A 144,179-nucleotide genomic window follows, 5' to 3' on the forward strand; every position below is an offset into this window, starting at 1 on the left:
TCCCTGCGATGGCAGGGTTGTCTTATGAGGAGAGATTGAGTAGACTGGGCCTGTATTCTTTAGAGTTTAGAAGAATGAGAGGTGATCTCATTTAAGTGTGCAAAGTTCTTACAGGGTTCAACAGGGTAGATACAGGAAGGATGTTCCTTCTGGTTGGGGGTCTAGAACGAGGGGACCAGTCTCAGAATAAGAGGTAGGTCATTTAGGGCTGAGATGAGGAGGAATTTCTTCAAAGGGTGGTGAATCTTTGGAATTCTCTACCCCAGAGGGCTGTGGAGGCTCAGTCATTGAGTATGTTCAAAGCAGAGGTCAACAGATTTCTAGATACCAATGACATCAAGGGCTATGGGTATAGTATGAGAAGATGGCGTTGAAGTTAAATCCCGTTAAATGGCGGAGTAGACTCAACGGGCCAAATGGCCTACTCCTGCCCTTATGTAGCTGTACTGGAACAGCTTGTTCAGGGATGTAGCTAGTTCTGGATAACAGGTCTTCAGCACTACAGCCGAGATATTGTTAGGGATAATAGAGTTTGCTATATCTAGTGCTGTCAGCCATTTTTTGATATCACATGGAGTGAATTGCATTGGCTTAAGACTGACATCTATGATGCTGGGCACCTCAAAGGGAGGCCAAGATGGATCATCCACTCAGCACTTCTGGGATTGATGTGCTGGGCTCCCCTATCATTGAAAATGGGGATATTTGTGGAATCTCCTCCTTTTAGTTGTTTAATTGTCCACCAGCACTTCCAGCTGAAAGTAGCAAGACTGCAGAGCTTTCATGTGATCTGTTGGTTGTGCGATCACTTTGCTTTGTCGAGAATATGCTGCATTCACTATTTAGCATGCACGTAGTCCTGTGTTGTAACTTTACCAGGTTGGTATCTCATTTTTAAGTATGTCCAGGGCTGCTTCTACTATGCACTCCTACACTATTGATTGAACCAGAATTGGTCCCCTGTCGATGGTGGGGTGGTAATGGTAAAGTGAGGGATATGCTGGACCATGAGATTACAGATTGTGATGGAATATTTGGCTGGTTGGGACTTTCTCCGCAGACTTGGACATTAAAAAAAAACCCCTGCAGCCATGGAAGAGAATGGGGCTCAGGAATTAAAACTTGAACAGAGTAGTCCAAAGACTGTCAAAAGGTCAACACCATGATGAGCGTATAGTGTCTGGTAATAAAGGGGAGAAAAGGGAATTATTAAATCTGAAGGGTAAGAAGCAGTATGACAGAAGATTTCTTCTGGGTTTACAATTCCCACTTGCCAGTACCTAAAAGTCAGAAGGAATATCAGAAATCAGCAATGTTGTTCTTGACAAAGTTAACTAAACTGAACCATGTATACAATTTTCTGTACCCAGGACACAGAAAAGCTGTAAAAACTACAGAAAATGGGAAAAGGGATTTGCTGTGACAGATGACAGAAAGTGAAGCCACCAGTAGAAAACTCTCATTTCCAAGAGAGTTGGATTTCACTCACTGCTAACTTGAGACATTACCACTCATTCTTTTGCACACACCCTCACATCTCCATCTGGCCTCATCTCCTCTGAAGACAGCCTCCTCAGCCCTCACCATCTTGAGGCCACTTGCACAGACCAACTTGTGCCCCTTGGGGGTACCACTTCTCCAATACAGCCCTCACCCTGCAGCTTCTTCCCTTGCCTGAGGCCACTTGTCCCTCTTCCCCAAGGAAGCCCTAGCCCTGCAGCTGTACAAAGCTACCCCCAGCTTATGGCTGGTCTGGTAGGTAGAGACCTGCCCGTGAGGCCCCCTAAAAGTGATGTGATGCTGTCTGCACAGCCTGGCTCTGATGACTGCGAGTGCTGCCTGAAGCAAGGTAAGAAAACAAACCTCAAAGTCCCAAGCAAAGTGCAGCTCATCAGGTGCACGTCGCTTATGTACTGTTGTGAAACACATCAGCGTGTTATCATGCCAATGTGGGCGGACGATCCAGTGTGGGGGGATGAGTCTGGCGGGCTAACCTTATAATGATATGCAGATGTATTACAATGAGATTCCTGACGTCCAATGGCAGGAGACACAACCTGTCATCAACGGGCTGAGCAGATGATCGCAAGCTGGTTTCACGGCGTCGTGAAAACGATTTTTGGTCTTCTCATGCTACCGAACATGCCCAACGCCAGCAGGCACGGGCGATTCTGCCCATGGCCCCAAATGGCAAGAAGATTGCAGCCCCCCGATTCAGTGATACATCCCTGGGACACCTTCTGAACACCATTGGAGCCTGCTGGGATGTCCTCTACCCCCACTCTAGCCACAGGAGGCCCATCAGTGTTACCACTTAGCCTTAGGAAGCGGTGGGGCGGTGGCAGTGGTGGTCAGTGCCAACGCTGTACTGAAGAGGTTTGCCATCCAGGTGCAGAAAGAGGATGAATGATCTCATCCATGCCGTCAGGGTAAGGCAACAATCTCATCACTCTAACTCACACACTCACAAGCCCATCACACAATCACTGGCATCTCACTCACTGCCAGCTCAAGGGACATCACCACTCACTCTCTCACACACACCCTCTCATCCCCATCTGGCCTCATTTCCTCTGGAGACTGCCTCCTCAGCCCTCACCCTCTTCAGGCCACTTGTGCAGATCAATATGTGTCCCCACACAAACCCTGGGATACGCCCTTCCCCAGTAATGCCCTAGCCCTGCAGTCTCTTCCCTTGCCTGAGGCCATTTCTCCCTTACAGCTGCTTTTGTAAGTAGAGACCTGCCCATGAGCGCCCCTCTAAAAGTGATGTGGTGTTACATGTGAAGCCTGGTGCTGATGACCGTGAGTGCTGCCCGAAGCAAGGTAGGCAAACAAACCTCCAAGTCCCGAGTGAAGTGCAGCTCACCAGATGCACGTTGCTTATGTACTGTTGTGAAACACGTCGGCATGCAATCACACCAACATGCCCAGGTGATCCAGCATGAGGGGCTGATTCCGGCAAGCTGGGCTTATAGCCATATGCAGATGTTTTTCAATGAAGGTCCCGATGTGCGGCATTGGGAAACGCGGCCTGTCATTGACGGAGCGGACGACTGCAAACTGGTTTCATGACGCCGTGAAACCAATTCTGGGGACTAAATTCAAAGCCTCTGAAACTGGTCATCTGGATCACAATGCCTATTAATCCATACCCACTGACTGTAATGCAGTCACCTGCACAATTGCCAGCCACAAAACTACTTCTAGTTATAAAACAATTTGCCAAGGGGCACATTCGTAAATAACCTGACAAGTTCATACTCCAATCAGTATGCTGAGTGATTGGATCTTTTCTGTGTGGTGGCAATGAAAAGGAATGATAAAGTGTAGGCATCAATCCAAAGCCACTTAACATGCCCTCAAATCACTACTCATATTGAACTATAGACGGTGTGCTTCCTGAACTAGGAAAAGTTAAACGGTACACCACAGTGAATGCAAACAATGCTCCCATAACCCTGTGTAAATACATTTCTCCTATGCTCTTTTTGACAGCATCTATGTACATCCACAATGTTGCTGGAAAGGAAAGGCTCCGAGCTCTGCATAGAGCCCTGTGCAAGCTGCTGCAAGACTCCTCTATGCTCTTTGACATGCTCCTGGTAGACTGCCAATGTATCAAGCATATCTACGTGCATACCCATCATCAACTTCCTATATGCCACCCATCAAAGTCCTTATCTGGGTCCTCTGTAGCAGAACTCTTGTGCAATCTCGTCCTCTGGTGAGATGGCTCTGCACCAGCCTTTTTCCCCTAGCCTGGCTGCATACCTGATGACTCGTCAGGTGCAGATCCCACCCCTATGCTATACTTTAAATAAAATGCAGTTCCAGTATCCGAGGTGGTGGCTGAGAGTGTGAAATCAAGTGATGGTGTTTCATCAACATCAGTGCCTTCTTCCTCTTGCACTTTACATTCCTGCACCACTGCCTCATCAGGTAGCAGTTCTGGATTATGCGAAAGGAAAAAGGCAAAAGGGTAAGGTTGTCGTGAGGAGGGTAGTGAGAGGGGTGAGTAAAGTAAGAAATGCATGCTTACACCAGCTTGGGAATCAGTAGACAGTGTGCGATGAGGAGGAAGTGGGATGTGAGAAGGAAGATTAAGTATGAACATACTATCATCTTGTTCCTTTCAGCCTTGCCCCTGTCATAGCTTCAGTTGTGGCTGCATCAATGATGGCAAGCATGGTCTCTGCCATTGTGGTGAGGACATACAGCGATGTCTGTTCCCCCGCTGATGGGCTGCAGTTGCCTTCAGTTATGCAAGAGAGAGGGAAGTGTGTCGGTGAGGATGGTACAATGTGTTTATAATATAACAGCCACTGTTGAATAACTGACAGCGTATATGTTTGTGTGAGACTTGCAGTAGTGGTAAGTGTGTGAGGGTGAGATGAAGTTCTGCATGTAAGGCATGTTGCAGAGTTTGGCAACATTGAGAATTGATTCAGTTGAAGGAATATGGCATTTGAAGATGTATTCACTGACCTTGACCACTTGTGTGAGGTCATTGAACTTTTTTCAGCACTGCATCCAGATTCTTGGGGCAACATTGTTAGTATTAACCTGCAAGGTTATCAGCTCCCACTGCCTTCTCAGTTTATCTGCAGGGTCCCCTGGTCCTCTGTGGATGGAGGCCCCTCTCCTCCAGTCAACCTCTCCTGCACCTAGGGTTCCAGAGCTGTGCCGGAAACCTTGGAGCCAGTTCTCTGCCACGGTGTGCCATCCTTGTGTCTTTCCCAGTTCAAATTCACTTGTCTGATTAATTCCAGCACCTGCTGCAGCCAAAATGCACCTCCGCTTTAAGTCATGCAGGCTGGCTATTAGTGGCACATATAGCTTGAATTTGTGCTAGCCTTTCATTGATTTGCACCCCCTGTTCAGGCAGCCAATCATGTTAATGAGCAGACAGTACAAAGTAGAGGAGATAGCTGAAGAGATAGTGGAGGCGTTAGTGGTGATCTTTCAGGAATCACTGGAGTCAGGGAGGGTCCCAGAGGACTGGAAAATCGCTAATGTAACCCGCCTGTTTAAGAAGGGAGTGAGGCAAAAGACGGGAAATTACAGGCCGATTAGCCTGACCTCAGTCGTTGGTAAGATTTTAGAGTCCATTATTAAGGATAAAATTTCAGAATACTTGGAAGTGCATGGTAAAATAGGGCAAAGTCAGCATGGTTTCATCAAGGGGAGGTCATGCCTGACAAATCTGTTAGAATTCTTTGAGGAGGTAATGAGCAGGTTAGACAAAGGAGAACCAATGGATGTTATCTACTCGGACTTCCAGAAGGCCTTTGACAAGGTGCCGCACAGGAGGTTGCTCAGTAAGATAAGAGCCCATGGTGTTAGAGGCAAGGCACTAGCATGGATAGAAGATTGACTGTCTGGCAGGAGGCAGAGAGTGGGGATAAGAGGGTCCTTCTCAGGATGGCGGCCTGTGACTAGTGGAGTTCCGCAGGGGTCAGTGTTGGGGCCACAACTTTTCACTTTATACATTAACGATCTAGATGAAGGAACTGAGGGCATCCTGGCTAAGTTTGCAGATGATACAAAGATAGGTGGAGGGACAGGTAGTATTGAGGAGGCGGGGAGGCTGCAGAAGGATTTGGACAGGTTAGGAGAATGGGCAAAGAAGTGGCAGATGGAATACAACGTGGGGAAGTGTGAGGTCATGCACTTTGGTAGGAAGATTAGAGGCATAGACTATTTTCTAAATAGGGAGAGAATTCAGAAATCTGGAGTGCAAAGGGACTTGGGAGTCCTAGTCCAGGATTCTCTTAAGGTTAACTTGCAGGTTGAGTTGGTAGTTAGGAAGGCAAATGCAATGTTGGCATTTATTTTGAGAGGACTAGAATATAAAAGCAGGGATGTGCTGCTGAGGCTTTATAAGGCTCTGGTCATACCACATTTAGAATATCGTGAGCAATTTTGGGCCCCGTATCTCAAGAAGGATGTGCTGGTCCTGGAGAGAGCCCAGAGGAGGTTCATGGGAATGATGCCAGGAATGAAAGGCTTAACATATGAGAAACGTTTGAGGACTCTGGGTCTATACTCGATGGAGTTTAGAAGGATGAGGGGGGATCTGATTGAAACTTACAGAATACTGAAAGGCCTGGATAGAGTGGACGTGGGGAAGGTGTTTCCATTAGTAGGAGAGACTAGGACCCGAGGACACAGCCTCAGAGTAAACGGAACAGAACAGAGATGAGGAGAAACTTCTTTAGCCAGAGAGTGGTGAATCTATGGAATTCATTGCCACAGAAGGCTGTGGAGGCCAGGTCATTGAGTGTATTTAAGACCGAGATAGATAGGTTCTTGATTGGTAAGGGGATCAAAGGTTACGGGGAGAAGGCAGGAGAATGGGGTTGAAAAACTTATCAGCCATGATTGAATGGTGGAGCAGACTCGGTGGGCCAAATGGCCTAATTTCTGCTCCTATGTCTTATGGTTTTATGGTCTTTGTGCACTTCCTGCATTGGAACAAAGGCACGTGGGACAATCGCGTATAGGAACCCCTATGCCCTTTTCGAGCCTTATGCAGTCTTTTCCCCTCTAAAATAGAATACCTGAGCAAGAAAAAGTTAAGACAAATTCCATGTGTGCCATAATAGCAGTGGGTTTTTGAAGGGGCAGGACTTCTACCTACCCCTTGATTGTGTGCCTCACCAGGACCTACATCCTGGGATCAGGGCTACTTAATTATTTTGGGTCTGTGTCAGGGCATTTAAAGCATTAACTGGCCACCTAAGTCATTGCAATGCATTGCAACGTCATTGTCCTGGCCCTAACAAGTCTGGAGTTTAAGTGACCCCATGCTGGTGTCCCAAAACCAACAAGGCAATTGGGGCCTGAATGTTTCGAGGCCTATACTATTAATATAATAGGGAATGCTACAGTTGTGATCTTAAATGTCTAATTCCTAATAGTTCTCAATATAGATTAGTACGCAAGTGGCTCATTAGGACAAGGGTGTAGGAATGGGGAGACAGGCAGAGACCAAAAGGAGGAATGGTATGAAATAGATGGAAGAAAGTGAACAGAATGAGAAAGCAATAAACAACAGGGGATGGTGAGAGAAGAGAATGAAAGATGATGGGGTGCAGGTGCGGGTGCAGGTGGGGGAGGAAGACACGAGAGAGAGGGACTGCAGTAAAACGGGAGACACTACCAGACAGGACTGGAGAAACAAGTTGTGAATATAAACCTGAATACAGAAATTATTAGATTCGTGAAAAATTGAACAAAGCAAGTTACATGTGACCATTGAAACTGCATCATGCAGGCAGATGCCACGTATCCCGGAAGCTGCCAAGAAGCAATCATTCTACACCATTCTGCAGTCCCCAGCTTTGTTTCAAGGGCATTGTAACCGAGATAAGTGGATCATGCGAGTCCAGCAATATTCTCTGGAGCTCTGGCCAATGACACTAGAGTGAAATCCCAGAACTGCAACTGAAAGGAAATATAATAAGGCACTTGCCTGCACCAAGTGCTGTATTGAATGTATTGTTGGACTGCTCAACAATTCCACTTACTGGGTTGATCCTAAAGCTGATACTGTATGCCCTGCAAAGGGGTCTAACATTCTAATTGTATTCTGCACTCTGCACAACTTTGCCGCCAGGAGAGCAATTGCAGCAGGAGCAGGGGAAGAGTCAAGAAAAGGCTAAAGTAAACAAAGACAATAAGGTTCGGCCTCAGTATTTCCCAGCTCCCCCAGAGCATCAAAATGCTCAGCAAATCCACCAACAACTACTACTTTTATTTATTTATCTCCTTTAATACAGTAAAATGGCTTAAGGCACTTCACAGGAACGTTATCAAACAGAATTTGACACTGAGCCACATAAGGACACATTCGGGCTGATGACCAAATGTTTAGAGGAAGAAAGGCAGAGAGATTTAGGGAAGGAAATCCTGAGTTTGGGACCTTGGCAGCTGAAGGTGTGGCCACTAATCATGACGCATTAAAATCAAGAAGCTCAAGAGGCCAGGAATTGGAGGAGCACAAGTATGGGACTTTGTGCGAGTTAGGACATGAACAGTAAAGTTTTGGATGGCCTCAGGTTTATGGAGGCTAGAATATGAGTGTTCCGCAAGGGGTGTGTGGAATAATCCACTTGAGAGGTAAAAAAGGGATGAATGAGGGTTTCAGCAGCAGAAGACCTCAGGTGGGGCGGAGTCTGGCGAATGTACAAAAGTGGAAATAGGTGGTCTTAGTGATGGTGAGTATGGGGTCAGAAGCTCATCTTGAGGTCAAATATTACGCCAAGGTTCTTAACAGTTTGGTTTAGCCTCAGACAGTTGTTAGGGAGAGGAATGAAATTGGGGTTAGGGAACAGAGTTTTTTCCAAGGCACCAAAGACAATGGCTTCAATCGTTCCAATATTTAGTTGGAGGAAATTTCTGCTCATCCAGGATGAAATGTCAGACAAGCAGTCTGATAATTTAAAGACAGTGGATAGGTTGAGAAAAGCGATGGTGAACAATTAATGGAGAACCAATTCTTCAAACATTTGAGAGATCCCAAGTCATGCATTCCTGTGTAAAGTTCCTTCCCAGAAGGAAAATACAGTTCATACCAGTACTCTTATTTCTCAGTTTCTACTGGTGTCCCATTTTAAGGTATACAAGACCAGTTTGGACCAGTATTCTTATTTCCCAGTTTTTACTGTTTTTTCCTTCTGGGTTGTAATATGTCATATAAAAATGATAAGATGCAAATTTCCATTGATGTTGGGAATGCCTGCACCCATAACATTAATAAAGGTATCAATGAAGGAAAATCAAGATGCTTATTCACTTGGGCACAGGAGAGAATCAGAAGAGCAGCCACCCGGAATGCGCTTGCTCATCTTACACTGGCCAGATACATAGCAGCTAGGCATAGACATTAACCAGCTATCATACTGTTTGGGATGCACTGTCTTATACAGGGAGTCATGGGATTGATGAAGGTGAGAAAATCTATAAATGCAATAAAATACTGTAATTGCAATTAGGTGATGCACCAGTTAGGGATGCTCCAGAATTTGTTGCAAGGTGCAATTTTCCTGCCAAAATAACCTAGAAGAGCTGTATTATGTAGAAGGCTGGAAAGGGAGTAAATGAAGGCAGAGCACAGCACTACCTAGAGATAGTTTCCAAATATCCATTGATAGGCATTTTCAAAAACATGATATGCTTGTCCGTTCATCAGCATTGTCTTCTGATTAAACACCGCAAAATGAATAAAATAATACTTTCAAAAATGTTTAATTTTTCAATTTATTTAATTAGCCTAAGGGTTCTCATCTACATCCTTCTTTTCAGCGCGTTCTTGGTAACGATCAACTTCCAACAAGTTACCCAGAACATATGCTGTTTCAAAGTAAAGTTGTTGTAACCTAGAATGTAGAGAGCAGAAAGAAAGTATAATCAATCTTTAAAAATCAATTCATGATTTTTGTTTTACCCTTTAGAAAGGGCACACACCCACTTTCCCCCAATTTTGTTCCATTAAAGATTGTCCCTGGTGTCACTTGTGTAGCTGAGAGGACAGTATGGATGGCTTGCTCCCAGCCTACCATCAATAAAGCTCTTCTCTAAAAGCATCTTAATGAGGATATACCTTTGAACTGTCTTTTACCCGTGAGGGGAGATCTTTGCTTCTGCCTTGGTATAGCTCAGTTCAGGAATTCAACAAAGTTATTGCAGTCCGTAGTTCCCAAACCCTTTGAACATCTTTAAAATAAATGTCTCATGACTTCCTGTGTTGAGTCTGTTGCACATGTATTGAATATTCTTCTTTCTCATCAGTTGTGTTGAAATTTCTGGTTTTTTTGACTTTCTAATTAGTTATTTTATGCTTGCATTTTACCTCAAAATTACAACATGAAATCATGCCATTCATCCCAAACAGTCCATGCTGTTTTATCTCATTTACCTTAGCTGTATTCATAACACATCCTCATCTCATAAGCATTTTTCTTTGACTATCTATCTAATACATCGTTAAATGTTAACATGGTCTCTCCTTCAATCATTTTAACTGTTAGTTGTTAGTTAGTACAGGACTTGAGTATTGCTGAAAAAGTCAGGTTAAAGCTTTTCATCTTACACTCATCAGGACAATTCGCAAGAATACCAAATGCAAAGGGAACAATCCTTAACAAGTGGGACTATATCAACAAATGCACGCCATTCTTAATGACAGACCCAAATTCATATTCATTGGACCTGCCGCTGAGCATGACCAGGCAGTCTTGCTTGAAAGCCAGCTAAAAATGACGCTTAGATAAAAACAAAAAGCTAAAAGTTACTGCAGATGCTGGAAATCCAAAACAAAAACAGAATTACCTGGAAAAACTCAGCAGGTCTGGCAGCATCGGTGGAGAAGAAATCAGTTAACGTTTCGGGTCTTCATGACCCTTCGGCAGAACTGAGTATAGTTAGGAGAAAAGTGAAATATAAGCTGGTCTAAGGTGGGGGGGCGGGGGGGAGAGAGAAGTTGAGGGTGTGGTGATTGTGGAGATAAGCAAGCAGTGATAGGAGCAGATAATCAAAAGATGTCACAGACAAAAGGATCAAAGAGGTGTTGAAGGTGGTGATATTGTCTGAGAAAAGTGCTAATTAAGAATGGAAGACAGGATACTCAAGGTACAGCTCTAGTCGCATCTGTACTGATGACGCTACCTTCAAAAACAGCTCCTCTGACATGTCCTCCTTCTTCCTTAACCGAGGTTTTCTACCCACGGTCGTTGACAGGGCCCTCAACCGTGTCCGGCCCATATCCCACGCATCCTCCCTCACACCTTCTCCTCCTTCCCAGAAACATGATAGGGTCCCCCTTGTCCTCACTTATCACCCCACCAGCCTCCGCATTCAAAGGATCATCCTCCGCCATTTCTGCCAACTCCAGCATGATGCCACCACCAAACACATTTTCCCTTCACCCCCCCGACGGCATTCCGTAGGGATCGTTCCCTCCGGGACACCCTGGTCCACTCCTCCATCACCCCCTACACCTCAACCCCCACCTATGGCACCTCCCCATGCCCACGCAGAAGATGCAACACCTGCCCCTTCACTTCCTCTCTCCTCACCGTCCAAGGGCCCAAACACTCCTTTCAAGTGAAGCAGCATTTCACTTGCATTTCCCCTAACTTAGTCTACTGCATTCGTTGCTCCCAATGCGGTCTCCTCTACATTGGAGAGACCAAACGCAAACTGGGCGACCGCTTTGCAGAACACCTGCGGTCTGTCCGCAAGAAAGACCCAAACCTCCCTGTCGCTTGCCATTTTAACACTCCACCCTGTTCTCTTGCCCACATGTCTGTCCTTGGCTTGCTGCATTGTTCCAGTGAAGCCCAACGCAAACTGGAGGAACAGCACCTCATCTTCCGACTAGGCACTTTACAGCCTTCCGGGCTGAATATTGAATTCAACAACTTTAGATCTTAAACTCCCCCTCCCCCCATCCCCACCCCGTTTCTCCCCCCTCCCCTTTTTTTTCAATAATTTATATAGATTCTTCTTTTCCCACCTATTTCCATTATTTTTAAATCTAAAACTAAAACTTTTTTAGTCTTTCCACCCCACCCCCACTAGAGCTGTACCTTGAGTATCCTGTCTTCCATTCTTAATTAGCACTTTTCTCAGACAATATCACCACCTTCAACACCTCTTTGATCCTTTTGTCTGTGACATCTTTTGATTATCTGCTCCTATCACTGCTTGCTTATCTCCACAATCACCACACCCTCAACTTCTCTCTCCCCCCGCCCCCCCCACCTTAGACCAGCTTATATTTCACTTTTCTCCTAACTATACTCAGTTCTGCCGAAGGGTCATGACGACCCGAAACGTTAACTGATTTCTTCTCCACCGATGCTGCCAGACCTGCTGAGTTTTTCCAGGTAATTCTGTTTTTGTTTTAAAAATGACGCTTGTTGGACTTGTATAAGAGCATATGATAGGATTTGTCCTCACGGCTCACTGCGTTCACATATGTAGGGGCTGCCCAAGGCACACAAAAATGATGTCCCTTTATCTATGACTGGTTCTGCACAACATGAATTGGCTAAATGGTTGGATGAGTTGCTATAACCAGTTTTGAGCAAGTTTTCCACATACACACATTTGCGAAGACCATACAGGGTTTACATATCAATAGCAATGCATGTCCATGTGCTCATTTAACATTGCTCCTATTCACCAATGTACCACTCAAGGAAACCATAAAAATTTGCACTGCAGCACTATATCATGGCGATCTAGGCCCATCACCATTGTGTATATCAGTATTCACTGAACTTTTAAACTCAGCAACTTGCGTAGTAGAGTTAACAACACCATATATGCCCAAACAGATGGTGTTGCCATTGGTTCTGCTCTAGGCCCAGTTCTCGCAAACATCTTTGTTGAATGCCACAAGAAAGGCCTCTGGTGGAATAACACCCAACCTCCCACCCCTTGCATATTTCCAATATCTAGACAATATGTCTGCTATATTTGAATCTGCAGTCGCGTGTAAGAACTTCCTTACACGCCTTAATAGGTTCCATCCTGCGCTCAAATTCACCTTTGAAAGGAGGAGTCAAATGAGCACCCTTTCCTTGAAGTGCTAGTTGAGAAATCTGCCAGGGGGTTCTCTGCTACTATCTACCTCAAGCTTACATTCATTGGTCAATATACATGTTGGTGTTATTACAGTTCCAAACGCTATAAGATTGCTGTTATCGGCAACCTTGTAAATAGGGCCGAGCCATTTGCTCATCATGCAAGCTTGATTCTGAAATCGGGTGCATCAAAGCCATCCTGCAAGAGAATGGCTACCCTAATAAGATCACTGTTCACTGTATATTGCACAAACTCATGAATCGGTCTAAGACCGCCACTTTAAGTCCTGAAAAGCGCCCAGGCCCTGTCTACTTCAGGTTACCCGGGAAGGGTAAGGTATCTCAAAAACTTGAGCAACAGGTGAAGCTAGCCGTTTCACGCTACTACTATGCAGTAGCAATACAAGTGGCGTTCGCCACTAACAGGATGCTGCTGTCAAGCCAAAAAGACGTTCTGCCTATCACACAAATGAGTTATGTGGTATATGAATTCCAGTGCTGGTGTGATACTAGGTATTGTAGGCCATACTTCCTAAAGACTGGCGGATCGTATCAAACAGCATGTCCCTTCAGCTGTTCATAACAGGCAAGGTACTGACTGTATGCAACCAGCCAGGCTTGCAAAACCCAAAACATAGGCTGGGATTTTCTGGCCTCACCTATGGCAAGAATTGTCACAGGCGCAACTGAAAAATTGATGGACCAGCCAAAGGGGGGAATTTCTGGTCCCACAGCAGGGGGGAAGGGAAAATCCTGGCCATAGTGTCCAACATTTGATATGACTCTACGATTGGGCAGAATTTGCCATACAATCCTGAGTGTGCTAAGAATTACACTGACAACCAATTTAAGATCATCAGTCAGCCTCACACTGTGGCTCACTTATGTGTGCTGGAAGCTACATATGTTAATACACAGGGCCCTGTCTTTTGCAGACAGAAAGAACATATACACACATTGTGCCTGTTTCAACTAAACAAAATAGGCGACAACCATTCTCTGGTTCATTCCCCGGGGCAATGCCTTCACCAATCAGAGTCAACTTGGCTGGTTCGAATTTAAACAAAGCTCAACAGTTAATTGTCAGTCACCAGTTAACTGGTGCATTTTCCATGGCAACACCTCTACCAGTCAGAGTCCACTTGCCAACCAATCAGTGCTCTCTTCTGATTTGTTGTTCCCTTTATATTTGATATTCTTTCCGTGTCCTGATAAGTATAAGATGAAACGCTTCGACAACATGTGTCTTTTTTCAACAATACTCATTTTAACTCTAGTCATGCATTTAACAGACACATAGCCCTCTGTGTAAAACATTTCTCCTGCTGCCTGTATTACATTTATGTTTAATCTCATATCTATATCCCGCTCATTCTCAACCCCTGAATCTTGGAAATAGTTTGTAACTATTTTATCTTTCTTCCTTCGTAATTATAGACACCTCTATCAACTTGACCTCTATCAAATTGCCAACTGACCACGTGCAAGGCAGAGGAATCATAGGATCATGGAATAGTACAGCACAGTAGCAGGCTATTCAGCCCATCGAGTCTGTGATAGCTCTTTCAAATTAGTCCCACTTCCCTGCTCTTTCCCCATTTCCCTGCAACTTTTTTTCTTTCAATTATTTATTCAATTCCTTTTTGAAAGCTAATACTGAACCTGTATCTACCATCCTATCAGGCAGTGCAGTTCAAATCCATAGCTCTCATTGCGTAAAAAAATGTTTTTGCTCATGTTGCCACTGGTCCCTTTGCCAATCATCTTGAATCTGTGCCTTTTGGTTATTGATCCTTCAGCCATTGGAACGGTTTCTCTTTATTCACTTCAACTAAACCTTTCATAATTTTAAACACCTCTATCAAATCTGCCTTTAGCCTTCTCTGCTCTAAGGCCAAAACCCAGGCTTCTCCAGTCTATCCATGCAGCCTTAAGAACTTCATCCCTGGAACCATTCTATAAATCTCTTCTCTATATTCACCAAAACCTTCACCATCTTCCTGTGGTGTCCAGAATCGGTCACAATGCTCCAGCTGGGGCCAAACAAGTATTTTCCAAAGGTTTAGTATCATTTCCTGGCTTTTGTACTCTAGGCCTCACTTTATAAAGTCCAGGATCCCACTACTTTATTAACCAATCAACAAGGAAATTCTACTGGATCTATTGACTGGTTCCCTTAGATATGACTCCATGGGCAGAATCTTCGGCTTGGCGAGCGGGGGCGGAACCTGCTCGCCAAGGCGTTAATTGACGCAGGGTGACGTCGGGCATGCATCCCGACATCACCGCGCTTCATTTAGATTTTCAGTTCGGTGGGCGTGCAGCCGAGTTGGCTGCGTGCCCACCAAACTGTCAAAGGCCTATTAAGGCCTGTGAAAAAGCAGCTAAGGCAATTGGCTGAGCTGCCCTTCCAGTCTTAAGCTTGGCAGACAGGCGAAGAGCCCAGGCGGCCTTTGCATTTTTCATGGAACCTCATCCATGGGCAGGATGAGGTTTCATGAATGACCTAAAATTTTCAGAAAAATTTTCATTAAAATCAATGCACATGTCCCAGCTCATGTGACAGTTTCACATGAGGGGACATGTCATAAAAATTTTCTTGCCACTTTATTACACTTATTGGACTTAAAACTATGTGCCTCGGGGAGATTTCTGCGCTGTTTCGTGTACATGCGTGAAAGAGCGGACTCCCGAGTCAGGCAACCCCCACCCTGCCTGCACAGGGAGTGCACAGCACTTCCGGGTGCATGTCACACTAGGCGGGCCTTAATTGGCCCAGCTACTTAAAATGGCAGCGCGGACCCAATTGGGGGCGCCAATCGGGTCCATGCCCGCCTGTGCCCACTCCCGCACCGCCTGCCCGACAGGCAGAAAATTCTGCCCCTCTTGTTCCAAAGATAGTGGGAGGGTTCTAAGTTGCGAGGGGCAGGTGGAGGGCAGCAGGGGAATGGAGCCCAGAGAGAAACTTGGCCTGGTCATTTCTCATAAAAAAGGAAGCAATCAATGCAAGGGCATTGATGCCCCAGAAGTGGCATCACATTTTACATAGTAGCAGCATTCCCACCTGTATATCAGTGGATATGGGGTTCAAACCCATTTCCAGGCTGTCCTAGTGAGTACACAGAGAAGCAAGAATTCTGATTTGCAGAGGTTCAGTGAGTTACTCAGCAGCTGGAGCCAGCGCCCCCCTCCCTCTACCGCTGTGCGTTGCCCCCTCTTACTTTTCACATTGTAAGGAATGGTTGTTTAATGATCTTATAAAATATTATGAAATTAATTGAATATTATAGAAATAATTCTCTCTCTTTCTTGCTTAGTAAGAAAGATTCGGTAGCAGCCTGCTGTACTGACACAGACCCAGACACAGGACAGCATATTATCTCTGCCAAAGACCCACACGTCAATGCATAAAATGATGTGTGGTGACGTCGGGCGAGTGTCCCGATGTCACTGCACGCCATCACGATATTTCGCTGGGCGGTCGCGCAATGATGTCCGACGCACGCCCGCCATTAGTTAACCGGCCACTTAGGGCTCTTGAGCGTTCAATCGACGCCGATTTTTCGGCGCCCGTGCAATCTTCGGGTTGGCACATGGGCGCAAGGGGCAGGACACATTTGTATTCAGCTCATCCACGGGCGGGATAAGAGGGCTCACTGGGGTTGTGAATGTGCAGTATTTATTTTTGAAAGTTTTTCAAACTTGCTTCTGTGATCTGCAGTACTTCAAAACACATACCAGCTGCTTTTTCTGGATTCTTAACCTTCAGGTCGGCACTCTGCAGTGAAGAATCTTTTCTGGGCCTGCAGGTTTCAGGAAGCCTTCCCTTAGCCTGGGAATGGGAGCTGAACTGTCCACTGGAGGCAGCTCCTCTGAGGAGGAAGGGAGGGCTAGAAGGGGGAGGAGGCCAGGAGTGCACATTCAGCTTCCAGGGGAGCCACCTTTGGGAGGTCAGGCACAGGCACAAGGGGTGCAGGGCCAACAGGAAGTCCAAGACGGAAGGGCCGCAGAAGGTGCCACTATCCTGCTGCCAGTGTATACAGGCGGCGAAGCAGCTACCTCAATATGTTTGAGGTGCAGTGCCGAAGGAGGCTCCGTCTCTCAAGGGAGACAGTCAACTATATCTGTCAGATGATTGGGCCTGAGATCTCCCCTAACTGTGAGTGGACACCCCATGCCAGTGGCTCTAAAGGTCACAGCTGCCCTCAACTTCTATACCTCTCGCTCCTTCCAGGGCTCGTTGGGTGATCTTTGTGGTGTCTCCCAGTCAGCTGTCCACACTTGTGTCAAGTAGGTTACAGACGCTCTGCTCAGGTGTGCACTGACATTCATCCACTTCCATTGGGACCAGGCAAGCAGACAGAGCAAGCCAGAGGCTTCGTGGCCATTGCTGGCTTCCCCCGCGTCCAGGGTGCAATAGACTGCACACATGTGGCCATCAAGGCGCCAGCAGGTGAGCCCGGTGCCTTCGTCAACAGGAAGGGCTTCCACTCCATGAACGTACAGATAGTGTGTGATCACAGGATGCTGATTCTACAAGTCTGTGCAAGGTACCCAGGCAGCTCCCATGACGCCTACATCCTCAGACACTCCCAGGTGCCGGGGCTCTTCAGTGCTCCAGCCGGCTGGATGGATGGCTGCTGGGTGACAAGGGCTAACCCCTCAGAAGGTGGCTCATGACGCCTCTCTGCCATCCAAGAACAGAAGCTGAGCAGTAGTACAATAGGAACCACGCCTCCTCAAGGGCTGTGGTGGAGAGAACCACCGGTCTTCTCAAAATGCGCTTCCAAAGCCTGGACCGCTCAGGGGACGCACTCCAGTATCCCTCAGATTGTGTGTCAATGATAATGGTTACACGCTGCGCTCTGCACAATCTTGTGCTGGAAAGGAGGGACGCAGTGGACGATGAAGACGTCGACACAGTGGCTGCGGCTGCACACGCTGAGTCCAGCAGTGAGTCCGAGGACGAGCACGTACAGGGAAATGCTGAGGGGGTAGATGCTGACCCGGGCATATTCCAGGGAGGCAGGGACACCCGGGAGGCTTTAATCCAACAAACCTTCAGCTAGCACACCACATATGGACCTCCAGGACAAGCCTGGGCTATCGGCTCGACACTTGACACCTAAGTGCAAAATCTTCCAGGTTAGCAACAGTAACTAAGGGCCTTGTTAATAAAGCTGAATGTCCAACAAAGCACTCATTACAGTTTTGGAAACCATACAGATGCAGAAGAAAAGAGGCACCCTCAGCCATGGTGACATATCTGAATTTAATGTGTCAAACAAAGCAGCTTATTGCAAAAAATAGACAATAATGTTACAAGTCAAGTAAAATCATAAGGGCCTTATCTTGGGCCAACACAGAAGCACCAGTAAAAAATCCGTGGTGTGCCTAAGGTGCCTTATGCTTTCATTTCCAGATGCTACGTCTTGGTGCTGCCCCATCACTCTCAGTGGCATCTGAGACAGCCTACTGACTCTGCTGTCCTGTTGGCCTTGATGACCTTGGCGGTCATCCTCTGGTGGAGCCAGTGTTGGCCCCGCCTGGCCCACAGCTGGCATCTCCCCAGTCGTCGCAACCTCACCGGATGATACGGTCACTAGGAGAGGGGCAGAGGAGCTGCCGCCCTCATCTGGAGCACCCTGAGAGGAGCCCGCAGAGATGACAGGCATCTGCTGCGCCGACGTGAGGTCGCTTCGGACCTCCCTGCTCACCGTGGATGGGTGGGCACCGAGCGGGGAAACTTGATGCCCACACCATCTCCCACACTGGCACTGACTATCTGAGGTCAATGCCAATGTGAGGGCTTGCTGGGCAGAGCACATCCCCAGGAAGCCTTGGCGGGTCTTCTGGAGGAGCCTCTCCACGAGAATCTCCACTCTCTCCATGGAGGACACATGGCGCTCGAACATGGGGCACATTGCTTTGGCGAGCGTCCACATAGACCCCTCCACCACGGAGACCTAGCCAAGCATAGCCTCGTGTATCTCCCCCAGATGCTCCCGCACACCCGGCTGCATTTCCTGCACCTGCTGCATCGCAGACGACTCCAGAGGCACATCACCAGGCACCGACTGAGCATGTGCCTGGTCCCCTGCAGTACTCTAACTGCTGGCACCATGGGCACTCTGTCTCTGCCAGCTCCTTCAGCGACAGTGAAGTGCCCTCACCACTGTGCCCCGGGACACTAGCCAATGTTCGAATTCCCACCGAGGTGCTAGTATCTGCACTGGTGCCTGCCTCACAGAAATGGTGTGATGCTGGTGAGACATCAGGCGCCTCAGGTGTGAGAGGGGGCATCTGCAGCTCCTCCTCAAGGCCCTGCTCTGATGATGCTGAAAGGAAGAACAAGGACAGTGGATCAGTTAGCATGGAGACAATGACATAGTCCATCCCTGTCTCCCGGATCATTGTGCGTTCATCCTTCCATAACCAATGGTCAAGCCATGTTGCAAAATTAAATCACAACATTCAGCAGTGCCATGGCTGTTGGGAGGACAATGCTGACCTCACTGTTGGGCATAAATACCTGGCCATGTCACCCCAGCCTCACCGACACCAGTGAACCTGGACGCACGGTGCCTCTCCAGATCGAGGGCCTTCTGCTCGAAACGGCTTAGAATGGCGATCTGCGCCTGGCCGCCGCCAGTCCTCACACACTCTGCCGCGTTATGAGCATTCTTCTCCTGAAAATGAGAGACGAGCATTGATTAGTGAAAATTGCACACGGACTCTCTTCGCGCACGGCCCACCCCAACCAGAGTGGGACATATCAGGGCTCCAGTGCCTCCTCACCCCACTGCTGCCGAACACTCACACAAAGGTGCTAGGCCTGGTCCCCACCCCCCTTTGGCCACATGCTGCCTACATCACATTAGGCACCACACAGTATATCCTACCATAGCAAGGAGGCGCAAGCATGTGGAGCGCAGAGGACAGCAGATGGTTCAGTGCCACGCCACCTTGAAGCTCCCCTCCCAGCATGTCATCACCCTGACTTGGACATGTCCTGCAGTTCATACACAGAGCCTAGGTGCAACTCCTCCAGGTTGCCCCAAACCAGTCATGTGGGACTCAGTGTAACACATGCTGCGGGGGCAAAACACATCTCTTCACCACCCTCTCAGGCTGACCTCGGCATGGGCAATATCTGCTGGCTCACTCAGTGAAGGACACATGCCCTCAATGATTCAATGCAGTTACGACACGCGGACTTGGCGGAGGGTGGTGGGGGTGGCAGCAGGGGGTAAGCCGGCCTGCTGGGTTAAATGCCCAATGCCAACATTGTCACCCTGCCAGAGCGCAACAAGTCATTGAAGCGCTTGCGACACTAAATCCAGGTGAGCTGCACCACATGGCGGGAGCTCACCACCTCCGCCACCTCCTCCCAGGCAAGTTTTGTCATGTGGGGGGGCCTCCTCCTCCCGTCTTGGGGGACTAGCACCTCCCACCGTGCTGCCACCTCCTCGAGGAGGGCAGCAAAGCAGTTATCCAAAAAACGAGGGGCACACTGGCCCCCCGTTCTACCCTCCGGTCTGGTCTGTCCCGCTGGCCTACCCTCCAGACTGGCCTGTCCTGCTAGCCTACCCTCCCCTCCGGACTGGCCTGCTTACCAGAAGTCCTCTGCTGTGGCCTTGCACTTGCCATTGTGAGCAGCCTAGAAATGGCTGCCAGGCCTTCATTTAAACAGGCTGCCAGGTCGCCATTGGACCCATGGGTTTGCGCGTGCCCCCACCCGCTCCCACTCCACACCCCCACCAACCGGAAAATTCAGGCCATGATTCTGGCATAAACCCTGGTACAAGACATTCCTGATGAGGTGAGATCACATGCCCCATATCTGAACTAATTGCCTGAATAGGTTTAACAAGATGTCTTAGCAAGAGATAAGCCACAAGAATGGCTGGGGGATGGAAATCGGGTGGATTTACCTTGGGTGCCTGTTCCTGGTAATTGGACAATTGAGTGAGTGATTGGTATCGTACACCCATCAGCCTTCTAGAAATAAGGTATATAAACAGGCACTCAAGAGAGAAAAGGTACGTTGGACAAAAAGAGAGCTTTCTAAGGTCAACTTCAGCTTAACATCCTGATTAGTTCAAGAACATCGACAGAAGAGGCTGCCAATGCCACAAATAGAAATCAGCATCATTCCACATCATCTATTCATCCAATCCGAGATTATAAACTATTCACGCTTGTTACAGGTCGTATGTCTTTTCTGTCTATTTAGCTCAGGCTTATTTTTCTCACACTTGGGGAGGCCGATGCGCAAATTTCACAAAGATGAGGTTTGGCACAACATTAAACATGAGTTTCATGAAAAAGCAGCTGACATATGATTAGAAACAACTTGCTTAGCAAAAAAAAAAAAAATCACAACAATAAATTGATGATTAAAAAATGTGTAATAAAAAAAAGACAACCATTTCAGTGTGAAAGTGAGTGTGTGTGTGCCAGGCTAACTCTGAGTCCACTATGAGAGTGCCTGTTGGTGTATGGGGGTGAGGGTGAATGAGAACCCTGCGACTGGGAGTGAGCCAGACACACACACACACTACCCACCCCAGCACCCCCTTTCTCTCTCACACACGCACACACAGGCGCATGTGCTCACCACGCCACACATGCGTGCGCTCACCCTCTCTCTTGCGCACGTTCACCCTCTCTCTCACGCATGCACACACTCACCCACCCCACCCCCACTCATCCTCCCACCCTCACTCACTCAACCATCCTCACCCTCACGAAATTGGCTTCGGGTGGGAGTAGGTGCAATGAGAGCTGGGAGTGAGGCCTGAGGCCTAGCAGCGCCCGAATGCGGGTGCCCACCGAGGGGAGGGCCGAGAGCCAGGGTACACGGGGGGGAGAACCGGTGGGACACGAGGAGTACCAGAGGAAAGAGCACCAGCGGCCGGAGGAAAGCAGCAGCAGCCAGGGGAAAGCGGCCACAGCCAGGCCAAAGCACTGGCAGCCACGGGAAATCATGGTGAATGTGCACTCCATAGTCTCTCTCTCTCTATCTCCAAATACTCGCAGTTGCCAGTGTATGCTGCTCCTCCAATGACAGCCTGGTTCTTTCCCCTGTTTGATGCTGTTAGGCTGAACAGTGAGCCTATCAGTAGCAAATGTGGGAGAAAAACAGGCTGTGATTGGAGGACCAGGCCCCTGAAGAAATCTTCAAATGCACTAAGCCGTCTTATCATTTTTCAACAATCGTTCCAGGGCCACATGGATGGGCTTCGCAGGCCACATTCCACGGGTTGGACAAGCCTGATTTAGCTCATGTATCTTACCCACACTGATATTTCTTAATAAACTGTTTCAAAACCACCTATGACCTCAACTCCTTTTTTGGGTAATGTGACTCCCAGGTGAAATCTTATACCCATTCTCTCTCTGTCCTTCGCTCTCCAACTTTGTGTGTCTCTCACTTTTTCTGTGTCTCTTCCACTTTGCCTGCCTCGTGCTCTTTAAAGAGCCCTTTGCCCTTCTGTCCCTCCCTGTCACATGCACAAAATCTGCGATAGTGCTTTCCTATTGATCCGATTTCCCCTGCCCGCCCCTTTTTATATGCTCAGCATGATGAGGGATGTTAGCGGAGGAAAATGAAACTCTTTCCCGTTCATCCATCCAGTGTCAGCCTCAAGCACACCCAAGAAATGCATAGCACAGCAAATACAAGTTAAAGCTTCAGCTGCAACTTCATCAAAGCAGCCCTCCCATACCAATGAGACTTTTTTTCATTACCTAGACTGACTATCCTGTGATTTTCTGAATGAGAGTGAGTACTGAAATAGGGAGTTTAGTGTTATTGGCTGAAGAACTGCAATGTATCCATCTCAACCCATTTCACATCAGATCCCTACAGCTATCAGAACGGGCTGAATTTGAATCTAAATAGCAGAGATGAAAGGCCAACTGACTGTATCACACAATTCCCCAGGGATATTCATCTAATGGATGAACATAATCTCAATGCTCTGTCACAGTTCACTCACTACATACATAAATATTGTATCAAGTTGCATTTCACACCATATAGCAACTACTGTCGAGAACTTTTACTGCCAACTCCATTGCAAAGAAACAACAGAAATAGTCACTACACCAATACTCTCAGTCCCTATCTGATACCATTTCATCATTGGTTCTTTTCCTTTGTCTTTCTTCTTTCCATAATCCACTTCTTTCCCAAATTCCTAGTTCTTTCCAAACATTTAATTTTGTCTCTAGAAAGCATCTATTCAACTCCCCACCGAGTTATTTCATACCCTCAACAGCAGTTCAGGGGAGGCAGTGAGGAAAAAGCCAGGCAATGTGCCAACAACAGCCTACATCTCTAAAGCATCTTTAACATAATATAACATCCAAAGGCACCCCAAAGATAAAGAAAACAAAGGTGAATTGTGAGTAACTGCGCGTGACTCTCTTGTGCCTCAAGTGTAGTCTAGGCAAAGCCCCAAGAACAGGTCACTGGGCATCCTAGACTGAGGATGTAAATGGCACATGAACCTGTATCCTCTTACACACACCGAACATATAAACCTGCACAATTTTATATAACATGCAGCAGGTTAGTATGCATCCTCTTTCATGGAATGTCTTCTTACTCACTTGTACAAAGTATTGTCCTGTTCATCAAGACTCGCGAGGTAAATATCTATGAATGACAGGCTTGAAGATAAATCATCCATCAAAACGTAATCATCATGTCGCAGGGTTTGTTTGAACTTCTCTACCATTTCACTGAAACTTTCAAATTGGCTGGTTTTCTGGAACGTGTGGGAAAAAAACAGTTAATCCATTATTTTTCTCTGTTTTGAGTAATTTCTTTCTCTTTTCTCCCAGGGCTTCACACCCAAGGTTTACTGCAAGTGAGATACTGTCACTGCCACTCTTGACCCAACTTAACTTAAGGATCCTTAACTTAAGGATGTGTGCAAGAGAATGTCAGAGTGACTTGCCTGACAATGTTGCCTTCTGTTCTTTAGGGAAGTCTTCAGTTTTCATTTAGCAAAATCCACTGACACCAACCACTTGACTTTATAAAGGGGTTGAAATTCTTGACCTCTCTGCCTGGTGCTGGGCCTGCCCAGGATCAGGAATGCCTGAATGTCCTGTCACAGTCCAGTAATATGGCCTAAAATCCAATGTGTAAGTTGGAAATGTATTTCAACTTTCTTTTTGACTTGCTCATGAGTCCCATCATGCCCAATACATAACATGTTATGAACTCCTCTTTCTAAAAACTCAACACAAAACAAACTGTTAAGATGTCTGCTGCAAATCATGTGACTTTTGACACTTGGACTAGACAGTATCAAGCCTCCAGCAAATACCTAATTAGATATGGACATAGGTGAGGGGGCCTCACAGCCATTTGTAGAATTCACACATCTCATTGTTTAAGGATGGGCCTAAATACCTAAAGACTGTGGACTTTCCAGACTGCCTATCTCCATGTTTCAAACTGTACAAAATGCAATATCAAAACTCAATGGCCACTATCAATTTCCCATTGTAACATGATGGCCTGCCCCATGCAAACTAGAATGGGTGGCCCTCAGAAGTGTTAACCCAGCGGTCATGTGATCAAAACTGGTTTCAGGGGCTGCACCTTTATTACCCAGGACCCCGCAGATCCTTTAGAACCATCAGTCATCAGATAGTCTGAGAACCAGACTCTGAAACTAGCTGCAAGTCATCAAGCAGCCAAAGTACTTAACCTGTTCCAGTTTCAAAGTTCACCTGAGAACCAACCTCCCAGATATTTGACTCACAATGTACTGTGAACCCTTCACTTTACAAGAGCCTCACTTCAACTTTAAATCATCGAATCCATTCAACAAAGCGCATGATCTTTATCTGTATCGTGTGTATGTGTGTGTGCGCATGTGTGTGCGTGCACGTGTATGTGTGACCCCCACAGAACTTATGGTTTGAGTGAATATCGCTGTGTAGGTACAATAGGCCACCACCTTTTTCAGGTGCAGGGTCTGCTCTATCCTCCTAAAGAAAACTCTGGAATTAACAGAGCAACAAAAATGGGTGAGGTATAAGGGTCACCACTCCTATTTGTCCTAAAAGAATGGGTGCTCCCTAGGCACATGGATGCCAGAAAAATTACTCCCATAGGCCAGAATTTTCCTGTTGGCGATTTGGGGGCGGGTCCCGCTCGCCGACGGGAAAATGACATGGGATGACGTCAGGAGGAACCCCCAACGTCATCCCAGTCCCTTTAAATTCTCAGGAAGGCAGGTGGACAGCGAAATCAGCTGTCCTCCCGCCGACCTGTCAATGGCCAATTGAGGCCATTGACAGGGTAATTAAAGGCCCTGCCCGTCCAACCTTAAGGCTTGGTCCCCAGCGGGCTTCTGATAATACATGAAACCTCATCCACTGGCGGGGTGAGGTTTCATGTTCCTTTTTAGAAACTTTAATAAATGTAATGTGATATTTATTAACATGTCCCATCTCGTGTGACATTGTCACATGAGGGGGACATGTTAATAATATTTTTATTTTTCTATTTTTTAAGTTTTGTACACTGTCACTAATCTCCCTGAGACAGCACTTAGTCTCAGAGAGCAGTGCGCTCTTTCGCGCGCATGCGCAAGAGCGCACTTTGACAGCTGGGGATTCCCTCCCCCCACCGCATAGCGCTTCCTGTCCGGCAGGCCGCTGGGTGGGCTCTAATTGGCCCACCCACTCAAAATAGCGGCGGGCCCCGTTTCGGCAGTGGGGGGGCGGGGGTCAGCTGTCTGCCCGTTGCCGAGCTGGTGGGGCCCACATGCCCAACAAGGGCAAAATTCTGCCCATAATGTTTTTAGCGTCAAAAACATCTTAAGATGTTTTATAGAAAGGAAGATGAGCAAATAAAAAGATAAAAGGAACAAAGGAAAAGAGGACGAGTCATGATGGAAGAATTAGGAATGGTCCCTATGCCCCACAGAGGGCAACTTCAGCAGAAAGTACTCCCCACACTTGCTTCCTTTATTCTTTCATGGGATGTGGATGTTGCTGGCAAGGCCAGCATTTGTTGCCCATCCCTAATTGCCCTTAAAATTGAGTGGCTTGTTAAGTCATTGCAGGGGGCAGTTAAGAGTCAGCCACATTGCTGTGGGTCTGGAGTCACATGTAAGGATGGCAGATTTTCTTTAATGAACCAGATGGGTTTTTTAGAACAACTGATGATAGTTTCATGGTCACTATTACTGAGGCTAGCTTTATAGTCCAGTTTTATTAATTGAATTTAAATTCCACCAGCTGCCATGATGGGATTTGAACCCGTCCTCAGAGGATTGGCTTGGGTCTTTGGATTTCTAGTCCAGTGACCTTACCACTATGCCACCAGCTCTTCCTCCCACCCTGGCCTGCCAAACGCCGCTATACCAACACCCCTTCCCCCCCCACACAACATACCTCACCGAGGCCTGCCTGCCTGTTTAGCCCATCCCACTTACCTGAACTCTGGGCCTCAATTATTAGCTGGGTCCAGTCCAAGCAGAGGCCATTGCTCCCGGTGGCATTGCTGATTGGCTGGCAGTTCTTGGAAGTGGGACATTCTGCCTCGGGTGTGGAAAACACACTTACAGGCAACTAATTGTCTGAGCCATGTAAAATTGCAGTGTCTCTTCCTGGGCCACTGGGCAGGGCCACCACCTCCATGTTAAACCCCAGCCATAGTGTTGCCAAGTTTCTGGAGGCAGTGGCACTATTTAGAGCATCAGTCCAAAGGGAGCAGTTCTACTTATTAGGATGGAAATGGAGTTTAGATTCATCTAAGGTTCCCAATATTTTTCACAGGCCATATGCAGGGAAAAATATCCATTTTAGAAGCCATACGAATAAATGCAGGGAGCTGTAGATGGGTATCAGCCTTCTAGCATTAAGTAAAGGACATCTACATGCACATCTGATCATCTGTGAAGCCAGCCTAACATTTCCTATTATTAGAAATGATATGGAATGTTGATTCACTGGCAAAATACACCAGATGGGTTCCTGAACCATGTAGACCCAAGCGGCCCAGGCTAATTCTAGAGTCTGTGTTGGTTCACTAATCTCAGCCAGAATGGCAGTAGGAGTGAAAGTGCTACAATAGGCCTCCATGTCCTAAGGTTAGGAAAAGGCAAACATAATGCAGGGTTCCCGCTCCGCAGTGCTTATGAATTACATAAATTGGAAAGGGTGTGTGTAGACACAGGCGAGGTTAGGATTAAACTGGGTTGTGACGTTCTGCACACACACAAAAAAAAAAAAAATAGCCATTTGTCTGTGGAACTGCATCTCCATATTTGCCACCAGCTTCAGGAAAGGAGAAAAGAAGGAACTGAAGAGCAGAAAATTGTCATTAAAAAAAAATTATGAAAAAGGAAACCTGAAATACTCAGTATAGCCAGCACACTTATCCTCCTCATGTGGCCAAAGTCTAATTTCCTATAATGCATAGTACTATGATAATCTATTACTTTATTATGTAAAATGTTAAACCATGAAGACACAAGTCAATTCAAATATTCATTCCAAAAACTATTCAAAAGTAATAAATCCAGATTTGGGAATTGGCAGTCACACCTGTTTTATAAGATTGACAGTTTCAGTCAAATCAGAATAAATTCGATACCTGTTTCTCCATTAAATTTGTGATATGAGATTCCTGTCTCTGTAATATAGCTTGCTTTTTTTGGATCAAAATGGTTTCCCGTTCAGCTTGGACGCCTTTATTAAATTCTTTAGTCGTTTCCTAGAAGTAACATTATATTTTATTTTGGTGGTTTTACTGAACATGTACTTAATACATATGATAAAAGAAGTATCAACATACCCGAATATTTATTATGACAACTCCAATGAAGAGGTTGAAGAAGAGGAAGCATCCCAGCAAAATGAAACCAATTATGAAAATTCGGCTTGATATGAAGCCAAGTTTGTCTGTTTCAGCCTGAAGATCAGTCCAGCCGTCCAACTGCAAGATAGCAGGAGTCATTTAAAACATCCTCTATAAAATAACTTTTCAACAAAATGATAATTTTCTCCACACAAAATCCTTATATTTTGCAAAAAAGGCCACGGTGCTTTGTATTCCAAGCTACCTAAAATCCTGAGATATTTTTCCTCTGTGTATAGACTTTTGCTAATCTATTATTACAAAGCAATGGGGCCCAAAATCTGCCCTGGAGCCATTTTAATGTAAGTACTGAAATGTGTTGTCAAGGTGTACCATCAAACCATCGTCACCAAAGTTCATGAATTGGCAAGGAGCTGTGCAACGAAGGGCATATCTGGGGTGCCTTCCATAAAAACTAGCCTGAAAAACTCTCAATATAATGATCAAGACAGATGTCGGTGGTTTCTCTAGGAAACTGATGGTGTCCTCCACTGTTCCCTTTGCAAGGGGACTACTTTACAATTTTTCTTGTGAAAACATGTTTATCTTCAGGGGTCCAGAACCTAAACTAAAACGGAATGCCACAGAGGCACCAGTTGTTGGGTAGATATGGCTGATTTGACGCGGTGATACTAAGATGCTGGGGAAGGGAAACTCCTAAAGTAAGAAGTCCCTAACCCAGACCCCCTTATTTTTATGTGATGGTTTATATTTTGGGGAGGATGGAGGATCAACCTCTACAAGCCAGCCGACACATCATTGGAAGGTTGGGACTTGGTATATTCAATTTCCCTGCCTAGGTGCCAGCCAGTTCTGGTGGACCTCTGCAAAGTTTATAACAGGAGCTTTCCAGAGCAGTAATGGGCCTAAAAAGTTGATTGCACCCAAGGACCATGATAAATTGGTGTTGACAGCTCGTTAATTTTTAAAAATTCATTTTTGGGATGTGGGCGTCACTGGCAAGGCCAGCATTTATTGCCCATTCCTAATTGCCCTCGAGAAGGTGATGGTGAGCAGTCTTCTTGAACCACTGCAGTCCTTGTGCTGTAAGTACACCCACAGTGCTGTTAGGGAGGGAGTTCCAGGATTTTGACCTAGCCACAGTGAAGGCACGGCGATATATTTCCAAGTCAGGATGTAGAGTGGAGGGGAACTTCCAAGTGCTGTTGTTCCCACGTGTCTGCTGCCCTTGTCTTTCTAGATGATAGTGGTCCTGAGTTTGGAAGGTGCTGTCTAAGGAGTCTTGGTGAGCCATTGCTACTGGAGCTGTTTGGGGTGGGGAGATGGAACCCATCCACTGGCACCACATAAAGGCAGCCAGTGTCTCTTAATGGGGAGGTGGACTCTGGCTGGCGATGGCAGGTCATTCTTGCCAGTGGAGTAATGGCTGCAAGAGGTCTAGAGAAGGTTGGAGGTGCCTGAGCCACTTCAGCAAGAGGAGGCCAGCTTTCCTGAATATGCAGTGTCACACAGACTGAAAGACTCGCTTTACACATGCTTTACAGGATAGGCTAGAGGAAAGGTCTTCATGTGGCGAATAACCAACCAAAAATGTTTAGGATCAAGGGATAGGTTACCATGGGTGTCAAAAAGGGACTGTTGGCCTATGGGAATGGGATGCTTGACTTATGTGAAGCAATCTTGGATAAGCTGCTCTCTCAGAGCTCGGGCATCTTGGAGCTCTGACAGTCGATGCAGCTTCTGCTCCACTTCCTTCTGCACTTCTTACTGGCAAGGTGGTTGTAAGGGCAGGACCCTAATTATGGCAAAGTAATGCCACATGCAACAGATAACCCACACACCTGGATATACAGTCAGGGCTGTATTACAAAGCTCCTCCTAAATGGTCTAGGCAGTGGAAGCATTGCTTGAGAACACCATTCTCTGCTCTGTGGTCTTTCTGGTGGTGACACAGCACTTATTGTAGGCCAGATTTACAATCATACCCAAATTCCTGCCATGTCTTAAGGGATTACTCCTTGTCACCTAGTAACTAGCTTGTGACCTGATGGAATAAAGGAGTTACAAAGAGTGGTGCAGAATAAATGAGTCAGGATTGTTGTCAGGGAACTGAGCATAGACTAGCATGCTGCACTGTCTGTGGTCACAAACATGCTGGAGATTGAGGGAGTGGTATCTGCCAGGGAATTCCCAAGAAGAAGACAGAGACTAGAACGCTTTGGTAGAGACTGTTTATTGCTCACCACATGGCTTACTTCTCCACTCTAACACCAGACACCCAGTGCTGGCTGACTCCTCTTTATATACACATTTGAGTATAATTAACCAATCAATACCCAACACCTGTTTACCTTATTACCTTAAAGTGATGAGTATTTAACATCCATAAACAGAACCTATTAGATACTAACAGGTTCCCTTCTTTCTGTTAAAGTAAAATAAATATGCAAACAAAAACTATTCATAAGAAAAATACAAAATAATAATAGGTTACCTTATTATACAATCACTCTTTAACACACTCCATATTCCCCATCCCCATCCCCATCCTGAAAACAAAATTGTAATAAGGTAACAACATGAAAATTTCCATGTTCTCCTATTCCATTATAACACAAGGCGTCCCTTTTCAAGGATATCTAACAATCTCTTTGGGCAAGTAGTTTTTTTTGTGAAACAATCAGACAACTGGTAACTTGCGGCAACCTGTTTTATTTTTGAAATCTCCTTCCTTTCTAACATCTCTTTTAGAGTCACATCATCAATCCTCAGCCTCTTTTCCATAACACTCTTTGTCAAATGGACACTGTCCCAGAGCAAACAGTTATCTATATAGCATTCAATAGGCACAATTTTTCCTCCAGTTGTCCCTTATATAGGAGTTCCTTTAACATACTCAATAAGTACATAGCCATATCTGTCACTTCTACCAGCATGAGTGTCTCCGCAGCTAAGGTGTTTTTAACTACTCTCTTTATTTTCTTCGATTCCCATGCTAATGGAGAACATTTATTGTTTCTTCCCACTAAAAATATAATGAATCCTGCTGTGCTCGAATGACCATTGGAAAGGTTAGCGCATGAGGCATCATTAAAAATGACTAATTTCATCCCTTCTGGGTTACCCAGGTCTGGAAATCTGAGTATACATTCTTCTAAACTTAATTCCTTCAATGTTTTATTTTCTTTTAGCACTTCCCCAACAGTACAAAAATTTCAGCATTGTGGTAAATTCTAATACCTCACAGCACACATCTGGTCTAGTTTGTGTGCATAACCAGTTTAATTGCTCAATTAAGCTTCTCAATTGATCTGCTTCTTCCTTGGTTTAGAGTCTTCCTGTTGTGAGGATCTGGCCTGATTTATCGGTATCCCATTGACATTCTCTAGGTAAGACTGTTGAGTTAGGGTTACTCCCAATTTAGTCTATCTAATGTCAAACCCTATGTACTTAAAAGCTCCAAAAGCCTAACTTCCAATTTTTATTCATTTATTGTTTTATCCATCTCAAATTTCTCAAATGTCATAGATCTCTATCCCCTACAGGAAATCATCTACGTGCATTAAGGAAATGCCTGCTGGTTTTTCTTCATAGTTCCAATAAAACATTGCTGGAGCTGTTTTTAGCTGAAGATAACCAGCTTTTAGGAGGACGGACCTAACTGAAAAATACCAAACCCTGGATGCATCATTTGGCCCATAAACACTTGTTCAGCCTCTATAATTTCCCCTCTATATCTCCAGTTTCTTTTGGAGGCTTTAAGAATATGTCTCTTTGAAATTGTTCTCCTTGCAAAAATGCTGCTTAGATGTCAATGGATTTACATTCCCATGAATATGTTGCTAACAGTGCTAGGAAAATCCTCAGACTTACTTTTCCGCTGCTGGGGAGTCTGCTCTAACTTCCTGGTCGCCCAGCTGTTCCTCAATTATCGAGCTACAAGCCTAGCCTTAGCTTTAGACGTACCATTGTGGAGTATTTTCTCTGTACATGTTCATCAATGGACAACGTGGGCTGTCCTTTGTCTGGCATCTCCATGTAAACATCGAACTCTCTCCAACTGTCAAGTATTTTTTGTTTTTCCTCCTTTACCAATTTACCATCTAACTTGTTAGTAGCCACTAGAGCTTCTCAATCATATGGGCTCTACTTCTTGTGTCGCTCCTCGCCTGTTCTTTGGTCTGTGCTCTTGTTAAACTTTGTCCCCAACTAGATCTCCAGTCCCTATCTGGTCTACTACTACTCAACCGGTCCCTCCTGTGACTAGACTCCCTTGCACAAGTTCTTGATCATTTCCTTGGGCTGTGATCACCATTAGGCCCATTGTCTGAACTTACACTACGTTTCCTGGCTTTCCACATTTTTACTTCCTTCTGCCAACCCCCCATAGATCTGATATTCTGCCTCTTGTCTTATACATTCGGTCAGTTCTTATATTTCTCTGTGGCCTTTCCTGCTTTGGTGGCTTCTCTCCACCCACTAGCCCCGTCTGGCATAAATACCACCCTAGTTCCAACCTTTGGTAGTTGACCTTTGCGATAAATGGCCCTATCTTGATCTTCACTATCACTTGGCCTACTCTCAGTTAGCCTGTTATTTGCCACAATCTGTTGTTCTTACAGGTCCGACTTAAACATATGCAAAGTGCATGTGCATTTTCAGTTTCCATCATCTGCTCAGGCTCCATCAATGTGTAATCAGCGCCATTCAGCTACATGGAATGTACTCTCACAGTTTGGTTACCATGTTGCAATATTATCGTTTTGCCATCAGCGCCTATAACTTTTCCTGGGCCTCTCCATTCTCTCTGACCTGCTCTTTTATAATACACCATGTCCCTTCACTTAAAATTCATTTCTGGCCTGATTCAATACCTCAGAGTTCTCCTGGGGCAGAATTTAGCTGTTGTCGGTTGGGGGTGGTCGGGAAGCCAACCGCCGCCCGCAATCGAGGCTGGAAGGCGATTTCACGCTAGTGGGCCAATTAAGGCCCACACAGCATGAAACGCGAGTGGCTGCGCTGCCTGTGCGGGTGGGAGGAGGAGTAAGAGCGGGGCGAGCACAAACTTTGCGCATATGCGCAAGTGCGTGCTTGAGAATCTCCCTGAGGCACCGAGCTGCCTCAGGAAAATGAAGTGTTTAAAAAAAAATAAAGAATTGAAAAATGCTATAAAATATGTCCCATCATTTGACTCTGTCGCGTGAGCAGGGATATGTTATTAATTACATTTTAAATTTTTTATTTTATTTTTATTTGCTTTAGGAAACTTAATTCCGCCCATGGATGAGGTTTCCTGAAAAGTGCAAAGGCCGCTTGACCGCAGCAAAAAAATGGCAGTTAATTGAGACTTTAATGGCCTTAACAGGCTTTTAATTGTCAGCGGGCGCACTGCCAACCGAAATATCACGTGACTGCATGTTGATGTCAGGATGCTCGCCCGACATCACCGTGCATCATTTTATGCTCAAGGGGGGTCGGGCGTGCGCCCGCCTGCCAATGTAAAAATTTTGTCCCAGATTTCTTTCTGAAACCTCCACCTTAATAAATGCTCTCCTCCCTCCATGCATGGCGTTCAAATGTTCTGCAAAAACTAAACTTAAAGTAGTCCCCTCCAAAGCCAGGGTATGGTCCCACATTATTGAAGATATCTTCAGATTCCTGCTATAAACTTACTGATAGGGGCTGTAGCCCCCAACCATCTGAAGTGTGTTTTTTGTATGCACTGCCCATGCTAAAGCAGTTGTCAATTTACGATTGGGTTGTTGAGCTAAAACCTTTTGGAGCGTTTCATCGATCACGGCATGATTTCTCTCACATATCCCATTGCTAAAAGGACTTTCTGTGGCAGTGTGCATTGCTACAATATTCAAATTTTCACACATACTCCTGAATTCCTCATTGGCAAATTCTCCTCCATTGCCCGTTAACAATTTAGCTGGTGCTCCCAGCCCAGTTACTATCCGTCTTTCCATTATCTTATCCATAATTACTTTTTGGTCTTTACTATAAATCACTGTTGCCAGACTAAATCTAGTCACTACATCTTTAAAATGTAGAAGAAAAATATTTATTTCCTTATCCCATACTTTGAGGTCCATCGCTACAGTTTCATTACTGTTGCCAAGCTAAACCTAATCACTAAATCTACAAAATGTAGCCAATGGAAGACTTACGACTGGCCACAATGGTGTTCTCCTGCACTTTATAAAGATATCACATTTTTCACTAATATCCTCGACAAATCTAGTGCATTCCTCAACTAGTACCCCTGCATCCTTTAACAGAATCTTCAGTTTATGTGCAGGGATGTGCAAATTGTCGGTGTAGTTATGTAATAATTTGCTTCTTCTCCTTTAAATCCCTATTCCCAGCTGCCATTAATACCGCTTTAACATTCTGACCTTAAAGGAATACAATAATATCCCGACTGCGTAACTTGCAAATCTACAGATCTCCCAAAGACAATTGCTTTATCATGCTCCATGTCCAACTTCATTTGGGCCGTTTTCATTGAAGGCTTACTTAGTAGTAAAGTATTTCACTCGCTACAACATCAGTACTAATAAAGTGATTCATCCCTGCTATTTTACACGGAATTACTATGCTTTTTAGTGATTTCAATGAGTTACCATCGCCAAACCAAAAACAAGTAGAACTGTCATAGACTTTGACTTTACTCCAGCCTTCCTTACTTTAAGAATTCATGTAACAATTTAGCCAGTCCACTTCACATACTGTGGATGTACACCCACTATCTATAACTGCACGATTGAATGAATCTGCGACAAGGATACTCATTACCGGACTGAAGGTTCTAGTGACTAACTTGATTTGTTCTGATTGGTCGGTATCGTCCTCCTTACCTTCCATGTCATGCATTGTCTCAAACCCCATTTTTCATTTTTGGGCATTTCAATAAATAGTGATACTTAAGGGTCGTATCTGAAACATTTGTTGACCACCCCTTGTTTATTTCTTGGATTCATCCTCTTTCCATATTTGCCCAACTCCCACCGCCTGTTATAGTTCCCAAAAGGATCTCTGTCCTTGTACTTTTTGTTTGTAATAATTCTTTCGTACAGATGTTTCAGTCCTATACGCGAATGGTCTTGAAATGCTGCTAGTATTGTATCCTCCATCTTTGGCGTCACTGCCGAAGAGCCCATTTGTGCCATAAAAGCAGCAGGCAATGAATGCTTTCCCAGAAACTTTTTTAAGCCTTCGGACATTTGATCCAAAATCGTTTCTGTCTCTTTGAATCTAACTCCGGTTAAAACCAAGAGCCTTTCCATGTTTGATATCCTAGCCCAGTCCAATAATTTAAAGCAACTACTGATTTAGGAATTTCCAAGTGGAATCACTGCAATCTCATATATAGTTGGTTAAACTCCATGATGTATTCTTCTATGGAAGAATCATCCATTTTTCAAGATTTATCAAAGTCTGACCAAGCCTCATAGGCATTCAATAAGTCATCTTTCAAATAAATTTTATCCATGAATTTTAAGAGAATGTCCAAACCTTCTTCATTGTTCAATTCCTGAGCGTCTAGTTCCGAGAACACTTTGCAGCAGATCTGGCTCCTGGCATGATGCAAAAGTGCCAGAGCCTCCTTTGCTTTCTTTTCAGTAGAGACGTAACCCATGCCTACTGTATTTTTCCATTGATCATAAGGTTCCATTTCACAAAACAATGTTGGAAAAACATATCCTGCCACCCTATACCTGATTTCAGTCATCTTTCTTCAAAGGGTCTCCAATTACAGTCTTGTCTCAAAATAAAACCCCAATTCTAAGCTTCTGTCTGGAAGTAAATCTTAGTCTCTAATCTTCACTTTCAGGCAACCATCCTCTGCTACCAGTGTCAGGGAATTCCCAGGTCTGGTTGTGAGGAAAACACTGAGACTAGGATGCTTTGACAGAGACTGCTTATTGCTCACCACAGAGCTTACTTCTCCACCACATACCCAGTGCTGGCTGACTCTTCTCCATATACACATCTGAGTATAGTTAACTATAATATGTATCTATTAGATACTAACAGTACCCCTTTCTATTCAAAAAGATGCCAAGATCATAATGGGGAGGCACGAGGTAATTTGGACGCAATTTATGGCACCTTGCACCCTGGGAAAGCTTGCAATACCAGCAAAGCCTACTGCTCTCTGATCCCGCTTTGCTGCATTATTTGGGAAACAGATGTGGGTGCTCCCCAGGTATAGACAGCCTTAGTGACGTTCCTAATACAACTGTGAATATCAACCCGAGAGTTGCCACTCCTGTCCCTTGTTTCAGCCTGGAAAGATCTCATTGCATAAAAGTTATGGGTCACAGTGACCTTGACAACCACGGGCGGAACTGTCTATCGCCTAGTTCGAGACTCTGGTTATGAAGAGTCAGGTGTTGGGGAAAACCACATTCAAAAAAAAACACTTGCACCTACAACAAGCGAGGGTCTCACTTAAATATTTTAATGAGGGTTTTTAATACTTCCAGCACATGCCCTGGATGCCCACAGAGATGCCCAATCCAATATGGCTTGCAGTACACTTCCAGCAAAGAGCACAATCACAATACCTGCTACATTGGGCTTGAAGCCCTCAAATTTGCACCTGTAAAATAGGTGTAATGTGATCTAAATTCTAGACCATAACGTTTAGTCATAAAATGTTTCTTTATCTTCACAGAGGAAAATATGCTCACTCATCCATCTTACATATTCATTAACAGTAACTTCTCTTACAATGTGAGAATCTGAATGAATTTATTGCTGTTTTATGTGAAAAAAAGAAATCAGAAATTATCTTTCAAAAACAGTGACTGTCTGAAGATTTTATTATGTAAGGAACGCAAGTCAAAATAATTATCTTTAATATTTATTTGCAGGGGCGAAAGAAAGCTTCTAAAAATATTGAGTTTGAAAAATTTAGGCAGAATCTGTGGAACACCTGAAAAGAAATAATGAGATGTATACCGACCCATCCTACAACTCAGTCATATCATTAAATTAACAGGTCATCTCATTATTTGCGCACAAAACCCTCAGGCTTTCCACTGGAGCTTGGTGGGTGGTAAGATACAGAGTAAAGAAGACCAAGGAATTCAGTTATTGGCTGTGTTAAGTTAGGGGTGTTACAAATGCAAAATTGGTTAGAGCTTCCACTCTGATCTCTCTTTAGTGATCATGATCATGAAGCACAATCTCTGCTGCATATGCTAATTTCTTGGTTCAAAACAGACCAGAAAGGGCCGGAGGCTCATTAACCTTGGTCCCTGCCTTGTAATACCCAGTGATTTTCTGAGGATTATGAGACAGAGGCACAGAACTAGATCAGTAATTCCAAAATCAGATATAAGCAGGGTAATTCTAAGTAAATGAGGTGGGAGATTTCAAAGGGGCTATGTAAGTAAGTGTAAACAAGTAATTGTCATTTTTATAAGCCTAGAGGCCTTCTGGGTGTGCGGTTTGGACTGCAGTCAAAATGTCTCAATGTTGGTAGCCACTAAGAGTGCAAATGCCAACCCCATCTGCGGATAATTTTTTAGACATTCATGGGACGTGAGCGTCACTGGTTAGGCCAGCATTTATTGCCCATTCCTAATTGCCCTTGAGAAGATGGTGGTGAGTTGCCTTCTTGAAGCACTGCAATCCATGTGGTGTAGGTACACCCACCGTGTTGTTAGGGAGGGAGTTCCAGGATTTTGAAATTGAGAGACAAACCCTTAAAACTTTGGTATAAATATCATGAATTGTTTTTTTTCTCCAAACATAAACAAATATAGATTGGCAGTTGGTTTCTAAACCTTATTCAAGGCTAATTTCATCTCTAACAGGATATATGAAGCTGCACTTAATCCCGCAGTTTACCTATGGTTATAAGTAGTCCTAGGGTGTGGTGGTCAAAGATCCCTGATCTCTACTCATCACTTGCCCCATTTAATTTCATTCCTGCTTCTATCCAAATTAAGATTAATATTCTCATTGGAAGGCTTTTATATTTGTTTGGTCTGCAGTTTTGGTCATTGGTAAGTGAACTCTGTTCATTGGCTCCCTTTGTTATCATTGCTAAATTAGCCTGTCTTATCCTGTCAGCTGATTTGTAGACTCAGATTTTTGTGGACCCATGAGTCCGTTGCTGGAATACAGTCGTAGGTTTTAAAATGCAAAAGCAGGGAGCTAAGGTATAGATGTCACTCTCCTAGCATGAGAACTACAAAAACACTAAAAATAAAACACGTTTACTTGTAAATGACAGCATCAAGATTCAGGAAAAACCAGATCTCAATTCAATTGAATCTCCAGAGTAGACTATGGGTTACACATGAAAATGTCATCAGTGGCACTCCATGTCCATCAATATAAACCCTTCTAGTAACAGAAACGCACATGAGCAGATAGAATTTGTTTGTTGCTGAAGCGTGCATATCAGGCTTAGCTTGCTGTCTGATACTGGAATAATCTAATTTTACAGTGTATCAAAATCCTCAAACACTCCCACGTCAGAGGTTATTCAAACAAATAGTTGTAATATTACCACTGTGCTGGGATAAAACTGAATGTGACACTGATAGATAACTCCACAATTATTGTTACTCCATGAGCACCCATTCCATGACTTAATTGTTCTCTCCCAGCAAATACTCTTTCCTACCCTTTCACTTTATGCTGCCTTAACAGAGCTTATTTGCTGTGAGCTGTTGCAACCTGCACCTCCCAATAAGATTGACAACTGTGACTCCCTCAGCGCACCTGCCTCCAGCAGTCAAATCCCTTCCAATTGGTGAGATAACTTTGACTATGAATTTGGCTGAGAGAGAGGCTTTATTTTACTGACAAATCATGTCTCTGGTGGCATGTCTGTGCTACCTCCCAGGCCAACAGCAGTGACGATATTTCCATCCTTATTTTCAGGTACAATGATCTTGAGGATATATCAAAGAAAGAAAGAACATGTATTTACACATCATCTTTCGTGACCTCAGCGCTTCACAGGCAATAAAATACTTTTAATGTTGTAATGTAGGAAAACTAATTTGCCAACTAATTTGCACACAGCTGGGTCCCACAAAAAAACAATGAGATGGATAGTCAGATCATCTAGTTTAGAGAAAGAAGAATAAAAAATGCTGGAAAAACTCAGCAAGTCAGATAGCATCCATGGAGAGAAACAGAGTCAAGGTTTCAAACCAATGACCTTTTGCTCATTTCAGATTTGCAGCGTCTGCAGTATTTTACTTTTGCTTATCTATTTTAGTGATGTTGGTTGAGAGAGATAAATGTTTGCCATGACATCAGAAAGAACACTGTTGCTCCCCTTCAAATGTACAGGGAATCTTATATGTCCACCTGAGAGGGCAGATAGTGCTTCGGTATAATGTGTCATCCAAATGACAGCACCTCCAACAATGTAGCTCTCCCTTACTGCTGCACTACAGTGTCAGCCTGGATTATGTGTTCAAGTTCTGGAGTAGGACTTGAATCCATAATCCTGACTCAGAGGCAAGAGTGCTACCAACTGAGCCAGGCTGACACCTTAAATCCAAAGTAATAAATTATACCTTAAATCCTAAAGAATAAAACTGACTTTTGTAAATTTTAAGTATTAGCTTTGAGAGAAGTAATTATTATTCTGTTCCTTTGACCACATATAGAATGATGGTAATTGCTGAAAACAGAGAAATACTGTTGAAGCTTTTCGTTTTGTATTCATCAGAACAGATTTGCAAGAATTGGTATTCTTGTGAGCTTTCCTAATGAGCGCAAGATGAAAAGCTTTGACAGCATGTCTCTTTTTTCAGCAATACTCAACTTTTGTACTCCCAAAAAAATCTAATGTTAATGTTTTATTACCGTTACTAAACTGAAGAGTGTGAAGAATGCAGATCTAAGGTTACCCCAGTTTTTTTGATCACCTTCATCTTGCCGTCCATAGAAATAATATCCAATCAGTGCAAAAACCATCATCAGCAGGAAGAGGAGGAACAGGACGTAGAAAACACTCTTCAATGTACTCACCAAGGCAGTAGACAGGACCTATGAAACAGAAAAAAAAAGAAGTCATTCCAAAAGGACCTGGGAATAATTTTAAGAAATAAGCATGTCCTTAATTTTGATTTACATCAAAAATGCCAGATTTTTATCTTTCATTTATCTGCTCAAACAATCTAAATGCTACTTCATGTTCTTCACAATGCATTCAACACAAGTTACCTGCAGGCCATCTATAAACGAGATGGTCTTGAGTATTCTGAGGGGCTGCACTACATGAAGCCAGTACATAGAGCGCTTATATTTCTGATGGAGGAAGCGCTGGATGAAGGATAGGCTGAGCACGATGAAATCGAACACATTGAAACCAATCTTCCAATATTTGACTGGGTCGACATAAAATTTTGCTAAGAACTCCACTGTGTAAACTGCCAAGAAAAACTGTTCAGCCACCTATACAAATGAAAATAAATTAACTGGGATTAGAACATTGCATCTGGAGAGCTCAACATTCTTACACACTCCCTGCCTCTCCATCTGATATCTTAGACCACCCCCCACCCCCACTCACCTACCCACTGCCAGCATAAAACATTCTTTTTTCTTAATTCAATGTATGAATTTCCCTTTTTTTTATCAAATGAGTCAATTATCGTGAAGCCAGTTCCTGTTATATATAAGACCAAAATTGCTACTTCCTGCCATTACTTAGGGATTCAACAGAAAGATGGTTTAATTTTGAAATGTGCTAATTCTGATCTGGGCCAGGCAAAGTCAAAACTGCTGGACTGGTGATATTTAGAAGTTGTCAATGACCACAATAATGCAGGTTACATTTAAGTGAATAATATGCTCAAAAACAGAAAAGAAGTGTATAAGTTAATCAGTCAAAAAAATAGATAGGTTAGGATTACATTGGATGTACTGCACAGAAACAGGTCATTTGGTCCAACCAATCCAAGTTGGTGTTTATGCTCCACTCAAGTCTCCTCTCATCTTTCCTCATCTAAATCAACCATCATAACCATTGATCGTCATATGCTTTTCTAGCTTCTCCTTAAGTGCACCCACACTATTCACTTCAACCATTCCCTGTGGCATATTCTTACCACTCTTTAGGTAAAGCTCCTTCTGAATTCCCAATTTCATTTGTTGTTGTTTATCTTATGTTGATGGCCACTAGTTATGATCTTTCCCATGAGAGGAAACATTCTCTCTGTAATCACTCTATGAAAATCTTTCATCATTTTAAAGGCCTCTATTAGGTCACCCCTCAATCTTCAGTTTTCAATTATTTACAATTACCCAGAGTACTCTGACCACCATCCCACCCCACAGAATGCAGCACTTAGAAGGGGACTGGTCCATGGGGTAGCATTTGGAAGGAAGTATATAGTTCTAAATTTGCTGTCTCCAAGGCTCACCTACATGGTCACATAGTCAACAAGAGTGGATATGTTTGCTATTAGAATTTTTTTTTCAAAAAATGAAAACGAATTGACACTTTTTTAACAATGGGGAGGGGGGGAATGGAACATAAACAATTAATTCAGAAATTTGAAATAGAAAATTGACTTCAGTTAAATTGAGCAAATGACTTTCCTGTAATTTTTTTTTAAATTTAAAGGCTAAGTCACTGGAAGATGAACCAAAACAATTTTAAAAATCAGTAATTTTCAAGAAAGTGACATACCCTCAGATAGCATATAAGACAAATCTTATATCTTCCTCCTTTATATTCCCCTTCATGTTTTCATGAGCTTCAACTTTCATTTTTACTAGATATTTACCTCTATAAGTGAAGGGCCAACAAGTGAACGGATATTAGGCACAACTCATCCCCCTGCACTTTCTCTGTTAGTACTTGTTTTGACATACCATAGTCTTATATCCAGGTCTGTTTGAAGCTGTTGGGCAGTTTGTGTGTTTGTTAGGTTGGCATAATGCCAGTAGTGCTGATTTGAATTCTAATCCTCTCGGAAGGACTGAGACTAAGGCACACACCTCAATGCATTTGAGGAAAGTGCCTATGACAGTCTAATTATCAGCACACAACTTTAACACACCTGTCTGTGGTCTTAGCAACTGCCTGGAAGTCAGTGGTGTGTTGCATAGGGAAACCGTAGGATTTGTGCAGCACACACCCTGAAAGCAACAGAGAATAAAGAAAAATGCTAATGAATTCAACAGTGTAAATGTATTTTTAAAATATGCTTCTCTCACATTAAAGAAAGAATAAAATTTGATGTTCATTTGGTAATCCGTCTCTAACGCCATGAAAAGGGAATTTGCTAAGATCGTAGCAAAGATGCACCCTTTGAAAGCCCAGCCCTTCGTAAGCCTTTTAACATAGCTGTGAAACACAGCATCTTTCCTAGAAAAAGAGATTCAGACAAAGTGTAAGTATTGGTTCCTTCCACAGAGATATTAAAAGCTCTAAACCTTAGATTTACTTACCGCCTTTGTCGAAAGTCAAAAAGTGTTTGATCAGTAATACTTATGCTCGTAAGGGGATAGGTTCGGTTCCTTGTCGTCATAACTCAGATATTATTTCGTTACTGCTCAAAAAAATGCTATTACTTTTAATTAGTTCCTGCTCCTTACTGTAGGGAAATTATTGGTGGCTTTTTATTCATAAATGTTTTCTAAAGTCTACTATTTGCAAAAATTATAAATGAATCAGTAATGAAAGGTCACACAACATTAGGAAAACAAATTGATTGCATGCAACTTTTTTTTATAAACAGTTCTAGAATGGAATAATACATAGCAACAGATCACACATCAAAATAAAGCGATTATGATGTACTGGCATTCCAAAATATAACCAACACTGAGAGAAGGAAGAGAAAGCAAACGAAGTATGGCTGTCTCATCATATGACCTTTTTCCAAGTCCAAAATCATTTCCCAAATAAGCAGGGGAAGGTGGTTAGACCATAAGACCTAGGAGCAGAAGTAGGCCATTTTGATCTTCTTTCTCTTGGACCTTGCCATGTCTTGATACTAGGTGGATGTTCATCAACAATCATACAAGCCTATGATCTGTCCAGCAGACATCAGTCCCCTGTATGGATTGAGTGTTTTTTTTATTCTTTCACGGGATGTGGGCATCCCTGGCAGAGCCAGCATTTGTTGCTCGTCCCTAATTGCCCTTGAACGGAATAAGACCTTAAGGCATAGGAACAGAAGAAGGCCATTTGGCCCATCAAGTCTGCTCAGTCATTCAATGAGGTCATGGCTGATCTGATAATCCTCAACTCCACTTTCCTGCCTTTTCCTCATAGCCCTTGATTCCCTTACTAATTAAAAATCTGTCTATCTCAGCTTTGAATATACTTAACGACCCAATTTCTACAGCCCTCTGCGGCAAAGAATTCCACAGATTCGCTGCCCTCAGAGAAGAAATTCCTCCTCATCTCTCTTTTAAATAGGCACCTCCTTACTCTGTGATTATGCCCTCTGGTCCTAGACTCTCTAGTCGATTAAACATCCTGTGTTGCGGCTTTCAGACCTTGAGAATTTGAGACAGCCAGTGTCCTTGTATCTGAATAGCCCATTCAATTTCAAATTAACATTTTGAATTAGTTTCAGGAAAGGGCATTGAGTCAACATCAGTCTGGAGGGTTCTTTTTGTTCCCTCTTGAGACAGGGGGCTAGTTTCAATCCACAAGACAATTCAGGTGATACTTGAGTGTTCACGTTTTTGTAGCCTTCTGTGGTCAGTTTTTTAAAATATAATATACTGGGACATGACACCATGGAAAGGTTCCCCTTGTCCGCACCTTAGACCCCACCAACCTCCACATTCAACAGATCTTTGTTTGCCATTTCCACCACTCCAGCCCCATCTACCATGGTGGTGAGGGGGAGAGAGGGGGGGTGGGGTTGCAGGTGGGAAGAGAATCCTCAGTGAGGAAAAAGGGCTTATCAGAAGTGCTGGTATGGAAGATAATCAGAACGTATACAACAGAGACAGAGAAAATGGGAGAATGGAATATAACTTTCATCTTGTTATCTTGTGTCGGTTATTGTTCAGTGGTAGCACTCACAGCTGTGAGTCAGAGGTTGTGGATTCAAGACACTACAAAACCTAGGATGACAGTCAGTGCAGCATTCAGGACATGCTGCACTGTCAGAGATGCTGTCTTTTAGATGAGATGTTAAACCAATCCCCTCAGGTAGATGTAAAAGACCCTATGGTACTATCCAAAGAAGAGCAGGGGTGTGCTCTCTCACATCTTGGCTGATATTTGAAGTTCAAACAAGATCACTAAAGTCAGATTATCTACTCAAATTTCTTAACGCATTGTAAGATCTTACAATGTGCAAATTGGCTGCTGCATTTTTGCCATCACCAAGCACACCTTTCTCTCCTCTCTCCTTTCCGCATTCCAAAGGAACTGTGCCCTCCATGACACCCTGAAGTACTCCTTAGTCACCCCAGTGTCACAGCCCCTTCCTACGGCACCTTCACAGGCAAGTCCTTTAACTTCCTCCTTTCTCAGCATCCAAGGCCCCACACATACTTTCCAGGCGGAGCAGCGATTTACTTGTACTTTTTTCCAAACCTGCTGAGTATTTCCAGCAATTTCCGATTCTCAGAATTCTCTATCTTGCTTCTGAACAAATTCATTCAATTTGCAAGGCTCACTGCTAACTGGGACAATAGCCACCAACCAACTTTACTGGTAGTATCGCCAAATGCTGGTGAAGTACTCAGGAAGAAGTATTCCAATGAAAGATGTTCTTTTAAGAAGTGCATTTTAAAAAAAAATGTTGTACTCAAGGCGAGGGCCACCAGGACAGAGAAATTAATTCCTCCAAATTGACCCAGTGTCAACATCAAACACTCCCTGGGCAAGTATAGCACAGCAAAAGGCAGTGCTAACAGCTGCTGTTACACTGTCAATAACAACATCTCAGCTTCAAGCATTTTTTCCCCTTTCGCAGATTAGTCATTCTGTGGCATCTCTTTCAAGTAATATAATCAATGCTCAAGTAGAAAAGTTTTAGGTCGTACGTTACAAACTCATTTTACATAGGACCCTTCAGTTGAGAATTTCATCTTATTAAAATGGACTACATTTGAACTCAAGTCCCAAGAAGTGAAAAGCCAGCATCTAACCACACCCCTCTACAATTCCCTGGAAAATGACTTCATGGATATTACAGACAAGCACAAAAAAACAAAAAAAAGATGCAAGTAACATTGCTCGGTGTAGTCTATAGGCCATCAACTAGTGGGAAGGATGTAAAGGAAAAAGTTTGCAAGGAAATTTCAGAGAGGTGCAAAAATTATAGAGTGGTTCTAACAGGGAACTCTAATTATCCAAATATAGACTTGGATAGTAGTGTAAAAAGCAGAGAGGGGCAAGAGTTCCTAGAGTGTGTTCAGGAAAGTTTTCTACAGCGGTATGTTTCCAGTCCAACGAGGAAGGAGGCACAGCTAGACCTGGTTCTTGGGAATGAGGTGGGTTAAGAGGAACAAGAATCAATGGGAGAACATTTAGGAGGCAATGATCATTGTATCATAAGGTTCAGGCTGGCTATGGAAAAGGAGAAAGAGCAATCCAGAGCAAGAATAATTAACTGAGGAAAGCCAAATTCAATGGGTTAACAACGGATCTGGGCCGAATAAAATGAAGTCAAAGGCTGGCAGGATAAACAGTCGCTGAACAATGGCTACCTTCAAAGAAGAAATAATTTAGGCACAGTCAAGGTTTATCCCCTCGAAAGGGAAAGGGAAGCAAACAAATTCAGAGCTCCCTGGATGAGAAAGAGATAGAAATTAAGACAAAGAAGTAAAGGTATGCTTATGACAGATGTCAGATCGAAAATACAATTGAGAACCAAGCTGCATATAGAAGGTTCAGAGGAGAGGTGAAAAAGCAAATAAGAAAAGCAAAGAGTGAGTATGAAAAGAGACTGGCAGCTAGCATAAAAAGGGAATCCCAAATTCTTCTATAAGCACATAAATAGTGCAAGGATAGTAAAAGGAGGAGTACGGCAAATTATGGACCAAAAAGGGAATTATTGCATGGAGGAAGAGGGCATAGCTGAGGTATTAAGTGAATACTTTGCATCAGTCTTGACCAAGGGAGAAGATGCTACCCAGGCCATGGTGAAAGAGAAGGTAACTCAGCCAGTAGAAGGGTTTAAAATTGATAACAAGGTGATATTGGATAGGCTGTCTGTACTTAAAGTTGATAAGGTCCCAGAATCACAGAATTGTTACGGTGTAGAAGGAGGCCATTCTGCCCATTGTGTCTGCACTGGCTCTCTGAGCATTTTAACTTAGTGTCAATCTCCTGCCTTTTCCCTGTAACCCTGAACATTGTTTCTATTTAAATAATCATCCAAAGCCCTCTTGAATGCCTTAATTGAGCCTGCCTCCACCACACTTCCAGGCAGTGCATTTCAAACCCTAACTACTCACTGTGTGAAAAAGCTTTTTTTCACCTTGCATTTGCTTCTTTTGCATAACACTAAAACTCTGCCCTTTGGTTCTCCATCTGTCTACGAGCAGGAACAGTTTCTCCCTACCTACTCTGTCCAGACCCCTCATGATTTTGAAAACTTCTATCAAGTCTCCTCTTAGCCTTCTCCTCTCCAAGGTAAACAGTCCCAACTTCTCCTTTCCTCATAACTAAGTGTCTCATCCCTGGAATCATTCTCGTAAACCTCTTCTGCACTCTCTCCAGTGTGTTCACATCCTTCCTATAGTGTGGAGTCCAGAACTGTACACACCACTCCAGCTGAGGTCTAACCAGTGTCTTATTTAATTTCATCATAACCTTCCTGCTCTTGTATTCTACGCTTCTATTAATGAAGCCTGGAACACTTTATGCTTTAGAAACAGCTCTCTCTACCTGATCTGCTACCTTTAATGATTTATGTACATATACACCCAGGTCTCTCTGCTCCTGCACACCCTTTAGAATAGTGTCCCTTATTTTATACTGTCTCTCCATGTTCTTTGTACCAAAGTGCATCACCTCACACTTCTCCACATTGAACGTCATCTGCCACCTCCAATGTGTCAATGTCCTTTTGAAGTTCTATGCTGTCCTCCTCAGTTTACAATTCTCCCAAGTTTTGTGTCATCCGCAAACTTTTAAATTGTCCCCTGCACACCAAGATCTAGATCATTCATATCTATCTATCAGGAAAAGCAAGGGTCCCCATACCAACCCCTGGGGAACTCCACTACAAACCTTCTTCCAGCCTGAAAAATACCCATTAACTATTACTTGTTTCCTATCCCTCAGCCAATTTTGTGTCCACGTTGCCACTTTCCCTTTTATTCCACGACTTATAAAATTTTCCTCACAGGTCTGTTGTGTGGCACTTTATCGAACACCATTTGGAAGTCCATATACACCACATCAACGGTCTTGCCCTTATTAACCATCTCTGTTACCTCTTCAAAGAACTCCAGCAAGTTAGTTAGACACAATTTTCCTTTAACAAATCCATGCTGACTATTCCGAATCAATCCACATTTTTTCTCCACATTTTTCCATATTCAGGGCTGGATAAGGTGGCAAGTGAGAATGGAAATTGCGGAGGCACTAGCCATAATTTTTCAGTCTTCCTTAGACTCAGGGGTGGTGCCAGAGATCTGGAGAATTGCAAATGTTACACCCTTGTTCAAAAAGAGTGAAAGAGCAACTACAGGCAAGGAAGTTTAAATTCGGTGGTAGGGAAACTTCTAGAAACAATAATTTGGGACAAAATTAATAGTCACATGGACAAATGTGGGTTAATTAGGGAAAGCCAGCATGCATTTCTTAAGATAAAATTGTGTTTAACTAACTTGTGAGTTTTTTGAAGAGGTAACAGAGAGGGTTTATGAGGGCAATGCTGTTGATGTGGTGTACACGGACTTCCAAAAGGCATTTGATACAGGGCTGCACAAAAGACTAGCAAGCAAAGTTAAAGTTCCAATAAAAGGGACAGCAGCAACATGAATAAAAAAGTTGTGCAGGAAACAGAGTAGTGGTTAATGGATGTTTTGAGCTGGAGGGAGGTTTGTAGTGAAGTTCCAAGCGGTCAGTGTTGGGACTCTTTCTTTTCCCGATATATATTAATGATCTAGACTTTGGTGTACAGGGCACAATTTCAAAACTTGCAGATAATACTAAACTTGGAAGCATTGTGAACTGTGAGTAAGGTAGTGTAGATTAGAATTTCAAAAGGGTATAGACAAGTTGGTGGAATGAGCAGACAGGTGATTCATTTTGGTAGGAAGACCATGAAGAGGCAATATAAAATAAAGGGCAAAACGCTAAATGGGATGCAGGAGCAGAGGGACCTGGGTGTATATGTGCATAAATCACTGAAGGCGGCTGTGGTAATCTAAGGTGCAATACACCTTTAAGAGAATGTGAACAGATTGACCACGTAATTGTATTACACAATTGCGGTGTAGTGCAGGCTACATTGTTAATCAGTAGTTGTAGAATAGTGTTTGGGTTCAAGAAGCACACATGGGTTAGTGCTCTGTTACCATGTTAATAAACAGCATGTGTTTCACCTTACAATGGTCTCTTCATTGGCATCATCTTGATTACCAGCTCACTCACCAGTAGATAGGCACACAACCGTGTTCGCTGAGCAAAGCAACCCAATAGAAGGAACATAACAATTGGCAACGAGGAAAAACATGACCAGTTAATGACACCCAAGGAAGCCGTGGAAATTAAACAGAAGCAAATCAGCTGAACCTTGTGAGGCAATTGTAAGTACAGCCCTCATCATAATCGACGAAGTTTGATTGAGCCATTTGATCAGACCACCGATGACTGGTCACATTACGTTGAACACCTTTTTGGACAACGATATATCGGGGGCGGGGAAGAGGTGAGCGATTCTCTTATCGACATGTGGTAGTAAAACATAAGGCCTAATTCAAAGTCTAACGGCACCCGACGCCCCAGATTCCAAGAGTTTTGATGAGTTGGTAAATCTTGTGAAAAGCCACTTTCAGCCAAAACCCTCAGTAACAAAGCAGCGTTTTAAATTTAATTCGAGGTGTCGCTTGGAGAGGCAGTCGCTTGCTATGTGGCAGTCGCTTGCTATGTGGCAGCCTTAAAACAGCTGAGAGTACTGAGAGTTCAGGACGTCAATTAACGACATGTTAGGAAACCATTAGTATGTGGGATTAATGTAGACGCCAATCAAAAAAGGTTGTCATCAGAAATGAACTTAGACTTCAACAAGGCGCTGGAATTGGCACTTGCAATGGAGAGGGCAGTCAGGGATTCAGAAACAATCAAGGGAGCACAAAATGGCGCCGTCCTTCACATCAGGAGGGAAGCACCGGTTAGAAATGGCGCAAAAGCACAGGGCTCCTCGGAAAGGCGCGAAACAGCCATCATTAACAGACCAGTAAAAAAACTGGTTTAACAGAGAAAACCTACAATAATAATGACAGAAATGGAGCCAGGCAGCCTGTAAATGAACAACAATTGGAATTGAATGTTTCTTCTGCCATCGTAATGGACACATAATCTGTCTTTACAATGTAGCATAAAGACAAAACTTTAAGCAAAAAGGTAGAAATCGTGAAATCCACATAAGAGGAACCTGAAGAAACAGAGTCAGGCATTTACTCACTATACAACTTAAAAATGGGTAAAACGAAGCCAATCTACGTGACAGTGTGAGTCAACGAGAAATCTATCTGAATGGAGGTGGATACAGGGGCATCCACGACAGTTATAGGGGAACATACATTCAAATATCTGAAACAAGGAGATCACCCATTAAATCTGGAAAATTCAGGTGCTAAATTAAAGAGGTATAGACGTGGGGAAGATGTTTCCATTAGTAGGAGAGACTAGGACCCGAAGGCACAGCCTCAGAGTAAAGGGAAGATCTTTTAGAATAGAGATGAGAAACTTCTTTAGCCAGAGAGTGGTAAATCTATGGAATTCATTGCCACAGAAGGCTGTGGAGGCCAGGTCATTGAGTGTATTTAAGACGGAAATAGAAAGGTTCTTGATTGGTAAGGGGATCAAAGGTTATGGGGAGAAGGCGGGAGAATGAGGTTGAAAAACTTATCAGCCATGATTGAATGGCGGAGCAGACTCGATGGGCCGAATGGCCTAATTTCTGCTCCTAGGTCTTATGGTCTAAGACGCATGAGTAAGAGGTATATGCAAGGTTGCAGTACAGTATGGAAATCAGTCTGTTAATCTACCCCTAATATTGGTAGCAGGGGAACATCCAAGTCTACTCAGTCAGAACTGGCTTAAGGAAATAAAGTTGGAGTGGACCGAGATTTTTCAACTCAGAATGAAAGATCTGCAAGACTTATTACAGAAATATGCCTGAATTTTCAAGGAGGAGCTTGGGAAGATTCAGGGGCTGCAAGCTAAAATCCACAAGGATCCTGAGGCAACCCCCAGATTCTTGAAGGCGAGGCCAGTGTCCAATGCACTGCAAGAGAAAGTTGATGCCATACCAACCTGCATCCAATGGGTTGGCCAAGAGGACAGTCCAGACCTTAAAGTCCGGAATGAAAAAAGTTGGATGGAGACTCTATTGCAACTAGATTATCACGTTTCCTATTCAACTATAGGACTACGCTGGAAAGGTCGGAAGTCTTAAAACCTGTACAATTTTCCAAATGGTACAGCACCCATAGTTCTAGCACTAAACTTGAGCAGAGTGCACGAATATATGGGGACTACAAGTTGACCATTAACAAAGTGGCCAGACCGGACAGGCATCCTATACCAAAAAATTGATGAATTGTACTCCAAGCCGGCAGGGGGAACCTGTAAAGAAGGTATAATAATTCTCATAATGTTATTGGAATTTATTGTAAAATAGAGAAATAGTGGGATGTGTCTGTGTGTGTGAGAGAGATTTAATTGAATTAGAGGCAGCTAGTCTGGGTGCTTTGATCTAAGAGAGGATAGGTTTAAAATGTCAATTAGATAAACATGGGGAAGCTTAGAAACATAGGTATCAAGGGAACATTTGCATTTTGAAATAAACCAAACTATATTGTTTTCAAAGGAGGGGTGAAATGTGTCACCTAGTCAGGTGAAGTTTAGAAAGGGTGTGTTTATTTTTCCCAAAGATTACTGGTAAAACCTAGTGCTACGCGAGGGTTTTATTATCAGGGAGATCTAGATTGAAAATTAGTAGTGGTTTCGAGTTTCCCTCTGGGATTTGAACAGCTCGGCATTTACCATCTTCTGTGTCATAACAAACCACATGTATGAAGCTCGACATGAGCCACGCTTACCAGCAAGTTGAACTAGAAAAGTCCTCTCAGGACTTTGTGACTATCAACACACATGGGGGTTATACCAATATACCCGGTTACCCTTCGGAGTCTCATCGGCTTGTGCCATTTTCTAACGGACCATGAAAAATTTACTCCATGTTGTGGTTTATCTCGATGATGTCCTAGTAACAGGACTAACTGATGAAGAACACCTGGCTAACCTGGAAGAGGTGTTAAAGCATTTCTCACAAGCTGGAGTAGGTTTGAAAAATATATCTTCCAAGCAAAAGAAGTGGTTTAACTGGGTCATAGGGTCAACTCGCAGGGCCTTCACCCAGAAGAAGAAATGCTGAGAGCTATTAGTGAGGTGCCAGCACTGAAAAATGCCATAGAACTCAAATCCTTCTTGGGAATGGTTAACTATTATGGCCGTTTTCTCCCAAATTTGTCAACAGTACTAGCTCCGCTATACAGCTTGCTCAAAAAGAACCACAGGTGGTCTTGGCAAGCTCCACAAGAGATTTTTACGATGGTAAAGCTGTTGCTACATTCATTGGACCTGTTGGTACATTTCAACCCTAGGAAGGAATTAATTTTGACCTGTGATGCATCCCGTTATGGAGATGGGGCAGTACTCTCCCACCGATGGTGGATGGCTCCGAACAGCCCATTGGTTACGTCTCAAGAACCCTGTGTTGCAGAGCGAAGATACTCAAATAAAGAAAGGAGGCTTATCCATTATATTTAGCATTAAGAAGTTCCACAAATACATCCGTGGTCACCACTTTACCATCGTATCCAACCACAAGCCACTGCTAGGCCTGTTCGGTGAAGATAAGGCAATACCCCCGATTGCCTCTGCACGCATCCAAAGATAGGCACTGATTATAGCTGCTCACGAATATACTTTTATCTAGCAGCCGGGAAGCCAGATTGCAAATGCCAACGCACTGAGCCGATTACCTCTAAAAGACAGCAACGTGAATGTCCCAGTTCCTCAAGAACTGGTCTTGTTATTAAACTTTCTGGATTCGTCACCAGTAGATGCCAAAAAAATGAGAAAGTGGACAAACCGCGATCCAGTGTTGTCCCACGTAAGGGAACAAGTCTTACAGGGATGGTCGAACGAGCCAAAGTCTGACGAAGTGAAGCTCTATTTTAATAGGAGATATGAGCTCACCTGCCAGGATAGCATCTTGCTGTGGGGAGTGAGCGTCACTGTGCCTCTGAGAGGGAGAAAACCATTATTGACCGAATTGCATAGTGCTCACCCCAGCATCTCTAGAATGAAAATGTTGGCGTGCAGCTCCTTATGGTGGCCAGGGATGGATACAGAAATTGAAAACTTAGTCATGAGCTGCATACAGTGTCAACAAGTACAGAAGTTGCCCCCTTCGGCCCCATTGCATCCCTGGGAATGGCCGGGGAAGCCATGGGTCCGCCTGCGCGTTGACTACATGAGGCCTTTTTTGGGCACTCAAAGCGGATGGGTGTATATGACGTAAGATCACCCACATCTGCCACCACTATAGACCGATTGCGTCAGTTTTGTGATACATGGGTTACCGGAGATAATTGTGTCTGATAACAGAACGGCATTCACCAACGGGGAATTCCAAAGATTTGCAAATACAATGGCATAATACGTCATACCACCCTGCATCCAATGGTTTGGCCGAGAGGGCAATCCAGAACCTTCAAGTCCAGAATGAAAAAAACTGGACGGAGACTCTATTGCAACTAGATTATCACGTTTCCTATTCAACTATAGGACTATGCCACACATGGCCCCCGCAGAGTTATTGAAGAAGAGATGTCTCAGAACATAATTAAGTCTCATAAGGCTGAACTTAAGAGGGGGGCGTGGGGGAAGAGCGTGGAGAGAAGTCAGGAGGTCCAGAAAAATGGACATGATTACCACAGTCATGGAAGAAACTTCATTGTTGGAGAGACAGTTTTTGTAAAGAACCTTGGAGATAGGCCGAAATGGCTTACAGGTGAAGTTAGTGCAGTGACAGGACCTCTTTCCTATCATTTGTCGTTCGAAGGTTGGATAATTAGGAGGCATGCAGGTCATCTCAGGAAAAGGGAGAAGGGAAACAGATCTATAAGGGTGCACCAAGCATGCCAGTTGGAGTATACACATGTGGAAGGAATTCCCCTTGGTTTGGAAGTACCTGTAGGATCCATTGAGCCTGAGAGAGTCGAAGAAACAAACTTACAGGTTCCTCCTGGGCAGCCTAGAGGACAGATGACTCCCTAGAGGGAAGCCTCGGATAAACCATCCGAAGTCATAGAATTACGACATTCGACATGTTTGAAGAAGCCTCCAGAGACACTGAAATTTGCAAATAGTTGATGTAAATAGTTAATATATTGTAAAGATTACAAATTGTACCCTCGAGTAAAAGGGGAGGGATGTGGTAATCTGAGATGCACTACACCTTTAACAGAATGTGAGCAGATTGACCACATGATTGTATTACCCAATTTCGGTGTAGCACGAGCTACAATGTTAACCAGTTGTAGAATAGCGTTTGGGCTTGAGAAACACACGTGGGTTAGTACTCCCATTACTATGTTAATAAACAGCATGTGTTTCACCTTACAATGCTCTTTTCGTCAGCATCCTGATTACCAACTCACTCACCAGTAGAGAGGCGTGCAACCGTGTTCGCTGAGTGAAGCGATCTGATAGAAGGAACATAACAGTGGCAGGGCAGGTTGATAGAGCAGTTAATAAAATGTACAGTATCCTGGGGTTTATTAACAGGGGCATAGAGTACAAGAGCAAGGAGGTTATATTGAATTTGTATAAGACATTAGTTCAGCCTCAACTGGAGTATTGCGTCCAGTTCTGGGTGCCGCATTTTAGGCGGATGCGAAGGCATTAGAGACAATATAGAAAAGATTCATGAGAATAGTTCCGGGGTGAGGAACTTCTGTTATGAAGATAGATTGGAGAAGTTGGGACTGTTTTCCTTGAAAAGGAAAAGGCTGAGAGGGGATTTGATAGACGTATTCAAAAGCATGAAGGGCCTGGACAGAGTAGATAGGGAGAAACTGTTTCCCCTCATGAAAAGATAGGGAACAAGAGGACAGGTTTAAAGTAATTAGCAAAAGAAGCAAAAGCGACATGAGAAAAAACTTTTACGCAGCAAGTGGTTAAGGTCTGGAATGCACTGCCTGAACGTGTGGTGGAGGTAGGTTCAATCAAAACAGTCTAATTCCCTTTTGAATGCTATCTGAAAAGGAGCATTGTGCAGGATTCCGAGGAGAAGACAGGAGAATGATACTAAGGGAATTGCTCTTTCGGAGCTGGTACAAATGCAATGGGCCAAATGGCCTCCTTCTGCACTGTAACCATTCTGTGCTCGTTGCTTCAATAAACAAAAAATTATGTTAATTGAAGCAATAGAGTCAATTTTCATTTGTGAGGCAAATCAGGTGGATGGTGGTTGGGCAATTTACATAATTTTGCATTCTTTCAATGACATTGGATGGAGAGAACTATGAACAACAGTCAATTTCTGATTCTGTTTGAGACGATAAGGAGAAAACACATGCATAGAAAAGAAATACATTTAATGAGGTTCATTTTTGATTTTGTCACTTTGATTGCATGGTTTTATTCCTGTTTTCTGTATCATATTCCTGTGCTCTAAACCAAAGTTTGGTAACTATAGAATGGATCCAATAATATGACAAGTGGTAAAGGAAGACCAGTCCTCTGGAATGAAACCACCGGACTTTAGTATCCAACAAGTGTCACTTCCACAATTCCACCAATGCACTGAAAATTTCTGGTCGACGATGTCAGGTCACATCTCCATTGGAGGAAGTTCATGTAATGCCTCGTTGTTTCATACACCCCAAGACGCCCCAGTTTTAATCGACTACAACAGAAATTCAAAAAGCTCACAACATGAACATAGCATTTAAACTTACTGAAGCCATCAGAGCCTGCTTAAACACATGACATGAAAATATCTGAAAGCCAAGATGCACAGTTCATGTATGAATAACGAGTCCAAGGAAAAGGCAACCATTTACAGGCTCAGTTCCTGCAGTGTGGGACAGTGGGTGCCCATGGAGAGGCAGCCGGCAGAGATGAATTGAATGGGCAGAGATAAATATTTGCAGTTTTGCTTAATGTTGAAGACCTTTCTCAGATTATATGGAGTAAAGTTCTAGCTCATTTGCAAATTACAGACTTTTGATCATTCCACATTTTCCTGCCTCAAAACACAAAAATGAGCTAAGTTAGAAAATGATCATGTTTTTTTCTCCTAGTAAACACATCTGGACCACAAATGGACCTTTTAGGCCAAATGGCCTGTATCTTTAAGTACAATATAGTTTGTATAAATGCACACACACTAAATTATTTCGCAGACTACACAACCGCAACAGGAAAAACACTGGCAGATTGCAAGACTGATTTACATGTGCAGACAGTTAAACAATATGACCATATCAATAATACCCAGTGTTTCAGGTAATACAAAAATCTAAAAAGACTATCAGGCCAAACTACATAGAGAACATCAAAATAAATCACTGTAACTGAAACTCCAAGTTCCTTTTCATTTGGAATGGAAACCAGTTGCTAACAAGTGTAAAATACATTACTGACATCTTTAAATGTTGTACAGCACATTATGATCCGATTTCAAAAAGGCATTTAGTAAGGTTCCACCAAAAAAGGATAATACACATGATAAGGGCTTGAGGGGTAATATATTGGCATGGGTGCAGGATTAATTAAACAGACTGGAAGCAAAGAGTACGGATAAACAGGGCATTTAAGGTTGGCAGGCTGTAACTAGTGGAGTACCGCAAGGGTCAGTGTTGGGCCTCACGTATTTATAATCTATATTAACAATTTAGACAAAAAGAGACCAAGAGCAGTGTATTGAAGTTTTTAGACATGCAAAGACAAAGGCTGAAAAGAGATCTAGACAGGTTAAGTGAGTGGGAAACAAGGTGGCAGATGGCATATAATGTCAGGAAGTGACAGGTTTGGTAATTTTTACTTTGTTGGTAAGAATAGAAATGCAGATTATTATTTAAAAGGCATAAAACTTCTAAATGTTGATGTTCTGAGGTGTGTGTACTGGCACAGTTGGCATAAAGGTACATTAAGCAATTAGGAAGGCAAATTACATGTTGGCCTTTATTGCAAGTGGATTGGAGTAGCAGAGTAATATGAAGTCTTGCTACAATCATATAGGGCTTTGGTGAGACTGCACATAGAATTTGGTATGCAGTTTTGGTCTCCATATCTCAGGAAGGATATACTAGTATTGGAGGCTGTACACTAGTTTGGTTCCTGGGAAGAGAGGGCTATCCTATGATGAAAGGTTGAGTAAATTGGGCCCATATTATCTGAAGTTTAGAAGAACGAGAGGTGATCTCATTGAAACATACAAGATTCTGAAGGGGCTTGGTAGGGTGCCGCGAGAGGTTGTTTCGCCCTGTTGAGGAATCTAGAACAAGGGGGTGCAGTACTGGGGACGATCATTCAGAACTGTGATGAGGAGAAATTTCTTTACTCAAAGAATTGTGAATCTTTAGCATTCTCTATCCCAGCAGGTTGTGGATGTTCAATCATTGAATATATTCAAGATTGAGATAGAGAGATTTTTGGTCTCTCGGCAAAATCATGAGATGTGGGGAGCAGGCGGGAAAGTGGAGTTAAGGCAGAAGATTGACCATGGTTGCTTTAAATGGTAGAACAGGCTGAATGGGGCACATGATCTGAATGGGGCTCCTGATCCCATTTCTTATGGTATGATTTTAGATTTCCAGCATTTTTTCTTTTATTTTACCACATTGAGTGTACCAGGGAACATCAGCAGAAAACAGCTCTGGCTGCAGTAATATTAATATGTAATAGGTTAAAGAATTTGGGGGACAATTGGGAATGAATTACCATAGAAAATGCATACAGGGATGTTCTAAATTGAGAGTTATGTTGAGAAATATAAAAAATTAATTTCAACATTTTTATCAAAAAGTGTTTTAATTGATTTTTTTTAAATGACTAATCTCTGATCTCTGAACTCGCAATTGCACTTAAGAATCCTAAATTTCATAATGTTATTACAGTAAACTGGTTAGCCTACTAAAGTCAGATTCCACTGATGTTTACAGAAACTTTTTTCATTTCGGCATAATAGTGCACTGACTAACAGATATACTTTGCAAGGAGGGTGTTTTAAGTGAGATAGCCTAGTCCCAGATCACAGCAATGCCTGCTCATGGTGGCATCAATAGTTCCTGCATTGCGGTTCCAGTGTTAACACGCAAACGGCACTTAAAAGTCTGGATGAACAAGCACGACCCAAAGCACAGCAGCCACTAAGTCAATATTACAATGCAGTAGACTATACACTGGCTGCAGAAATTCCTACCATTCAACAACAAAATTAAAAATAATTACCAGTCCTTTTGAGGATGTCATCAGCAATGAATACCTTCTTTTGTATCAACTGTCAACTGAAAAGAAATCACAGCAAGCAAAAAGAAAAACAAATTGAAAATCCAAAGCTAAATGAAAAAAAATGGTGCAAATTATTTATTTCAGAACAATAATAGGAGTTGCTTCAGATCTGGTTTTCAAATTCATGGCAATTACTTATGAATCTTGAGCTTTTGTCTGATTTGTGAGATCATTTGAACCCCTCACTTTAGGTGTTAGCCTGTATCTGACTTGAAAGTATTTATCATTTTTTCTATATAAATCATCTGAATCTCAACTGCATTGTAGCCACACCCAGCCATCCATTATTCTCCATTTATCAACTTGCTCCTGGTTTTACTTTACTTTCCTTGCTTGTATACCTTTTCCACCGTAAAGCCATTAACTTTTCTGAAATTGAAATGAAAATAGCTGCTGGGAGTTTTCATTTTCTACAGCAGCGGTTGTCAAACTTTTCCATTTGTGGACCACTTAGGTGGGGCAAAGACCCCGTGGACTACCCACTGGTCCTACCCTGCCCGCTTTCGGTTACCACCTCAAAAAAACCTCAGAATTAATGGGAACTTAAGGATACTATAAATATTTTGCTGCTTTTTCACTACTAAATGTAATAAACTTATGTACATTCATTTTATTAAATATCACAAGCAAATTAATTCATGCCAGAAACAAAAGTATATACATTTTCATATTAAAAATTTTAATACTACAAGAGAACACTTTGAAACATTCCAATGTGTTCGAAAATCACAAGTATTATTTTCTCTTACTTCTATAATAATCAAACAAAATCAACAGCAACATAAATCTTGCTTCCAAAACTACATTACTGTTGCTTGTATTTATGACAACTCATGCCGGGCATGCAGAAACCAGTCTGGCCGTGCGAGATTACGAGTGGTGGGAACGAGGATTCTGGCGTGTTCGTTCGCATGGCCTTGGCACAGCGTTGCACATCAGTGACTTGCATTTTGGGCCAGCCCATGGACCATAATGGTCCGCAGACCACCACTGTTCTCAGTTTTTGAGATGTGTTGATTAATGAAGCATGTCTTCTGGTTAAAACAAAATAAAGACAATTTAAACATTAAAGTATCCACCAATGCTTTCTTCAGCCAAAAGCATTTGGCAGTATTTGAAAGTGGCCAATGGCAAGTCATACAACTCCTCCCCACAACATAGCTAAAACTGAGAACTGAATGAAATGGATGCGGAAATTTGCTTTGCACTCACTGCTCTGTGATACCTCTAAGCTGCCCTAATTTACTACAAAAGTATTAGTTCATCGTCCATAGCTTTGTACATGAGGAATCAAGGCCAAATGTTGTTCTCAGATGACACAGGATACGGAGTTAATTGGACAGTAGTACACACAGATGTAATACACTTACCATTTTGAACTTATACATCCTGTCTTTATTTTATATAATAGTTTGCTTTTATATCATTTATAAATAAATAGCAAAATTGATCATTTAGAAAGCATAAAATCTTCTCTGCAGTACAGACTAAAGAGCTGCGCAATGCAAAACCAGGAGGTGCTAAAACACCCAGCACAAGAGTGAATGACAAAGTGTAGACAACTTCCATTATAATAATTGACATTGGAACTTTATAATACAAAAATGTATGGCAAAATTGTGATGAAAGGAAGAAAGATATTACATCCAAGAATTGTGCGTCAACAACCAGGGACCTGATTTCAACTGCACAAGTGGGTGCATTTTGAGGGGAATTAAAATCTCACCCAAGTTATTTAATATATATTATATTTATTTAGGGAAGTTCACCCTACAAATGGTGGATATTTCACCTGTCTCTATTAGTCCTGGCATTGTACAAACCAAATCCAACAAATGCAACACAATTTTTCACGAACTATGCACCAGCTCTCGGGTACAAGTTTGATGTCCCTGAACTGCCATATTCAACTTTCTTGTTTCTGCATTATTGTATCAACAGAGTTGTTATAAATGGATGTTGCAGTGATCCCAAGGGAGAACCAAGATCAAAAATAACTTTGTTGCATCTGTGGTCTTAATCTTTGAGGGAATATTTCTTTAAATTCAGGATTACCTATTTCATTATTACTTCTATTCTAAATGCTTCTCATCTGCTTAAAGTGCTCAGCATGACTTCAGAATACATAACATTTCATACTGAAGCTTTTTTAAAAAAACACAAAAATAGCTAATTTACTGAAGAAGCTGCCTGTTCGATGAACTTAGCCAGTTTGACATCTTTCTTGGAGAGACCACCACAATCATGTGTTGAAAGAGTTATCTGCACCTGGGGAGGAATGAAATATATAATGTTAATATATAGGGCAGATTCACCATTCCACCTTCATTTCACAGTGGGCTGAACGAATTTCAGAATCTCCTTTCTGCTTGTCTATTATTTTCATTGGAGTTATTGCTTTGTACAGTCATGTATGTGGCATTTGTGGTTTTCAAAAGATGGGAAAATAAAACAGAAAAAGGGTGATGAAAAGTTGCTGACGGTTTTCACTACAAGCAGAGACAAGAAGGTTCTCATCCAAAGAAAATGAAAAGGCCCGAGAAATTTCCAGAGTAAAGAGAAAACGGCAGTATAAAAAAAATCTAATTTTCCCTTTCATGACTCTTCCAACGTATAAGAAAAGTAAGCAATACCCAGCTTAACGTGGGGGAATGCCACCTCTACAATCCAATAATTACCAATGAACAATTTAACTGATGTGGAGTGGGACAGGACAGGGATGATGGGAGTGGGTGTGCATTTTTGGTTGGTGGGGGGAGGTGCAGTTTGTGGTGGGGGGAGCGGGGAAAGAGGCGTGGGGAATGAGAAAGGGAGAACATGGCTGTAATATGGAATAATGTGAGTAGCTCTGCACAGCAAATGCAAGCTTTTTTTTAAAAAAAGGAATATATTGCTTTCTTGTCAATTTTAATATAAGCACAAGCAGCTCATTTCAGCCAAAGGTAGGTGGCATCTATTTTTTTTTTTCCCCACAACTAAAAGTTTCAGTGTGCAATTCTATCAGTATTTATAATAAAGATGTGAGGTTGGTCTATTCCATACTGTGTGATTATAGTTACACTGTGTGATTATAGTCCAGTGCTTTGGCCCCAATTTGCTAGGAGTATGCGATCGCCAAATCAAAAGTTGTGGCTCCAAGTTCCACGCCAAGACTTTAATGAATAATTTAGAAAAAAAGATTTTAAATTTAAAAAGATCCTGTGCCAATATTAAAAGCAGGGGAGTTCTCTTAATGCCATGGCCAACGTTTGTCCTTCAATCAATGCACAGAGACCAAATCAGCTGCCGTTGGTGCTTCTTCCCCTTCCCCAAGCCAAACCTTGCCCCTGCAGTTCCCCAATGTCCAGCTCTGAACCAGTGTCTTTTTCTAGCTTCTCCCATTTCCCTAGAAGCCATCAGAGCTCATTTTGTGCATGAGGCCCAATTGCTGCTCCATTTGCCTTGCTGCTGACCACCCAATAGCCCTTTTCTGACCCACATGCAAGCTGGCATTGTAAATGAGCCATAAAGATGCCTTCTAAAAGTTTTATTAATGAACACACAGATATAACAATTTTATTTTTCTTAGCCAAAACAATTGTTTTTCTTTTCTTGCATCAACTTACTTGCCCACTGAAAAGCCCAACAAGATTGCTGCTTTAAAGCCAATGCTAAAGCCAGTCTTCAGCTGGCATACATTCCTCTCTCTCTCTGGCAGACAGTTTTCTCACTACCCTGTCTCCCAAAAGCCTGGTTAAGATCAGGAACTGGTCATGTGTGAACAAAATAATTGGTGCAAACTCACATCCTACCACAGCATATGTGGCTAGAACTTTCAGTTCTAGTTCCGTGACCTGAAAGCAGCATCGCTTCCAATTCACAAGTGAAATTTCATAATGTCGCGTGGGACAAGTTCTACACAAATGTTTGCCCTAAAATGTAACAAAGGACAAGGCCCAGGCACAGTACCAAGGGAATAATGCACTGCTGGACTTGCTGTAATTTGGGTGAGATGTTAAACCGAAGCCTCTTCTGCCACTTCAGGTAGAGGTAAAAGATCCATGGTTTTAGTTTGAAATGGTATAGGAGAGCTGTCCTCAGTTTTCTGGTCAATATTTGTCTCTCAACCAACATCATCACATTGACAATTGGAAATGTGCGTAAATTGGCTGTGTAAATTGACAGAACAGACTACACCTCCAAAAGCACTTTAGGACATCTGTGGCTGTGAATGGTGCTACAATTTTATGCTTTGTCTTTTATTTCTCTCACCTTTTGTCTTATGCCATTATCACTCTTGTCATTTCTATATGTAATCATTTTACAGCTTATTCTTTTTCTTTATTTGTACGTGTTCCCCAATTTCCTCACTCTGTTCCTTCTTATAGGCTTTTCATCTAGATCTTCCAGTTCAGATGAAGACTATGCCCGAAATATTAACATTTTTCCTTTCATTTCAGGTGCTCACCAACTTTGAGTGTTAAGGATTTCACATTTTTGTTTCAGATTTCCACGATCTGCAGTTTTATTTTTGTTTTAAAATATAATTCCACTCTTAAAGCTGTTCCTTACAAAATGCATCTAGTACTTCTTGTCAGAATGATTTATATATATTAAATCTACTCTGTAGATGAACAGGGCTGATATCAAAAATAAAATACAGGAAACAATAGAAGACAATTTGCACAAGCTGGAAAGGGGCTTTCCAGTAGAAAAGCACAACAAAATTAGTTGGCTCATTGAGGACAATTGTGGAGAGGTGGGGGGGGGCAGGGTGGGTGGTGCAATGTAAAATGTGTTCCAATGACAGCACTTACTCTGATCTCAGTTTAAATTGGTGATGGTCTGGGTGGACTAAAAGCAGCATTAACCGCACACATAACGCTGTTAGCTACAGTGCTACTAATGGCCAAGAGCCTTTGATCCTCCTGTGCAGATCTCTATAACAAACATCAAAGGAAAGATTCAGAGCCAACCAGCAGTAGCACATTAACCAAATAGCAATGTGTCTGAGAGCACAGCAATGCATCTGAGAGCACACTGGTTAAAGGCTTGTAGTATCTTACAAGTTATGTAGCCAGCTATGTAGCTTTTTGGGGAAAAAAATGACCACGTTGCTTTGCAGTGCAGGAGACATATGTATATATACACATTGCCAGTGATGCAAAACTGGGTTTGAAAGTAACAGGTTACATGCTGCTGCAGGCTGAATGATTTATACGTATAGAATGTGCTACTTTTTTGCTGTCAAACTCACCAACATTCACATTACCTTGTGGTACACATTGAACCATTCAGGGTGATGATTCAGTTTCTCTGCCTGTAAAGCCACACGTGTCATAAACCCAAAGGCCTGGAATGAGATTTTATTTAAAAACATTAACAACTTCAAACAAAACTGCTTAGAAAACTATCAATAAAGGGCAGGTTGAATATATAACTCAAGTTTTGATAACTTTCTGGGTGAGTGGCAGGGAACTTCTGTTTACCCTCCAAAATAAAGTGTCCAGTTTTTATGGACCAGATTTCCCATCTCAATAGTGACAAACGTGGTGATGCTCGCCGCTAGTGAGGGCACTGCAATTTCCAGAGATCGCACCTATGCAGAAACCTGGAAGTTGCTGTGTACTTCAACATGCGTTCCTCTGGAACCCACTAATGGTTCAGTCAGGAATCAATAGAGAGAGAGAGGCTTTTGACTGTTTGTCCACAACTTTCAAAGATTTTTACTTGCAAGGATTGAAGGCCTCAGAATTTAGTTTTAAACAGCAAAGGGGTGAGGAGGGAGCATTAACCCACCTTTTTGGAGATTTAGTAATCTGAGCAAACTTGAACGAACTGCAGACAGGAAAAAGAAAATAACCTGGTCTCTTTTGATAAAGCCCATCCAGGGCTGAGTAATAATCCTGGCCCAAGCCTCACATCTGCTGGGGTCTGTCCCTCAGGTAGCAATGGCACCAAGCTCCTCCTCCCCACCCCCACCCACCTCCCATTATACACTTTTAATGCTCTTATAACAACTTTACGAAGTGTCATACTCTTAAAATATTTGAAATTTAAGATTAAAAAAAACCTCACATGCCATTGAACTGAAGGCTGACTTCCAGGGGAGGTCTTCAGTTCATGACACTATTGGGTTCTACAAATTCTGGACTTTATAAGATAGTTATGTTTTAAACTGTCTTTTCTGATTCAAGGTAAAATTGAGTAATTTGGAGAGGGGGATAGGACCTCCAACGTGATGTGTGAGGAGACAAACCCATGTGACCTGCTTGTTGTGGAGACAGAAACTCAAATTGAAACTTATCAAAGTCAGGTACAATTTTAACACCTTGACACAAAAGGAGGCAGCAGCTGGTCATGCTGCTGCCCGAGCTTGCAGTCTCTTTGAGTTAGTTAAATGAGAGGTTTGGGAGAAGGCAGCCCACAACAGGTGCTGCTATGCCAAGCCAGGAAAATGGACTAATCTCAGGTTAACCGCCAAGCAGAATGCTGGCGAGGAGAAATTTGCAGTCTGAAGAAATGAGGCTTGTGAAGAATTAAAGACCACAGAATCACCAGGGGGTACCTTGCTACTAGATTACGCTCAAAGGGTTGATTGAAGGGGACATTCCTTTAAGGGACACTGGAAGATTCACCCTCGTGGGGCAGGGAGCACAGATCCTGTTAAATTTGGGAGGACCTCGGGACTTTAAAAACAAGACTACATTTCTGTTGAGGATGTGTTAATGTATAAATTTGTCATGGGATTTTCGGTTGTGTTAAGAAGTTAATAGGAAATACCTTTTTTGCAGTTTAGTGCATTAATTGCCTACTAAGTAATGTTTAGTGAATGCTGATTTTAGTTTGTTTGTTACAGTAAATGTCTTAAAATGTGAAATCATGTTGTATGATTCTGTGTGTTGGCTATTGGGAAATGGATATCCCTTTTTAAAAGTTATTAGTCACTTCATGGGGTCATAACACTGGGGTAGGCTACACTAATGATGGAAGACCTTGATATTTCTCCACATTCTAAGCCCTGCTGCAGCAAGAAGAGGAAGTGCTGGCCGTAGCCATCAAACCAGGCAACCACAAAATTTGTGCCATTATTTAAGATTAATGTTGAATCATGAAGATAGGGGACTTCATCAATTATTTTTGCATCAAATACTAGATTTAAAACATCTCCAGGTCTTGTTTGCTCCTAATATTTCAGGATACAATGATTTTTGATGCCAAGGGTTTCTCAAATTAATAGTGCATAGCTCAGTTAAGTGAGTGGGAAAAAATCATAGTGGCCTGGATTTTGCGGTCAGCGATTTAGCAATGGCGTTCATCGTTGACCATGAAGAAAGCTGCCTATGAAAATCTAGCCATCTCTGCGGTGTGTGGATTTCCCCTATTCCAATGTCAGTTTCAATCTGACAGCAAGTCAAGGAATCTCCAGGCTTTCCGCAACAGTGATGTTATCAAACAGTAAGCAGCCAATCAGACTAAAGTATCCTGAGGCAGTACATCAAAGTGAAATGTACCGATTAAAATATTAAAAGTGAAAGGTAGCATGAAATAAATGAATGGGACATAAATAAGGAATTAAAATAGAGGCCAAAATATCAAAAATCAAATATAAAAATATTTTTAAAATGTGGAATTTTTTTTGGAAAACATCAAAGTTTTACACTATTATTTAGAATGTCTTTAGAGGGAGTTTCCGGCAGTAATTTTGTACTTAGGATACGGCTAATAATCCAGATTCACCCTATTCAACAAAGTGTAACTTTTTCCAACTTGTTGTTTAGCTTAGACTAATAGTATAAAAGGGCAGGTTCTCATCAATTCAGTGATTTCTAAATGATTGCAGTCTACAAGGACTTCAAGAGCGCACCCTATGGAAGAGTGCATGGAGAATACCTGACGGCAACCAGTGTTCCCTCTAAATTCTTTTTACTGTCCACAGCAGCTTGTTGCATTGTGTTGTCCCTTTAAGATTGACGCACAGCCGCACACATCTTAAAGGGAACATTGTTATGCGTGGTCTGCTTGCTCCCCCGCACAGCACATTGCTGGTTGCTGCATGGTTGTGCACTGCATGGCTTAGAGGGAACACAAACAGTGACTTCTGGATTTCCATGTTTAACTGCTTACGTGCGGTCTCAAGAGGTTGTTGCCAGGTCGATCGCAGACAGTTTCAACATCACTACTACTGCAAACTCCGGGCCAATTTTCACTGCCCTGGTGATTGGAGTAAGTCTAATAAATATGCAATTCCAGCCCATTTACACGAGGACCTGTTTTGCAGCATTAAAAGATTTGAGAAGAAATCCCAGGATATTGGCTAGTTCTGGTATGTTGACATCTGGTGCGAACGTAAATCCAGGAAAACTAATGACTATTTGGTACTAAAAGAACCAGTTAGTTGTTCACAGACCAGTTTCTATGATTTGTCAACAGCATGTAAACATAACAGGAATAGAGTTTCTGCTTAGTTGCTCTGTTTTTAATTAGTGCATTTGCCCAAAAATTGCTAAGGATCATGGAATTTCAAGTGCAAATCTACTTTCCATGACCTTTTGTTCTAGTTTAAAAGGAATCACGCTAAAAGCTAGCCACATCCACAAACCTGGCCCTGGGTCAGATTAATCACCATAACAAGTTTCTGCCAGTTGTCTTTGAGGTGCTTTTAAAATTAGTCTGGTTCTGTTGGGCACACAAGACTTTAATGGGCAAATGAGTTTGAGCGCTAAGTTGAGTTAAAAAACATATTTCTCAAAATTCTCTGGACGAGGCAGTCCGCTTGATTGGCACCCCTTCCACCAACTTAAGCATTCACTCCCTCCACCGACGCACAGTGGCAACAGTGTGTACTACATACAAGATAAATTGCAGCAACACACCAAGGCTCCTTCAACACCACCTTCCAAACCCACGACCTGCCAAGAAGAACAAGGGCAGCAGCCACATGGGAACACCACCACCTGCAAGTTCCAGTCCAAGTCACACACCGTCCTCACTTTGAGTTATATCACCGTTATTTCACTGTCGCTGGATCAAAATCCTGGAACTCACTTCCTAACAGCACTATGGGTGTACCCGCACCAGATGGACCGCAGCTGTACAAAAAGGTGGCTCAACCCTGCCTTCTCAAGGGCAGTTATGGGCAAAAAATGTTGGCCTCGTCAATGGCTGCCACATCCCATTAAAGAATATTTAAAAAATTGGCCATGTGTGTGTTCAGATCAGTGATTGTACCCAAGGCAGGCACTCTACATTAAGCTCCTTACTTTGTAGGCAAAAAGGGAAGCTTAATGAATTCAGTCTTGGCAACCAAACTGAACCATCAGATCAATTATAGGAACAACTTTGCTCAGAACACCAAAAAAAATTGATAAATATTTTGACAACTTCATAGAATGATACAGCACAGGAAAAGGCCATTTAGCCCTGAAAATTTCACCCCTTCAAATACAAATCCAATTTCCTTTAAAAGGTATTTGTGAATCTGCTTCCTTTCAGGTAGTGCATTCTAGATCATAATATCATAATTCACTGCGCAATTTTCTGCTTCCTCGCGCTGCCTCTGGTTCATTAGCCAATTAACTTAAATCTGTGACCTTTGGTCATCAATGGTTCTGCTGCTGGAAACGGTTGCTCCTTATTTATTAGATCAAAACCATTGATGAATTTGAACACCTCTATCAAATCTCCCCTTCACTTTCTCTGCTAGGAGGAGAACAACTTCAGTTTCTGAAGTCTCTCCATGTAACTCAAATCATTTATGTCCAGCAACATTCTACGAAATCTCATCCGCACCCTCTCCAAGGCTTTGACATCCTTCCTAAAGGATTGACCCCAAATCGATAGCAAGAAATGATGTAAGGTCAGATGACGTAGAATCTGTGTGGGTAGAGTTGAGGAACCGCAAAGGTAAAAAAACCATAATGGGAGTTATGTACAGGCCTCCAAACAGTAGTCAGGATGTGGGGCACAAGATGCACCAGGAGATAGAAAAGATGTGTAAGAAAGGCAAGGTTACAGTGATCATGGGGGATTTCAATATGCAGGTAGACTGGGAAAATCAGGTTGGTAGTGGATCCCAAGAAAATGAATTTGTGGAATGTCTACGAGATGGCTTTTTGGAGCAGCTTGTGGTGGAGCCCACTAGGGAACAGGCAATTCTAGATTTAGTAATGATGTGTAATGAGGCAGATTTGAAAAGGGAACTTAAGGTGAAGGAACCCTTAGGAGGAAGTGACCATAATATGATAGAATTTACCCTGCAATTTGAGAGGAAAAAGCTGGAATCAGATGTAACGGTATTACAGTTGAATAAAGGCAACTACAGAGGCATGAGGGAGGAGCTGGCCAGAATTGACTGGGAGATGAGCCTAGCAGGAAAGACAGTGGAGCAGCAATGGCAGGAGTTTCTGGGAGTAATTTGGGAGACAAAGCAAAAATTCATCCCTAGGAAGAAGAAGCATACTAAAGGGAGGACGAGGCAACCATGGCTGACAAGGGAAGTCAGGGACAGCATAAAAGCTAAACAGAAAGCATACAATGCGGCGAAGAGCAGTGAGAAGCCAGGGGATTGGGAAGCCTACAAAGACCAACAGAGGACAACTAAAAAAGAAATAAGGAGGGAGAAGATTAAATATGAGGGTAAACTAGCCAGTAATATAAAAGAAGATTGCAAGAGTTTTTTTAGATATATAAAAGGGGAAGAGAGAGGCAAAAATGGACATTGGGCTGCTGGAAAATGACGCTGGAGAAGTAGTAGTGGGGAACAAAGAAATGGCGGAGGAGCTGAATAGGTACTTTGCGTCGGTCTTCACAGTGGAAGACACGAGTGACATCCCCAAAGTTCAAGAGAGTCGGGGGGCTGAGGTGAGTATGGTGGCCATTACCAAGGAGAAGGTGCTAGGAAAACTGAAAGGTCTGAAGGTGGCTAAATCGCCTGGACCAGATGGATTACACCCCAGAGTTCTGAAGGAGATAGCTGAAGAGATAGTGGAGGCGTTAGTGGTGATCTTTCAGGAATCACTGGAGTCAGGGAGGGTCCCAGAGGACTGGAAAAATCGCTAATGTAACTCCCCTGTTTAAGAAGGGAGTGAGGCAAAAGACGGGAAATTACAAGCCGATTAGCCTGACCTCGGTCGTTGGTAAGATTTTAGAGTCCATTATTAAGGATGAGATTTCAGAATACTTGGAAGTGCATGGTAAAATCGGGCAAAGTCAGCATGGTTTCATCAAGGGGAGGTCATGCCTGACAAATCTGTTAGAATTCTTTGAGGAGGTAACGAGTAGGTTGGATAAAGGAGAGCCAATAGATGTTATCTACTTGGACTTCCAGAAGGCCTTTGACAAGGTGCCGCACAGGAGGCTGCTCAGTAAGATAAGAGCCCATGGTGTTAGAGGCAAGGTATTAGCATGGATAGAAGATTGGCTGTCTGGCAGGAGGCAGAGAGTGGGAATAAGGGGGTCCTTCTCAGGATGGTGGCCAGTGACTAGTGGAGTTCTGCAGGGGTCAGTGTTGGGACCACAACTTTTCACTTTATACATTAATGATCTAGATGAAGGAACTGAGGGCATCCTGGCTAAGTTTGCAGATGATACAAAGATAGGTGGAGGGACAGGTAGTATTGAGGAGGCGGGGAGGCTGCAGAAGGATTTGGACAGGTTAGGAGAATGGGCAAAGTGGCAGATGGAATACAACGTGGGCAAGTGTGAGGTCATGCACTTTGGTAGGAAGAATAGAGGCATAGACTATTTTCTAAATGGAGAGAGAATTCAGAAATCTGGAGTGCAAAGGGACTTGGGAGTCCTAGTCCAGTATTCTCTTAAGGTTAACTTGCAGGTTGAGTCGGTAGTTAGGAAGGCAAATGCAATGTTGGCATTTATTTCGAGAGGACAAGAATATAAAAGCAGGGATGTGCTGCTGAGGCTTTATAAGGCTCTGGTCAGACCACATTTAGGATATTGTGAGCAATTTTGGGCCCTGTATCTCAGGAAGGATGTGCTGGCCCTGGAGAGGGTCCAGAGGAGGTTCACGAGAATGATCCCTGGAATGAAAGGCTTAACATATGAGGAACGTTTGAGGACTCTGGGTCTATACTCGATGGAGTTTAGAAGGATGAGGGTGGATCTGATTGAAACTTACAGAATACTGAAAGGCCTGGATAGAGTGGACGTGGGGAAGATGTTTCCATTAGTAGGAGAGACTAGGACCCGAGGGCACAGCCTCAGAGTAAAGGGAAGACCTATTAGAACAGAGATGAGGAGAAACTTCTTTAGCCAGAGAGTGATGAATCTATGGAATTCATTGCCACAGAAGGCTGTGGAGACCAGGTTATTGAGTGTATTTAAGAGCGAGATAGATTGGTTCTTGATTGGTTAGAGGATCAAAGGTTACAGGAAGAAGGCGGGAGAATGGGGTTGAGAAACTTATCAGCCATGATTGAATGGCGGAGCAGACTCGATGGTCTAATTTCTGCTCCTATGTCTTATGGTCTTATTCCAGATGGACCGAACCACTGTTTTGTAAAAGGTTCAACATAACTTCTTTGTTTTTGTACCCAATATCTCTTATGAAGTCAAGGATCCTATGGGCAGAATTTTTTGACCTGCGGGCGGGCACATACCTGACCTGAACCGGGAGTAAAATAGTGCGTGATGACATTGGGTGAACAATATTTTGCTCAGCGGGCACGCGTGGGTGCCGGAGCAGCGCCTGCCATTAAGTAAGCGGCACTTAAGGCCCTTAACAGTCCAACTGACTGATTTTTCCTTGACCCTGCGATTTTCCGCTCATCACATGGAAAAACGGGCAGGCAGCCAGCCAACATTTTCACAAACCTCATCCAAGGGCAGGATAAAAAGGGTCAGCATCATTGTCAGTGTGCATAGTCAGAAGTTTTGGAGATAGTTTGCAGCTGGTTGCTTATTGGTACTTCTCAGCTTCATCTCTGTTCGGGGCTTCATTCTTAGTATTTCTAGGCTTCATTTCAGGACTCAGTGGTTTCAGCCAGGCCCCCAGTGGATTCAGATAGTGTGGACCCTTCCAGGTATCAGGCAGCTTTCCCTTAATCTGGTAACGAGGATTGCGGTCTCCGCTGGAGGCACCTTGGAGAAGGAAGAGAGGGGCAGTAGGGAGAGGAGGCCAGGTGTACCAATGCAGCTTCTAGGGGAGGGACCTATGGGAGGAGAGGTGCAGGCACAAAGGATGCAGGGCCAGCATGTTGTCCAAGGCGCAAAGGCAGAAGACACCACTATCCTGCTGCCAGGGTTTACAGGCAGCGATGCGGCTAACACAATAATGTCCAAGGTACAATGCTGATGAAGGCTCCGCCTCTCAAGGGAGAGCATGACCTTCATTTGCCAGAAGATTGGGCCGAGATCAGCTCCGACTGTGTGGGTGGACACCCCATGCCAATGGCTCTGAAGGTCACAGTGGCCTGCAACTTTTATGCATCTGGCTCTTTCCAGGGGTTAGCGGGGATCTGTGTAGAGGCTCCCAATCAGCTGTCCACAGTTGTGTCAAGCTCTTGACAGAAGCTCTGGTCAGGCAGGTAATCTTCACCATATGGATGAGACCAGCCAGGCAGAGCGAGCTAGACGCTTTGCAACGATTGCAGGGTTCCCCCGCCTCCAGGATGCCATAGACTGCACACACGTGGCCATCAAGGCACCAGCAGGTCAACCAGGTGCCTTCGTCAACAGGAAGGGATTCCACTCCATGAACATGCAGATTCTACAAGCCTGTGCAAGGTACCCTGGCAGTTCCCATGACGCTTACATCCTGAGACACCCCCAGGTGCCGGGGCTCTTCAGTGCTCCAGTCCAACTGGATAGATGGCTGCTGGGTGACTAGGGCTATCCAATGAATATGTAGCTCAAGACGCCTCTCCGCCACCCAAGAACAGAGGTACAGCAGTAGTACAACAGGAGCCATGCCTCCACAAGGGCGGTGCTAGAGAGGACCATAGGTCTCCTCAAGGTGCGCTTCCAATGCCTGGACCATTCTGGGGAGTATTGTGGTGCTCCCCCAGGATTGGTGTCACTGATAGTGGTTACATGCTGTGCTCTCCACAATCTGGCACTGGCAAATGGGGGTCCCACTGGAGGAAGAGGGCCTTGAGGCAGCTGCACAGATGAGGAGTCCAGTAGTGAGTCAGATGAGGAGCACATGAGGAGAATGCTGAGGGAATGGAGCCAGACCTCGGTAACCTCCAGGCAGGCAGGGACACCAAGAACGCCTTGATCCAACGCTCCTTCAGCTAGGTTACCCAAGATCAGCTTCAAATGCATGCCAGGGCTGCCTCCTCCATCCCGGATGTCTGAAAGGACCTTTTCATTTGAACACAAAGAACACTCGGTGCCTGTGTAATAAAGTTCAGAGCCACCTATGCCCAACATTACATATTGGCATATCCTTCACCAATAGAATAAAAAGGTGAAGTGTACTCAGACCATGAAGACAAAAACACAATTTATGTCATTCTGACAAATCAATAATGTTAACAGAAATGTTCCTGGTATTCAACATCAGACCGGTATACATAAAGTTAACAAAATTGAACACAAAATCACCCGTGACCTTTCCCTCTTGTGCTCATGGTGCCTCCTCCATTGAGAGAGAGAATGGCAATTCTCATGGAGAGGCAGCTCCAGGGACAGAATGCTACATCTAGGTGCTCCCCCCTCGCTGGCACCGGCATTGGAGATAGCCTGCTGACTCTGCTGTCTTGTTGGTCTTGATGAACTTGGCGGTTGTCCTCTGGCCAGTGGAGCCTGTGCTGGCCCCGCCTTGGGAGGGTACGGCCAGTGCCACGTTGGCATCTCCCCATTCGCCACAGCCTCATCAGATGCCACGGTACCTGGTGGATGGGCGGAAGAGCTGCTGCCGTCAATCAATGGGCCCTGAAAGGAGCCCGCAGCTTGTGCATCAATGTGAGGTTGCTCTGGACATCCCTGCTCACCATTGATGGACAGGCACCTAGCTTGGGATACTGGGTGCCTCATGCATCTCCCACACTGACACTAACCACCTGAGGTCATTGCATGTGGGACGGCTTGCGGGTCTGAGCGCATCCCCAGGACCCCCTCATTCTGTCCCTGGAGCTGCCTCTCCATGAGAGTTGCCATTCTCTCAATGGAGGAGGCAGTGCACTCGGCTATGATGGTCAATGCAGTGCTCATGCTCCACATGGATTCCTCCATCATGAAGACCATGGCACACAGACCCTCATGGATCTCCGCCAGATCTTCCTGCACATCTCGCTGGACATCCAGCATCTGTCGCCTAATGGATGATTCCAGAGGCTCATCAGCCTTCAACTGAGCATCGTCCTGGTCCCCAGCAGTCCTCCAACTGTTGGCGCTCTGGGCACACTCTACCTCCACCTGCACCTCAAGCGAGTGTGAAGTGCCCTCACCAACGTGCACCGAGATACTGGCTGCCGCTCTAATGCCCACTGAGGTGCCAAAATCTGCACTGGTGCCTGCTTCAGAGAGCGGGTGTGACGCAGATGCAAATGATGCCTGGTGGTTCTCCAATGTCAGGGGCACTTTGGGGTCCAGAGATCGAATGCTTGCTAGCGGACCTACTGTCACTGTGCATGCCAGGCACCCTGGTGAGACAACAGAGACCTGCAACATGGTGCCCTCGTCTTCCAATGATCAACTGCAACTCCATGTTCGAGGCTCATATCAATGAAGATACTACACTAGAATGGTTGCACAAGCTGAAATTCTCACCTCTGTGCACTGCACTCTTATCTTCATCTGGCAGCCCCGCCTCTCCAAGCCCGGTTGCACATGTGGTGTGCCGGCTCTCAATTTCCAGGGCATCTTGCTCATACCTCGAGAAGGTTAGGAGGCTAGCGGGGCCTCCGCTGGTCCATGATCTTTCCATATTGTTGTGGGCAGTCTTCTCCTGAAACAACAGAGGAGCATTGATTAGTCCACTCTGTACCTGCAGCACCACTGCAGCCTGGCCAACCCCAGCTGAGGAGCACCTGGCAGGGCACTTCCGAGTCATGGCCCTCGAGCCGTAAGGCACTCAGTCCAAGCAGCCAGGGCTCATGCCCTTGGCCAGCTCCGGCATGATTGGCAGTTGGCACTTGGACTCTAGCACCCCTGAGGTCCACGGGGGTACAGTCACACCTTAACGCACTTGCATACTGACTTATGCCAACATGGTACTCACCCTTCCTGAGCACAGCAGGTCATTGATGCACTTCCGGCACTGCACCCAGGACCACCGCTTCACACCATGGCTGCTGACCAGCACTGCCACTTCCTCCCATGCCCTCTTGGTGAGGTGTAGTGGCCTCCTCCTCCCCCCATTCCTGGAGACAAGGGTGTCCCTCCTGGCGGCCACCTCCTCCAAAAGGACAGCGGGCACTCAGAGAAGCGGGGGGCCAAGTGCCCACCTGACCTGCCCTCCCGCCTGCAGCGTCTAGCCGCACTTGACTCCAGTGCAAACGTTCTGGAGACATCCTCCATGGCAGCCTTCCAGCAGCTGCCTGGGCCTTTTTTTAAACCAGCAGCCAGGTCACCATTGGACCCGGCAGCCGACACGCCCCTGTACGGCCCTTCCCGGCCAGTGTGGAGCCGCATTTCACGCTGGGCGGGCCTTCATTGGCCTGCCAGCATGAAATCGTGGTTGGGTCCAATTGCGGGCGGCGGTTTGCTTCGTGGCCGCTCCCAGGTCCGCACGCCACACCTGCCCGACGAAGGGAAGATCCTACCCTATAGGTTTTTCTTAAAGAAGCAGCAGCACAAATTGAGAAGGCTATGTTCAAAGACTGGTTCGTATACACCCCCAGGTCTCTCTGTTCCAGAACTTCCTTTAAAACTGCGCCATTTAGTTTATATTACGTCTCCTTATTCTTCATACAGAAGTACATCACACCTCTCGATGTTATATTTCATCTCCAACGGTTGCTGCACAGCCTTGATCCTCTCACCAAGGCAAACTCAATTAGTTTTGTTTCCAGCCCGCATTAAATCACTTTGTTACATCACAAAATATCTTCATCCAATAGACCAGATTGGAAACTTCCAACATTGCTCCTTGGAGACCCGCCACAAAGAGTAGGCTGGAGTAAGTTACCCAATAATTTGGAATTCTGTGGGAAAACACCAACACTCCAAACAGCTATAGTCTAGTCAAAATTAGAGCAACAAAATTAGTTCATTTTGGCAATTGTTAAACATCATGCTCAAACAGCATTTTAGGAATAAAATAAACATAACAATAAAGAAAAGCAAGCAAAACAAAATGGGCAATTTAACAAAATAGAAGTGGCAGTTCCGGGGTGTTTTACAGCCATTTTAATTTTATTCAAAGACCACCTGCATGGCTTCAAATAATTAGCAATTTTTATTTTTACAGCCACAGTTTAGATTGAAATTTAACACTGAGCCACATAAGGAGACATTAGGACAGATGACCAAACCTTGGTCAGAAAGGTGGGTTTTAAGGAGTATCTTAAAAGGATGAAAGCAAGATAAAGACACAGAAAGGCTTAAGGAGGGAATTCTAGAGCTTAGGTCTTGGCAGATGAGGGTACAGCTGCCAATGGTGGAGTGATCAAACTCAAGGATGCTCAAGAGGCCAAAGGGTTGTAGGGTTAGAAGAGATTACAGAGATAGTGAGGGACAAGGCCATTGAAGGATTTGAAAACAAGGAAAAGGATTTAAAAATTGAGGTATTGTTTAACTGAGGGCCATTGTAGGTCAGCGAGCACAGGGATGATGGGATTACATTTAATATTTAAAACTAAATTTTAATATCCATTGTACTAAAATGTTTAATGTTTTAGGTTACTACAACAGTGGCTTTTACTTATAGTACTACAGTGTTAAATTATTACACACCACCATTGAGGACTTATTCAGTCAATTCCATGTGGCTCGAGTTATCATCATTGAAAATAGAAGTATCTAGAGCAGAAAAAAGAACTTTCAACCAAATAAGCTCTCTTAGTTATTTTAATAACAGAAACACTATATAGTAATAGAAGATTTTCTGTTTTAATCCCATTCCCTCAAATGTGGCTGCTGACTAGCTTTCCAGTGATTGCTCTGTAATTACTGACCATAGAACTTTCTGGCAATTACATATGGATATGCAAGCATACTTTCAGGAAGCTTCAAATGTCCATGGAATCAACTTCCATGTTACAACACAAACTATTCTTTGTTCCCAAAATGGAGATTTTTTTTCTTTATGATATCTGGATCAAATTTCCATTCATCATCAATGGACAGAAAAATCAAGTCCATTACTTGTCTCTATTTGTGCTAAATAAGCCATTCGGAGGTGGCAGAGATGGTTAAATCACAACTCCTTTAATGACAGTTTGAATTACTAACAATTTGTTTTCCAATCTTTCACTATTATGACTATTACAAGTTTAAGGATTCCCTTAGGTATTCTCTCAGACACATCAGGACCAGTCACTCACTTTCCCAACGAGTCTGAGCATCTTGCTTCCCAAAATCTAACTACACAATGGCTTAACCTAGGGGTGTGACATCAGGGCCCTCTTGTGATGTGAACTGGATATCATAGTTCTTCACATGCTACCTCACGCACACAATCTTTGGAGACGTTTATTTGCTTAACGAAAGTCTGTGTTAAGTGAATTGGCCTGCATTACATACGTATCCTCCTAAAATTAGTGTGCATGGCTAAAATGGCATCAACAATTTCTACTGGTCAACATTGCTCTAAACAATTTCTAAATCACAAGGCCTAGCCTCCTGCATTTTAGCTTCCAGTTCTAGGCTAATAGTCGTGCATCAGACCTTTGTTCAGAGCTTAACAGCACCCTGTCATCCCCCCAAAATAACACTGTCACCCTCTTTTCTGTTAATTCTGATACCAGCAATCAGGACAATAGGATCTCTGACACCTCAATATGCAGGGATTTGCTAGCACACCTGTCAAATCAGGCCAACTACCCACTCTCATAGTAATATTGTATCTGCAGATATCTTGCCATGCTCACATGAATAGAATTACCCTCATGGCAGTTTAAATGCTTTTGGACAGCCTCAAAACAATTATAAATGATTTCACATCCCTAGTCACTCAAGGAAATGAGCTTGGGAGGAGAGGAGATGCTTATGGTATCACTTCGAAAGAGGCAGAGTTGTACTAGTCCCAAATTGGTTTGTCTAGCTTCAGTGCACATTCATTAATACCTGCAGCCTGTGGCCTTTTTTCAAACCCATCCAAATTAACTTTGTTTTAAAACATAACCCCTAAACATAAAATGTGTCCTATATCAAAAGTATTTCTCTAGCTGCAGAGCACTGTGGGACATTGTGAGGTTGTGAAAGGCACTATATAAATACAGTTTTTTTTTAAACTCAACCCCAAATATTTTTCATGAAGAAAGCAATGAAAAGTCTTGCAATTCAACCTTTTTGTTTTAAAATGCTTTCATAAACAGAAGCACCAACATAAATATGCTAGTAAGCATCATGACAACTGTAGGACACATTTCAAATAAGAGCCCTATAAAACTAAGTGATTCTAGTAATTAAAAATGAGATTCACAGTACAAATGTAAATATTTACAATAAGCTTTCATGCCAAAACACTGAAATCCTTCTCTCATGCTATGCAATACATTTGATTTCCCCTGCAAATGTTGGGCAAGCTGCATGGAGAGAGAATGTGTAGTCTTTGGTGGCTTTCTAGATTAGCTAATAACTATGCTGTCCTTGTATACAGTTATACTGAATTGCAATACTGGTGCTTGGCGCTATATGAACGTACCATCAGTATAACGCACCATAATCCATCATGCGTTGTAGGGCATTTTTGTAAAACCACATAGATGTATTGATAAGGAAAGCACTATGAAGACAGTTGTGAAATAATTATCGTGAAACCACAGGTACAGAACGGTGCGAAAATAGTGGATCTGATACAATTTTTTTTTTTCAATGCTCAGCTGTCGATTCTCTAACCCAACCAAATCTTGTCCAAAACAACACATCATGGTTCTCAGTACCAGTGCCTGGGAAGAGAGGTCAAGGGTGGAGAGCAATGCATGACCATAGATGATCATTCTCCCCACACTGAAAGCAACAAGACCAGGTAAGAAAGCAGGGTTGCCGTCATACAGTTCGATGTATTTAAAACCAGTTACAGGTATATTCCTACTTATTGACTGAAAAGTACTCAACAAACTCTCAGAATAACATCACAATCAATGGGTCATTAAAAAAAAGTAAACTCAGGAATCTTTATTGCAAATAGCTAAACATTAGCTCAAAGAAAACGTGCTTTATGCTCACATTTCAAAATTACAGAACAGAAAAGGAAAAATCCTTTTAAATCTCTAGAGCTGCCTAACTGTGTCATATAGGGCATATTCTCTCAAAATTCTCCAAACACACATTTATTAAAAGTACAAGGATATGAGAGAATGTATCTTCCCACACACCCCCAGTGCCCATATAATACTCCGGCTTCCTGCCTTGTAGAAATCTGAACTGAATTCGATTCCAAGTCCAGAAGCAAGCGATCACGCTAACTATGCATCACCCAGCCTCGCTAATTTTGGATTTACTTCATTTTTGTCTGTATTTCAATTCGCTAGATGGACAGCCTTTCACAAAAATAACTCCCACCAAGAAAATGAGCACCAGCAATTTAAAGACTAATTTCCCAAAGCAATTCTCATGGCAGTCTTAATTAATTCATGTTTAATATGCCTCAAGAAGGTACCTTTTGGCCAATGGACTCTAGATGAATTCCTACACTAATCAGGTAAATTAGAAGTCTATTATTTAAGTGGTGTCTTATTATCCTTTAAATATTTGCAGTGTAGCAGCATACTAACTTCATTGAGTATAGCTGGCAATAAAAAGGAAAGAACATTCAGATATAGTCCTGTACTTGCGTTTCATACTTAACGATGTTTGACATTTTTCACATCTTGTCATGTGATCTATCATTAAGTGTAATTACTTTGCATGGTATCTGTCTTGAGACCCAATTAAAGTAATTGTCGGATTCCGGCAACAAGACCTTCCTTAATTTGGCTACAGCCTGTACTTCTTCAACTTTGATTAAATAAAAATTTAAGAAGCTATAAATTATTATTAAATGCTCAGTCATGGTGCATCAGTACTCATCTGAAGTATACCAAAGGATCACATTTCAAACCATAAAGAGCTAAAATTTGGCTACCGGTCACTTGAAGATTTGTGATCAAAACACCAGCCAAGCAGCAAGACTGCTGATGTAGCCTTCTACGTATAATTGAATCTTCAGGATATAATTGAAGTAATTTGGGCATGTTAATCAGACACAATAACTCAATGTTACAGAAACAGAGCTGTAATCAAAAAATTGCAATGGGGTGGGGGAGAATTACTGCAAGCCAGATGTATGTTACTTTAGCTTTGGTATGACATTATCTGGAGCTTTTTATGATGGAGACGCATAAGCTATGATGACATTGCACAGTACACCCCAAAACGTGTTAAGATATTGGTTTCAAATCTATGGTTATTTGCAAATCTATGGTTATTTGCAGAAGGTGTATAGCCTCAGCTGCGCTGGCAGTATGACACCAGATAGATACAATGAGAGAGAGAGAGAGAGAGAGACAGTGGAGGGAAAGTCACCCTGGGCAGCTTTTTTTGAAATCTGCCCACTAACTATCATTTGCAGAAAAGTTTTGAGCAAAGAACAGTTTATTTCCAGCCAGGCAATACTGCATGGAGAAAGGAATGGGAGCAAAATAGCAAAGCAAAAATAGCAGACTTAATGAGCAATTTGGTGTACAGCAATGGCAATTTTAAAAAGTCTGACTGACAAGCTATAATAAACGTTGTAACAAAGTAGGCGCTTTCAGGCTTCTACAGTTACCTTAAACCAAAACCATGTTAGAAAGCTAAAGGGAAGATGTCTGATTTACCTGAAATTTCCCTTCAAACTCCCAGGCCCGGATTTTCAACCACTAGACAGGAATTGGGAGTAGGGACATAGGGACATCTCCTGAGGTCACAATCCCTCCTCTTGCCTGTCAGTGCCCGCCCACACTATTTTCACCATGGGTGGTAGGGGCAGACTGGAGTTCGGGCCCCCACCTGCAGGAGCAGGCCTGAGTTGGAGAAAGAGGTGGGTGGATGCCGAGGCGGATAGGTTAAAAGGTTCACCCCTTCACTGGGATATCAGCCCCAGCGTGGTGGATGAGTATGAGGCCCTCTACCCTAACCTTCCCCCCCCCAACTCACCTATTCCCTCATGTCCCCTCATCCAGTATCCACTACGTACAGAATTCGAGTCCTATAATAACATTGGGAAGTCTTTCAGACGCTCATGAAACAAAGATGATAACCACTTCAAACAAAAAAAAATTATCCTCTTGAGTAGTCATAAAACTGTTCACGACAGAGGTTGTTGACACAAGTCTGTTAGTAGGGCTTGGAGCTCAGTCAAGCATTCATACTAGGATTCCATTGCACAGCTACATAAACAAAGCCTCCGGAGCAGAATACATGAATATCTTTGTAGTCATCTGTCGTCCAATTAAATCACTGGGGACCACTGACAGTCAAATCTGAATATTAATATTGTTCAATACAGAAGAGCAATTTACCCATTGGATAATGTACTCTAAGGCATATGAACACTAGCCACCTTCACAATGCTGTTCAATTTAATGGTCATTTGCCTTTTAAGAACAAAGCCTGATCATTAATCACTACTAAAACATATGTAACTTATCATACAGCATTACATTATGACAGGTGTAGCCGTCAACACCTTTTGAACTTACCTGTCAGAAGATTCACAACTCTAGATTAGCATTCACCCATGGTTCATGACTCCACTCGTGCCATGAACAACATCTCCTTCAGAACTTAGCCCAACTCCATCAAAATTGCAGGTCTGAAACGTCCATCCCAGCGATAGAGCCTGCAAGGTTGCCTTGCTACCTGTGCCCTTATCCCGCGCTAGCAATGGGAATTCTGCAATTGGATCCTACCACCATTTTTAAAGCCCACCCCATCTCTATGCCAACATAGACAGAGGCTTGAAAATCCAGCCCCTAGTCTCAATCAAGTACATAGGCTGAGCAAAGGCCACTCATGCTTTAACAGGTTTTCTGAAAACAGTGAAGACCTTTGTGCAGATTTCCTAGCTTTGGGAGTGGAGCATGATACAGGGATAAAACATCTTACAAAGAGAAGAATTAAACCCCATAGTAATGTTTTGGGGGCAAAACAGATTACTACAGGTCCTCATGAAAACTTGATCTACATCAGCCCATTTATCCTAAGTAAAATACATGGTTTGTCCAATTTGTGTTCTTTTCTCACATATCAGTAAACATGTTGACAAAAAAAGGCAACAAAAATTCCATCGTAGCTTAGACAGGATCCCAGCAGATCCCCAGTGGGTCTCTGGATTGTGGAGCAGAAAATGGGGTGGAATCCCAGCGGAACAAAGTTCCATTCCATTTCCTTTGCGCTGCCACTTTCCGGTTGGGAAAAGGTGGGTTCATCTTCTGCCCCATCCAAACACTGTGGGGTAAATTTTTAAACTGCCACCCAAGGGTAAAACTAGTATGGCAAAGGTCCCAGTAGCAAAAACTGTCAAATTTAATTTCCATTGTCTGAGGGAATTCCCTGGGAATTTTATCCAGTCGCCCTTATAAAGGCGCCAATGGAACTCTCATCAACTGGAAGCTCGTGCCAGTCCAGTTGAGACCTCCAAAAAAAATCCCAAATCTTAACCAAACTCAAGAAATCAAGACCAGAGATACAATTACTTTTAGCCTGAAGGCAGAAAGGCTGGAGGTGAGGATTTTACTTTCTTCAAATCAGAAGACCTTGGAGCACCTCAGGCAAAGGTGACTGTGGACCGTTTCACCTACAGGGGGAAATAATGGAGATGCCATTCTTGAAGCACTCTTGCAGGTGCCAGTGACTCATTCAATAATGCAAATGGCCCCCTTCATGTAAATCGGAATGGAGTCCAAGCCTTGGTCCGCGGGTCGATGAGGGTTCCTTTCCACCACACGTCTGCCAGCTGAGAAGGATTTCTGGAACTTCAGACTCACTGCATTACTCATTTGTTAAGACTAATGCAAAAGTGAATTATTTAGGTAGGCTCCCTTTATAAGACAAGAGTTCATAGTTGAAGTACAACTCATGTGATCCAGACAAGCTCAGGTAGTGTTCTTCAGCCTGGTGTCAGCCAAGCACAGGAGGCTGTGTCATTGCACTTACCTTTGCTCATTGCGTAACATGTTATGAAGCAAACCAGAACACTGCAAAATTAACATTCTGGCCAAAGTGCATTCGCCAAAAAAAGGTAGGCAGCCAGCAAAACTGCATCCCAACCCAAAATCTACCCTTTCTACAATTTGCACATTGGAAACATCCTCTCCAGCGTTATTTCTAGCCCAGGAATATAAGGCCCACCAAATATGTATGTGCTTGAAAAAAAAAATTTGGTTTGTTGGGGCGGGGGCGTGGCAGGTACCGCCCTCCATTTTCTACTCTCTTCACCAAAGGCACTGATTCATATTAGGAAACAGTTCCACAGGTGCCAGCAGCCCTGATTGCCTCAATTAAGTGACCATTCTTGATGCAAAACCTTTAGCAGCCATCAGTCTGGGCCTGTGTTCAACTAACTTGCTCACACATGCACTTTCCAGTAAACAGGAAACCACTTCGGAGTCTGACCAGAGAATTGCAAGTGTTACAGTCTTGTTCAAAGCAAAAAAAAAGTACATGGATAATACCAGCAACTAAAGGTCAGCCAGTTTAACCTCCGTGTTGGGGAAGCTTTTAGAAATGGGTAATGCAGGACAAAATGGACATGTGCGGATTAAAGAAAGCCAGCATAGATTTGTTAAAGGCAGACCATGTTTAACTAACTTGGAGTTTTTTTTTTGAGGCAGTAAGAGAGAGAGGAACTCAAGGATATCATGGTTGACGTGATGCATATGGACTTCCAAAAGGCGTTTGATACCATACCACACAATAAATTTGTCAGCAAAGTTGGAATCCATAGAATAAAAGAGTTAGTGTCAGCATGGATAAAGAATTGGATAAACAACAAGAGACAGAAATAAGTGGTGAATAGCTGTTTATCAGAGAGGAGCAAGGTTGCCTAGGGTCGTTACAATAACCACTGCTTTTCTTGATGTACATTAATAATTTGGATGTGTGTGTGTATATACAGTGCATAATTTCAAAACTTGGACGTGTACAGAATATTGTGGAAGATGGTGATAGACTTCAAGAGGACTTAAAAAGGTTGGTGGAATGTGTAAACATGCAGCAGATGAAATTTACTGCAGAGAAGTGCAGTGATACATTTTGGGTAGGAAGAAAAAGAGAGAAAATATAAACAAAAGTGCACAATTCTAAATGGGGTGCAAGGACACAGACTGGGGGTACGTATGCACAAATCATTGAAGGTGGCAACGCAGATTGGGAAAGTGGGTATAAAAGCGCAAGGAATCCAGGGGTTGGATTACAAAAGCAAGGAATGATGAACCTTTATAAAACACCAAGTTCGACCACAACTGGAGTATTGTGTCCAATTCTGGGCACAACACTTCAGGAAGGATATTTTTCTATTCATTCATGTAATATGAATATCGCTGGCATTGCCCATCCTTAATTGCCTGTGAGATGGTGTTGAGCCATGTGGTGTAGACATCCCACTGTACTGTTAATAAGGAGGGCTTTCCAGGAATTTGACCTATATCGGCCGATATAGTTCCAAGTCAGGATGATGTGTGACTTCGAGGGAAACTTGCTGATAGTGATGTTCCCATGCGGCTGCTGCCCTTGTCCTTCTTGGTGATAGAAGTCACAGATTTGAAAGGTGCTATCGAAGGAGCCTTGGCGAGTTGTTGCAGTGCATCTTGTATATGGTACACACTGTTGCCACTGTGGGTCAGTCGTGGAGGGAGTAAACGTTTAAGGTGGTGGATGGGATGCTGATTGGATTGTGTCGAGTTTCAGTGCTGTTGAAACTGCACTCATCCTGCTAAGTGGAGAGTATTCCATCACACTCCTGATTTGTGCCTTGTAGATGGTGAACAGGCTTTGAGGAGTCAGGAGACGAGTTACTCACGCAGAATTCCCAGCCTCTGACCTGCTTTTTCAACCACAATATTTGTTTGGCTTTATTTTGGAGGATTCAGCGATAGTAATACAGTTGAATGTCAAGGGGAGACGATTAGACCATAAGACCATAAGACATAGGAGCAGAAATTAGGCCATTCGGATTAGATTCTCTCTTGTTGGAGATGATTATTGCCTGGCACTTGTGTGGTATGAATGTTACTTGTCATTTATCATCCCAAGCCTGAGTGTTATCCAGGTCTTGCTGCATGCAGGCACAAACTGCTTCAGTACCTCAGGAATTGAGAATGGTACTAAGCAATCATCAGCGAACATCCTCATTTCTAACCTAATCTTGAAGGGAGGGTCATTGATGTAGCACCTGAAAGTGGTTGGGCCAAGGACATTTTGCAGAAAAATGCCTGCAGTGAGTACAGAAATGGTTTCCTAGAATGGTTCCAGGAAAGAGAGACTGGAGCGATGGGAGAATCTGGGGTTGCTGTACTTGAGATTTGATAGCAGTGTTCAAAATCATGAGGGGTCTCAGAAGACTCATAAGATAGAGGGAAACTGTTCCAATTGGCAGAAGGGTTGAGAACCAGAGTATACAGATTTAAAGGTGATTGACAAAAGAACCAAAGGTGACATGAGAAAAAAAATGTCTCCCGCAGTGAGTGATTACAGTAAGCACTGCTTGAAAGGCTGGCAGATTCAACTCATTCGAGGCTTTCAAAAGGAATTAGACAAGTACTCAGATGGAAAAAAATGCAATGTTGTGGGGGAAAGGGCAGAGGTGCTCTTGCAGACAGCTGGCATGGACTCATTGGACCAAATGGCGTCGTTCTGTGTTGTAACCATTCTATAATTCGATTAATAGGAGTCCTAGTTAGAGTTACATTCCCATTATGCAGAGAAAAACAAAAGTCAGAAGTAATCTTACACAGAAATTGCTGGAGCGAAGTTCACTTAAACCTTATTACAAGTTTGTACCTCAGAAAAAAGCTATGGTAACTCAGTGGAGATTTATAATTTATAAGGAAAAAGTATTATTAAAATGTTGTTTGCTCACCACCCATGAAACAACTCAATGATAAAAGAGCTAGATAGGTAATTAGTTTTACAAACTGCTTTAACAGATAAAACAACATTTGATATCATTCCATGTCAAGAACAGCTGTAACTTAATTCAACACAGTACGATACCAAAGAGTCCATGTGGAAAATGCATCCTAAAGTGCATATGGTGCAAACAGACAAGTGATGTCGTCTCAAGTTACCCCTGGAATGCATTTAATAATCTATTACCATAGTTGGAAATAGGTTTCATAGGTTTCAGCTAAACCACTCCTTACTGTATTGGTAAAATAATATATTTCTCCCTGGCTTGAGAATGCCTTTTTAAATTCCATGCTGCTAGTTTAAAAGTTTTTAAAAACCTGAAATATAAATCGTCAATTAAATTTCTAAAAAACCATGCAGTGCGCGGTTGTAATCTATGTTTATGAATACCATTGGATATTGTATGATATGTCAGCATTGCACATTCATTTACGCTACTTCCAGTTAATGCAACACCTGGCAGCAATCGCAGGCTGAAATAGAGCAACATGTCAGTATTACGTGCTCCATTTTAAATTGAATGAATCAGCAAGCTATGTCTAATGGTGGACACTACTACAAACTCAATCAAGCTAAATTAACTTGTAGAAATTGAGACAATGTTTAGAATTTTTCTTTTTTTTTAAAAAAGGCATGTTTGGATATTGACTACTTTATTAAAAAAAAAAGTTTCAGTCAGTTTGATTAAAACCAGCTGGACTACTTCCAGTCTAAAACAGCCTGTCTCTGCAGGTTTAATCTACTCTCCACCATATTCTTACACATGATCTCGCTTTTTAAATGGCTTCTTCCAAGCACGTCCAAGTCACTGTTCTATCTTTCATTCCCAGCATACCTGCGTTTTACCATCTTGGCCTGATTTCAATATTGCCGACTCTGTCATATTCTATCTCTTGACTTCTATCCCAGTAATTCATACTCTGTGATTGAGGTTCACCCATACAGATGGCGCTGTAACCTCAGAAGGGTGTTTCAGTTGCAAGAGTAGGCCTTGGGGACGCTAAGTGACTTCAGTATGCCAAGCTAGAGAGACCAAAGGGTAAAAGAATACGAGTGTTGGTTCCTGCTCGATTGCTTAATGACCTCTTGAAGGAAAAAGTGCACATATGAACAGCAAGACACAGATAAATCTCCACTCCTCCATCAGGTCCAAGCCAAATGAACATTCGGTCCCTAATCACTATCTTCATAAAGAAATAGCGTGGGAAATGTACTGGATAGATGAGGGCATCTACAGTGCAGTACCCCAACGTGTGCACACTTTACATTTTGTGGGGGGGCGCGGTGGGAGGAAAAAGGAGACAATTTAAAAATGTGAACTAATTTAGAAATGTCTGAGATTTGGCAAAATCAATGCTAAAATGATATTTCATGTACTGTGCACAACCGAAAGCTTTCAAGGCAGGTCTTTAAGATTGGAGTTAGTCTAAATAATGTCGATGAAGTTATAGCCAAAAAGGTCATTGTTGTGGGGCGGCCGAATTGTACTTTTAATGATGGAGTTGATCCGTAGACACTTCTTGGGTGGAAACATTAAGTTTATTTACAATATACTCAACAGCAACTATACGTGTGCTTTCAACTTCAACTCCATCTCTGTACTGCCTGCTATTGGTTACTACAGATTATGTGATCTTGCCTAACAAGCATTATTCTTAAAAGGTACATTACACACAAAACTATAATTACTACATTCCTCCCTCTTTAACTCAGCTATGTATATTGTATTGACAAGCACATATTTTTCAAGACAACATAATATTTACACTATTATTAAGGAATTTACAAGTTCAGTCTTTCAGGTAGTTTCCTGGTACACGTGGAATGTTGCAGCTCCACAACTTCAGATTCTTTGTCAGGAACCTTCTTTTCTGGAATCGCCTGAACATTAGGTGTTTCGGTGGGCACTTGCAGTTCTGTATCCTCAACTCTTACAGGAACATCAGACATGTCAGTCCTGGGTTGAGTATCCTCAACAGGAAACGCAGACCCAGACATGATCACTGGTGGAACCAAATCTTGATGATGAGTTGTCTCTCTCTTCCTTAAATGGTCCACATGTTTACAGATGATCCGGCCTTCCACCTCCATGTGGTAAGATAGAGGTCCAGTCACCGCACTTATTTCACCCAGTAACCACTTTGGTCCTTCCGAAATTTTTCACATATACCAGCTCTCCCATCGTAAATTTCTTCTCGCGACTATGCCAGTTGTGTCTAGTTTTCTGGCTTCCCGACTCCTTTCCCCCTTCCCCTCTAAATTTGGCATTATTAAACTCAATCTCGCCCTGAAACGGTGTTTCAACAATAACTCCGCAGGTGTGACACCTGTTGTTGTGTGAGGGGAAGTCCTGTAATGAAAAAGAAAGCGTGCTAGCTTGGTTGCCAAAGAATCGCCAGTTAGCTTCTTCATGCCTGTCTTGAACGTTTGAACTGCCCTTACAGCCAGTCCATTTGAGGAAAGGTGGTACGGTACAGTTTCCACATGAGTGATACTATTGAGGCTGATAAAGCGTTGAAACTCAGCGCTCGCAAAGGTCATGCCATTATCGGAAACCACTACTTCTGGTAGTCTGACAGTAGCAAAACTGACTTAGTTCCTCAATTGTAGCGCCCGACGTTGGTGACTTCACCTCATATATATCCAACCATTTTGAATGGGCAACGACAATCAGCAGAAACATTGTTCCCAGGAAAGGTCCAATATAGTCAATATGTAACCGCACCCAGGGTCTACCTGGCCACTACCATGGGTGTAACGGAGCTGTCACTGGCAACTTTTGCAGTTGCCAACATTGCACACAGTGCTTTATCAAACACTCTATTTCGCCATCCATCCCAGGCTACCATAGATAACTGCATGCTATAGTCTTCATTCGGGAAATTCCTGGATGGACATTGTGTAGTTCAATTAAAAGTGGCTCCCTTCCCTTTGGAGGAGCTATCACTCGTGCTCCCCACAATAAGATGCCATCCTGGCTGGTTATTTCATGTCTTCTGTTGAAGTACGGTTTCATTTTGTCAGATATGGGCTCCTGTGACCAACCACGTAGCACATGTCATACTTGAGATAGGACAAGGTCCCGACTTGTCAAGTCTCTGATATGTTGAGCACATACTGGCGAGGAATCTAAGAAATTTAAACAGTAAAACAAGTTCCTGTGGAACTGGGATGTGCTCATCATTTTCTTGTAAAGGCAAATGACTAAGGACATTAGCGTTTGCGATTTGATTGCCAGGCCTATGTACAAAAGCGTATTCATATGCTGCCAGAATTAAAGCCCATCGTTGTATTCTTGCTGAGGCAATGGGTGGTATAGCCTTGTCCTCAATAAACAATCCCAGCAAATGGTTTGTGGTCTGAAACGATTGTAGAATGACGGCCGTGTATGTACTGGTGAAATTTCTTGACACCAAAGGTGGACAGGCCTTCTTTTTCCAACTGCATCTATCCCTTTTCCACTGCAGTGAGCATTCTTGATAATCTATTGGTCATTCTGTGCCATCGTCCATCCAATGAGAGTTCACTACTCCCATTCCGTAGGGAGATGTGTCACGTCAACACCAATTCTTTCGTCTGGTTATAATGCACTAATAGGTTGGATGAGTGCAACAATTGTTTCACCTTTACGAAAGCTTCATTCTGGGGCACCTCGCAAGGCCAATGTTGGTTCCTTTTGAGTTGAGAATGCAGGGGGGCCAGCACCATAGACAAATTGGGTAAAAACCGCCCATAATAGCTGATCATTCCTAGAAACCATCTGAACTCTGAGGCGTTCTTTGGCGCAAGTGCCTCTCTTATGGCTCTCACTTTCTCCTCAACCAGAGGCCCTATTAGTATTTCTGTATCTTCTTAATGTGCTTTCTTCTTTCTAGCACAGACTTTAATCTCGGCCTTCTTTTTGACTTCACGGTTGGCCAGACTTCTCTCAGATGCAAGTTCAACTTGTCTGAGTTCAATGGCTGAGTCTCCCAAAATTTCATTATCAGTCTGCTTCTTGGGAAATTCTGCAACTTTTGCTTCCAAAGCCTCTTTGGCTTCATTTAGCTGATTCTTCTGCTCTTTGCTAGACAGCTAGCTTCACTGAGCTGGCACTGACTTGGAGTTTATCCGAACTCCTGGCTGTATCCAGCTATACACAACTCCCAGGGCTTCTTGGGGATCCTCTTTGATCACCAAGGCTTCTCCTGAGCCGTCTTTGCGTTTATTCTGCTGTGCTTCCATTCTACTGTTTGAGACGGCCTTCATTTCTTCATGTTGCTGAATGGTTACGCATTCCTTTTGCATTTGATCTTGAAAGACAATGAACTGTTCTATTTCTTGTTGCCCTCCCTCTGGGGTCTCTTGTTGCCTTCACTTTGGGGTCTTTTCTAATTTTCTGTCCATAACCATTTTTCTTGTATTCACCACTTTAAATGTATTGCTGCTTTAAGAGTAGTCACTTTTTTTTTAAAACTTGGGCTGTCTCTGCAGCTGTCGGCTTTTCTGTGCTGTTTCCCGCGCTTTGAGTTTTGGCGGGATCGTGGGCCTTCTCCTCTTTTAACTTTCTAGAACTTCGTTCCTGTTCGGAAAAAAACACAGCAGCAATTTCCTCTCCCTTTTCTGGGTGATTCTCCCAGGTTTTTTTCCTTTTTGCTCCGCGGGTTCTTTTCATGGTGGACGTCCCTCACTTCGAAGTCTAATCGGGCTGGTTTTTTTGTTTAAATTTTAAAACTGCAGCACTGCTTTCTGCTCTGATTGCTGCTCCTTCCCTTTAACTCACAAGCTGTGGGCCAGCCTCTCCAGCCCACTGAGCCTGTGGGGCTACTGCCCACCCCACAGATTCTCTCCCTCTTCCAATGTTTTGCTCACTCATCCTGTGGACTCTCGCTCAGGGCTCCTGCAACCCCGGTACTATTCTCTCAATGTCGGGAGTGCTCCAGGAGATTTCTCAGCCATTTGGATCAGGGCCCGTTTCTTCTTTAACTGAAAGCGACAGCATACCTGGTGAGTATATCTTCCTTTCTTTTTAACTTGATATCTTCTGTTTATCCTTATTGCCAGTTTGTTGTGGGGTGGCTGAGTTGTACTATTAATGATGGAGTTGATCCGCAGACACTTCTTGGGTGGAAACATTAAGTTTATTAACAATATACTCAGCAGCAATTATACGTGTGCTTTCAACTTCAACTCCATCTCTGCACTGCCTGCTACTGGTTACTACAGATCATGTGATCTTGCCTAACAAATATTATTCCTAAAGGTACGTTACACACTAAATAAAACCATAATTACTACAGTCATCTCGCTCCCTGCCTAGGATGGTGGTAACCAGAGTTTCTGCCACAGGCCACAACTCTAAAATCAACATCATAGGTTAAAATCATTCCACTTCAAGAAAAAAATAAACACTCCCTGTGGACATAAGCTGAGAAGAGCCATGTGTTGGGACATTAGGTACACAATATAAATTGAGGGACAACATTTCATTAAAACTGAAGAGGGCATATAGTACAGTTGTAAAAACTGAAGAGAATAAAAGGTGAAAGGGGGAAGGGGTGAGAGAGTGCCAGGTAGCCCATTCCCTCTCTATGATCGGTAATCTGCAAGTTGTTTAATATATTTTATACCAGCTACAAGGTGAAGTTGAGACGAGCAAATAACTAACAAATGTGCACGAACAATGGCAGGTGAAGTAATATTTTAGAAATGCACAGAAAGGTTAGAGAAAAGATGGGAAAGAAAGAGAAAAAGAGAAAATAGCAAATGCAGCAGGTGTTATTTTTTTAAAAATCAGAAAATGCAAATGAAACACTGTGGATCCACCAGTCATCTAAAAAAACAGGTCTACATCACAGGTTCAGACTCCATCAGTGCTACGATTTGTAAAGGATCTCCAATTCAAATGTCATGCTGCCTCCCCTCCCTATACAATGGGCTGGAGAATGGAGCAACAGGACATAGATTTGTCCCCAAAATTTCCTATAAATGATCTCACAAGCAATTATCTACCATATAATATAGTTTTTTATGGTTACTCTGCTTTGCTCGTACAGTCTAAAGCACCAATAATGAAATTGGCAATTTCAACAGTTCAAATAAAATGTCTTTAAATAACATTATGTCTAAATTTTACTTCTCTGTTATTTAGTGCAGCTGTTCTCGTTTTTTTTTTAAATCTCCAGTTGAGAAGAATTTCAGATAAACATGTTACACATTTTTACATTATTTTTCGCAACAGTGTAATTTGAAGCTCCAAGTCAGCATAAAGCTGCTTTGACCTTAAGTGGAATTGACCATAAACAAGACGACTAACTTAAACTTCAGCTTCAAAAGGAATATAACTTTGCTTTACCTAATTAAAATAGAAAAGAAAAGTTACAGTCCAGCATAAAAGTAAAGAACTCTTGCCTACTTTTCATATTTGGCCTGCGAGCTTCTACAAGAACTGTCAACAGACACTGAAACATCATTGCACTCGCCTACGCAATGCACTGAAAATATCTATGCAGGGAGAGTAGTAAAGCGAAAGGTTAAAATGAGATTGCAACTTCAAAAAGGAACCTGACTGTACACTAGCGTGTGCTGAATCTCAGAATAGATTGTGTAACACACCATCAGCAAGGAGATAACAACAAAGGTTTTTTTTTAAAAAGTCAAACCTTTTTGAGTCGAACTGAGAATAGATAAAACACTGAGTCCTACATATAAAGGTTATCATATTTTTATTATTAGTCTGTATAATCTAACCAAACCTTGATTAAAATTAGTGAATTTATTTAGCTTGCCATGAGGGGTCAAATACCATTCATGTGGGTTACACCTGCAACCAATCATCACCCAGCCTTTGATAATTAGCAAAAAATTCACTTACCAAGACCAAATTTGTCTAAAATGAGAGCTTCATGATTTGATTTCCTATCGTAATGTAGCCATGCAGACCCTTTGAGCCATGAACGAGGCACAAAATGAAAATCTTTAAGGCTTACATAGTAATATTCCTTCTCTTCCTTACAGTTCTGAAGTCAGTAATTACAAAGGCGCTAATAGCCTCTGGTAACTTACCCAGGCAGTTGCTCAACTGAAGATGGATGGCAGACAATTCACTGATGCCCACGGAGATTAAGCAGAAGTTACTAAATAGCAATCAGGGTAAAACTCTGGGTTAGGAAAAATACAAGTCAATTACAGCACCCTTCTGCTATCTCAAATGACTCACAGACAAATGAACAAAGCTGATCCTTTCAACTCTGAATGGTTCAGCACCACACCACACTGACATGTATTCCTTGCTTATTGATGGCTTTACCAGTTTGATCACTGCTGCGGTGTTCTATTAGAAGAATAGCTTAGAAGATAGAGAGGCTAGGAAGCACCTATTCCCATTAGCAGGCAGATCTATAACCAGAGAGCACAGACTTAACGCAATTGGTAGAAGGATTAGAGGGAAGTTGAGGAGAAATGTTTTCACCCGAGTGCGTTGGGGGTCCGGAACTCTCTGCCTGATGGGGTAGTAGAGGCAGAAACCCTCACTGCATTTCAAACACATTTGGATATGCACTTAAAGCAATGCACAGGGCCACAGATCAAGAGCTGGATATTGGGATTAGGCTGGATAGTTCTTTTTCAGCCAGCACACGCAACGGGCCAAATGGCCTCCCTCTATATTGTGAATTTTCTATGTTTCTAACCAATAGACAAACTTTAACCAACCACTTCATTGTTTCCTGCATAGAAACCTATACAAGAACCATTTTGACCCTGAAAAGTAATACATTTTGCAACTGCTCCATCACCACACACGACACTTGTCTGGGGAGGAAGGCGAGACTAGACCACATCCATCTCAACCTTCCCCATCAATTTCGGACTTAAAATCAATAAGCATGCTGAATCAGTTTGTGTGCAGAGTGCATTGCCAGGGACTCTTGAACTAATGCTGTTTATAGGACCTTGTAAATTGTACACTATGCTTACCTACATAACAGTTACTACAGTTCAAAGCAATTAATTGACGTGAATCATTTTAGGATAACAATGTTAGGGTAATGAGGCAATATATAAATGCATGTTCTTCTTTGTCACATACACAGGTGGAGACTAAACAAAAATGACAAGTGTTCGTGTTCTTTACATAGTACAAGAAAACCGATGCATTCCACAGATGTACAACCTCGGCTTTTATTCACTGGTACCGCCAACATATTGTAAGGGTTCTACTTCAGTGGCTAAAAGTATATTTATGATATTCACAGAAGTTTCCTGCAAGCCTCAGATATTTATTTCCGATCACAAAAACCTGAAACAATTTGCCATGGGGAATAAAAATCCAAGAACACTAATCCTTTTGAAACTCCTATGCATGCAAAATGCCCAACTTCCCCCTTCTGACTGATGGCTTAACCAGTGATAGCAACGTGATTTCCTACCGAAAGAACCAACAGGCAAAACTTTATCCTATCAAACTATCAGACCTGGCTCAGTTGGCAGCACTCTCTCCCGCGGTTTGGGGTCCAAGCACAAAAATAAAGGCTGACATTCCAGTCCGCTATCTTTCACGTGAGATGTTAAGCCACAGCCCCATCTGGCTGCTTCGGTAGATGTAAAAGATTCCATGGCACTATTTTGAAGACGACCAGGAGAGTTGCCTCCAGTGTCCTGGCCAATATTTAGCCCTCAACAGGCACTATAAAAGAAAAACAGATTATCCGGACATCATATCGCTTTTGGTGGGAGTTTGCTGTGCGCAAATTGGCTGCCGTGCTTCCTACATTACAACAGTGAATACACTTCCAAAAGTACTTCATTAGCTGTAAAGCGCTCCAAGGCATCTAGTGATCATGAAAAGCATTATATAAATGCAAGTTTTTATTTTTTTAAGTTATGCACATCAGTCATCATGACACTGAAGAAAACTCCTCAAGGGATAATAGAAGCTTGCTACCATTAGGACTCGACAGTGAGAAAATTCTTCTTTGAAATAAAGTAACTCAAGCATGTCCTGAACCAATTCACAAATTACCTGCTCTTTTTCAAAGAAAATCAGTAGACTTTAATGAATGCTTGATGGTAGAACATAAGATATATAACCAGACACACCTACATGCAGACCAACAGTAGATTATTGAAGTAATGTTATGGTTGGATATTATTCACTAGTGAAAGCATGTTAGCTCATTGAAATTTGAGTGGCAGAATAGGCAGTGTTGCAATCCCAGTAGAGGTTGATAAATTTTAAAGAGACACCTTAATTTCCAGTGACTGGAACTAAACTCTATTTTCATAGGCAAATTCTAGACTACATTTAACTTTTAAAACAACCAAAAATCTCCTTCCATGGTTATACTTTACTCTACCCCTTAAGTGGATAATTAATTCTTCAGGAACCAGTCCAAAGCTATTCTCTGCCCCTGATGGTTTGCTTCCTTTTCCCTTTTCGTGTGGATTTCTTCTAACCCCTGAACTGACTTTCACACTGAAGGTTACCCAGGCGATTCCCCTTCTAACCAAGGCTAGTTGAAAATTTTCAGCCCCATTTAAACCCTCGCGCACATGGTCTCTTCAATCCAAGCATGAGCGTCCATCCGCATTCTACATGGTGAGCAACAGAGACTGGCTGCCTCTATTCTCTGCTCTCGTCCTCTCAAATTCTTGCAGGCTGACCTGTTTCTTTCAGGTTCCATGACATATCTCAGAAAACCCATACTATAAAAGCTTACTATGGACTCTTCCCCTCTCAAGGCCCATCTCCATGGCAAGGTGAATCACATGGGTCTTACATCCAGGTAGAAATGCTAATTAGCTATCCTTTAGACCCCCAACTCCATCTATCTTGAAATTGACAGTTTATAGTATAACCGTTTGTAAAATCTGACAATCCGAAAACCTCCCTATGAGATTTAGAGACTAACAGTCTACCCATAGTCAGCTCAGATATTTTTTCCATTGTCTACTGGTTTGAACATCTTGCATCTTCTCCCCTGTAAATGACCTGGGCCCCCCTTTAAACTTATAACCAAGCCATCCAAGCTTGTCGTCGGGCAGGATTCAGAGCAAGCCATGTGACCCCTTCATTCCTCCATTTTACCCTAAATTAGAGAGGTAGCATAACAAACTTATAAACATTGCATTTGTAATAGCAAAGAGATCGGTATCGGTTCATTTAAAATTTAAGTCAGGCTATAGTGTTATTAAAATTATAAGTCCCAGGTAGCCAGAAAAATTTCACTGGATGCAAGAAATAGAGGAATGGCAGCAAGCCGTATAAAATTTACAAATCCCAACAACTCTGCGTGAGGACCAAGGAAACAGCCAGACAGAAGGCAGGGGTGTGAGAGAGAAGTTGATGGAATTAACTTACTGGAACGTATACATTTGTGCAGTTCAATTCATCTGATTCAGTGAATCAATTCCAGCAAAATTAAAAGCTCATCCAACCAGAAACGTGGAAAAGTTATGGCACAGAAGGAGGCCATTTGAACCATATCTTTGCCAGCCGAGAAAGCTACCCAGACTAATCTCATTTTCCAGTTCTTGGCCCATAGCCCAAGGCCAGGGAGAGAAGTCATGGACCCTGCTACTACTTCTGTTTCAGAGCCCCTAATTACCGCGACCCCACTTTTAACCCTCCCCCTCACATCCTGTCGGTGCCCAGAATTGGGAACCATAGTCACAGTGGGGTAGAACTGTTTTACATAGGTTTAGCAAAACTCCCTGACTTTTGTACTCTATACCTCAATTTAGAAAGCCCATTGATAGCGTAGGTTTCAGTATGTTATATTTCACAACCACGGCTTTGTAAGACAATTACACACAACTTGGTTGTTCATATTATGCAACCAGCTCTGCTTCTTCGAACCAGGCCCCGTGCAATAGCCAGACAGCAACATCCAAAAGACTTGAACCTCACAAGCACCGTAAACAACAATCCTATGCACAAATGAGAATATCTTGAACTAACAGTGACATATTCTATCGGCACATAACTCCTGGTTTTACTTCCAAGTTTAAAAATGGCAAAACCTTCTAGTAAATTATCAACCAATGTGAACAGAAAAATTACATTTTGCATCAAGTGATAAACATTTTCTCATTTTAAATTAAAACTAACCGTACTTACAAATGCTCAGCATGAAGCATACATTAGGAAAGCAAAAACTGCAGATGCTGGAAATCTCAAATATAAACAGAAAATGCTGGAAATACTCAGCAGGCCAGGCAACTTTGGAGAGAGAAATGGAGTTGATGCTTTAGATCCACAATATGCACTAGTTCTGACAAAGATGCCACCAGGCATGCTGAGTATTTCCGACACCTCCCATTTCTATTGAGGCAAAACTAACCCCTTTTGCCAGTCTGCCAAAAAGCAAATCAGACTTCTTGTGAGCCATTCATTACCCTGCAAGAAACGCAGCAGCAGCAGCCTGAGATTTGGTTTGGCACAGCATTAAACATGAATTTCAAAGAAAAAGTTAAGGTATGAAGAAAATATACACATCTTGCTGAACCAAAGTCAGCAGTAAGTTGGTAGTTTTAAAAATTATTAAAGATGATCACTAAAAAGTGCCAAGCGACAGAGCAAACTAATAAAACCTTTTTTGCCTTTTTCATTTAAGAAGCAGAGCTAGAAAGAGACAGACTGGGCCCCAAGACTTGGTCACCAAGGAAATGGAGGGAACTGGGCCGAGCTAAGAGTTGGGTTTAACTGACGCTGACCTTGCATTCACCTCTGGTGGTACAAACTCCAAACTGGCCTCGGCAGGATTCATATGAAAGCAGGGGTTGGAATCAGGTTTTCTTTAAGTGTGGGTTTTCCTCCTCTCCCCCACCCCCCACCCACAACTGCTGTGGATAGGTTGTCAGAGGGGAGGTGGAGAGTGTGCACGTGTGCATGCGTTTCACTCCCAGTTTCAGGGATCTCACTCTCGAGGGAGGACTGGGGTTGGGAGGGATTGTCCCCACCACTGGAATGATACCTCCTGTTGTTAAAGTGCCAACACCACAGCCCCGATGGGAGACAAAACCAGAAATACAGATTCCACCCCCAAGGCCTCAAGCTCAGTGAATTAGGGAACAGTAGGGTGTGCCACCACAGAGCCTCAGGCCAGGTCGCAGTGAAAATAAACTGGGGGGATAACAGAAACATAGTGCACAATCCGATATCCAAACAGCCATCAATTATTTGTTGGGAACCTGCCTCATTATATTGATGAGAGAGAGCTGAAAGGATTTTTCACAGGATTCGGCAATGCGGTCGAGCTCCGTATTAACACCAAGAGCAGCGGAGGGTGTTGGGAAGAGCTTGGCACAGGGGCCAGGGCCCACACAGCATTGAGGGAGGGGGTGGGGGGGGGGGGGGGGGGGGGGTCGGGAAGGACTGGAGAAATGAGGCACTGGGCGTTTTACTTCTTGCAGAACCATAGGCCTTGCCCTGCTTCTTGACATGTTTTTTCACATTTCTATTTTGAATAACAATAAGAGCTTTCACAGTTTCTTTGAACTTTGAAGGCAACCTTTTGTGCCAGTTACTTGGTTTCAACAACTGCCCTTGTGCCCAGGCCTGCAAATTTGCATATGTTCTCTTTCATCCAAAACACTGGGCTGTTCTGTACAGTATTGAAATTCTACTCAGCTTCTCAATAGCTAGGTCTATAGCCTTGGGCTTCCAGGCCTTTCCCATGCATGCAAAATACCTGCTGTTGATTCTGTGCCAAATTAAATTGTCAAGAGACACCTCGTTGAAGAACTTGGTGAAACAGCCAGTACACAAGGATGATAGATTCAAGTAGGAAAAGCTCTCAGTGATCAGACTTCCAGATCTCAATTTAGCATCTTTTGCTCCATCTAACTGGAAAGAGCTTCAAGGCAGGCTCAAATTCCAATTGTGGCCAAATCTGGCAGCCTCAAGATACCCGGGCCAGCCGCCGCACTCTTACCCGCTGTCACCCAACCCGCCATCTATTGCCATGGAAACTAGCCGGAGGGACAAAGCCTGAAGAAAGGGAGGCAAAGGGAGCCTGCTTTAAATCTCAAAATGGCCCGGGGCCCAGGAGTTGGTTCCAGTGAACTGAGGGTTTGAAATAGAGAATTCAAGCCTGAAGAAGAATCCATTGGCCTGCACTTCACAGGGGAAAGAGGAGGGGGATGGGGCAGATGTGAGGGGTACCTATTTCGAAATAACTGTCACCAACCTACTTGCGCTCCAGCCAGGTCTGAAGCTTAAGGGAGCAGCGCTCCACAACAACCAGACCCAAACAGAAACCCACGAGGTGAAAATGAAATCTGGTGCATCCTACTACTCAACCGATGATTGTTGTTGTTCAAAACATCAGCAATCTTTGGTCGATTAGCCTGTCAAATTGGGATTGGCTGCTTTGTACACTGGCCATCCAGATTGACAGGTTACTTGGCCAACAGGCCCGAGCACCCTAGAGGCATGGGCTCCAGTAATTAGGACCATCTGCACGCCTGCTCTCCTGGGCCCTGTCATAGCCCTCTAGGTTATAGCACTTCCAAGTATATATCCAAGTATTTTTAATGCAATGAATGTTCCTGTCTCTGCCACCCTTTCAGGCAGTGAGTGTGAGACCATCACCACCATCCAACTCCACTCTTAATTCTTCTGCCAATTACTTTAAATCTGTGCCCCTGGGCTACTGGCCTCTCTGCTAAGAAAAATACACCCTTCCTCTATCCAGGCCCCTCATAATTTTGTACACCTCAATTAGATCTCCCCTCTCAGCTTCCTACCTTCCAAAGAAAACAACCTTAGCCTATCAAAGTCTTTGGTTGTTGCCAAAATTTTCCATTCCTAGCAACATCCTTCCTTGTAAATCTCCTCTGTACCCTCTCTAGTGTGATAATATCCTTCTTGTAACGTGGTAACCAGGACTGTACACAGTTCACTACCTCCAGCCACCTTATATGTTGGTGTGCTGCTGACTTCATTTTTTTCTGTATCAGGATTCATGCACTTTGGGCCCTGGTTATTCTGCTGGATGCAACTTTGCATCAGCTTCTCTTTTGTGCGATGCGATGCTAACAGCTGCCCAAGGCTTCCGAGTTTACAGAATACATCCGTATCAGTCTTCAGATACATGAAACTTACAGACTTAAATTCTGCTCACAAAGCGTTAGTGAAAAGTAATACGAGGCAGAAGCTTTAAAATAACTTCTATTAAATCTATTCATGCCCGTGATAAAGGCTTCTTGTGTTCCATTTTATTTAAACTTGTAGCTTGCTTGAAAAGAAAATCACTTATTTAGCAAAGCACATGAAACACAAGAATATATTTATTTAACCAGCCTTTTTTCTTTCATATTAATAGATCATTTGGAGTTCCTAAAATATGAATGTCTATTAATGTGACTGCCAAACTTTTGTTATGCATTTTTGGTTTGGTTGTGAGGAGACATATGATGCACAGCAAGTGACCCCAACCTTCTCCAATGCTCCCATCCTCCTCCACTTTCCAACTGAAGACTTTAATGTTTTGCCATTAGACTATTTATTAGGTGCAGAATACGGAGGTAAAGCCAAGTTGCACCTTCATTCCTGGTATAAAACATGGAGATTTGTCTCAAGTGCAAAAAAAAAATTTCTGTCATGCAGCTCCAGTTCTTTAGGACCAACATCCTGGATAGATCTTTCCACAATGTTGGAGAGGATATGCACTGCCATGGAATAGTCCAGCTTCATTCAGTCTAGCGATCTCTGCTACTTTGGACAGCACAGAGTCCAGGAACAAGAAATAACTGATATCGCCCTATGCGACATCAATAATTTGTGCCAAATTAGAAACATTCTCACATATGCCACATGAAAACGGAATTAAGACTTTACTGAACTCAATTCACTCATGAAGTTCACAGCTAGCAGAGACAGGAGACTTTGTAAAATCCAATTTTATTTAAAGGTACAAACAATTCATGCAGTGTTACATAATGACATAATAAAATAGGAGTAGGCCATTCGGCCCCTCATGCCTGCCCCACCATTCAATAAGATCATGGCTGATCTGCCCAGGCCTCAACTCCTCTTTCATGCCAGCTCCTCATAGCCCTTAACTCCTCAATATTTCAAAAATTTATCTGCCTCCTCTTTAAATAGTTTCAGTGATCTAGCCTCTGTAACTCTCTGGGGTAGAGAATTCCAAACATTCGGGACCCTCGGAGAAGAAATTCCTTTGCATCTCAGTTTTAAATGAGTGTCCCCTTATTATGTAACTACGTCCCCTGGTTTGAGATTCCCCCACTAGTGGGAACATCTTCTCAACATCTACCCTGTCAAGCCCCCTCAGAATCTTGCACATTTCAATAAGATCACCCCTCTTTCTTCTAAACTCTGATAAATAAAGGCCTATCCTGTTTATCCATTCATGATAAGTCAACCCCTTCATCCTAGTGAATCTCTTTTGAACTGCCTCCAATGCCAGTATATCCTTTCTTAAATACAGGGACCAAAACTGCACACAGTACTCCAGGTGCAGCCTCACCAACACCCTGTACAGTTGTAACAAGTCTTCCTTATTTTTTAAACTAAAACCCCCAAGCAATACAGGCCAAAATTCCATTTGCCTTCTTAATTACTTGCTGCACCTGCACGTTAACTTTGTGTGTTTCATGCACAAGAACATCCAGATCCCTCCGTGCTGCACTTTTTTGGAGTCGCTCTCTATTTAAATAATAATGTATTTTGGTTCTTCCTACCAAAGTGCATGATCATTCACTTTCCTACATTAAACTCCATCTGCCAGGTTTTTGCCCACTCGCTCAACCTACCATATCACCTTGCAGATTCCTTATGTCCTCATCACAACATGCCTTCCCACCTATTTTTGTATTGTCAGCAAATGTGAATACATGACACTCTGCTCCCTCCTCCAAGTCATTAATATAGATAGTAAATAATTGAGGCCCTAGAACTGATTCTTGTGGCACTTCACTAGTTACATCTTTCCAACCTGAAAAAGACCCATTAATCCCGACTCTGTCTTGTGTGCGTTAACCAATCCTCAATCCATGCTAATACATTACCCCCAATACCGTGAGCTCCTATCTTGTGCAATAACCTTTTACGTGGCACCTTTTTGAATGCCTTCGAGAAATCCAAATACACTACATCTGCCAGTTCCCCTTTATCAACTCTGCTTGTTATATCCTCAAAAGAGCTCTAGCAAATTTGTCAAACATGATTTTCCTTTCACAAAACCATGTTGACTCTGTTCGATTGCATTAAGCTTTTCTAAATGTCCTGCTATATCTTCCTTAATAATGGACTCTAGCATTTTCCCCAACGACAGATGTTAGGCTGACTGGCCTATAGTTTCCTGCTTTTTGTCTTCCTCCCTTCTTGAACAGGGGCATCACATTAGTGGTTTTCCAATCGCCTGGGACCCTCCCAGAATCCAGTGAGTTCTGGAATATCTCAAACAATGCCTCCACTATCTCTGCAGCCACTTCCTTTAAAACCTTGGATGCAAGCCATCAGGCCCTGGTAAATTGCCTGCCTTTAGTCCCATTAGTTTGTCAAATACTTTGTCCCTTGTGATAGAGACAGTTACAAGATCTTTCCTCCCATTAGCTCCTTGCTTATCTGATATCTTTGGGATGTTTGCAGTGTCCTCCACCGTGAAGACCGATGTAAAATATTGGTTTAAATTATCTGCAATTTCCCTGTTCCCCGTTATCAATTCTCCAGTCGCATTCCCCAAGGGTCCCACACTCACTTTAGCTACTCTCTTTTTATATGCCCACAGAAGCTCTTGCTGTTTGTTTTTATATTTCTTACCAATTTACATTCATAATAAATTTTCTCCCTCTTTATTAGTTTCTTCGTCATCCGCTGCCATTTCCTAAAAAATTCCCAATCCTCTAGTTTTCGCCACTTTGTATGCCTTAGTTTTTATGGATACTCGCCTTGGTGATCAAGGTGGTCTTTGTTAACCACAGGTGGTTCATCCTTCTCACTAAGTCCTCCTTTTTGACCGGGATAAATTTTTGCTGAGCATTATAAATTATCTGCTTAAATGTCTGCCACTGCTCATCCACTGACCTTCCCTTAGTCTATTTTCCTAGCCCGCTTTAGACAACTCTTTCTTCATGCCTCTGTAATTGCCCTTATTTAATTGAGGACACTGGTTTGAGACCAGAGTTGCTCGCCCTCAAACTGAATTTAAAATTCTATCATGTTGTGATCGCTATTCCCCTAGAGGATCCTTAACTATGATATCTCTTATTAATCCAAGCTCATTACGCATTACTAGATCTAAAATAGCCTGTTCCAGGTAGGTTCTGCAATGTATTGCTCTAAGAAACAATCCCTGATGCACTCTACGAATCAGTCTTCCATGTTACCCCTGTCAATCTGATTTGTCCAGTCAATATGCAGATTGAAATCACCCATGACAATTGTAGCACCTTTCTTACATGATTCCATTATTTCCTGATTTATACTTTGTCCTAAAGTGAGGAAATTCTTCAGGGGCCTATAGACGACTAACACCCATGACTTCTTCCCCTTGCTCTTCCTCAATTCCATCCAAACGGATTCCACAACACGATCTATTGCACCTATATCACTACTCACCACCGCACCGAGACCTCCCTATATTAACAAAACTACCCCACCTCCTTTTCGCCTATATTTCCGAACGTCAAACACCCTTTAATACTGAGTTCCCAGTCTTAGTCATCCTGCAACCATGTCTCTGTAATAGCTATCAAGTCATATTCATTTATTTCTAATTGTGCCATCAATTCATCTATCTTGTTACAAATGATGTGTGAACTCAGATAAAGAGCCTTGGGGCAGGATATTGAGGTCGGCGGGGGTGGGGGGCTCGACGACACATAAAATAACGTGGGATGATGTCAGGCAGAACTCCCAACGTCACCCCGCGTCATTTCAATTTTAAAGGTCGGCGGGGGCACAGCCGAATCAGCTGTGCGCCCGTCGACCTGTCAATGGCCAATTGAGGCCATTTAAAAACTAATTCAACTAGCCAGTTAATGGGCCTGCCCTTCCAACCTTAAGGTTGGTGGGCAGGCTGGGAGCCCTGGTGGGCTTCAGAAAAGGCATGAAACCTCATCCACGGGCGGGATGATGTTTCCTGTAGGTTTTGAAAGATTTAATAAAAGTTTGAAATAAAGTGATGGACATGTCCCAACTCATGTGACAGTGTCACATGAGGGGACATGTCAGGGAAATTTTATTTTTGTGCATTGACCATTTTTGATTTTGGCGCCGATCTCCCTGAGGCAGCACTTAGCCTCAGGGAGATGAGTGCGCTCTTTCACACGCATGCACTAAAGAGCGCACTCCTGGCTTAGGGAATCCCCCTCGCCCACACAGGGAGAGTATAGCACTTCCTGGCAGATGTCACACTGGGTGGGCCTTAATTCGCCCGCCCACGTAAAATGGCAGTGCTCCCCCATCGGAGGCATGCCTCCACGCACCCGCTCCTGAACTTCCCCCTCAACTGGGGGGGGGGGGGGGTTCCCTTAACTTTTATTATATTACTCATTCTGATTCTATTTTCTGCTGCACCCTTCCACTTATTTTTCTGCCCTTGCCTGTCACACTTTGATTATCGTTCACCCCTTCAATACCCTGCACCCCTGATCTCGTTTCTTATTGATTTTTTTAAACTTCCCTTCAATTGAACCCTCCCCCCGCCCCAACTAATTGGGTTGTAGATAGGACTTTAAAAACTTAGTTATATGATTTGCCAGGACACTGGTCCCAGCATGGTTCAAATGAAGCCCGTCCCAACGGAACAGCTCTCTCCTTCCCCAGTACTGATGCCAATGCCCCATGAATCAGAACCCATTTCTCCCAGACCAATCTTTGAGCCACGCATTTACCTCTCTAATCTTATTTACCCTAAGCCAATTTGCATGTGGATCAGGCAATAATCCAGAGATTACCACCTTTGTGTTTCTGCTTTTTAATTTAGCCCCGAGCTGCTTGTAGACTCTCAGCAGAACCCCTTTCCTAGTCCTATCTACGTCGTTGGTACCTATGTGGACCACGACAACAGGATCCTTCCCCTCCCACTCCAAGTTCTTCTCCAGCCCAGAAGAGGTGTCCTTAGGCTCGGCAACAGAGCCTTCAGACTCTCTGTCTTCGCTGCAGAGAACAGTATCTATTCCCCTAACTATGCTATTCCCTATTACTACTACATTTCTCTTCACACCCCCCCCCACAGTGCAATGGTGCTGTGGTCAGTTTTCTCATCTTCCCTGCAGTCTGTGCCCTCATCCGCACCGGAAGCAAGAACTTCGTACCCATGACGGTCCACCAACGAACACAACCTTCTGATGCCTTGTCCATTCTTCACACAAACTAAAAAATTAGCTCACTTCAATTACTTTGGCACCATTAGAGCCAAGCACAATCTTCTTTTTGCCAGATATTTGCATTCTCTTGTGTTCCAACACAAATCAAGAGCAGCCACCCAAGTGGATTTGTCCCTTCCCATTACAGGAACACTGATGTAGTGCCAGTTGAGATTAGTAACAGGCCAAGGATCAAGGGGCACTACTAATCCGTTTGGGTTTCCCAGTGGCCCATGAGCCAATGAGGAGATTTTCATCCCATTGGTCCGTGCTAATTTTAAATCCAGATGCTAGAGGTGGAAAAACCGAGCTCTATGGCACCAAGCTCCTCAGCCACAAATGACTTGTGGGGTAAAATTCTCCTATCAATTTTGACACGAGAAGTCACAAGTAAGAATGCCTGTTTTCAGACTTACTTTTTCACTAGGAAGAATTTCAGCCCCACATCCTTTCAAGGCAAGCCTTTCCTCATTTTATTCCAGTTATTATTGAATGATTCACTGATAAAATTTTTCAGAGAGACTTTTGACACTGATTAAACCCAGGTAATCACAAACTCCTAGCTTTTGACATGGGTTTTATACAGAGGGAAAGAAAGCAAATGGTTTTTTTTTGAGAACACTTTTGCCAAGTCACAGTAACTATTTTTATATTACAAAATACTGCACCTGGTTAAAATTCTTAAATGAGAATTCTTTAAAAAGCGCGTCTCTGTCTTCAACTTCTTCCCACCCGGCTGCTTTTAATTCTGGTAGAAGCTGTTCCCTTTCCTCTGGGGTTAACCACTGGGTCTGTGACGTCTAAAAGATCAAGCACAAGGCATTAATCAACCCCACCTGATTTCAAGAAGTTCAGCAATATAGACATTTATAAAAAAAATGGACAATATTATAAACAAATATGTTTAGTAACGTAAACCATCAAGGATTGTGTAATTAGAGGAACAGACATAAAATGATATTTCACTTGAACCTTAATGCCATGTTCTCTTCTGCTGTGTGACAAGGCACGCATTGAGAAGGAACTAGAAGTCTCGCACTACACCAATACCACAACAGTTAACTGAATATTCACAGATACAAAGTATCTGGTGGGGCGGGGGGGGGGTAAAGAATTGAAAATCCATTCACGCTAGCGTTGTAGAACTCACTTTAAAACATTCATATTCTGTTTCTCTTCACAAAAAGTAGATATAATGATATACTTCCTCAGTTTCTACAACACAGTAACCAGCCAGGAATCACAACAGCTCACTCACTGCCTGTTTTATGACCCTAAAAATGTTAATTGTGTTAACGGCCCAAGGTATAGCCAGAAAAGCACTTGCACAGCCCCCTACATGCCCCAACTTTTCCTGAAGCCCCAAGGCATTCTGTTAATAAGTAATCTCTAAGCAAATGTGGGGGAAACAGAAAAGGCAGAGTTTTCTTCACGCCAGCCAACAAAATCTGGCATTACAGGATCCACCCCTCGAAAACAGCAGGAAGACAGAACTCATCTTTGAGTAGTGCCAATCCACAGTTGCCAAAAAGAATGATGGAGCGAACTGACAACCTATATAAAAATGTTTAAGCCAGTCAACTATGTTGCCAACATAATTATGCCTAATCCTACTTTGGAACATACTTTTATCAAAATCATAACCCTGCCAAACGGTAACTCTGCCTAAGTACAATGGCCTTTGTAGCTGTACAGAACTTTCTGTGTATGTCCTCCATGTTCCATGTAACCTTTAAAATAAGCACCTTTAACGTTGAGGTGCTTTGGGATGCTCCTCAGAGGTATAATCAAGTGGATGTCAAGCCAAAGGAGGAGAGGTGTCCAAAGGTTCAGTCAACCAAAGAGGAGGAGAGGCTTAGAGTGGACGCCAAAGCTTACACATAGACAGCTGAAGATACAGCTGTCAAAGTGAGGAAGAGAAGCCAGACTCAGGAGGTAGTGCTCACTCTATAACAATAAGTTATGGTTATATGCATGTTTAACATTTATGAAATGCCTCAAGGGCTTCACAGGAGCATTATAAAACAAAGTATGACATTGAGTGGTTACTGTTCTATTAAATCAGATGACCAAAAGCTTGGATAAAACAGGAGGTTTTGAGCTGTGTCTTGAAGGGGGGAAAGTGAGCTAGAGAGACGGAGGGCTATAGGGAGGGCTTTCCAGAGCTTGGGGCCTAGGTAATTAAAGGCATGACCCACCGACAGTGAAGCAATTATAATTGGCCATACACAAGAGGTCAGAATTAGAGGAGTGCGGATATCTGACGATTACGGGGCTGGAGGAGATTAGATACAGGAAGGGGTGAGGTCATGGAGGGATTTGAAAATAAGGATGACAGTTTTAAAATCAAGACATTGCTTGACCAGAAGTCAATGCAGCACAGGGATGATAATGGAACTCGAAGGTGCACAGATGCGTGGCCATGCAGCAGTCAGGAGCTTACTGCGCAGGGGGCAAATAGTTAGTGGACACATCTTAAAGCAACTGTTTCTCCTGATCACGCAGCAATCTTAAAGGATCCACAGGGTGCAACAAGGCAGGCCACACGCAGCAAAGAGAAATAAAAGTGAATATTGCTCTGAAGAATGGGGACTTCTGAGGAATCATGTGGCTGGGAGTGGTTAGAGAGAGAGGAGAGGCACAGCCATGAAGGGATTTAAACATGAGGATTGTAATTTTAAATTGGAGGCATGGGAGAATTTGGAGAAAATGCAGGTCAGTAAGGACTGGTATGATGGCTGAACCACATTTGGTTTGCTTTAAGATACGGGCAGCAGGATGTTGGCTACACAGATGTTCACAGGGATGGAGGATGGAAGCCTAGCCCAAAGATCATCAGAATAGTCAATTTGAGGTTGGAAAGATATGGTTGAAGTTTTAGCTGCAGATGGGTTAAAGTAGGGGTGGAGGAAGGTGAAAGTAGGCCACCAATAGGATGCAAAGGCTATGGGATCAGAGGCATTGGTGAGGGATTGAGAGATCAATTGTTTCAAGAGCTGAAGAAAGGTCAAGACAGTCGAGGAAGTTCACACAATTAGTTATAATGGGTGCCAATGATCTTTTTGATTACGGCCATTTAAGTGGTGCAACGCGAGCAAAATCCTCATTGGGGATATTTAAACAAGGAGTTGCAGGAAAGAGGGGCACGAGTTTGGGAACTGACAACTTGTTCAACAGTTTGAGAGAAGAAGGGGTTGGAGATGCAGTTGGTAATGTGTAAGGATAGCGGGGTCAACTTCTGTTTCTTTTTAAAAAAGGAGGGTAATGAGAGCACCCAGTGCGCCTTAGAAGGGACAGTTTACAAAAATAGCATACATTCAGCTATTTTGCATTCTACTAAAAGTACGTGAATTCATGTATAACTCTAACAGTAAATAAAGTTATGAATTTTTTTTGCACATGTCATGACAGGTTTGACAGCATGTAAAATGCTCCAGCAGCAAGTCTTTATTCTGCCGTAGTATCTTAAAATCACCACAAGATGGCAAATCATCACGACATCACAACTAGAAGTCAACTAAAACTTCTAAACCTACACCTGCCTTGAAGTAACAACTTTGTACTTTTCAAATTGTCAAATGAAGTCAAAATTTGAGACTTTTATTTGAAAAGAAAGCAGTACATCACAGAAAATCTAATACAGTGCAAATTTTTCACAAATATGTCCATTATTGAAGTCACTTTTAAGGTTCAATACGATGTAGTCTTGGTTAATTAAGTGGGCCCACGAAAGTTAATACAGACAAGTGTAAAATGTTCACCTCTCCGAGAATAGTTGTTGTGCCCTACTACAACTCCAAATGCATGTAGTTAACATGAAGGTGATCCAGCATTGTGGATTTGAGATAGTCAGGACCTGGCTGAAACTACACGCAAAAAAAAACACCTTAACAACAATGAGAGAGAATAAGGCCAATACAAAAATCAGTCAGGAATGAAAAAGATGGTATTTTAATTAATTGAGTGGGAGCTGAAGCATTATTCCAGTGTTTCAGAATAAACAAATTTAGATCATGCACCTGATCAGGTTTACTCTCTTTGAAATGAACAGAAAAACTGCACATTTAGCGTACACTGTTCTTATTGTGCTAGCGTTTTTCAGGTTTAGTAATTTTACTGGTATATTACTTCTGCAGTCTATAGGTCACTCAGCTGTACTTTCCTTTGTACAGAACTGTAATTAATTTACTCTACTTGATTTAGTTTTCATTTAATGATACAGCACTTTGTCAATTATCAATCTTCCATGCTTAATATATAACTTCAGAGTAACAGGCTCCGTCATTAATACTGTTCTGACAATAAAAGCTATCAAAATTTTTTAAAAATTAATGTTACTGTTTATCCAAGCATTCTCATGTGGAAATAAATCTAAAAGCACAAGTTTCACTTCATAGTTTTAAGCTCATGGGCAGAATTTTTCCCTCGTCGGGCTGGTGGTCCCGGGAGTGGTCGCGAAGCCGATCGGGATCGGGATCAGGATCGGGCGCCGACTGCGATTTCACACTGGCTGGCCAATTAACGGTGGAAAGGGTGAAACGTGCGCTGCAGCGCTGCCGGGGTGGGGGTGGGAGGAGCACGAGCGCTGAAGTTCGCGCATGCACGTGGGTGCGTGCAGTAAAAGCTCCCTGAAGCACAGAGCTGCCACAGAGAGCTAAAGATTTTTAAACAATAAAAGTAGATATTTAAAAATGATGAAAACATGTCACCTCATGTGACTTTGTCACATGAGCAGGGACATGTTAAATAGGAGTGTTAGAAGTTTTTTTTTTAAATCACTGGTTGAAACCTCATCCCACTCGTGGATGAAGTTTCGCCAAAAATGCAAAGGCTGCTTGGCCTTTTCGCCCGCCCACCAACCAACCAAACGGTTGGACGAGCAGCGAAAAATTCAAATCAATTAATTGATTAAGGGCCTTAGTAAGCCACTTAATTGTCAGCAGGCATACTGCCAACTCCCAGCTGTGGCTCAGTTCATAGCACCCTCGCCTTTGAATCAGAGGGTTGTGGGTTCGTGTCCCACTCCCGGAAAAACCAAGAACTGTGATTGTACTCGAAAGAAGTTGCAATCTGTGACTGTTGATAACTCAAAAGAGTTTCCCACACATGCCTGCCAACCGAAATGACACGTGAATGCACGATGATGTCGGGGCGCTCGCCCGACATCATCGCTTTTCTCAGCCGTGCTGGTTCAGCTCAGAACATCCCAATTAAAAATGGGACCATTGACAAAAATTGTCCCCAGTGAATTCCACCATGGGGAGGTATTGTCACTGGACTAATATTCCAGAGACCCAGAGTTCAAATCCCACCGTGGCAGATGGTGAAATTTGAATTCAATAAAAATCTGGAACCAAAAGTCTTATGATGACCACGAAACCATTGCCAATTGTCGTAAAAACCCATCAGCGCTAATGTCCTTTAGGGAATGGAATCTGCTATCTTTACCTGGTCTAGCTCTGCATGTGACTCCAGAACCACAGCAATGTGGTTGACTCTTAAATGCCCTCTGAACAAGGGCAATTAGGGATGGGCAATAAATGCTGGCCTAGCCAGTGACACCCACATCCCATGGTTGAATAGAAGAAAATTATAACCATTGCTAAATACAAAAATAACTTAACCATGAAGAAGAACACCATCTTCACGAGAAGATAGTTGCGAGTGAAAAAAACTTTTCCTAAAGACAAAAGCAACGATGCAAAACACACTGAACAAATCATGATATCATAGATTTTATTATACATGATTCTTCTCCTCCTCAGACTAAACCGGACAACACTTTTACCTGAAACACAACAGGTTAGGGCTCTATTAATGTCTCCGTGGATAATGAGCCAATGGATATGTGCATAGAGACAGCCACATGGACCACGAAAGATTCAGTTTTGAGTCCCGGTATGTACCACAGAGGTGGTGCCCATCAACCTCAAATGGAGAAATAAAAAGATCAAAGGTCCACCTTTGTAATGTCAGAGTAAGGCCAACAGGTGTTTCTCCACAAGTAAACCATTCACACATTAGGCACACAGATGGGATTGTTACAAATCTTGAGAATTCCTTTAATTTATATACAATAAGTACGTGGCGATATTCACTATTCAGATATACGGTTTATTAAGCTACGTTTTATAAGCATTGGATTTGTAACAATCCATTTCCTTGAAGAAATATAAAATACAACACTGACATTGTTCAGCAACAGAACTTGTATTTATATAGGGCTTTAATATGACAACCACCTTTACAAGAACATTATAAAAGAAACTGTGGCACCAAGCCACAGAGATATAAGGCCAGACTACCAAAAGTTTAGTCAAAGAGGTAGGTTTTAACGAGTGCCTTAAATGAAGAAAATGAGGTAGTGAGGCAGAGAGCTGAAGGGAGGGTATTCCAGAGTTTGGGGCCTAGGCGAGTGAAGACACAGCCACCAATGGCAGAGGAGCTAAAATCAGAGAAACCGAAGAGGCCAGAATTAGAGGGGTGCAGGTATCCCGGGGGGTAACGGAGCTGGAGGAGATTTAGGTTGGAGTGAGGCCATGGAGGGATTTCAAAACAAGGATGAAAATTTTAAAATCAATACATTGTTTGACTGGTAGCCAATCCTGGTCAGCGAGCACAGGGATGATAGGGGAACAGGGACTTGGCGAGAGTCAAGAAACAGGCAGCAGAGTTTTAGATAACCTCAAGTTTACAGAGGGTAGAATGTGGGAGACCAGCCAGGAGTGCGTTGGAATAGTCAAAGGGTACAGAAGGTATGAATGAGGGTTTCAGCAGCAGGTAAGCTGAGACAGGGATGAAGTTGAACAATGTTAGAGGCTGAAATAGATGACCTTAGTGATGGCACACTAAGAGTCAGACGGTCATCTTGATGTCAAACATGACACGAAGGTTGCAGGCAGACTGCCGCTAGGTTAGAGTTGGTAGCTAGGAAATAGCGGTTGGAGCAGGGACTAAAAACTATGGCTTCAGTCTTCCAAGTATTCAATTGAGGAAATTTCTGCTCATCCAATATCTAACACTTACAAATTCTTAACTGCCCCACAATACAGCCCCAGGTCAAAATCATTTACGAAAAGATAAAGCATTCTTTAACTCCAAATAAATTTAGGAGAAAAATGGCAACTGTTTATAAACAAAGTCAAAAATGAAGTGTGTTGTGAATCAGCATCGAAAAGAGAAGAAAATCTTCAAAAAGTGATGACAGCATTATACTCAGTTAACCTTAGCCTCTCTGAAAAATTTATTTCTCCTTCACTGAATAAGTCTATTGTATCAAAGGTATGTTATATTTAGTAGGTTAGCTAAACTTCAAATTTGGCTAATGTAGTTTTTAATTGATTACATTTATGATTAACACAAAAATTATAAATTTATCCCGACTCAAAGCCTATTCCAAAATGGACTCAAACATTTAAAAATGCACAAAATTGTGCATGATACCATCATAATGCAATCGTTAGCTGAGGTAAATGTTTAAACGATCATGATGGGCTTGTTCTCTTAGTCCCAATAACTGATGCACAAAATACCCAGCTATTTAGAGGCTAAAGGTATGCTCATGAGATATGCATCAGCAACCCTCCCTACAAATTCTTGGCTACTATCAGGCCGCTTTTGTAGAGTACCACAGGTGGTATATTTTAATGAGTGAAGCAGAGAATGACAAATATAAGCCTATTTAAATCACAGTCACCCTCCTGCAACATTTTAATAATTCTCTTTTTTGCCAATTTTTCCTTCCCCACTTCCTGAGAACCGTTCAACAGGTGTTAGATACCCTCTTGCAATTCACCCCAAAGCCCATTCTTCATGTGAACATAAACAATGAGGACTGGCAGGCTATCTTGTTGCCTAGGAGAGCACCTGCAAGTCTTAACTCAATAGCAATACACATGCACTTCCAGCAGAGGATGTAATCAATAGAAAGAAGTCTAGCCAGTTTTCTATACCCTAGCCCAGGGTTGCAGTTATCAGTACTTTATTGCAAGCTGAGAATCAAACCTGGGTTCATTCGGGTCTTTGTGACTTTGCTGTTCATTGCCTTGATTAGCTGAGTCACTGAAAGAGGCCGCTTTCCAGCCACTTTAAAATATCTAAAATGTTTTTGTTTTGTCCTTCCTATTGATACAAAATGCAATAAAAATAAAGCATTTTGTCTATAATGATGACTTATTGGATTATTCAAATGTGGATGTACAAAGGAATCTGGGTGTCCTTGTGCACCAGTCAATAAAAGTAAACAGGTGCAACAAGCAATTAGGAAGGCAAATGGCATGTTGGCCTTCATTGCAAGAGGATTTGAGTTCAGAAGTAGGGATGTCTTACTGCAATTATACAAAGCCATAGTGAGACCACACCTGGAGTATTGCGTGCAGTTTTGGTCTCCCGACCCAAGAAATGTTATACTTGCCATAGAGGGAGTGCAGCGAAGGTTCACTAGGCTGATACCGGGGATGGCAGGACTGTCGTACAAGGAGAGATTAGTTCGACTGGGCCTGTATTCACTAGAGTTTAGAAGAATGCTAGGGGATCTGATTGAAACATATAAAATCCTAACAGGGCTAGACAGGCTAGATGCAGGGAGGATGATTCCCCTGGTTGGGGAATCTAGAACCAAGGGCCACAGTCTCAGGGTACGGGGCAGGCCATTTAGGACTAAGATAAAGAAACATTTCTTCACTTAGGAGGGTGGTCAACCTGTGGAATTCTCTACCACAGAAGGCTGTGGAGGCTGGGTCACTGAGTATGTTCAAGAAAGACGTTGATAATTTTTTGGATATTAGGGGCATCAATGGGGTATGGAGAAAAAGCAGGAATATGGCATTGAGATAGAGGATCAGTCATAATCATATTGAATGGCGGAGCAGGCTTGAAGGGCCGAATGGCCTACTCCTGCTCCTAGTTTCAATGTTTCTATGTTTCGTTCCTCGAACTTGACACAAGGGTAAAATTGGACAGGCAAGTCCCCACCACTGAATAGAATAAAACACCCTATTAATATACAATTGACAAAATAGTGGCCAATATGTCATGTCATTGCTATCACAGCCCTCGGAGAGGGACTGATCTTGGATAATCAAAGTGGCCAAGCCACTCCATTACAAGCATGCTGTTGGTTTGTTTATCACCTGTACTTGTATGTCCAAATGCCATTTTGAATCTTACAAATGTTTGAACATCTAAATTACATTATGAGGAACACTGTTTCGATGTTCTGTGGTCTGGGATATCTTCAAAGGAATTTGATGCTACATCTTTGAGGGGTACAACACAAAAAACAGTATACTGTCTGGAGCCATCAGGGTACTCAGCAAAATCAATAGATTTTGTGGCAGTGGAAGCCAATTAAGAAAGAACAACTGTATTGCAAGAGTCCATTTCATATTGCAGGTTAGTCAAAGAAAAAGGTCTCAATCGTTTGACAAATATACCATTTTGTATAGAGTACTATCCATTTACCTGTTTAGTAAATTTGTCTAGTGGGTTTACAGCAAGAGCTACATTAAGTGCACATTCTGGTATCTCAATTTGCCTAATATCTAGGTAAATTGTATAGAGTCACAATGTGATTTGAAGGGAATGCAAGGCCCACTTACAGGAGTGGCCGAATTGAAGTGAACCAAAGGAAACATTCAGCATTAAAAGCCCAAAACATAACCCAAGGTTATTTAAAAGATACAAAATTCTGCATTCTCATTGAAAATTCAAAACTAATTTCAAAACCAAATATAGGACAATATCACATGTTAACACTTCAATATATGACAAACCTAATCACTTGTTAACTACAATCTTAAACTCTTTTGTGAAGCAATTTGCTGCATTCAGACCTTATAGTGGCAAAAGTACTAGACTCCCACCCTGAAGTCTCAACCAATTTCAAGTAATAGCAACATACAGGCTTACTCCAATGAATGAATTAAGAGTTCCGGATAAGAAGGGGAAACCTAGCTGGGTCGCAAAAGGAAGGAAGGCAGTGAAGTCAAACAGCCCTTTTGTACTATCCAATTTCATTTTCTGGTAAGATAAACACGCAAATCAGCCATGACTATGTTCTTGAGCTCCATGTTGCTGCACTGCTAATCAAGAAGAGTAGTGTACAAGACAAGGCATAGAATTAGATTACAAAAATGTAATTATATTACAAAGATCTAAAAAAATTACATTATAAATATAAAATTTAACCAGTATTTTAATTTTTGAATCAAAATAAATGTGGCTGCAATGCTACCATAACATTAGTCAAATTGTGATTATTGTATAATTCATTTATTGTGAAAGTAGAATATTTGTACAGGAACTCTTCAAATTGAAACGTATGAAGGAACCTTGCAATTGATCATTTTAATATCCAAAAACATCAGATACAGTACGAAGGATGATCAAACTTCCAGAACATTATTACTTTTGGTGAGGTTTGTTCAACTCACCCAAACTGCACATGAGGCAATTCCAGACAGTTGCAGCCCTCTACTGCACAATAGTCAATGACAACTTACATTTCAATAGCACTTTTCTTCCCACTGTCCAAAAGCACTAAACAGGTATGTAATCAAAAAGTGTCATGGAGCCAATGAAGGAACTGTTAGGAATGATTTAAGGTTTGATCAAAGATGTGAGTTTTAAAGAACACCGTAAAAAGAGGCAGATTTAGTATGGGAATTTCAGAGCATGGGATCCAGTTTGCTTTTAGCACATCTACCAATAGTGGAGCAGAGAGAGAAGGAAAATGAACTAGAGGTCAGAGTTTGAGGGAAGGGGTAGGACTCTACAGGAAATTAGAGACAGGGAGGGGATGAGAATATAAAATGAAATGGTTCAGGGAACCTGGAACCAGGTCAGCAAAAAAATGGGGTGAAGGGTGAACTGGACTTGGTGCAGGATAGAAGTGAAATAGCAGGATTTCAGGGGGGTGGCGTTGGGGAGAAGGAATGGGACGAAAGCATGGATGAGGGTTTCAGCAGCAGGTCAGCTGAGGCAAGGTGCAGGCAGGTAAAGTTACAGGAGTGGATGTAGACAGTAATGTAGAGGGTATGGGGTCAGAAATTCAGCATGGGGTCAAACAGAATGACAAACTGCAAACATAGTCTCAAGAGTTACTGGGGAGTGGTATGGAGTCAATAGCAAGGTTTGTGCCAAGGGCCAGAGATAATGACTTTGGTCTTTCCAATGTTTAGCCTGCAGGAAATTGCAGCTCACACAGGATGTCAGGCAAGCCGTCCATTAACACAGCAACAGCGGATAGGTTAGGACAGGAGAGAAATGTCCCGGAGATACCTGTAATCCTGGGTGGGTTCGAAAGAAATGGATGGGTAGAGTTAGGCATCATCTAGATCAGCCAAGGTGACCATGTTTGCAGATGATATCACCAAGCATATTAGATGAGAAAGAAAGAGTCAAGGATATATCCTTGGGGGACTTTGGAGGTAAGGCTGCAGTAGCAGGAAATGAAGCAATTCATGAAAATGCTTTGGCTGTGCTCATATAGGCAAGAGTAGAACAAGTGGTAGCAGAAGTGGTGCCTTGGAGAAGGATGATGTGGTTGACACTGGCCAAGGTTACAGGAAAGTTGAAGAGGGTTACAGTCGTAGAGAGTAATCACTGTGCGTGTCAGTCTGCATAAAGAATATTCACAGGCCAGTTAATTTCAGAACATCACAGCCAAGGTCGAACCCACTCTGACGAAGGTCGAACCCACTCTGACGTCTGAACATCTGCTGCACTTTCCATCAAGGCGTAAGCATGAAGAGTGGGAACCTTGGGAGAGTTGCTTCCTTTTGCCTCAAGGTACTAAAACTAATAGTATCCCCTGGCGCTGCTTTGGCCTCAAATCAGCGAACTCGGCAGGGAATGGATTGCAAAACGTTTTAATTTTTGGCCATGAAGACAGTGCCCCTTTAACGCCTGTAGTTACAAGCCGACAGCTGAATGCAATCCAGTTATCTGCAGCCCTCAATCAAAAAAAAAATGAATTAGAGAAAAGTCAAGACTGCAGAGAAAAAAAAAATCTATTGCATTTTCTCTTGAAAAAAGTTCACAGGGCAACCTCTTCCAAAAACTATCCATTCCCTCCCCCCACCCCGGTGTGTATGAGGCCCTTGTATCCTCCAGTGCACTCTGCTCCCGTGTTTGCAACACTGAACGCACTCTGCGTCAGTCCGGCACTTACCATTTTTGAAGACAGTCTAAAGGAAGCGAAACTGGAGTGCGCGGAGAGGAGAGCACACAGAGCCCTGGGCCCCGCCGCACGGCTGAACATTAACCAGCTCATCGTCCTTCGAATAACCCACGGCCTCCAAAATCACTCCGGGCGCTGCCGATCTTCACCGAGCAAAGTCCCCCAACTCGAGTGGGACGTTCAATTTCCTGTTCGAAAATAGAAAATAAAAATAGCCACTCGTGACCAATTGCATACAATAAAATTAGATTCGTTTAAAAAATAACATAAATCGGGCTTATTTTAAAGAATGGTATGCCTTTTCCGCGCCCCTCTAGAGGGAGTAGTGTGTACATTATGCCCTTTAGTGTGTTTCAATAATGACCAGAGGCTCCCAGCTCTGAATAACGGACGGGATAGGGAATCTCTGTGGCTTCTTCGAATATACCCAGGGAAACGTGGGAAATCGGGTCAGGCTTTAAATTAATGCGATAAACGTGTACAATTTTTAATTAGCACGCATTGGCTGCTTTATAAATTAAAATTTAACAATTAACAAGATAGCGCTTAAGACATATTGTTCCTTTGTGGGCACAGTTATATGCCTTCACCTGAGATTCACATATTAATTTTCCAGCAGGCAGACAGTGGACAAGAACAGGAATCCCGAATTAATTTTCCCTTTCTGAACTTCAGCTTGGCAATGCATTGCTACTACCCACCTGGCTGAGATCAGCTAATTTGGCACAGACCAGGCTCTAAATCTACATCTAAATCTATCTTCCCCCTCCCTTTTTTTTTCAATAATTTATATAGATTCTTCTTTTCCCACCTATTTCCATTATTTTTAAACCTACAACTAATACTTTTTTAGTCTTTCCACCCCACCCCCACTAGAGCTGTACCTTGAGTATCCTGCCATCCATTCTTAATTAGCACTTTTCTTAGATAATATCACCACCTTCAACACCTCTTTGATCTTTTTGTCTGTGACATCTTTTGATTATCTGCTCCTATCACTGCTTGCTTATCCCTACAACCACCCCACCCTCAACTTCTCTATCCCCCTGCCCCCACCTTAGACCAGCTTATATTTCACCTCTCTCCTAACTATACTTCAGTTCTGCCGAAGGGTCATGAGGACTCGAAATGTTAACTGTTTTCTTCTCCACCGATGCTGCCAGACCTGCTGAGTTTTTCCAGGTAATTCTGTTTTTGTTCTAAATCTACAGCCTTCTGCATTAGTCCAATATGGTGCCTTTTAACCGCTAAGACATCTGATGATCATAGGGCAGTATTTACTGAAAAACGTTCAAGCTTTTGTAAATGCTGCATTATTCCACCACAGTAGAAAAGTAATGTAGAGTCGCTTTGGTTATCTCCCCCCATTTACATGGTGGACACTTTACGGTAGGAGCACACGTTGCTTCACTGTAATCAACATTAGGACTGTTGTTTCATTAGCATCACTGACTTTTACTCAAACCCAATGCAAAATGGTCACATTTGCAGCTAATAGAGCCATTAGAAGTAAAAGAGACATCTCAGAAATTACGTAAAGAGTTGGACTGAAAACATTATTCTTGGCAGCTTTTGGTCTCATGAGATGATGGTTTGTGCTGTGGTGGTCAAATCTGTTTTAAACATCGCCTGGTTTGGCTCAGGAGTCCCACTCTGGCATAGCAGTCTCTGCCACATTTGTTGCAGAGGAAGACAATGGGCTAAGAAGGTGCAGGATTGACTGGCCTCTGTTTTCTCTGGGCCTGCTTCTCGGCCAGCTGAGTTTTCTGTGTCGACACATCTCTTTCAACGCCCTCCAAACAGTCAGCCTCCAGAAGTCATGGCCATCAGCAACTGTCTCCCAGTTGTCAGTGTCAGCTGGGAGCCTCTGGTCATTATTGAAACACATTAAAGGTCATAATGTACAAACTCGCTTGCAGGTATAATTGTAGCAGAGGTATAGACATACAGCAAGTCATGACCTAGTGGCTAGTTCACCATACAGAAGGTCTTTGGGAATATGGCCTTCATCCACCCAATGAATATGACTGAGCCAGCACAGTCATCATTGGTTCAGTAATGTATATGCCGATACTTAAGTTTGTAAAAAGCAACATCCTACACACCCTATCAACAGTTAAACACTACATTTTTAAATGTGTAGCCTACCTTTACCTGAATCTTCCTTTGAATTTGTATTTGCAATATTATCAAATGTCTACTTTGATATGCAGGTGTAGAATACAATGTCAATGTTATTCAATGAATAACAGCTTCTTCATCACCCAGAAACTTTTTTTAATTCATTCATGGGATGTAGGCTTCGCTGGCAGGGCCAGCATTTATTACCTATCCCTAATTGCCCTTGAGAAGGTGGTGGTGAGCTGCCTTCTTGAACCACTGTAATCCTTGTGGTGTAGGCACATGCACAGTGCTGTTACAAAGGAAATTCCAGGATTTTGACCTAGTAACAGTGAAGGAACGGCGATATATTTGCAAGTCAGGATGGTGTGTGCCTTGGAAGGGAACTTCCAGGTGGTGGTCTGCTGCCCTTATCCTTCTAGATGGTTTGTGGAAGCAGGCCTGGATGGTATCAAGCTTCTTAAGTGCTGTCGCAGTTGCACTCATCCAGGCAAGTGGGGAGTATTCCATCAAACTCCTGACTTGTGCCTTGTAGATGGTGGGCAGGCTTTGGGGAAGCAAGAGATGAGTTACTTATCACAGGATTCCTAGCCTCTGACCTGCTCTTGTAGCCACAGTATATGGCTATTGTCTAGTTCAGCTTCTGGTCAATGGTACCCCTCAAGTTGTTGATAACAAGGGATTCAGCGATGGTAATGCCATAGAATGTCAAGGGGCGATGATTGGATTCTCTCTTGTTGGAAATGGCCATTGCATGGCACTTGTGTGACACAAATGTCATTTGCCACTTGTCAGCCCAAGCCTGGATATTGTCCAGGTCTTGCTGCATTTGGACATGGACTGCTTCAGTATCTGAGGAGTCATAAATGCTGCTGAACATTGTGCAATCATCAGCAAACATCCCCTTCTGACCTTATGATGAAAGGAAGGTCATTGATGAAGCGGCTGAAGATGGTTGGGTCCAGGACACTACCCTGAGGAACTCCTGCAGCAATGTTCTGGAACTGAGATGATTGACCTTCAACAAACACAACCATCTTCCTTTCTGCTAGGTATGACTCCAGCCAGCGGAGAGTTTTCCCCTAATTCCCATTGCCTCCAGTTTTGCTAGGGCTCCTTGATGTCAAGAACAGCCACTGTCACCTCACCTCGGGAGTTCAGCTCTTTGATCCATGTTTGAACCAAGGCTGTAATGAAGTCAGGAGCTGAGTGACACTGGCGGAACTGAAACTGAGCATCAGTGAGCAGGTTATTGCTAAGCAAGTGCACTTCATATTACAGACGCCTTCCATCACTTTACTGAAGATCAAAAGTAGACTAATGGGGCGGTAATTGTCTGGGTTGAATTCGTCCTGCTTTTTGTGGACAAAACATACCTGGGCAATTTTCCACATTGCCTGTTAGATGCCAGTGTTGTAGCTGTACTGAAACAGCTTGGCTAGGGGTGCGGCAGGTTCTGGAGCACAAATCTTCAGTACTATTGCCAGAATATTCTCAGGGCCCATAGCCTTTGGAATATCCAGTGCCTTCAGCAGTTTCTTGATTTCATGTGGAGTGAATCATATTGGCTGAAGACTGGCATCTGTGGTGCTCGGGACCTCTGAAGGAAGCTGAGATGTATCAGCCACTTGGCAATTCTGACTGAAGATGGTTGCAAATGCTTCAGTCTTGTCTTTTGCACTGAAAAATGGAAACATAGAAACTAGGAGCAGGAGTAGGCCATTCGGCCCTTTGAGCCTTGTCCAACATTCAATATGATGATTGCTGATCATCTACCTCAACGCCATAATCCTGCTTTTTCTCCATACCCCATTGATGCCCCTAATATCCAAAAAATTATCAATGTCTTTCTTGAACATATTCAGTGACCCAGCCTCCACAGCCTTCTGTGGTAGAGAATTCCACAGGTTGACCACCCTCTGAGTGAAGAAATTTTTCCTCATAGTCCTAAATGGCATACCCCGTATCTTGAGACTGTGGCCCCTGATTCTAGACTCCCCAACCAGGGGAAACATCCTCCCTGTCTGTCTAGCCCTGTTTGTATTTTATACATTTCAATCAGATCCCTTCTCATTCTTCTAAACTCTAGTGAATACAGGCCCAGTCGAACCAATCTCTCCTCATACGACAGTCCTGCCATCCCTGGTATCAGCCTAGTGAACCTTCGCTGCACTCCCTCTATGGCAAGTATATCCTTTCTTAGGTAGGGAGACCAAAACTGCACACAATACTCCAGGTGTGGTCTCACCAAGGCCCTGAAAACTGCAGTAAGACATCCCTACTTCTGAACTCAAATCCTCTTACAATGAAGGCCAACATACCATTCACCTTCTTAATTGCTTGCTGCACCTGCCTGTTGACATTCATTGACTGGTGCACAAGGCACCCAGATCCCTTTTTACATCCACATTTCCCAATATATCACCATTTAAATAATATTCTGCCTTTCTGTTTTTCACACCGCAACATATAACTTCACATTTACCCACGTTGTCCAGCATCTGCCTTGTGTTTACCCACACACACAACTTGTCTAGATCACCCTGAAGCCTCCTTGCATCCTCCCACAACTCACAACCCCGCCCAGTTTTGTATTGTCAGCAAACTTGGAAATATTGCATTTGGTTCCCTCATCCAAGTCATTTATATATATCGTGAATAGCTGGGGCCCAAGAACTGATCACTGCTGTACACCAGTAGTCACCGACTGCCACCTGGAAAAAGACCCATTTATTCCCACTCTCTGCTTCCAATCTGTCAACCAATTCTCAATCCATGCCAGTATATTACCTCCAATCCCATGTGCTTTAATTTTGCCCACTAGCTTCTTTTGTCGGACCGTATCAAAAGCCTTCTTGAAATCCAAATACACCACATCTACAGGGTCTCCTTATCTATTCTACTAGTTACACCCTCAAAAAACTCCAGTAAATTAGTTAAGCATGGTTTCCCTTTCATAAACCCACATTGACTTTGTCTAATGCCATTAATGCTTTCCAAGTGTTATGTTACCACTTATTTTATAATAGACTCTAGCATTTTCCCGACTACTGATGTTAGGCTAACTGGTCTGTAATTCTCTGTTTTTTTCTCTCCCTCCTTTTTTAAATAGTGGGGTTACATTTGTCACCCTCCAACCTGTAGCAATTGCTCCAGAGTCTATAGAATTTTGGAAGATGACCACCAATGCATCCAATATTTCCAGGGCCACTTCTTTTAGTACTCTGGGATGTAGATTATCAAGCCCTGGGGATTTTTCATCCGTTAACCCCATTAATTTCTCTAGCACCATTTTTATTTTACTAATACTGATTTTCTTCAATCCCTCCACAGTATTATTGCTAGTTTGGTTTGTCCAATCTATATGTAGATTAAAGTCACCCATGGTTACACTTGTACCCTTATTGCATGCATCTCTAATTTCCTTACTAATGCCGTTTCTTACATCTCCATTACTGTTTGGGGGTCTATGGACAACCCAACCAGCGTTTTCTGCCCCTTGGTGTTTCTTATCTCCACCCAAACAGATTCCACATCATGACTTTCCGAGCCAATATCCTTCCTCGCTATTGTATTGATTTCCTCCTTTACTAACAGTGTTACCCCATCTCCTTTCCCTATTTGTCTGTCCTTCCTAAATATTGAATACCTCTGGATATTCAGTTCCCATTCTTAGTCACCCTGCAGCCATGTCTCCATAATTGCAACTATATCATAACTGTTTATATCTATTTGCGCTTTTAATTCACCTACCTTATTGCGAATACTCCGCACATTAAAATACAATGCCTTTAGACTTGTCTTTTTAACCTTGTTAGTCATCTTAGCTTTATTTTGCACTATGACCCCATTTGTTTTTCACCATTGTTTTTTCTGCTTTCCACTTTTGCTTCTTTCTTTTCTGCCTTGGTTTCTATCCTTGTTTCCCCCTCCTCTGTCTCCCTGTTCAGGTTCCCATCCCCCGCCATTCTAGTTCAAACCCTCCCCGACAGCACTAGCAAACCCACCCCCCACCCCCGAGAACATTGATCCTGGTCCTGCCCAGATGCAACCCATCCTGTTTGTACTGGTCCTACCTTCCCCAGAACTTGTCCCAATGTCCCAGGAATCCTGAGATTACTATCTTTGAGGTCCTACTTTTTAAATTTATCCCCTAACTCCCTATATTCAGCTTGTAGGACCTCATCCCTTTTATTACCTATGTCGTTGGTACCAATATGTACCACGACCACTGGCTGTTCACCCCCTTCAAAATGCCCTGCAGCCTCTCCGAGACATCCTTGACCCTGGCACCGGGGAGGCAACATACCATCCTGGAGATAAAAGCAAAATACTGAGGATGCTGGAAATCTAGAACAAAAACAAATATATCTGGAAAAACTCAGCAGGTCTGACAGCATCTGCGGAGAGGAATACAGTTAATGTTTCGAGTCTGAATGACTCTGGACGAAGGAAAAATAGAAAAGAGGTGAAATATAAGCTGGTTTAAGGGGGGGGGGGGGGGGGGGGGTGGGACAGGTAGGGCTGGATAGAGGGCCAGTGATAGGTGGAGATTGCCAAAAAATGTCATAGACAAAAGGACAAAGAGGTGTTGACGGTGGTGATGTTAGCTAAGAAATGTGCTAATGGGGACATTAAGGGTAGAAAGCAGGACGAGCAAGGGACAGATAGCCCTAGTGGGGGTGGGGTGGGGGGAGAATCAAAATAGGCTAAAAGGTAAGATAAACAATGGATGGAAACACATTTAAAAATAATGGAAATAGATGGGAAAAGAAAAATATATATAAATTATTGGAAAAGGGGGGATCGGAAAGGGGGTGGGGATGGAGGAGAGAGTTCATGATCTAAAATTGTTGAATTCAATATTCAGTCCGGAAGGCTGTAAAGTGCCTAGTCGGAAGATGAGGTGCTGTTCCTCCAGTTTGCGTTGAGCTTCACTGGAACGTTGCAGCAGGCCAAGGACAGACATGTGGGAAGAGAGCAGGGTGGTGTGTTGAAATGGCAAGCGACAGGGAGGTCTGGGTCATGCTTGCAGACAGACCGAAGGTGTTCCGCAAAGTGGTCACCCAGTCTGCGTTTGGTCTCTCCAATGTAGAGGAAACCACATTGGGAGCAGCGAATGCAATAGACTAAATTGAGGGAAGTGCAAGTGAAATGCTGCTTCACTTGAAAGGACTGTTTGGGCCCTTGGACAGTGAGGAGGGGGGAAGTAAAGGGGCAGGTGTTGCACCTTCTGCGGTTGCATGGGAAGGTGCCATGGGAGAGGGTTGAGGTGTAAGGGGTGATGGAGGAGTGGACCAGGGTGTCCTGGAGGGAACGGCCCCTGCGAAATGCCACCAGGGGTGGTGAAGGGAAGATGTGTTTGGTGGTGGCATCACGCTGGAGTTGGCGGAAATGGCGGAGGATGATCCTTTGAATGCCCTGCCACTCTTCTTCCTCCCCTCTTGTGCAGCAGAGCCACCCGTGGTGCCATGGACTTGGCTCCTGCTGCTTTCCCCTGAGAAGTCATCTCCCCCAACAGTATCCAAAATGGTTTATCTGTTAGAGAGGGGGACAGCCACAGGGGATTCCTGCATGACCTGCCTCCCTTTACTCTGCCTGGTGGTCACCCATCCCCTTTCTGCCTGTTCAGTCTTTACCTGCAGTGTGACCACCTCACCGAACATCCTGTCCATGATAATATCAGCATCGCGGATGCTCCACAGTGAATCCACCCGCAGCTCCAGCTCCAAAATGCAGTTAGCCAGTAGCTGCAGCTGGACACAATTCCTACACACATGGTTACCAGGGACACTGGAAGTGTCCATGACTTCCTGCATAGTGCAGGAGGAGCATATCATCGGTGCAAGCTCTGCTGCCATGACTTCCCTTTAGATGAAGTTTGTTAGTTACTCCCTTTGAAGAATACTAATTACACTAGGGGCCTTATTCCACTCCAAACACTCCCACTACAATCCAAAGTCCTCATCTTATTTTGTTTAAGCTAATGGACTGCAGCTGTTTAATTAGTAGAAAAAGTAGAAATGCTCACGTGACCCTACTTACCAATCAGCTGCCTCCCCTGTGTCGCATCACTTTTTGAATTGTGACGTCACTTCGAACTCCACCACCTAAGGTCCTGAGGGTACGCCTCTCCTCTCCGGTCTCGGCCTGTTTTTTGCGCCCTTTTATACTGCTCCTGCTGGTCTCCCCTCTCTTGATGTGCTGGACTCCCGCATCATTGAGGATGGCAATATTTGTGGAGCCTCCTCCACCAAATTGGTTAATTGTCCACCACCATTCACGGCTGGGTGTGGCAGGACTGCAGAGCTTAGATTTGATCCGTTGGTTGTGGAATCGCTCAGCTGTCTATCACTTGCTGCTGATGCTGGCTCACAGTGCCTCATGTTTACCCAGTCTTGAGTTGCTAGATCTGTTCAAAATCTATTTCATTTAGCACCTTGGTAGTGCCACACATGATGGAGAGCATCCTCAACGTGAAGACAGCACTTCGCCTCCACAAGAACTGTGAGGTGGTCACTCCTACTGATACTGTCACGGACAGATGCATCTGTGGCAGGCAGGTTGGCAAGGATGAGATCAAGTATGTTTTCCCCTCTTGTTGATTCCCTTACCACCTGCTGCAGACCCCGTCCAGGAGCTATGTCCTCTAGGACTCAGCCAGCTCAGTCTGTGGTGGTGCTACCGAGCAAATCTTGATGATGGATTTTGGAGTCCCCCACTCAGATTACATTCTGTGCCTTTTCCACCCTTAGTGCTTCCTCCCCATGGAGGAGTACTGATTCATCAGCTGAGGGATCACAGTACATGGTAATCAGCAGGATGTTTCCTTGCCTATCTTTGACTTATGCCATGAGACTTCATGAGGTCTGGAGTTGATGTTGAGGACTCCAGGACAACTCCCTCCCGCCGATATACCATTTTGCCATCACCTCTGCTGGGTCAGTCCTGCTGGTGGGGCAGGACATACCCAGGTATGGTGATGCTGGTATCTGAGACATTGTCTGTAAAGTATAATTCCGTGCGTAAGACCATGTCAGGCTATTGCTTGACTAGTCTGTGAGACAGCTCTCCTAATTTTGGCACAAGCCCCCAGATGTTAGTAAGGAGGACTTTACGGGGTCAACAGGCTGAGTTTGCCGTTGTCATTTCTGGGGCCTAGGTTGAAGCCAGGTAGTCCATCCGGTTTCATTCCTTTGCTACAACTGAGTGGCTTACTAGGCCATTTCAGAGGGCAGTTAAGCATCAACCACATTGCTGTGAATCTGGAGTCACATGTAGACTAGACCAGGTAGGCAAGGCGGATTTCCTTCTCTAAAGGACATTAGTGAACCAAAAGGCTTTTTACGATAATCGACAATGGTTTCATGGTCATCATTAGACTTTTAATTCTAGATTTTATTGATTGAATTCAAATTGCACCATCTGCCGTGGTGGGATTTGAACCCAGCAGGTGAACCTCTGCAACCATCTACAAGTGATCGTTCCTCACACAATTGTTCAATCATGGATATTTTCAACCTATCATAGAATAATAATGGTTACAACACAGCAGGAGGATATTGGGCCCATCGTATTCATTGGGCTCTCTGAAAGAGCAACTCTGCTGGTCCCACTCCAATGTAGACCTCTTCAGGTGCTTGTACAATTCCCTTGAAAGCCCTGATTGTTTCTCTCCACCACATTCTCAGGCAGTGCATTTCACATCCTAACCACTTGCTGCTTAATTTTTTTTTCTCACACCATTGTTGTTTCTTTTGATAATCACTTTAAATCAGTGTCCTCTGGTTCTCAGCCTTCTGCCAGTGGGAAGTTTCTATCTACTCTGCCTCTCTCAAATGTCCTCTCAACCTTCCCCCCTCTAAGGAGAGCAACCTTGGCTTCTCAAATTTACTCATGTAGCTGAATTCCTTCATTCCTGGAACCATCCTTATATATCTTTTCTATAAATTACCTATAGCCTTCATATGCTTCCTAAGGCACAGTCCCCAGAATTGGACACAATGCTCTAGTTGAGGCCGAACAGAGTTTTATAAAGGTTCATCATAGGTTTCTTGCTTTAGTACTCTACCTCTATTTATAAAGCCCAGATCCTATATGTATTTTTAACCACTTTCTCAAACTGTCCTGCCATCTTCAACAATTTGTGCACATATACCCCTAATTCTGTGCCTGTACCACCTTTAGAATTGTGCCCTTTATTTTATATTGTCTCTCCTCATTCTTCCTTTCAAAAGGTACCACTTCACACTTCTCTGCATTAAATTTCATCTGCCACATGACCACCCATTCCATCCTCTTGAATTCTTCCAAGTTTTGTGTCATCTGTAAAACCAAGTCTAGGTGATTAATGTATAATCAAGAAAAAGTGATCCCTGTACTAATCCTGGAGAACCCCACTATATACCTCCCTCCAGTCCAAAAAACAACCATTTACCATTACACTGTTTTCTGTCACTCAGCCAACATAATATCCAGGTTGCAAGTGCCTTATTTAATCCATGGGCTTAAAATTTGCTGGCAAGTTTATGTGGCACTTTATCAAACACCTTTTGGAAGTCTATAACAACACATCAACTAGATAACGCCCATCAATAATTAAGTTCAAGCCTGTACAGACTTTCCCCTGACAAAGAAACTTGATAGCCACATTTATCTTGTTTTCAAAGTTTCACAACTATGTATTCACAAGTTTGCAGCATTCTCAGCACGTTCTACAGCGTAAACACTATGGATTGGCAGAATTAAATTTAGCGTGATTGATGATTTTCACTTCTGTGATGTTCATACTTCAAACCAATAGCAACATTCACTGCAGCAGAATCTAATTAACATAGTTGAAGAGGACTTCACTAAAAGTATTCCATATTTCTTTAGCAGAAGCTCAAGTGGCTATTGAAACAACTTCAAGACTACACCAGACAGATTTTGGAGTTTAATTGATAATTTGTTCTAATCAAATGTGCAGTATATTTGAGATAATCAAGCTTACTTTGAAAATCTGTTGAGGTCCCTCAATAGCAATAATGGCAAAGTCTACATTTTGTTGTGGGTTTTGGCACAAAGCAAAACATTGTCAAACCTAAAAATTTTTAACCTCATTCTTGGGAAAGCCTTCACTAAAAGTATATAATCGGAGGACTTGTATTTAGCAAAGAAAGTGAAATTGGGAGATTTCCATGCTTGCAATCATAAATAGATCCTTTATAAGACTGATGAGGAAACTTATGTCCAGAATTACTTTGGAGTTGCTCCCATTCTTCCCCCATTAACACCGACTGTGCTGTTAAGATTGATTTTCTTAGTTTTGAATGAGCCAGTTTTCTCATGCTAAACATGGGAAAAATTAAAGTAACCATCCTTGCCCCCTGCCACAAATTCCACACCCTTACCACAACTCCAATCCTCCTGAGCAACTGTCTCAGGCTGACCCAAACTGTTTGCAACATTCATATCCTATTTAATCCTGAGATGAGCTTCCATCTGCATGTCCTCAATCACAAAGACTGTTCACTTCCACCTTGGTAACAATGCCTACTTCAGCCACTTCATTGGCCCATCTGCTGCTAAAACCCTCGTATGCCTGCCACCCCTATTCCAATGCTTTATTGGCCAGTCTTCCATCTTTCCTGGCATCCTGAAACGCCCTTCCTGAAAGCACTGTGGGTGTACCTACACTACATGGGCTGCAGTGGTTCAAGGAGGTAGCTCGCCACCACCTTCTCGAGGGCAATTAGGGACAGGCAATAAATGCTGGCCTAGCCAGTGACGTCCATATCCTGTGAAAGAATAAACATCTAACTTCATCTGATCTAAAACTCAGCTGCACATATTTTACTTCCCACCATGTCTTGCTCACCCGTCATGTGTGATTTTGCTGACATTGGCTCCTGGTGCTCAAAATTTTCATTTGTTTATGACCAAACTATTTCCCCATCTCCATAACCTACCGAGCACTATACCTTCACCAATGAAATCTCCAACGCACCATTGGCAGCCATGCCTACAGCCAGCTAAGTTCTGCAATTTTCTCCATACAACCTTCTGCTTTGCCTCCTGCCTCTCCTCTTATACCCTTCATAAACTCCACTTCTTTTCCCAAGCTTTTGTTCATCCTCTCCTAATATCGGCTTCTTAGCATCAAAATCCATTTTTTTCCTTACAGCTCTGTATAGCTTTGGGAGGTTTTAGGCACCATACAAATAAAAGATGTCCTAAGCACATTCCTAAAATATATTTAAGGCTTTTCTTTCCCACTTCCTTTACTGTCCAGCAGGAGACAAACAGTAAACTAGGCACAACGAAATTTTTTTAAGTATGAAGTGGTTAGCTGATCTAAATTTGGAGTTTGGTCCTCAGGATCCAATAGATTTAAATGTTATTCTTGAGCACGTTGAATGCCAAGTTACTTACCATTGTTAAACTTTACACTGGATTCTTCTTCCCTTCCTCAATATTACCAATTTCAAACATGTGCCTAATCATGGGCTCAGAGATAGCTGATCTTCCAAACTTGTGTGAAGTCTGAATCCGTTAATTCTGGAACTGATGTTTGGTGCATATTGGCAAATCTTTTAAAGCATGTTAAGAAGCAATCACTTAGAAGCAGGATACAATTCAACATCTGATAGTTTGGAAAATACTTCATATTTATTCATAACTAACAAATCAGCCTTAATTACTGAATATTTATATCCATAATTTAAATGCTGCAGAATAAACGGAGCAATTTGGTGATAAAAAGCTGACTCATTTATGAGCATCTTCCACTGCTGCCCAAGGTGTCTGGTGCAGCTTCTCTTTGTGGTAGGTTGTGACCAACGTCTGTATGAGTTCAGTCCTGGTGTTCATGCTCTTGTCCTGTGATCAACCACTTAATACTATCTGACTGTACTGTACCATAAACTAAAAAAACACAGACAAACAACACAGAGAAGACAAGCAGCCAGTCAATGCCTCTCACTGCAACACTGGGAAGTGGACCGCTTAGATCTTGTTCCGTCACTTCAATGGTGCCATATGCTTCTATGCCTGGAAAGCAGATCAAATTGTTTAAAATGGATTGCAATGAAATGCAGATTGTATTTGAACATGCTAAAACTGTAACTATTACTCTTTATCCTGTTCTGAACTATGCTATTTTCTGGTTTGACCACTCCAGGAACAGATAAATGGAATAGACATCAGCTTATTAACAAGTTTAAGAAAGGAGGCAGTGCACTGAATTAATAGGGAGTACTATTATGTGCTGAGATACACGATGGGTCTCCAAACCATTAAATTCCTAGTCTTAGTTGCCACATGTGGGACGATGCAGAGAATTCCCTTCACCACAGGGAAGGAAGAAAAATTATCTAGTGCGGATAGTCTGTCTTTCACCACATTTTATGACATTCAGATTAAGCTTGTTCATGGTGAGGGTAGCAATAATGGTCTTGGAGCAAACAGCCCCTCCACTGTCTCAGCTGCAGTTTGTAATTACAGTGCAGGGGAATAGAGGGAGGAGAGTCAGAGTAAGAGAGCGTGCGAGAGAGAGAAAGAGACAGAGATAAAGGAAGGGATTTTTGCCTCCAAATAAATATAGACTTTAAGAAAGTAAATCAGTAAAACCTGCCCAAAGCAAAATTAATACTGTAAAACAGGAACAATCTTTGATCTGAGATACACTTGAATGTAACATTGGGTCAGCAAGTCAGGTAAACCGGGTTCAAGTTCCTTGTTCTATCTAAATTGTACAAAAAGCTACTTGGTACTAGCTCATCATGAGATGGTACTAGTCCCAAATCTTTATCTGTACCCACAGAACAAAAATAGCTCTTATTTTAAATAGAAATTAAAATTCTGCTGAATACCCAAATATAAATGTACATTAGTGAGAATTGCTACTAACCAGTTTGATTAAAGATGAAAGCTCTCAATGTTGGGAGTGTTCTGTCGGTATGGTTAAACCTGGCCATTGGCTTGACACCTTGGAACAAGAGGATGTTGGGAACAGCTACAGTACCAAACCTAGTAGAAAGACTTAAAGTAACAGAACCAATAGTTAATCCAAAGAAGAAGAGCTGGCATTGAGCATCAAATACCGATTTGTATTCATCACTTTATATAATGTACAACACTTAGAATTTCTACTTTCAAAAAAGTTGCTTCTGCAAATCGTCAAATCCTGATGCTCCAACTTAGAAATCATTTTCATTAACGATGAAGAGGAAGACTCAAATGGAACAATTCTTCCATTTACAGATGAGACAAAGATTTGAGGTCAGTAACTGAGACTAACTAAATTGGCTGCAAGCCAATTTAGATAAGTGAACATACTCATGCATCTTGTAGATTATAATATAACATTTTGCTTTTGTCACGCTTCACAAATGGGCGAGACTTCTAGGTCCAGTGCGCATTTGAGAATTCTATAAGATTGTTGTAACACTGCTGCTCATGACAGTATCACAAGAAAGCTCTGCTCAAGTGTGTTTGCACACGAACACAGAGCTTTCTTTCTCAAAACATTTTTTTAGTGCTTTTGAGAGAATGGGAACGACTGTTCAAACAATCAAAACATTTAAAGAAAAGTGTGCATAAGCATTTATTGAAGTCATATTAAATCTGATAAGACCCCACACTGGAGTTATAGTCCAGGTGAGCCTAGAATTTCTAAGAGATGGTTTGGATACTTTACAAGATGCATACTGAAGAAATATGCACTTTTTATTTTACATAATCTTACTTTTATTCCATTCCTTTCTTTGTCCTCTAGCATTAAGTACAATCCTCCTATTTTGATATAATTCCTTGATGAGGTTTTGATTTCCTCAGAAAATGTTACATTCAATATCATATCTTATATAGTGTATAAGTAAAGCCTTTATTTTCTGTCAGCTGTCGCAAATAGAATCCTCGATGAGACAAGGGTGCATTGCACCACTCAGTCACAATCGCACCAACAAAAAACATTAGCAATAGTAATAGCAAGCATAAAGCGTAATCAGTTGAGAAAGCTCAGCAATGGAAGCCACGCTATTAAATAAAAGTACAAAAGAATACATAAAATTTGCAGGGATTGGAAAGATTATGAAATAACAGGGAGCATACAAGACAGTAGACAACCTTAAAGCTCACAGATTAATCAGAAACCCCTCACTTTTACTTCTTTAGTTTAAGAAGTAATTTGAGCTTGCATACTCATCGTACTCGTCAGCTGTTCCAGGATTCAAGGATGGTGTCTACTCAGGATCATGAGTTTCTGCCATGGATCTTAATGTGACTGAACAGGCGATTCTCGACCCACAGATCTTTAGGCACATGGAGCAGGACGTCCCACGAGGTACTGGGAGAGAGTTTGCAGGATTTCTTTCCTTTTCTTTCCTTCTCTGCCGCCGCTCTGCCTCATCATTAAGATGTGACTCAAAGCGTGATGCAGCTTGATGGACATGTTATCACCAGTTTGAATGAATGGTAGCAAACTCCTCCCAGTCATTAATGTCAATGTTGCTATGCTTCCAAGGAGAGCTTCAGAGTGGAAGCATTTTCTTTGCCCTACCCTGGAACATTGGCCATTTAAAGTTGAGAAAACAGGACCTGGGACGGGGGCATTTTTCGGCCTACCGGACACATGTCCGGTCTATTGAAGTTGATCTTGCAGGAGCTTTGCCTGAATGCTTGTGGAACTGGCTTTAAGAAGGACACTACTGTTGTTCAACGGTCCTCCTGTTGAATCCAGAGAATATGGAGGAGGTATTGCTGCTGAAATTTTTCGAGCGTTCTTATGTGTCACTGATACACAGTCCAGGTCTCACTGCAGTACAAGAGAGTGGTGACAATAACTGCTCTGATACTAGGACTTTTGTTGACTTGCAGAGATCTTTGTTGTCAAATACTCACTGCCATAATTTGTAGGAGGCTGAGCTGGCACAGCTAATCTGGTGTTGTATCCCCTCTTCAATGGTGGGCTTTTGAGAGAGGTGGTTGCCAAGGCATAGGAAGTGCTCAATATATTCCAGAGTGTCTCCTTCAACATATATGGGAGATGGAATATTTAGCTAATTGGGTGTAGGTTGATAAATGTTGACAAAACAAAACTCACAAAGGACAGGCCAAGCCCTTGCATGTAGAATTGAAGAGAACAAGAGTGGCTTGCAAATCTGGTGCAGAGTGGGAATGACTATCGAGAGAAATACCTCAGTAGTTTCCACAGAAGTCGGGTGGGGTGGAGGAAGCGAGGATAAAAGATGGGAGTTCTTCTTCCTCTCAAATCACTAGGATAAATGCATGGAGGCTTAATGTGAGCAAAAACCCACCAGCTATGAATACCTCAGCTGGAAAACCATCAGGGCCACAGGCTTTGTTTTTCATCTGTTTGATTACTTATTGCATCTCTCCCATCAATGGTGGTTCAGCCATGGATTCTACCATTGGGTACTATGGAGAGCGAGTATAAGCTGCCACTGTGGATTCACAATTGAGCAGAAGCTGTTAAAGATATTTTTTCCAGTGTTGATGGATTGCAATGTCATCTTTCACCATCCTGTGAACAAAGAGGCTTTTGTTCTAATCATGATGGCTAGCATATTGTTGGATCTCTTGGACTCTCTCTTCCCACCAAATGTCTATTTATCTCCCAAATTTGTCTTTGGGCATCAGGCTTAAGCTGTTGGCATGCTGCTTTCTTGATGTGCAATCTTTGGTTGTTCTGCCAGGCAATGAAGGCTGCTCGTTTTTGTTCCTGGAGGTCATATGTTTGAGCACCATTTTTGTCTAACCAGTCCTGATGATGACGACACTCAAACCCAATGGTCAGGGGCACAGGAGCCTAGTACAGCTGACTTTATATGATCCCGCTGTTCTGGAGTGGAGTTGGATGTGTGAAGATTTTCCAGATTGGTTGTGAGCTGCACTTGGAATTCCTCTCTTCGGTCAGGCTGCTTTAGCGCTGAGATTTTGATCTTCTTCCTCTTGGACTTTTGGGTCTTGCCATGTCTTGATACTAGGTGGATGTTCTTCAACAATCATACAAGTCTATGATCTGTCCAGCAGACATCAGTCCCCTGTATGGATTGAGTGTTTTTTTAATTCTTTCATGGAATGTGGGCATCCCTGGCAAAGCCAGCATTTGTTGTTCGTCTCTAATTGCCCTTGAACTGAATAAGACCTTAAGACATAGGAACAGAAGTAGGCCATTCAGCCCATCAAATCTGCTCAGTCAATGAGATCATGGCTGATCTGATAATCCTCAACTCCACTTTCCTGCCTTTTCCCCATAACCCTCAATTCCCTTACTGTTTAAAAATCTGTCTATCTCAGCCTTGAATATACTTAACGGCCCAGCCTCTACAGCCCTCTGCGGTAAAGAATTCTACAGGTTCACTAGCTTGCTAGGCCATTGCAGAGGACAATTAAGAGTCAACCACATTTCTGTGGGTCTGAAGCCAAATCATGTAAGGATGCCAGGTTTCCCTTCCCTAAAGGATGTTAGTGAACCAGATGGATTTTTACAATAATCAATAGTTGTCATGGTCACCACTGAAACTAGCTTTACGCCAGCTGTAAAAGTGGTGGGATTTTAACCCATGTTCCAAGAGCACTTGCTTGGGCCTCTGGATTACTAAGCCAGTGACATTCCACTACACCACTCATTTCTTAGGCCTTTGCCCCAAAGAATTTTAATATGCATATAGACTGAACTAATCAAATCGGCAAGGGCAGCCTCAAGGGAGAGTTCATAGAGTGTATTAGAGATTGTTTCTTGGAGCAATATGTTGTGGAACCAACCAGGGAGCAGGCTATTCTGGATTTGGTTTTGTGTAATGAGATGTGATTAATTGATGATCTCATAGTAAAGGATCCTCTAGGGAAGAGTGATCATAGCATGCTAGAATTTCAAGTTCAGTTTGAGAGCGAGAAACTTGAGTCCCACACTAATGTTCTGGAGTTAAACAAAGGTAACTACATAGGCGTGAGGGCAGATGTGGCCCTAGTGGACTGGACAGGAAGACTACAAAGTTGATGAACAGTGGCAGATATTTAAGGAGATATTCAATTCCTCCCAAGTAAAATATATTCCAAAGAGGAAGAATGATGGTAAGAGGGGGAAAAAGCATCCATGGCTAAGCAAGGAAGTTAAGGATAATATAAAGGCAAAAACTAAGGCATACAAAATTGCAAAGGTCAGTGGCAGGCTGGAAGATTGGGAAACTTCTAAAGATCAACCAAGGGTTACTAAAAAACATAATAAAAAGAGCAACGGTAAATTATGAAAGAAAACTAGCGCAAAATGTTAAAACTGATAGCAAAAGCTTCTACAAGTATATAAAAGGAAAGAGTGTAGCTAAAATGAATGTTGGTCCCTTGGAGGATGAGACTGGGGAGTTAATAGTGGGGAACGCAGAAATGGCAGAGGCGCTTAATCAATATTTTGCCTCACTTTTCACGGTGGAGGACACTAGTACCACCCCAATAGTAACAGGCAGTGCAGAGGATACAGAGAAGGAGGAACTTAGAACAATCACCATCACTAGACAACAAGTACTGAGCAAACTATTGGGATTAAAGGGTGACAAGTCCCCAGGACCTGATGGCCTACATCCCAGGGTCTTAAAGGAAACAGCAGCAGAGATAGTGGAGGCATTGGCTACAATATTCCAAAATTCCCTGGATTCTGGAAAGGTTCCAGCGGATTGAAAAAATGCTAATATAACTCCCTTATTCAAAAAGGTTGTGGGGGGGGGGGTGCAGGGAGTGTAGGCAGAAAGTAGGAAACTATAAACCAGTTAGTTTAATGTCTATTGTTGGGAAATTGTTGGAATCCATTATTAAGGAAGTAGAAATGGGGCATTTGGAAAGTCAAAATGCAATCCATCAGGGTCAGCATAGTTTTATGACGAGTAAATCATGTTTGACTAACTTGCTAGAGCTCTTTGAAGATGTGACAAGCAAAGTGGAGAATGGGGACCCTGTAGATGTAGTATATCTGGACTTCCAGAAGGCCTTTGATAAAGTGCCGCACAAAAGATTACTACACAAGATAAGATCTCACGGAGTTAGGGGTAATATATTAGCTTGGATAGGGGGTTGGCTAACCAATAGAAAACAGTCAGGCTAAATGGATCTTTTTCTGGATGGCAAGCTGTAACTAGTGGGGTGGCACAGGGTTCGGTCCTTGGGCCCCAACTATTTACAATCTACATTAATGACTTGGATTGAGGGATAGAAGGACTATAGCTAAAGATGACACCAAAATAAGTGGGAAAGTAAGTTGCAATGAAGAAATAAGACATTTACAAATGGATATGGACAGGCTAGGTGAATGGGCCAAAATCTGCCAGATGAAGTTTAACGTGGATAAGTGTGAGGTTACTCATTTTGGTCGGAAGGATAAAAAGGCGACTTATTATTTAAATGGAGAGAAACTTCAGAATGCTTCAGTGCAAAGGGATCTGGGTATCCTCATGCATGAATCGCTGAAAGCTAGTATGCAGGTACAGCAGGTAATAAGGAAGGCAAATGGAATCTTGGTACTTATTGCTAAAGGAATAGAGTTTAAAAATAGGGAAGTGTTGTTGCAACTGTACAAGAAATTGGTGAGACTGCACCTGGAGTACTGTGCAGTTTTGGTTCCCTTACTCGAGGAAGGATGTAGTTGCATTGGAGGCAGTTCAGAGGAGGTTCACTAGATTGCTTCCAGAGATGCAGGGTTTGTCTTATAAGGAAAGATTGAGCAGTTTAAGCCTATACTTGCTAGAGTTTAGAAGGATGAGAGGAGATCTAATTGAGGTATAAAAGATGCTAAAGGGGTTAGACAAAGTAGACGTGGAGCTGATGTTTCCTCTTGTGGGGCATTCTAGAACGAGAGGCCATAGTTTTAGGCTAGAGGGGTGGTAGATTTAAATCAGAGATGAGGAAGAATTACTTTTCGCAAAGGGTTGTGAATCTGTGGAATTCAGTGGCGTGCAGTGGATGTCGGGATGCTGAATAAATTTAAGGAGGAGATAGACAGATTTTTAATTAGTAACAGGTTGTAAGGTTATGGGGAGAGGGCGGGAAATTGGATTTGAGGCTGAAATGAGATCAGCCATGATTGTATCAAATGGCGGGGCAGGCTTGAGGGGCTGAATTGCTTCCTCCTGCTCCTAGTTCTTATGTAAGAATGACATGATCCAGGAGGTGCCAATTCTTTCATCTAGGATGCCTCCATGTGGTTTTGTATTTGTCTTTCTGGCAGAGGAAGGTGTTTGATAATAATGAGGCTATGCTAAGCACACTTTGTCAGCAGGAGGACACTATTTTCATTGGCTTTTCCCTCCCTGTTTTTCCCAATGGTTCTGCTCCAGATATTGGAGTCATGGGCAACCCTGACATTAATGTTCCCCAGAAGGATGATCTTTTCTTCTTTTGGGATGGCAAAAGTTCTTTTTGAGAACTTCAAGGTCAGAATAACATCTTCATCAAAGTTAAGAGTTGGGAATAAGTGCTGATGACAGTGGCATATTGGATATGACTGAGCTGCAGGTGCAGTGTCATGAATCTTTCATTTATACAATTGGTGAGTTCTGGCAGTGTATCCAAGATCCTATTCCAGCTGGCAAAACTAACTTTGTGGACACGAGAGTCACTGTCAGCCTTTCCTTTTTCAGCAGAGGGTGTATTGCTCTGCTTGTTCCTTCAGCTGCCCCTCTCCAGGATGGCAGGTCTCACCGTTGGCGGCGATGTCAGTTGGAGTCTTAATAGCTTATGTGATATGACTGCAGTTCTTCTTTCCGGGCGGTCACTCTTGAAATTATCCATGAATGTTCTAACATTTCAAGTTGCAAAATTTAAAGTTTTCTTTCTTTAACCACAAAGATGGTGATTCCAGAGGATCCCCGGCCAGGAGAAAGTGGGACAGCCTATTTTTATGGCACCTTTTCAAGCCCTTTCCCCGTTTGGGGTGAGAAGGAGGTATCCTGAAGAGGACTGCTCAGTCACAGATGCTGCTGCCCAAAGACACCTCTGTCCAAATACGGTGTCCAATCACCTTCATGCATCTGTGACTTGTGTGAAGATCCTTGACTAGGAACTCCCAGGTTCACTGTCCTGTTCCTGGTGCCAATTCTCCATTGCCACAGGACTTGGCAAATGTGCAAAAGACTTTGATTAACCTAGGCGTCACTGTCCACACAATCTTGACGGGTTGGTAGTCAGATTTCAATAATATGTCAAACGATGATGACTGGAACCACCTTGCTGCTGCAGCCACCTTCTGCCTTTGCAGCACGGTTTTCTTTCACCTGTTCAGCCGTTGAGGGCTTTTTAAGATCGCATTTTGTCTGGCACCTCCCTCCGGCCTTGCCGCCATGGCTAGCCCTACCATAAGCACTCAACAGGATTGCTCAAGTGACAAGCCTCTCCACCACATCAAAGTGGCAATCATATTAAAACCTTCTAAAATGTTCTTTGATTCCTCCTATGTCATGTGTCAACTGGGCTAAGGGACAAAGTAACCCGTTCCAAAGTTCTTTATCCATTGTGCATCTGGCCCCATTAGAAAGTGCAAAACAATGGCTGTGGGATACTTCAACCTTTAATTTTCCCTTCTTCCTATGGGAATATGCGAGTCCTCCACTGTTCTGAGACAGTGGAACAAGGATAATCAAATCTACTTCATCACTGTGGAGCCAATGGTCTGCAACACACCCCCAATCATTTGTTTATGGTCCTCTTAGGATTAAAAGTTGGACTCAGCCCATTCATCTTGGAAGCAGTCCATGTTCAAATGCAGCAAGACCTGGGCAATATTCAGGCTTGGGCTGACAAGTGGCAAGTAAAATTCGTGGTACACAACTGCCAGGCAATGACCATCACCAACAAGACAGAACCTAATCATCACCCCTTGACATTCAATGGCATTACCATTGCTGAATCCCCCACTATCAACACCCTGGGGATTATCGTTGACCAGAAACTGAACTGGATTAGCCATATAAATATTGTGGCTACAAGAGCAAGTCAGATGCTAGGAACCCTGCAGCGGGTAACTCACCTCCTGACTTCCCAAAGCCTCTCCACCATTTACAAGGCACCAGTCAGGAATGTGATGGAATACTCTCCACTTGCCTGGATGAGTGCAGATCCAACATCACTCAAGAAGCTTGACACCATCCAGAACAATGCAGCCCACTTGACTGATCACCCCCCATCCACAAACATTCACTCCTCCTCCACTGACACACAGTAGCAGCAGTGTGTACCATTTTCAGGATGCACTGCAGCAACTCACCAAAGCTCCTTAGACAGCACCTTTCAAACCCATGACTGCTACCATCGAGAAGGACAAAGGCAGTAGATGCATGGGAACACCACCACCTGCAAGTTCCCCTCCAAGCCACACACCATTCTGTCTTGGAAACATATCACCGTCTCTTCACTGTCACTGGGTTAAGATCCTGGAATTCCCTTCCTAACAGCACTGAGGGTGTACCTACACCACATGGACTGCAGCGGTTCAAGAAGGCAGCTCACCACCACCTTCTCAAGGGCATGTAGGGATGAGCAATAAATGCTGGCCCAGCCAGCAAAGCCCACATCCCCTGAGTGAATATTAAAAAAATTATTATTCACTGGCAAAAAAGGCACCATGAAATCAGAAATTAAGCTAAACTTGTGGTTTAACCAACTATAGTCAATGACTAAACATAAATGGCCCAACTGCCAAAAGTCAACATCTTACTCATCCATTTCTTCCCACTAAATTATTGAAATAACAAAGCTGGAAGGATGTTTTTTAAAATGTTTAGTAGTTTGGCAAATGATCAAGATCTGTACATTATCGTGAATTCTTATTGGCTTATATCATATGAAATACATTGCATTTCAAGTGCAAGATTATTTAACTCATCTCAATGAAATCCTGTTTCCAACAAGTTAGTCCAAAATGTGCTTTTAAGTACCTGCTATGCTGAGATGCATCCAGTGCCAGAAACTGCAGCGAGGGGAAAGCACGTGGAAGTGCATTGAAATGTGGACCAAGGTCTGCAGAGAACCGACACCATGGCGTGTAGAAAAGGACTACAGAGCAATCAGTGCCATTGGCATTCAGGAATTCCATTAGGTCCTGTAAAAATATATTGCATCCATACCAATAGTATTTAACACAGTCCAGAGTCAAAGAAGGAAAACAGTAGAATAAAAAAGTATTCTATTTAGCTATTTATACATCCTCAGGGCCTATACTAAAAAGAAACGCATGTATCGTGTAACAATGAGCTAAATATTGCATAGAATGTTTCATTTACAAAGTTCCCCGAAAATTAAATCCACTGTGCAGTTGCTGGTAGGTTCGCACTTATCCTACTGTTTTGGCAATTCAATCTCCTGCTCAACCATATTACTTCCCTAACTCTTCCACCCACATTTTTATTGTTAAAACTTTTCGGTACCTCCTTGTAACGGCACCATTCTTTTCCCAAGAGGATAAAGGTTTAGAGCCATGGCACATCTAGCAGCAGCTAAAGATGTAAAAAGTATGCTGTTGGTGACTCATTTGCCAATTTTCCCTCCCCGATCAACCACTTGGTGCAGTGGTGGGCAACCTGCAGCCCATCAGGGTTCTGAGTATAGCCCGCAATCGGCATGTCCCACAAATTCTAGGTATGCAAACGCAGTTAGCAAAATTATTCTATCCTGGATACCATCTTGGTTATGGCACTGGTGGATGTGGGAGGTTTTCTTATGTTACTTTTGCCAGTAATTTAATTTGTCCCTAATTAAATAATGGATCGCTTTATGTTGAAACGATGTGATAAAGAAGGAGAATCAAGTGCAAAATCTAAAAGTACAGAGAAAGAAATAGCCAAAATGAGGAAAATCAGTGACGAGGAATGGTAAAAGAGAGTTGGGAGCTGGATTATTTTGTTATTGAACAGAAAGGGAGGGGCCATTTTGCTTAATTTGCAATGAGGTAATACCAGTTCCAAAAACAAATGCATCATTCTTCTCACGTAGCAATTTTTCCGGTAGGTTCTGCCCAACATGCTCGACAGCTTCCAAATCTGAAGGAAGTTGTGGAAACATTTTCTATAGCTCATTATGAAATATTCACTGTGTATTAAATGTATTTAATCTTATTCCATGGGGTCATGGTTAGTGCACATGCCCAATTTCAATCTTGTGGCCCACTGAGATAAAGGAGGGCCACTCATGCAGCCCACTCACTAGCCTAGGTTGCCTATCACTGACATAGATGAATAGCCAATCTCAGCTGTGCACTAAGAAATTTGTGGGTCACATGCACATTTTTCACCTCTACAAGTCACAGCATAAACAGATTTTGATTCTGTAAAACCACTGATGCAATTATAGAGACTTTTCTCCTATTTTTGCCTTCCTCAAATGACAATAACTTCTGTTAGCATGCAGTTCCACTTTTAGCTCAGACAAATGACTGTTCTTCAAGTAAGTCCAGACAGTAAGAGCTGGAGGCTATTATCATCACGATGGCATTACAGCAGAGCCCAAATTCTGTCCTCAACCATCTCCACAGATGCACACTTCTTATACATTATGTCGTTAGATAGAAGCTAATTAAATATTGGACTTTCCAGTCTGCGTGACTCAGTGCTACGCCAACCAATGCCTTTACTCACTAGTTTAACAGGGTACTTCTTATTCACACTATAACAATAAAAAGCTTTTTTACCTAGATTTAAAACATAATTCATTAAAGGGAGCTGATTTTAATATTTATACAATGTTGTTTCAAAAATCTAGATTAAATAACCCCTGAAAAATGTTCTGGTCTCTGTATCTTAAAAGATGCTCGTGCAGCACATGACTGCAATAAAGAAAATCTGTAAGCATTTATTACTTATGTCTTTGTGCTTTGGCATCACTCAGTAACTGAAGTATTTAAAACCTCAAATGCATTTGCAGATTTTTTTTTTAAACTCTATCTCCTCTTCAGGTTCCCCCAGTCCCCACATAAAAACTTCTGAGCAGAGGGCAGCCAGAGAACTGGGCAGCATTGGTTCAAAGCATGTAAAACAAACACAGAATGACCTATTTTCTATCCCTCTAGGAGAAAACACTTGGCATCCAGTCTGCACCTGTCCCTGACTACAAGGATGCAATCATAAACTTTAACAGGGTATTCTGAATGCCAAAACATGCATCATCTCTCTGTGATACACAAATACAATTAATACCTTTTCTCTTTAAGAAACTTTCCCACTTAATTTCAGGTGCAAATTCATGCAACGGACAGTAACCAGTAGAAACATTTTGCAGAATGATTCCTCATGATTAATTAATAGCACAGAGGTCCTTTATTGCTTAATGCAGCAGCTCCAGCTTCCACTAATTAATCAGTGGGGAGCCATTCAAATATTCAGGCAAGAACTTGTATGAAAGCTGCAAATCTGGAGCACTTACAAAGCTAGAGGGGTTGTCAGAATCGGAAACACAAAATCTGCTTTTTTATTTCTATCAGCACTAAAACTTCAAAGTCACTGGGCCAATAAACCAAAGTATCTTTAAAGTCCTGGTTTACTGTCAGTCAGGTAACCTAGTAATTACAGCTCTGAATTCCTAACCAGATCATCGCAAAGAATGACATTTTGGATTGCAATTTCCAAAACTGGGACATAATCTTTATGCAGAAATTTCTGAAATCCAAGAAATAAGGCCACAGTAAAGTTTACCTTCTATCCCACAGTTAGTTTGTAGCTTCTTTCCCTGGATGGGTAAGCATATTGAATATGAGAGAAACTGTAGGTACAAATTCACATCCAGTATGCTCCAGTGTTACAGTGCCAACATTTTACTATTAACAATTTTTGCACCTATGGATTTTTATTCAATTATCATTTCAATTTCAAGAAAAAGTTCCAACAAACCATACACCAGAGAGGAACATATGCCTGTGAATTCCAATCCCATTTATACTGTAGTAAATAGGAGCTGAGCAAGGACCAGATGTTTCTAAACAGGAAAGGGAGAAAAAATTTAAAAAAAAACAATCATGTTCATGCTTGGCAGCAAATGGGTATAAAAGAGCATTGGCAGAGACTTAGAAAAGGTTTTGGTCCTGGAAAAAATGGAAGGCTCATGTTAGAGTGAAAAAAATGCTACCATACATATGCTTGAAAATGGCAAAAGGTTACGCAAGGCTTTGTCAAAGAATTAGCAGCAAATTCTCAGAAATTTATCTAAATTGTAAATTCCTCTTACTTGTGTGCTATTAAGAATTTGGACAATGAAGTTCTCTAATCCAGTCATATTTCTTTCATCACAGTTTACTTTTGGTGCTCTGGCTGTTTCAGTAGCATTTGCTTCTTCTGCTGCTGGGTTCTCAACTTGTACTGGTTCCAGAATGCCAGTTTCTCTCTCTCCAAGCAGCTCTCCCTCCTGACTACCAGATGGGATATATGTAAGGGAAGGAAATATCTCCTCTGGAACACTGCATTCTCCATTATCTCCACTCACATCTGTACAGGGAGTATCTTTGACTTCAAAGGCAGTGTGTTCATTTTTAATATTCTGAATAAGAGACAATATTGCTTCTTGATTAGAAGGAATTCCAGTTCCCAGAACAGCATCAGCAATTTCTGCTGTTGGAAACTGTATTTTTCTTTTAGTTTGCTCATCCATTCTTTCAACTTCAACATCACTGGCTGAATTGGAAATTATATCACTCTCTTCCGGAGACAGATGTTTTGAAGGACTACCATCTCTTTGAACTTCAGCTGTTCAAAAAAAAAAACATTTTTCTTTGATTAAAAATTGTAACTACATAAACTTAAGATGCCAAGATTTTTTAACATATAGCTGGAGCTTTAAGAGGCACAACTAAAACTGCAATCTTTAACTTTTGAGACTTTTTTCCAAAATGGGAACACCACAAATATGAATATGTAAATTAGATATGTGGCAAATAATTAAAATCAAAATTTCTTTTGGTAGAATTTTTCCAGAATTTAGTAACCAATTTCCTATCATATTGGTGTCCCACATTTTACAAAGCTGAGTTTGTACAATGTCCAGTTATACAAACATAAAAAATTATCAAAATATGCTTCAAAGCTTCTATTAGGTCTGTGCTGCTTCAAACTATAGTTCCAGAAGGGAGGACAGTGCCTGTGCTGGGATATCCTTTCTTGAAGACACTTGTCAATTTTGTAAAGGCATTTATTTAATTTATCCTGCATATACTATGACTACCACTTCTGATTCTGATTCTGACTAGCTTAGAATAAAGTTATTGATATCATTGTAGGTTTTTCCTGTAATTCACTGTTGACTGCCAGGAAGTTTTGTTTCTGTGTTTTCTATGTATTTTACAATTACTGTTGATATTTATATCCAATTACAATTTTTAAAAAACCTGAAAATTTAGCTAATTGACAAATATAAGTCTGAAACTGTCTGCTCCATGCTCAGACATCATTACTGACCACGGAGAAATGTTAGAAGTAGGACTTGAAATAGCTTAGACTCAAATAGAAGTGTTACAATTGAACTAAGACTCATTCCATATGCTCTTTACTTTTGTTTTATTTCTTTATTCATATAGGATCGTAGGCTGGAGTCCATTCATCATGTGTCAGCTCTCACTGGTTAAAAAGCACTCTGGGTTACAAAAGGCACCATATAGCAAGTTTTTTTTTATTTCTAACAGTACATTTAAAAAATCCTAACCCAAGTCTTAGTAATAGAAAGGTTATGGGAATACCATTTGTGATCAGAGCAATAGTGAACCGAAGAGTGTTGATAAAGAAAGATCTAACATGCGGCCATTAAAAAATAGATGTAATAACTACTGGTTACACTTGTAAGCAACATTACAAAACTAAGATATGAAACAATGATTTTCACTGCTCCATTGAAAAATATAGAAGAGCTTAAATAAGTTAGCCATTACACTGTCAGAACAGGAGGACAGTGCACACACAGTTCTACCTACTCAATGCCCCATTATGCCCTAAGTATCAGACCTGTTCTATCTATTCAGCCAGTTTATGTTGAAAAGTTGGCTCTTCAATGAGGTACTGTCTCTACATGCTATCATCTGCTGAAAAAGTCACTAATTGTTTAACCTAGGTTGCAATTTTTTAAAAATACACTTTTTAGCACCTTTAACAAGCTCAAGATGTCCCATTTACAGCCAATGAAGTACTTTTGAAGTGTAGTCACTGTTGTAAAGAA

At 42.8% G+C, this 144,179-nt stretch overlaps 3 protein-coding genes and 1 long non-coding RNA gene across 8 annotated transcripts in view; 1 reads left to right on the plus strand and 3 right to left on the minus strand.

Moving 5' to 3' along the window:
• Nucleotides 1-9,246: 9,246 nt before the first annotated feature.
• On the minus strand, nt 9,247-57,334 carry LOC144685912 (cation channel sperm-associated protein 3-like). Its single transcript, XM_078550928.1, has 8 exons — nt 57,131-57,334; nt 41,665-41,815; nt 39,664-39,894; nt 39,304-39,486; nt 27,430-27,570; nt 27,229-27,348; nt 23,217-23,374; nt 9,247-9,383 (listed from the first exon to the last, which is right to left on the minus strand). Exons 2-8 carry the CDS (start codon nt 41,716-41,718, stop codon nt 9,278-9,280), a joined length of 993 nt encoding a protein of 330 aa, XP_078407054.1. The 5' UTR covers nt 41,719-41,815; nt 57,131-57,334; the 3' UTR covers nt 9,247-9,277.
• On the minus strand, nt 54,254-116,296 carry LOC144685913 (pterin-4-alpha-carbinolamine dehydratase 2-like). Of its 5 annotated transcripts, none has more exons than XM_078550929.1 (5): nt 115,878-116,296; nt 104,374-104,505; nt 62,442-62,522; nt 59,369-59,458; nt 54,254-58,224 (listed from the first exon to the last, which is right to left on the minus strand). In XM_078550929.1, the coding sequence occupies exons 1-5, from the start codon at nt 115,977-115,979 to the stop codon at nt 58,126-58,128; spliced, it is 504 nt and encodes a 167-aa protein (XP_078407055.1). In that variant the 5' UTR covers nt 115,980-116,296; the 3' UTR covers nt 54,254-58,125. The 5 variants fall into 5 exon arrangements, with proteins under 5 accessions (XP_078407055.1, XP_078407056.1, XP_078407058.1 ...); XM_078550930.1 differs by having other exon boundaries at nt 54,254-58,221; nt 115,878-116,213; XM_078550932.1 differs by lacking the exon at nt 104,374-104,505 and having other exon boundaries at nt 115,878-116,241.
• Nucleotides 88,298-93,377, plus strand: LOC144685915 (uncharacterized). The gene is made up of 2 exons (XR_013577812.1): nt 88,298-89,374; nt 92,103-93,377. It is a non-coding gene; the product is annotated as an uncharacterized LOC144685915 (long non-coding RNA).
• Nucleotides 116,297-128,635: 12,339 nt separating the features above from the next.
• txndc15 (thioredoxin domain containing 15) overlaps nt 128,636-144,179 on the minus strand; it is a 16,200-nt gene continuing 656 nt past the window's right edge. Inside the window, exons 2-5 of the mRNA XM_078550935.1 lie at nt 142,206-142,720; nt 138,929-139,092; nt 129,898-130,028; nt 128,636-129,038 (exon numbers count right to left, since the gene is read on the minus strand). Of these exons, the coding sequence (XP_078407061.1) occupies nt 128,842-129,038; nt 129,898-130,028; nt 138,929-139,092; nt 142,206-142,720 (1,007 nt within the window). The 3' untranslated portion in view covers nt 128,636-128,841. The remainder of the gene's footprint in view (nt 129,039-129,897; nt 130,029-138,928; nt 139,093-142,205; nt 142,721-144,179) is intronic.

Source organism: Cetorhinus maximus, chromosome 10, assembly GCF_964194155.1.
Source record: "Cetorhinus maximus chromosome 10, sCetMax3.hap1.1, whole genome shotgun sequence".
In the NCBI taxonomy this organism is placed as follows: Eukaryota; Metazoa; Chordata; class Chondrichthyes; order Lamniformes; family Cetorhinidae; genus Cetorhinus; species Cetorhinus maximus.

Excerpts from the sequence above, each read along its gene's own strand:
- LOC144685912 (XM_078550928.1), bottom strand. The coding sequence starts at position 41,718 with ATGGCGTTAGAGACGGATTACCAAATGAACATCAAATTTTATTCTTTC. Across the intron at positions 39,487-39,663 it reads CGTTTATAGATGGCCTGCAG|GTCCTGTCTACTGCCTTGGT; the intron begins GTAACTTGTGTT and ends TCTGTTTCATAG. Across the intron at positions 27,571-39,303 it reads CACTCTTCAGTTTAGTAACG|TTGGACGGCTGGACTGATCT; the intron begins GTAATAAAACAT and ends GCTATCTTGCAG.
- LOC144685913 (XM_078550929.1), bottom strand. The coding sequence starts at position 115,979 with ATGAGCTGGTTAATGTTCAGCCGTGCGGCGGGGCCCAGGGCTCTGTGT. Across the intron at positions 62,523-104,373 it reads CATTTAAGAATTTTAACCAG|GCCTTTGGGTTTATGACACG; the intron begins GTGCAGTATTTT and ends ATCTCATTCCAG. Across the intron at positions 58,225-59,368 it reads TCGAACAGGCAGCTTCTTCA|AAGACATGCTTCATTAATCA; the intron begins GTAAATTAGCTA and ends TGTTTTAACCAG.